This window comes from Leuresthes tenuis, unplaced genomic scaffold (assembly GCF_036924035.1).
Source record: "Leuresthes tenuis unplaced genomic scaffold, fLeuTen1.0.hap1 SCAF_16, whole genome shotgun sequence".
Classification (NCBI taxonomy): domain Eukaryota; kingdom Metazoa; phylum Chordata; class Actinopteri; order Atheriniformes; family Atherinopsidae; genus Leuresthes; species Leuresthes tenuis.
Genome location: NW_027325370.1, coordinates 30,699,442 through 30,843,620, shown reverse-complemented (window position 1 = coordinate 30,843,620; position 144,179 = coordinate 30,699,442). Strand labels below are relative to the sequence as shown.

Sequence of the window (144,179 nt, the reverse complement as noted above, 5' to 3'; positions counted from 1 at the left end):
TATCGGATAGGGACCTCCCCCTTCCAGAAAAGGATGTGTTAGCCAAAGGACTCAACAGTTGTTGTCCACAACAGCTTCACTAAAAAGGCACAGCTTTAATAACATGACAAGAGTAATGAATGCCAAATGCAGAAATGCTGACACGACAGACACGGACATTCAAGACCACTGTGTGAAGAACTTATCGGATAGGGACCTCCCCCTTCCAGAAAAGGATGTGTTAGCCAAAGGACTCAACAGTTGTTGTCCACAACAACTGCCAGTGGTGGACCTCATTACAGCTACTGAATATGCAATAAGGAATAACAAAATCTCTGAGGCAGAGGCAGAACTGCTACGTATGAAGGTAACAGCAGCCCTCTCCAGAACTAAAAGTCCTCCCTCCAATCTCACACCACAGGAAAGGAAGGCAGTGACATCTCTCAGCAGAGACCAAAACATCCCCATTCTGTCACCTGACAAGGGAAGATGCTCTGTGGTTCTCAACACAGCCAATTATCACAGAAAAATAACATAGCTGAGTGATAACACCTCATATGAAGCCCTGAGAAGGGACCCCACAACAACTCTAAGAAGAAAGTCACAGATTACCTTCAAGACCTGGAATAGGACAAAGTCATCGACCGCTCCTTCTACCACAGACATTACCCTGGGGACGCCACACCGTGTATCTATGGACTGCCCAGGATACACACGGAGGGAGTCCCACTCAGACCCATGATCAGTAGCATCAACTCGGTCACCTATAACATTGCTAAACACCTTGCCTCCATCTTAGCACTGGTAGGAAACACTCTGCGTCATATACAGAACTTCACAGACTTTGCGAAGAAGATCCAACATCTGAAACTGTCCCGAAGTGAAACCATTGACGTGACCTCACTTTTTACCTGCATACTGTTTTCAGCAGCAGTGGAGACTGTCAGGAAACGACTGCAGCAAGAGGTCTCACTGAGCGACAGAACCAGCTTCAGTCCTGATCAGATCTGTGTCCTGTTGTACCTCTCCACCACCTATTTCAAATACAATGACTGTTTCTACGGACAGAAGCACGGCTGTGCCATGGGATCTCCAGTGTCCCCCGTTGTGGCAAATTTTGTATGGAGGAAGAGGAAAGCAAAGCACTGAGCTCATACAAAGGAACAGCAGCAAGCCACTGGTTCAGATATGTGGACGACACCTGGGTCAAAACCTGTGGATACCCATACTGGGCCTTTGTCACATCAGCAAAGACAAATGGACCAAACCACACTAGTAAAGAAGCTAAGAGGAACAGTCTCAAACATACTGTAATTCCATATGTTGCAGCAGTCTCAGAGAAACTTCTCCAAACATGACATTCCGGTGCACTCAGACAGAGACTGCTTCACCCAAAGGACAAAACACCCAAACCAAAACTAAGTGGTGTCATGTATGCAGTGCAGTGCAGCGAGGAGTGTGTGTCTGTACACAGAAGAGACCAAACAGCTCCACAAGCTAATGACACAACATAGGACAGCCACCTCTTCAGGTCCAGACCCAGCAGAGCACCTACATTTGAAGGAAAAGGGACACTTTGAGGACAGTAATGTCCACATTCTGGACAGAGAAGACAGAAGGTTTGAGAGAGGAGTCAAGGAAGACATCTATGTTAAACTGGCAAAAACACCTTTGAACAGTTGTACAGTTTCAACAAGACAAGTACAATAAGCACTGAGGAAGATCAAGCCCCTGCAAGGCAGCAGGACCAGACAACATTCCGGTGTGGACCCTCAGAGCATGTGCCAACGAACTGGTTGTCCATTTTCAACCTTTCCCTCAGCCAAAGCACCATTCCCATCTGCTTCAAGAACACAACCATCGTCCCCCTCCCCAAGAAGAACCCACACATCTGCCAGTAGCACTCTATTTCGAATCATAGCGTGGTGAGAGTGGTTCTGGCCCACATTCAAAACAGTATCCCAGATATCCTGGATCCCCTGCAATATGGCTACTGGCCCAATAGGTCGACCTCAGACACCATTGTAATGCCCTCCACCACTTCTTCTCCCATCTGGAAAACAAAGACTCCTACATCAGGATGCTCTTTATTGACTACAGCTCCGCCTTCAATATGGTCATCACTCACAAACTCACCCACAAACTGTTCACACTTGGCCTGTATCCCACCCTCTGTGACTGGATCCTGGACTTCCTGATAGGCAGGCCCCAGTCTGTCAGGATTGGTACAAAGACCTCAGCCAGCATAACTACACACACTGGCACCCTACAAGGATGTGTCCTCAGCCCCATCCCGCCGTTTGCTGACGACACCGCAGAGATTGGCCGCATCACTGGGGAGGAAAAAGCAGCCTACAAGAGGGAGGTGGACAGACTGGTGGCGTGGTGTGATGAGAATAATCTCACCCTCAACACAGAGAAGACGAAGGAGATGATAGTGGACATGGGGAAGACAAGGAGACTTCATTGGCCACTGTTCATCCAAGAACCTGAAGTGAAAACGATGAGCACCTTCAAGTACCTGGATGTCCACATCAGTGAGGACCTGGTCAACCTGGACACTAAACACCACACAGCTGGTCAAGAGGGCTCAACAACGGCTGTACTTTCTGAGGAGGACAATACTCCACTACTTCTCTACCTCAGTGAACTGCACACACTGGACTTGTATCATTATAGCACCCAGTACATTTAAAGTATTATTGCACTCCTGCACTGTTGATCTTGTGTTGAGCCGTGTTGAACTTCTGCACACATGCACAGCTATAGCAGTGTTATTTCCTATTGTATATACTTAAGTATTTATATTCCTACTGTATTTTTGAACTTGCTGCCCTTTTACTTTATTGTGTCTTTTTTATTCAATTGTGCCCTTTCAGTCTATCAGCATTCTTGCAGACAGCAAAGGAAGAATCTCATTGTACAGGAACGTGTTTCTAACATGTACTGTATATATGACAATAAACGCTTGAATCTTAAATCACTATGTTTAAAGTACGTAAAGTAAATTTTTATTTATATAGCACCTGTCAAGACAAAAATCACAAACTGCTTCATAATGAAATACAGGAAACATGAAAAATATAAAAACACAACAACAGCTTGTTAGTTAGTTATAATTAGTTAGTTATAATGATAGTCGCTTGCAGAGCAAAGCAATAGATTATAAATTCCTAACTCACTCTTTTCGATACCTATGGGGAGAAGAGTGAGACTATAAAACTTATCAAAAGAAAACTCTGTCCACGCTAGGAGGAAAAAAACTAAACTTATCCCTCTCCGAACCGTCGGAGGCTCTATAGAAATTTAACAAAACCAATAAACAAAAGAGGCTCCTTCTAATGGAGTTGCTATGAAAGTTATCACTAGAAATCAAAGACACTCCTCTACCGGAGGTACTACTGAAAATCCGAAAATACAAAGAAAACTTTACTTTGCTAAATCTATGAAAAAACTTACAACAAAAAATCGCTCTCAAGGAGGAAATCATTAACAAACAAGATCTATGGTTTACGTCGGCGTGGAATCACTGTGGAGGCTAGCAGACGAAAGCTCGAGAGACAATTCAACACACTGGCAACGAGACAAAGGAAGACGCAGACTAAATACACATGAGGGACCAAGGGGAACAGGTGGAAACACTTGGGAATCAGGGAAGACAATGAGACACATGACACGGGAGGAAGAGCAAGTTATCTGAAACGAGAGGAGTTGTTAATTTAAAAATAAAACAGGAAGTGACAAGAAAACAAAAACTTAAGAGCATTAAACATCTAACAGGGGCAGAACATGTAAAGGACTTTTTATCTAATTCAGTTCTGACTTTTGTGAATCCACGGAACTCAGGCAAAAAGTAAGGGAGTTCCAGAGAGTTACAAAGGCTCTGTCACCTTTAGTTTTCAACCATTTACTGCATAGCCAGCAGGCCCTGATCACATGACCTCAAGGACCTGCTGGGGATGTATCACTGCAAAAGTTATCTGATGTAAGTTGGTGCTTGTCCATGTAGAGCTCTAAATGTTAAAACCAAAATTTTGAAATGTACTCTGTAGTGGACGGGCAGCCCGTGCAGCTGAGTTAGCAATGGAATGACATGAGAATACCTGGACGATTTTGTTAGAAGCCTGGCAGCAGCGTTCTGTACAACCTGATGAAGTTCTAGTGATTTTACTCAGACAATAGAATATCGAATTACAATAATCTAGACATGATGAAATAAAAGCATGTATGATCATTTCCATCTCAAAGTGTGACACAATGGGACTTAGATTGGCAATATTCTTTGAATAATAAATAAAAGAGCAAACCAGTGATTTAACATGAGCATCCAAAGTCAACCATAAATCAAGAGTTACCCCGAGGTTCCGGAGGGTTTAACAAATGAGCGGGCTGAGAGTCTTTGGTAAAAATCTATAAGGGGCACAGACAAGGACCTCTGTTTTATCATTATTAAGTTGAAGAAGATTGTTAGTCATCCAACTTCTGACACAATCTATGCACCTGATCTGTACCTTAAAACATCATTGTTTAGTATATTATTATCCTGAAGTAAAACACTGTATTGAAATAATTCAGAAGGCGTCTTCGTATGTCTTGGACACACAAGTGAAGAGAGGAGTGGAGCTGTGAACTGACCACCACCTGATGGTGATTTTGAGCTGGTGGGGGAGGAGGATGCACCGATGCGTTTAGCGAGAGTGTGTTGGGAACATTTGGCTCCAGTTCAACAGATCTTCAACTTCCATCTCCAGCAGAGCTTCTGCCACATTCCAATGGAGGCAGGGAACACTGACTCTGAATGTTCCAGGCCCCCATTGCAGACGTGCTGTATGGAACTGCAACCATAAAGTGGTTAGTTGGTTGGTCGAACCCATTGATGGACACCTGAGATTAAGAGAGTCTGACATGCGGAGTCCTATAGAGCTTGGTCAGCTTGTGCGACTCCAGGCAGCTGAAAGATACTAATAGGAGTTTGGTGAGTTTGGGGAATTTACTTTCAGTTGGCCTCAGTTAGATTGTGGAAAACCATCAGATATTTCAAGCAAAAGAAGCAGTGCTTTGCCAACAGTGATTACAGAAGGGGAGTATCCCAACTACCTTCTTCTCTCATCTAGGACGGAAACATTGTCTCTGATAACAAACATATGGTTGTCCTTTTCAACCAGCATTTTGTTCACATTTCAAATTCACCTATGTGTTATGCTGTAACTCCTCATGACCCCGCCCTCAACCTCTCTCCCCTGAGCACTCCTGACAGAGTCCCTGCCCATAGCTTCTCCCTGCAGGATGTCTCTGTGAGGGAGGTCTTTGAAATCCCGAGCAAGCTTGACCCTAAAAAAAAAACACCTGGACCGGATGGCCTGGACCCCTTTTTTCTTAAAGTTGCATCTCCCATTATTGCAGAACCCATTTCCCTCCTTTGCACACGGCTGAACTACCATCTGCCTGGAGGATGGCCTCAGTACGCCCCTTATTTAAAGGGGAGTTCAAGCAGACCCCAACTGAATTCGTCCTATCTCTATTCTACCATGCATAGAAAAAGTTCTGGAGAGGCTGGTCTGTAAACAGCTGGTACGCTTCCTAAACACCAACAACATTCTATCTGTTTTTCAATCCGGGTTTCGTGCAGGCCACAGCTGTGAGACTGTGACTCTCAAAGTTCTGAATGACATAATCAGTGCTCTGGACTCAAAGCATCACTGTGTAGCCATCTTCATCGACCTGGCTAAGGCCTTTGACAACATAGTTCACAAACAGCTTCTAGTTCGCCTAAACTCCATCGGTGTTTCGAACAGCTCGTTAGCCTGGTTAGATAGTTATCTCACGGGACGCTCCCAATTTGTGAAATCTGACTGCATCTCGTCCCAACCCCTGTCTATTTTAAAAGGTGTTCCACAGAGCTCAATCTTAGCCCCAGTCCTATTCTCATTTTACATAAATGATATAGCTAAATCAGCTGGCAATTCATCTATTCACCTTTATGCCGACGACACAGTGCTCTATGCCTCTGGCTCCTCCCCTAACATCGCTCTTGAAACACTCCAACAGAGCTTTCATTCCTTGCAGTCTGGCTTCGCTGCCCTTGGCCTATCCATGAACTCCAGCAAAACCAAGGTCATGTGGTTTGGTCGTAAGCATGCCACCCAAGATAGTACCATTCTGACCGCTGACGGCCAAAAACTTGATCTGGTATCCTCCTATAAATATCTGGGAGTCTGGATAGATAGCAGCCTGTCATTCACTGAGCACCTGTCCTTTCTGCAGTCAAAAGTGAAAGTCAGACTGAGCTTTCTCCACCGCAACCGCTCCCTGTTCACTGCCACTTCTAAACGCTCCCTGGTCCAGCTTACTGTACTGCCACTTTTTGATTACGGCGATGTCATCTACAGGTCTGCCTCTAAAGGAGCACTTGAGAGGCTCAATGTCCTATATCACTCCGCCCTTCGCTTTGCAACCAACGCCCCCTATAGGACCCATCACTGTCACCTCTACACCCTGATAAATTGGCCACCCCTGGAAATCAGACACAACATCCACTGGCTGATGTTGGTATTCAAAACACTTTTAGGTCTTACTCCTCCCTACCTGATCAAGCTCTTGCATCTGTGCCAGCCCCCCATACACAACACCCAATCTGCTCCACTCATTCTGTTCAATGCCTCGAAGGCACACTCTTCCCTGGGCCATTCCTCCTTCCAGGTTGCGGCTGCAGATAGCTGGAATCAACTTCAAAAATCCCTACAGCTACAAACTCTTATTTCTGTCAACTCCTTTAAACATGTCATATCAAAATCCCTAAAGTATACCTTCAGCTGTCCCAGCCAAAGTTGATCCTGTCACCTTTCAGCCCCTCACTGCTTGTTCTTGCTGCTTGATTCCTATTTGCTATTTCACCTACCTGCCTGCTTGCCCCGCCATGGACTCAGAACCTTTGCACCACAGCCAGCAGCCACCCCTCCACTCTGGATTCCCTACTGCATCAAGTAAGGAAAGAACATTACCTTTGTCTGGACTAATCCATTCATCGGAACCTCACTAACCATCTCCTTCCTCTCTGAGTTCCATGACTACCTGGATCCTCCCTTTGGCTCCCAACACCAACCTCTAACTGTTCTGTGTCTGCTCTTTTTTGTGAGACACTTAGCCCTGACTTCATCGAGGGGTATTCAAGATGTTTTGACTTCCCATTTTCTGGGCTTATTGGTCTTTTGTTCTTCTATATACTCTGTATCCCAAGCACAGAATCCTGTGGGATCCATAACTATTAATTTTGTATGAGAATACTTTTGTAAGCAAAATAAACCTCACAGATCCACTTTGAGTATAAAACTAGATATGAAGCTATCTCTGAGTGGTAACTGAGGGATGTTCTAATGATTTTTGTTTTGGTCATGGCGTAAAAAATTTTCCTGTTGGTTGTGTCTGTGTCCATGTTGAGCTGGAAAGTTTCATGACGATTGAAACAATAGATGTTAGTTTTAGCCATTTCCAACCCATGTGATTTTAAAAATACAACCAGCAGTGGTGGGTTTCATCCCAGCACACTAATAATTAGTTTAAAACAAAATGATGAAAGAAATTTAAGATAAAGCAAAAAAATAACTTTAAGTATTTAGTACCTTTTTGAGCAAGAAACTGTTGTCACACTGTTATTCATGGCCTTCACTCATTTGACGGCGTACATCTAGATTGGCTAAAGAAGACGTCGCTGCTTCACACACTTAAATACATCATGATTTGTACTGACAATGGACTCATTCAAATGTCCCTTTTTCCTCTTTTTGCCACATTATTGGCATTTATCACTGATAGAAGCTGAATTTCTTCTGAATCAGAAACAGTTTTATTGCCAAGTAGATTTACACATACAAGGAATTTGTTGTGGTGTGCTGGTGCTTTGTTTTCCAAAAAGTTAAATAAAAAAACAATAAATAAGAACAGTAAGTAAAAGTGAAACAATGGAACAAGTATGTACAGGTATTGTGCAGACAGTCTATGGAGGAGATAGTACACATTAATGCAATGTGTAGAGGGTGGTTGTGTGGGGTCAGTGGGGGTCTCTGGTCTTGTTTATGAGGCCAGCTGCAGAGGGGAAGAAACTGATCTTGTGGCATGAGGTTTTGATCTTGGTGGACCGCATCCTCTCCACAGTATCCTGGCAGGTCAGAGGAGCAGCAGCAGTGACATGCAGTGAGAGGACTGAGAGGTTCAGGAGGTCCCTTGTCCCCACAGCCATAAGGCTTTTTAATAGTGACTGCTGACATTGTAAATATTTATAATTTTTTGAGCTACTCGACTAATTTGAATTCCCCCCACTGGGGGATGAATAAAGTATTTTTCTATTATATTTCCACTGTCTTGACAGTGTTGAGCAGTAGGCTGTTCTCCCTGAACCAGGTCTCCAGAAGATCAGTCTCCCACCTGGAGGCGGACTCGTCCCCACCAGAGATGAGTCCTTTGAGGGTTGTGTCATCCACGAACTTGTTATAATTGGCTTTGATCTTAGACATTATAAATTCATATTCTGTATTTTCCTAAATGTTCCTAGCTGGTACTTTTCCACTCTGCTCATACTGCACAACAGATGACCTTAAATGGTCCAAGACCTTAGAAGGACATAAACAACTGGGTCAGACAAAACATCTCTATTAGGGCAGATAGGTCTGGTACATTAGATCCACGCCTAAAACAGCACTCACACACACACACATTGTTTATCACATCCAAAGAACACAACAAGGACAGCAGCTGGCCTGAGCATGTCACCCAAAACTGGCCAATTATACTCTGACAAGTGTGAAAACAACTTCTGTGAGATAAAGCTGAATATAAATATGACATGTTTCCGGATAACGGGGCTCGGCCTGACGGATTTCCTGCGGGAGCTCTGGCACTCCGAGTCCAGCGCTGCAATATACTCTACTTGTGACCACTAATAAATACTTTTTTAATAAACGATTTCTCCAGCTTGTTCTTGAGCTTCCAATGAAAAAACCGGGCTAACAAACTTCAGGAGCTTGATGGACTGGTGACTGGAGGAGCAGCTGTTCGTGTAGGGAGAATAGCAGAGGAGAAAGAACACAGCCTTGAGGGGAACTGGTGCTGATGGTCTTAAAGGCAGAGACATGATCCCCCAGTTTCACGGGCTGCTTCCTGTCAGACAGGAAGTCTGTGATCCGCCTGCAGGTGGTAGTTAGGCACACTCAGGTGGGAGAGCTTTTTCTGAAGAAGAGCTGGGATGATGATGTTGAAGGCAGAGCTGATGTCCACAAATAGGGTCTTGGCGTAGGTTCCTGCGGAGTCAAAGTGCCGGAGGATGAAGTGGAGGGCCATGTTGATGGCATCGTCCACAGATCTGTTGGCTCTGTAGGCTAACTGCAGGGGGTCCTGGAGTGGATCTGTGATGTATTTGAGGTGAGACAGGACAAGGCGTTCCAAGGACATCATGACCAGAGGTCAGGGCGACAAGTTAAGTTAAGTCCTGTGATCCTTGTTTTTTAGGGATGGGGATAATGGTGGAGGCCTTGAAGCAGGCTGGGACGTGGCGAGTCTCCAGTGAGCTGTTGAAAATGTCTGTGAAAACTGGAAACAGCTGATCAGCACAGTGCTTCAAGGTGGACGGGGAGACAGAGTCAGGTCCTGCTGCCTTATGGGGATTCTGCTTCCTTAACAACTTGCTAACATCACTCTCCAGGATTGAGAGAGGTGTAACTATAGAGGGGGGGAGGAGGTGTCCCAGTGAGTGGAGGAGCGCCTGAAGCTCTTGCTGAGGTGAGGTGGTTGAAGTTCCTGGGCTGTGGCTGGTGAGAGGTGTCATGGGGGATGGTGTCAGGTCTACTCCATTGTCTTTCAAAGCGACAGTAGAACTCATTCAGCCGGGTTAGCAAGTCGCAGGTCATTTGTGAAGTGGGGGGCTGTAGGTCTATAGTTCGTTATCTGTCTGAGCGCTCTCCAGACAGAAGCAAAGTCGTTCGCCGAGAACTGGTTTTGTAGCTTTTCAGAATACTGCCGTTTAGCATCTCTTATCGCTTTTCTAAACTTGTACTTACGCTCTTTGAACTTGTCCCTGTACCCATTCCTGAACGCTCTTTCCTTGTCCAACCGTAACTTTCTGAGTTTGGCTGTTGTTATAATTGGCTTTGTTCTTAGACATTATAAATTCATATTCTGTATTTTACTAAATAACCTATGTTCCTAGCTGGTACTTTTCCACTCTGCTCATACTGCACAACAGATGACCTTAAATGGTCCAAGACCTTAGAATGACATAAACAACTGGGTCAGACAAAACATCTCTATTAGGGCAGATAGGTCTGGTACATTAGATCCGAGCCTAAAACAGCACTCACACATACACACATTGTTTATCACATCCAAAGAACACAACAAGGACAGCAGCTGGCCTGATCATGCCACTCAAAACTGGCCAATTATACTCTGACAAGTGTGAATACAACCTCTGTGAGATAAAGCTGAATATAAATATGACATGTTTCCGGATAACGGGGCTCGGCCTGACGGATTTCCTGCGGGAGCTCTGGCACTCCGAGTCCAGCACTGCAATATACCCTACTTGTGACCACTAATAAATACTTTTTTAATAAACGATGTCTCCAGCTTGTTCTTGGGCTTCGAATGAAAAAATCGGGCTAACAATTGGTGCCGTGACCCGGATTGGCTGACTCTAAGACCGTGTCCGATCGAGGACTTCCGGAGCTGGTTGGAGGGGACTCTTCCTCAGACAATTCAAGGCGCCTAAAACACAAGGTGAGCAGAAAACCTCTTGTATCAGGATATGTGAAATTTCTGCACATTGGTCATTCTCAACTAAATTGTCTGAATTAGGATGTCCTCCGATCACTAAATCAAAAGCACAAAATTTGTGTCTACAGGTTTACTAGGTGGTCACATGTAAAGTATAAACACATAGTCTCACACAGGGAGAGTCATATGTGTCCTAGTTTAGTACAATTTGGCCAAATAAAAGACATAAATTAATATACCATAAATTCATCCTGTCTTCTAAACTGAATAGGAATTAGATGCCAATGGGTGGGGGTCTATTAGTCCGCTATCGCGGTGTGAGTAATCTCGGTATTACTGCACGACCGGCGATGTGAGTAATTTCTGTGCACAAGGGCGCTTGGACCTTTATCTGCAATCGGCGGTGGGTCTGTATTACTTAACGTTTGGTAGTTGGACTGTAAAATCCGCGATCGGCGGTGTGTCTGTAGTTGTTGTGAACAGATGATACACTAAGGGTTTATCTCTGCATAAGGACACAGGGCTAAGTTTTGTTATTTTTCATGAAAATGTGGGGTGGTTTGCTACTTGGTTGATATTTTACTGTATTGGTGGAAGTGTATCGAGCAGTCGAGACTGATCGAGAATTCCTACACTGACACAGATCTCAAGTGGTTCTGTAAAAGGGGGGCATTGGACTAGAAAATAAAGGGGAATTTAGTTAGGGTGTTACAGAGATTGGTGAATTAAAACGCGTCAAGAGACTGGGTGAACCCCCAGTGATCAAGCGCACAGAGTAAAAGATTCTGTGTAGAAGCTTCTTGGTCGGGTCCAACACTCAGGCATTGCGCCATTCACCCATTCTGATTAACACGTGAAATACCTGAATATGTCACAAACCTTTGTTGATAAGTGGAAAACATATAAACCCGGCTCATTAGGGTCGGTATTATTTGACACGTTGACTAGAAGGCAGAAATAAGTTCCAAGAGAAGACGAAAAAAGAGAGACAGATAGATTCGTAAACTGGACGAGAGAAATGCAAGGGAAAGGAATGTTTGGAGGGTGTGAAAGTGCTCCACCGCAACTGAGTGATTTCTCTATGTTTTCAAAACAAGCAGCAGGCAGTAGGAATCAAGCTACAGCAAAGCTAAAGGAGGCAGGTTTATTGCAGAGAGAAAGGGCAGAAAAAGATTTTTTTTTTTTTTTTAAAAACAGTAACATTTCTTGCAGACTGTCAGTATTTTTTTTTTTGGAGAACTTAAATTCTCTATTCAGACGCAATTCTCTGGACAACTAACAGAGCATGTGCCAGACACAACGTCATCTTTTCCAGGGACACATCCTACTACACTAGAAGATAAGACACATCTTCCCAACATCACGCATGCTCAATAACAGAAGCATGCCATTTAGCAAAAGAAAAAACTGACCAGTTATACAGACAGCTTAGGCTGTACATGTGTAATTGGAAAAGACTAGGTTAGATATCCTTAGCTTTGTCATAAATGCTCTCACCCTAAGATTATCTCATCCCAACCCTGCTTCCTTCTTCCCCCATTCAGCCCTGAGAGTGAGGACAGATTGTGATTGATCATTGGCCTGTACTTAAAGAGTACCAGAGTTACATAAAGTTATTTAGTCGAAAAATTTACAATGATAATGGAAGTTTTTACTAGAGCATTTATCATCAATTCAATAATTTATTTTTAAATAAATTTGAATGGGAGAAATACCACATTGAATGGACAATCTGAAAATCGCTTTTCAATGCAAGTATCACAGTGAAGAGATAAGAAGCAATACAATGTCCAAAATAAATCCAGGAAGAACAGACTGTTTAAAACTAAACATTAGAACCAGTTTGTTGTTGAATTAAGATTTAACAGCTCTCTTAAAAAGTTAAAGTCAGACAAACAAACACAGCATTTAAATCTTTGATCCTTTAATTGAAAAACTGCCTGAACAAAAGATGTTCTACAAATTGAGACTTTATGATTTCCACATGAAGCAGGTCTGAGACCGGACAGTCAGACCATACGACATATTAGAAAATATCAGGATTTAACAGCAAGGTCAGACAGATAGGTGTCAGACAGTTTCTTACCATCTTAAAGCATTAAAGGTTAGCCTTTATTGTGTTAGAGATCACAGTAACATGACTTAAAATTTAGCTGATCTAAATACTTCTCCTCTGCTTATTTTCACCAATTCGGAGTTAATATTTATCATCAGTATTTATATTTGATCTCATTAAACCATTTAACTATTTAACTGCAGCAGATCTATGAATCAATGGATCTGTTATCTTAACAGAGCAGCAAAGTGCTTTATATAAAGGTTTAAAGTGAGTTAGATTATTAGGAAATTAACAAAAACACGGCAATAAAAGGCACAACGAGAGTCAGATATCACCAATGAGTTTCTTAAAGAAGAAAACTCTAAAAGAAATTTAAAGACAGCTGCGCTGCAGTAAGTCTGAGTCATAACAAGTCAAGTCAAGGTTTGTTTTCATGGCACATTTAAAAACAGCCACAGCAACTAGAGAGCTGTACAGCTGAACAATATATTAATACTATTAGCAAATTCTAACTCTGCAGATAAATATTAATTAATCTAACAATAAACATTGAATAAATTAGTGAAATAAAAACAAAAACAGTGTTTACAGTTAAAGACATGCCTCTATACCAGGCATGTGTCACTGGAAAAGGAAAGGGTTTGTGACCTCAGCAGGCACCCCGGTTAAACACTTGAATCAATTACTCGAACTATATTATGCCATACTTGAACCAAAACACGTTGCTACAGTCAAGTGCAGAGGACATCAAAAGGGAGATGGGAGAGTAGCGAGAGGCAACAATGCGGCAGATAAGGCAGCAAAAACAAAAGCAAGGTATACTGCATTTTACCAGATGTCTCAGAAAACATTGGAGGAAAAATCACAACGAGAATTATGTTTAGAAAACATTAAAGAACTTCACGAAGCAGCGGCACCATCTGAAAAGCAAGCATGGAACGGAAAAAAAAAAAAGATTCCACAGGACGCTGCTGGAATCATGAAGGCAAAATAGTAGCTCCAACTGGACTACTAAATTTGCTATTTCAAGAAGCACACAGTAGAGCTCACTGTGCTAGCTCAAAAGTAACAGCGCTCATTTCACAACACTGGTGGCACCCCCACCTAAAAGACACAATAAAATATCTTGTGCAATCTTGTGAAATTTGCAAGCTGTTCAATCTCAAAGCAGGTCTAGGTAGTTTCCCAGTACCTGATGCCCCTTGGAAACAGATAGTAATTGAGTTTACTGACATGGGAGCAGCGAACAGGACTGAAGGTAAAATATATCTTCTAGGGTGTGTAGCTCCCTTTTCTAGATGGGTAGAAGCCACACCTACTAAAACCGAAAAAGGAAAATAAGTCATTAAATGGCTTACAAGAGAAATTATTCCAAGATTTGGGATACCAGAAGTGATAAGATCAGATAATGGTACTCACTTCTCCAATGAAGAACTAGGAGAAGTGGAAAAATTGTTTGGAATTGCACATAAGCTCAGTGCAGTCTCTCACCCAGCTTTACAAGGACTAGTGAAAAGAGCAAATAGAACCATCAAAAAGGCCGAACAGAAGTCTGTGTAGACACACAGTTAACCTGGGCTGAAGCTCTACGTATTGTGTTAGCCTAAGATTTACTCCAAATGTCACCATGAATGTTGTCATGTTGTCCCACATGAGGTCATGACAGGGAGGAAACACCCTGTCCATTTACAACTGCACCAACAGGCTCACCCCTTGTTGTACTACAGTATGGAAACTTGTGTGAATGTGAAACAACTGAATAACACGGTGATGAGGATATCTCAACAGGTTACATAAATACTCACCAAGGAACAGGACCAGGAAAGTGAACAAACTTAACTGGTCCTCTCCTATATGGACAGGACGCAGAAGCTACAACACATTGTGTAAAGGTATGGTTGACTGAGAATAGACCGAGTAACTGGATCCACAAGGATCACTGTACTCAGGCTCAAGATCCTGCCGAAAGAACATTAACTGAGGTCCGGACTGACTTAGGAACCTCACCTACTGACAAAGACTAGACCACGGGGACTAAAACTCTATCAGAGACTGAACGGACCACTGACTATGAAACCAAAGGAAAACACTACTGTGGAGACTAGACTGTAGAACCGCAGTAGCAGAAACAATAATGGTTACAATAACTAATTTTCACACCTCTCCGATGTGCAAGTCAGACATTAAAAGCTCAAGTGACAAAGAACTACAACAATAATCTGGACACACCCTCTCTTCCCACCACTCCACACCAGGTGACTAAAAGATCTCTTGAAAATGGTAACAACCCACTTCAATTGCAATTTATTGAGAAACAAAATGATACGGTACAATCCGATCTGTGCTCAGTCATGACATGTTGGTCGAACAAAAAAGATATGAATGGGATGAATAAAATGTTCTGTGAGAACGTTTTAATCATGTGTTCTGGTTCATTCGAGAAATTACACGGGAGATGACCCAAGTTGTTTAATCTGGTGCAATCAATCAATCAATCAAACTTTATTTTCATAACACTTTACATACAAGAAAATGTAGCACAAAGTGCTTCACAAGATAGAAGAAAATAAAACAAAACAGTGAAACCCAAGGCCACATACAGACACACACACGCACATCTATACGTACACATACACCCACATACATCCACACATACTGGAAGGAAGAAGTAAAGATTAAGTAAAACATAATAAACTGAGGCAGAGCTGCTCGAAGTAAGGTAAAGCACAGAGCTTTGAACTGCGCCATTAAAGGCCTAATTCATGTCAAGGAAAAACAAGAAAGATCCTGAACAATTTAGCTAACATTCCAAAACTGCTACGAGCAAAGAAAAATATTACAAAATAATATCAAGAATCTGGGCCCTTAGGTCAAAGCATGCATGCAAGGTAACAGTGATCAATAACCAACCAAAGATCTGATGTCTGACAACACAAGCACGATGCTGTGGCACTGCTAAGGAAAAAGTTAGCAGCACAAGGCCACAAGGCTCATCTAAAAAAATAAATAAATGAGGAATTAAGACAAATAGAAAAATAGAATAAACCTTTGTCTTTGATTCTAATTTGTATGGAAATATGTTATTGTATCATGGGATGTTATAAGAAACTCTGATGTCACTCTGATGTGGTACTGTTGGTACCACATGTGTGTTTCTAATTCAAATGAAAAAAATTAAAAATTAAAAATTAATGCTGATCCTGAACTGTCTGTGGATGGCTCAGCATCACGAAACAGAATCACAATAGAATTTAGTATAAAGTAACAAGTGAGAATTAAGCAGATCATGCTGAAATTTTATCAAAAACACTCTGAGCTGACTTAAGAGGACAGACAATATTTATCCCAAAAAGGTTAATCAGTTACTCATTGAGAAGAAATGGCTGCTTTCTTGATGCTGTGCTGCTCCCAAAATGAACTCTAACCACAAACATTTCTGTCCTGCAGCAGCAACACAGGAGCAGAAACTGCAGTGGAAGAGTTCAGCAGAACTAACATACGGATGAGACTAAGTCTCATCGGGGGGGTGGAGATACAACAATTAATCATAGTTTACTAACACTTCTCAAGTTTTTCCCAAAATTCTGTGAGTCTTTGTCTTCCTTTTGTCTTTTGTTCTATATTGTCTTGTGTTTTGTCTTTGTGTTGCTGTGTTCTCTAAATGGTTTGAAGTTTTTTCCACAGAAAAAGTTGATGGTACTGGATTTCTCATTAATGCTGTACAGCAGGTTGGTGAGTATTTTGGTATTGTCCTAAAACATGGTGTCTATCAACTGGCCAGTTGTTTAGTTTTTATTTAATTTATTTTATTTTTATTTTTTCGGTTTATTTATTAGTTTTTGTTTGGGGTTCATATGAAAACTTAATTGGTCGACCAATGAATACTGGGATTGAACATTTTAAAAGGGAATTCCTGAATATAGAACATTGTGAAAATGACATGTTGTGCTGCTCGGTTCTCTCTCCTGCTAACATTCATCCACAGCTTAAATTAACTGCATCAGCAGCAGAATCTCTACAGGACTCACAGCCAAGTGACTGACAAGACGTCAGTCTGAAATTCTGGGAGGCATGATCATCATGCCAAGATAATGGTTGAACAACCACACAACCTTCAACCACTGTCAACAACATAATCTGAATTATCTCCTGAATTGTTCCAAAGAAAAAGATTAGTTAGGGAAAACGGGTGGTAAAGACCCCTTTGTGGAAGTGAAGTGCTGGTAACCTCTCCTTCCTAGTTAGCTCAGACTGCTGAACTGAGGTTCAGCCAGGAGGACAACCAAGCAGTGACAGGATTGGACCACAAGAGACTGAGCTGCACTACACCACTCTGCACAATGTTATCATAAAATTTTCACTCAAAAGAAATTGTCAGTTTTTACACTATCATTACTCATCTGTTCTCAACAGGGTCATATCTTCATATTCACATCATGTTTAAATGTCTGTACTGTATTGTTTTGTGATGTTCCTCTTTAGTTTAATGATTTTAAGTAGACCAATTACTAATCATAGGAATTCATACATACGTCCATTGCCATTGGTGTGAATCGGCTGTTCGGAGCGGGACCTTAGGCACTGAAAGGTAATTAAGTGGTCGGTTGCCAAGGGGGAATGGGGCCATAGGAGAATTTTCTCAGCAATTGGGTTTTTCGCTCCTATTCGCTGCGAACAGTGGACGATCCTGATGGTGATGTTAATTGCCTTAAGCACTTTTTGAGTTTCAATATTTTATGAATTGTTGTAGCTTAGTTAATTATTGTTGTGTTGTAATGGTACTTATGGGTGAGCAGGGTGTTGCCACTGCTTAAACCACATATAGTTTTGGGCCAAAATGAACTAAGATTCTACACAGAGATTGGGTTAGGGGCCACATACACATACTAATTTTAAGACATATTGAAACATTAATTTATTCCTTGCATACACGTACAGGCGTGATACTTATAGCTTTTAAGAAATGTGCTCATTGCAGAGTTATGATCAGTTGAGTAATGAAGGTTGAACTATTCTGGGAAAGAGGTTCTGTTCCCAGCATCATGATAAACACTCCTGATACAGAAAGGTTTAGCTAACGCATTACAATTATTTTACACATGCATATGCAATGAAAACTTGCTTGCTGCTGATAATTGCAAAGAAGAACAGCTTACACATAACAGCTCACATAATGAAGTTATATCAATAGGGGGATAACAAGAATCTCCTGTCTGGTTGTGCTGCACCTCAAGGTAGTTGGCCACTTGCAGTTTGGGGACCTGCTAAGTTGGCTGCCGCTAACAGGTGTGACACAATACAGAATATAACAGTCCTACCTCATTTAGTTGACATGATTAAATCATGTCAAAAGGGGGAATTGTTATAATTGGCTTTGACATTATAAATTCATATTCTGTATTTTACTAAATAACCTATGTTCCTAGCTGGTACTTTTCCACTCTGCTCATACTGCACAACAGATGACCTTAAATGGTCCAAGACCTTAGAATGACATAAACAACTGGGTCAGACAAAACATCTCTATTAGGGCAGATAGGTCTGGTACATTAGATCTGAGCCTAAAACAGCACTCACACATACACACATTGTTTATCACATCCAAAGAACACAACAAGGACAGCAGCTGGCCTGATCATGCCACTCAAAACTGGCCAATTATACTCTGACAAGTGTGAATACAACTTCTGTGAGATAAAGCTGAATATAAATATGACATGTTTCCGGATAACGGGGCTCGGCCTGACGGATTTCCTGCGGGAGCTCTGGCACTCCGAGTCCAGCGCTGCAATATACTCTACTTGTGACCACTAATAAATACTTTTTTCATAAACGATTTCTCCAGCTTGTTCTTGGGCTTCCAATGAAAAAATCGGGCTAACAGCTGTGAACCAGGGTTTTTCATTCACTCACCCTGGTGCATGATGGGAAACAGCTATCCTCACAGAAGCTGATGTATGGCATCACAGCCTCTGTGTACTCATTCAGACTGTTGGTGGCAGACCTGAAAAAATCCTAGTCAGTGCAGTCCAGGCATGCCTGTAGGTCGTCTATGGCCTCGCTTGGGCTTTCTTATGTCTGTACTTTATTTTGAAGGATGTCAGGATTGTTCCAGATAGGTGCACGATTACATGGGTAGAGTGAATACTTGGTTAGTTCAAGGAATTCTCACCAGGCTTTCCAGGCCACGGTTCATCTAGTGGGTGAGATTTGCTCCATTTGGAGTTATACTGTAACCTATTGGCTTAGAAATGATGGAAATTGGTAAAATCTAAACCACCACTGTCTCTCGTTTTCTGTAAAGTTTTTAAGGTAATATGTGGTGGGTGCTTTTCCAAAGATATTTGGGGATGTATGAATCTAAAGATTTAAACCACGTAGAGGACTGGGTATTATAAATAAGAGGTCATTGATTTTTTTTTTCTTTTTTTTTTTTGGTAGGACCATCATTTTAAAATGAGCAACTTTACCCATGAGTGACATTGGTAAGGAGTTCCAGCATCTTAGATTGTATTGTCTTTAAAGGTTGAATATAGTTGAGTTTTGTTAGCTCTGAAAGCCTGGGGGAAATGTTTATGCCTAAATATCTAATATTTCCTGACTGTAATGTGGTAGTGGGAAAAATGCGTTTGATATTCTTATTTTGCCTGATAGCGGCTACTCGAGGTTCAGTGAGGGGCAAAGTGGACAACCTTGTCTGGTACTTCTCTGCAGACCGAAGCTTGGAGAGGTTTGGGAAAGGTGTGTAGTATCTGTATCCAGTTAATTAAAGATGATCCAAATCCAAATTTGTGTCGAGTTGCCAGTAAAAATTTCCAGTTAACCCATCAAATCCTTTTTCTGCATCTAGAGACATGATTATGGTTTCTAAAATTTAAGGTGGAGTAGTGTTTGATGTTAATTAGTCTGCGTGTGTTAGTGGAAGAATGTCTACCCTTATAAAACCTGTTTAGTCAGAATGTATAATGCAAGGAGATTCTCTGTATATTGTAATAATGAATTTAATTGTGCTTGGTTGTATAGTCAGAAATTCATAAGATCATGTGACTTTTGGCAGGGCCAGATCTTAAGATGGGGTTTCATAACATTTGAGTGAAAACATTTTTATGTATTATTTGATAGAAAAAAGTTTACAATATTTTTCTTTTATTATATTCTTTATGTCAATTTTGACCATTTTGTGTAGATCCATTACTTAAAATCTAAAGCATTTCAGAAATAGGTTGTAAGGCCACAAAATGGGGCAAATTCCAAAGTGGGAGATACTTTGTGAGGTATATAGTTATGGTCAAAGTAGATTAGTCGATTTTAATGCATGCACTCTATTTGTTCATTTACAATGGCTATTTGCTCATGTGTAAAAAGACCAAGACCTGTTGAGAATGTATTTTAGAGGACCCAGACATCTGGCCAGCTCTACACTCCACCCGTGGTTACAGTCACTGCTCTGCTCTTCCAGCAGGAACTGGAACCCCGACAGTGAAAGCAGCCACAGAGAGGACCCAGCTTTACTGCTGAATCCATGACCTACAAGTCAAGACAGATTATGTTTGATTGGATCACTGATGGTGCGTCTGACCTACAATCTGCTGCATTCTCAGTGCTGTCTCCCTGGGCAAAGGTTTCCATGGGAACAAGCCCTGGGCTTCTCTAATCTGTTGTTTTGCAGCCCTCACTCATCTGGAGGCAGGCTGGATTCCTTTTTGTCAAGCCCATATTCTTCTGCTCTATTTCCTCTCAGAGCTCTCTTTCTCCCTCTTTCTCTTGCTCTAATGTTGCATTACCTATTCTGTCTTTCTTTTCGTCTGCCTCATAATTCACTCCAGTTTTCTGTGATGAAATGGCTCAGACGAATCAGCTGTGGAATATCTGCAGACATGCCAGTGAAGCATCTATGACGCAGAACTGTGCTTTTATGATTGGGCTTGTCTTTTTTAGTTTTTTGTTTATTGTTTCAGACCGACAGAAAAAGACAGTGTGCTTGATTACATTATATGTCTAAATGTACGTAGGCTCTCCAACATTGCAACAATAGGTGAACATATGATTCTGACTTCAAAAGCATTCAAATATGTCCTCTACAGCTTCTAGTCATCTGTCTGAAGACCTTCACCCATTGTGACACAAACACTGTGACTATGAACAGTATCTTAGACATGGATCAGCAACCTAACAAGATTTCACTTTAGATGTCAGAGATGATCTTAAACAGAGATTACGTCGTGTCATGTAACCAAAGTGTGTCACTTTGATGGTAAATATTTTGAAAAATCGTGATCACATTCACTTTCTGTACACTTTCTGTAAGTCATATGCAGCTCCTCATGAAATAGTTTGATGTACAGCATTTTGTACCTTGTAAGGTAGGGAGCACATGTGGGAACCATGAGAAAGCATCATCAATTCAATTCAATTCAATTTTCAATTCAATTCAATTTTATTTATATAGCGCCAGATTACAACAATTGTCATCTCAAGGCACTTAAGTAATATAGTCCAATTCAAGCCAATTGGAATTCAATTCATTGTAATCATAATCCAATTAATTCATATAGAGCTAATTCAAAAAATTTATATCCTAGCTAAGGAAACCAACAGATTGCACCGAAATGTGTCTTCAGTCCAATCTCCCGTCCTGAGCGTGCCTGTGGCAACTGTGGAAAGGAACGACTCCCTTTTAACAGGAAGAAACCTCTGGCAGAACCAGACTCAGGAAGGGTGGCCATCCGCCTCGACCAGCTGGGGTTTGAGAAGACAGAAAAGAGGGAAAAGAGGGGGGAAAAACACCATAACGCCATTCAAAGGATATCTGTTGGAACAGGGAAACATAGGTTAATAACCACAATAATGTCACATGTACATAAAATCAATTTTGAAATTAAACAGGGGGAAAAAGAGAGCAAAGTGAGGAAAGGTGTGACAGATGAGGTCCCCCAGCAGTCTAAGCCTATAGCAGCTTAACTATGGGATGTTTCAGGATTACCTGAGCCATCCCTAACTATAAGCTTTATCAAAAAGGAAAGTTTTAAGCCTAATCTTAAAAGTGGAAAGGGTGTCTGCTTCCCGGACATTTACTGGCAGCTTATTCCACAAGAGAGGGGCCTGATAACTGAAGGCTCTACCTCCCATTCTACTTTTAGAAACTCTGAGAACAACAAGTAAACCTGCAGTTTGGGAGCGAAGTGCTCTGTTAGGAAAATATCTTACAATTAAATCTTTAAGATATGATGGAGCTCGGTCATTAAGAACTTTATATGTGAGAAGAAGAATCTTAAATTCTATTCTGAATTTAACAGGGAGCCAATGAAGAGAAGCTAAAACTGGAGAAACATGATCTCTCCTGTTAGTTCTCATCAGAACTCTGGCTGCAGCATTTTGGATCAGCTGGAGGCTTTTCAGAGAATATGTGGGACAGCCCAATAATAAGGAATTACAGTAGTCCAATCTTGAAGTAACAAATGCATGAACTAGTTTCTCTGCATCACCTTGAGACAGGATGTTCCTGATTTTGGCAATATTACGAAGGTGAAAGAAGGCAGTCCTAGAAACCAGTTTTATATGTGCGTCAAATGATAAATTCTGGTCAAAAATAACTCCAAGGTTCCTCACTGTAGAACTAGAAGCCAAGGAAATACCATCTAGAGTAACTATATAACTAGACAATTTCTCCCTGAAGCGCTCAGGTCCAAAGAGAACAACTTCAGTTTTGTCTGAATTTAAAAGCAGACAGTTCTGAGTCATCCAGGTCTTTATGTCTTTAAGACAGGCTTGTAGCCTGACCAACCTGTAGGTTTCATCTGGTTTCATAGATAAGTACAGCTGAGTATCATCAGCATAACAATGGAAATTTATGCCATGCTGTCTGATAATGTTACCTAATGGAAGCATGTATAAAGTAAAAAGAATCGGTCCAAGCACAGAACCCTGAGGAACTCCATGACTTACTCCAACGTGTGAGGAAGATTCTTCATTTACAAGAACAAACTGGAATCTATCAGATAAATATGACTTAAACCAGCCTAATGCAGTTCCTTTAATCCCAATAACATGTTCAAGTCTCTGTAACAGAATGCTGTGATCGATCGTATCAAATGCAGCACTGAGATCCAACAGGACAAGCACAGAAACAAGTCCGCTATCAGAAGCTAACAGGAGATCATTGGTAACTTTCACCAGTGCCGTTTCTGTGCTATGATGCACTCTGAATCCTGACTGAAACTCTTCAAACAGATTATTTCTATGTAAATGATCACAAAGTTGAACGGCAACTATTTTTTCAAGAACTTTGGACAAAAAAGGGAGATTGGATATAGGTCGATAATTAGCCAACACTTCTGAATCAAGAGTAGGTTTTTTAAGTAAAGGTTTAATTACAGCAACCTTAAAAGTCTGAGGTACATATCCTGTCAACAAAGACCGGTTGATCAAATCCAATATGGAAGTGTCAATTAAGGGGAAAACCTCCTTGAACAGTCTGGTTGGGATTGGGTACAAACAAACAAAATTGGGTACATACAAGTTGATGGTTTAGAAGAGACTATTGCTGTTGTTAGCTCAGAAAGATCAACTGGGCAGAAGCTGTCTAAATACAAATCAGGTTCGAAAGACACTTCTAAAGCTGCTCTACTTGATGATACATCAGTGATAATAGTGGGAAGGATTCCATTAATCTTCTCTCTGATAGAAACAACTTTATTGATGAAGAATCTCATGAAATCATCACTGCTGAGAGTTAAAGGAATACATGGCTCAACAGAGCTCGGACTCTTTGTCAGCCTGGCAACAGTGCTGAAAAGAAACCTGGGATTATTCTTATTCTCTTCTATCAATAATGAATAATAAGCAGTTCTAGCTTTACGAAGTGCTTTCTTATACGTTATTAAACTATCTTTCCAGACTAATTGAGACTCTTCTAAATTAGAGGAACGCCACTGTCTCTCCAGCTTTCTTGCAGTCTGCTTTAACGTACGCAGCTGTGAATTATACCAAGGAGCCAACCAGAGACCTCAGCTGTGGCTGGTACATTCTGTCCTGTCTTTGGCCTGATGTTGATGCCTCATTCTGAGGCCTACAAAAAACTTTTCAAACTCTTTATGAAATCATGAGGCTACAGCACAGCAAGGAGCAGTCACCATTTATAATGGTGCTGAATATGTAATGCTCTGTCTACCAGAATGTGGGCGATACCATAGAGCTTAGATTTTTATTCTAACTGTGACACACGGATCTACTCTGAAATTATTGTCAATTTCTGAATGTCTGACTTTAGAAGCCAGATGAGGAACTTTCTTGGACCGGTAAGTTGCTCAGTGTCTACAGGTTTTTAAGTGAACTTTTTTAAGAAGCTGATATAAAACACATCAGGATTCAGGGTTTTTTTGTATTCTTTCCCAAAATGTTATGCTGTCTTAAATTGTTGGCTTTAAATAAAATGTTACAGTTTAGATGTATATCATTTTAACATGATCATTTTTGACAGAGCAGGCTGATAGATGTGCTGCTGAACACTATATTAAAACAATAATACAGTCACACAAATCATTCACCACTCATCAGTATACACGTTTCTCTGCCATACACATCACTTTTTTCAGTATCACTAATTTCTTAGAATAAACAAAGAGGGGCTGGGTTAACAATGTCCATGGAAAGAATGCAAAATCCATTCACATCTTTGTTTGTCCTGATTCTTGCTGATATTCACTGTTTTCTTTCCATGACAGTGATGTCTCAGTCCACCAGATGTCTGTATCTCAACTTAAACCTGTGTAGTTGCTGTGTCACAGTTCAGTATAATGGAGACTGTAAGGAAACAAGTGGAATCTGTTTCACAGTTTTGGCATGTTGGAATTGAGCTGAAGCACTGGTAGCCATCTTGGCTCATGGAATTCAGACAGAGTCAAATATTTCCCTTAAAATGATAAAGTAGCAGAACTTTCATACGAAAACTTTGTACATCAAGTAAAGCAATCAGTAAAAGCCATCTCATGCACCTTGACAGGTTAATATTAGCGAGTGAACGCCACTAAAGCAGCCCGTGGTAATCTCTCACCCAGTCACGAGCGTTGAGGAATACTTCTCTCTGCTTATTCCGCCCCCTTCATTTGGTTTCGCCCAAACTGGCCTGAGCGTCAGCCCCTCGATCATTAACCCTCTGCTGCTGATGGAGAGGAGGAGGAGGAGGAGGAGGAGGATGTGCGCTGTCTCTCCATGAATTCTCAATCAGTGGCCCGCTGCTGGACGTCTGCGCGATATACACTTTGCTTTTTTACTCTCAAATGTCTGGAATAACTATGATTATGGATGTGGTTTATTTCGTGTGGATACTGCCCTCAGTGTTGGCTCTTGAAGGTAAGCCGATGTACAACTCTTGTCATAATGTGAATGGTGGGCTTGTGTGGACGCGTGCCCAGAAGATACAACTGAGCTCCTTTTGAATGTTAAAGATGTCGAACTGTGTGTATCTGAAACAGCTTTTACTGCACAGAGGAGCCATGTGGACAGTGCAGAGATGTCTGATTATTTCTGTACTGAGAGAAGCTGCAAACATGTTTTACACTTCACTGGTTTCATTCTCAGGACTCACTCTTTGCCTTCATTTATGATGCTTTACTGCTCGGGTATTATTATTATTAATATTATTGATGTTGTTGTGTTCAACACTTTATGCTGTATGTCTCTGCAACATGTGGTCCAATATAAGCATCCTCTGCTCTGAAAGCCCTCATCACAAAACACAAATTCCTGCATACTTGTCAGTCTGGTTAAATGAGAAAAGAACTCATGAACTGAGAAATGACAACAGTGAACAAAATGATTTAAGGATATTTACAACATCTGGGAACAACAAGGTCTAAAGACAATATCAGAACAGTGTTTTTGTGAAATGAGACATATTTGACATGAAACATTCCAGCTCACTGAACTTTAACAGCTTTCTGTCTGTAATCATCCATCCCACATTATTTTATCCCATATTTGAGTGGATATCCAAAATACCAATTTGTCAATCTAATGTGTTTGTTTTATTCTGTGAAAATCTTAACATATTGATGCAAGAATATTATTACAGATTTCCATTTCATGGCATGTTGCAAGTTTAAAAATCTTTTCTTCGAAGCTTTATGAGAAGTTGGCTGTGTGTTAGATGTTATCCTTCAGTGCATGTAAAAGACGAGCATAACTGACAAACTTTGGGAGTCATTAGATGACTGAGGCTCTGAGTCTTCCCTGTGCTTTTAGATCCAACAGTCTACACCACAGAAGATAGTTCAAATTGTGCAGTGGTATACAGCACTGCACTGGTGTTAATCATGAAGCTCTCACTTAGAACTGGGTTAACATGCTGTACATTAGTGTGTCACTGCTTATGAAAAGCTTAAGGTTTCGCAAAATGCAAGAACTGCATATATTTTGGAATGAATTCAAACTGGATGGTGATACAGGGTCTTCTATGAAACAAAGCCACATGAAGCTGTGCCTGTATTTAGTAACATCTGTCACTATTAGCATCATCTTTCAGTTCTTCAGTTTTACCTCCCCAGTGCAATGTTGCCACCACCATGCTTCAGTGCAGGGAAGTGATGAAAGGTGTTGGCTGTCCACTCTTGGTGTTTGACTAAAAAGTGAGATTTTTATCTTATCTTATCAGAGTACCTTCCTCTTAAAGTTCAGGGAGTCTCCTTGATGGCTTTTGGTGAAGTGTAAAATAACATTTTTTTGTTATTTTTTTCCCCTTTAAATTATGGCTTTTTCACTCTCAAAGAAAGCTCAGCTTTGTGCAGTGTGTTTTCAAGTGGTTCTGAGAACAGATGTTATTATATAATGGATTTATTGTTATTTTTATTCTTTTTTTATTTCACCTCGTCTGTTTGGACTATTTAGTACAGGCCCTCTTCATGAATTCCAACAACATATTAATTAAAAATACACGCTCTCATACATAGATATCAATCTCAGACCCACGGGCCAAATCTGGGCCACAGTGTAATTATATCTTGGCCCATGAAATAATACCAAATGTCTACTAGAGCTGGACCGCCGGTAGACAGCACATGCACCTCAAATCCCAGAATGCTCTGCTGGTGCGTTGACTCGTCAACCAGGACCCACAAGCGCCCCTTCCTCTGTTGACAAGTCGCATCGGGCCACTCTTCCCGAAAATGTCCAAACCAAAGGTGGAAAACAGGAGCTTTCTATACAGATGGGAAGCAGAATGTCTGTTTACAACAAAAATATTATTACTATTATAATTGTTAGCCTGTGAAAAAACTTCAGTTATAGACATTTTTTCAATAAATATCAAGGCTGGCCTGCGACTTTGTCCAAGACTTTAATTTTGGCCCGCTGTGTATTCGAGTTTGACACTCCTGCTCTAATGCAACAAAGTAGGAACAGAGAGAACAAATCCAAGTAAAAACCGCTCAACTCGTCAGATGAGTATGTTTATGTCTCTGCATTTAGCAGACGCTTTGATCCAAAGCGACTTACAAATGAAGATATAACAGCTATATAAAAAGCTAACAATAAACTACATAGAAGGAACCCACGAGTCAGACTCTGTCAGAGGTGACAGAGTAGAGATAGGGTGCAGGCATAGAAGGAAGTGCAGAAAGATAAAGTGCAGCGATAGAGGGGGTAGGGAAGTACAAGGTAAGTGCTAGGATAGGAGATGCTCTCTGAAGAGCAGGGTTTTCAAGAGCTTCTTGAAGATAGACAGGGACACCCCTGTTCTGGTAGCGCTCGGTAGGTCATTCCACCATCGTGGGACGACACATGAAAAGAGTTTGGATTGTCTTAGGCGTGGTGTAGGAGCTGCTAGACGACAATCCTGGGACGAATGGAGGGACCGAGTTGTGACATAAGCCTTTGCAAATAGATGGGAGCCGTTCCATTAAGCACTATGTAGGCTAACATCAGTGACTTGAATTTGACGCGGGCGGACCATCTGCAGAGTAGATCCTTCAGTGTGACTCATTTGTGTTTATGCTGCTTTAAAAAATGTGGCCACATCTATCCCTGACCACATCGAATGTGCTCTTAGTGATTGGATCTTGCAACTTTTGACTTGCTTATCCAGGATTTATGTTAGTACCAGGTATGAAGAGCCTCTTATAGGGCCCACATTCAGTCATTTACCAGCTTTCTCTTCCAGTTACTGCTGGAGGAAATCCTAGCTAGCACAACACACAAGATAAAGACACGGATACTGAAGAATCTTTACACCACAACTCAGAGGGGTCAAGGGTCATTACAGCATCTACTCACTGATTTATTGATAAAGGTTTACCATCTTACTGTGTGGCTGAGAGTGACGGCTGTGGTCACACACTGTACCTATGTGAGAGTTGTTGTTAAAAGTAAAAATATTGTGGTAAATATGTGGTGAATTTCACCAATGACTGTGTGTCAGTATCTTAGTATAGGGTGAACAAAAATGATGAAATGTTATAAAGTTATAACAAAAAGACTGGGATGTCATTTACTGACCATCTGTAGTTATTTGAAAATGATTTGCTATGATTACAACATGTCATTTTCAGCCTTAATTCAAGATCAGGATCAAACCACCAAACTTTATTCTAATCTGTGTATACTAAACTTTATTTAGATGAAAAGTACACCATTTTTTCTGCAAATCATTGTCCATCAATCTATCCACTTTCTATACCCACTTAATCCGATCAAGGGTTGCAGGGCGGGGGTCTGGAGCCTATCTCAGCTGCCATTGGGTGAGAGGCAGGGCACAGCTTAGATGGGTCACCAGTCCATCACGGGGCCACACAGAGACAAACAATTATGCAATTAGGGTCAATTTAGAGCTACCGATTAACCTAACAGGCATGTTTCTGGACGGTGGGAGAAAGCCGGAGTACCCGGAGAGAACCCACGCATACACGGGGAGAACATGCAGACTCCACACAGAAAGGCCCCAGTTTATGGCAGCTGTGCTGAGCATTAGCCTTCCTGTTATCTGCTGAAGTTCATCACTAAGTTGGAACATCAGTGAGCTGTGTGGAGTTTTCTCTTTGATTTATGATATTGTAAAATTGAAAACAACCTCCACCATGAGGAATATTTGCCTTCTACACATAACACATTTTTTTTCTTTTTCTCAGCTGAAATATCTCAAAATTGACATGCTGACCCAGCAGACTGTTCACTCTGTAGCAAGCTGTCTGTCTCTGGCAGTATTTTTAAACTCTGGGAAACAAATCTATAACCTAACTTACCATTGACTACAACTCACAACTCAGCCCTCCTTTTAAAACTGGGGTCCTCTACTAGAGGCTTTTGAATTTGAGGTTTCTGCACAGTATGTCAGCTGTTTCTAAAACTGCACTCTTTTGGACAGAGATCTCTGATGTGGATTATGGGAACAGTTGAAGCTACTTTCTCAGTTTGAGGGTCACAGCCCCAAGTACTCCAGTTACCACGGATACCACTGCTTCCTTTAATTCCCACATCTTTTCAACTTCCTCCTTCAGTCCTTGGTATTTTTCAAGGTTCTCCAAGGTGTTCCTTCTTGTTGATGTTGCTGTCACTTGGAATTGCTTCATCAGTCACAAGTGCCTTCTTCCGTCCGGTTGGTTAGCCATCACCAGTTTATCAGTCTGGATTAGGAAGTCCTACAGGTTCTTAGCTCTGTGATTCTCCACCACCTTTGGAGGTATTTCCTACTTCCACTTTGGGACTTCCAACCCATACTCAGCACAGATGTTCCTGTACACTATGGTTATGGCGTTCCATGTATGCCGTGCCTGCCTGTGACGTGCACCCCGCTATTATGCGCTGGACTGTCTCAGAGGCCTCTTTGCACATCCTACACCTAAAGACCTATCTGGTGTGGTAGACCCATGCCTTTCTTGCTCTTATGCTCAGGGCCTGTTCTTGAGCTGCCATGATTAGTGCCTCTGTACTGTCTCTCAAACCAGCCTTTTCTAGCCACTGATGGGACTTTTCTATATCAGCCACTTCTTCAATCTGTCTGTGGTACATGCTGGGGCAGCTGGGGTTTTAGCTTTCTGAGGCACTTGTTTAGCAAATAAATGCTGTCATCATCAGAGCCCAATACCAGTATTGTACCAGATCAGTCCCAGCTCTAGCAAATTTGGACACTAATTACACACACTTCTTATATTGCATGTGTGTGAGCTCATATGAGCACACACATCGAAATGATGGTCAAACGTAATACTTGACTGTTATTTTTTTTGGTGACTGGGTTTCTAAGAAGATAAAACGGTTTTGTACAAGGTCATTCCAGCAGCAACGTGCAGACAAAACAAAATGTTCATCAGGCACTGCAAAGCATGTGGTTGGCAGAATTTCAGACAGTATATTTTTACATGCTAACTTTGCTTTAAACTAAATAATTATAAACAGATTTTTTCTCAAAAACTCACATTTCTCTGTTTTGCACTTCTGACTGTCATTATCATTTTGGCAATTTGTGAATCAATCAGTCTGATCGCTGCAGTTACACAGAGAGCATTTCATGACTTGATGCTTCAATCTGAAAATACTGTAAAAGATATTTTATTGCTGAATGAGGTCAATATGATGCTACAGATGAATTTACTGTCTCTGCTGAGAGTTGTTTGCCTGATGTTTAGCTCACACATAAATAATAGGCATCGTCATAAAAATCCAGATGTTTCATAGCTGCAGTGCCACTCAAACCACAGCTGAGATACGTGTCTCATGTGTTTACTTTATTGATGAGAGTCTAACAGATTACAGATTAGAGTCTAATCTGTTCATTTGTGGTCAGAAATGAAAATCATCACTTTCCCCACAGACCACACAACTGGTGTGAAACTACATGTCAGCTGACAATCAAAGCATTTTCAGTCTGTCGCTCTGGGGTTAGGGTTACTAACTGGTTAGGGTTACTAACCCCAGAGTTTACCAGAGTTACTAACCCTAACCCTTCTACAGATCACGAACAAGGTTACAGAAAGTGATGCAATGTGTTTTACTGCGGCAGGAAGCAGCCTGTTATTAACGTGGTACATGTATGTGCATGTAACAGTGCTGACTTAGATATATTTCTGCATACTGGATACACTGGCACTACCGGATGATTATGAGGATGTAAGACATGCATACATTGAAAATAAGAATTTACACATATTTATGTATCTGATTTTATATTTATGCATTTGATTATTATCATTGTTATTATTATTATTATTATTATTAGTAGTAGTAGTAGTAATATAATTCATTTTTGCAGATGCTATTTTCAGCCTATGTATGCACGTTCAGCCTTAGTGAGGATTCTATGCACTGTTATAAAAGCGTCTGGGATAGTTCAATTATATTATATAAATATAAACTCTTGTCAACTGTGTAAATGTATTTGCATCAGCAGATATATTTACACAGTTGACAACACTTTCTGGCACTGTATTTAATGTTCTACACCATCCACAGAATATATAGTGCACAGCTGGTGGAAACCAGTGCTGCTAAACTGACAGCACGAGTCTACTCTGAAAATGGGAAGTAGGCCAGTGGACTGGCCTACTCCCCCCCACCCCTCTGTGACGTACACAGCTAAGTTATGGAAACAGTTCATCTCTGTCGCTGTCTTTCTCTCTCTGCTTTATATAAACACCCACAACCTACTCTCACATAGCCAGACCTAACTCCACAGCATGATGCTGGCACTGGAGTATGTAGCATCCGCTGACCTATCACTCTGGTGTTGGGGGAAAACAAGATGGCAGGCTCATACTCAGAGTTGACACCCAGTGATTCAGTCTCTCAGGTCTCAGACCTGACATTTTCAGCCACATCACAGGCCACTGAGTCAGCAGTGGCCTTTGCAGTCAGCCTTTTCTGCATCATCTCTCCAGTCATTCACATACACTCCCTATTTTTATCATGCTAAGGACATTTGTAGCAGTGCCACTTAGGCCTTTGGAAATGCTCATTTCAGGATTAATTTGTACATAATTACCACTCTTTGTATCAGCCTGTGCTGTTACTCTCCATTATGAGATTCTTACACAGAAAAAAAGCTGTTACTGATGCATAGATGTTTCCTTCGAAAAAAAAAAAAGACTTGTGAGTAAATGCTTTATCTGGAAACACTCATTAGCTTTCAGGAAGAAAATATGTGGCAGAATGACATATTTCATCTTGTTCAGTCTTGACAAATACAAAATAATGCAAACTGTAATGTTAACTGCAAAAAAGTTTTTAAAGCACCCTGTTTAAGCAGGTAATACCCAGGTAACAACCTTAAATGGTAAAAACTGCCCAAGGTTTTAAACATATTTAGGTAACAGAGAAAAAAAGGGGGCAATTAAAAAAATTCTGGTTGTCTTTTTACAGTGATTGGGTACGAACCCTGTTTTGGTCTTAAAACGTTGCTGTCTGTATTTACTGAAGAAGCGCAGTGCTAAGTTATCACCTGAAAAGTGTGGACAGTTTGTCATAGCTGGCTTTGTTGCATGTTTATTTCCCTTCCAGAGAGAATTCACAGAAAAGGTATTCCAGTGAGTGATTTACTAAGTTTTGTGTTAAGAATTCACTTTCATTTGTGCAGAGAGCTACAGTTCATGGGTAATACATGTCATGTGCAAATACTGTACACCCATGGTTGCCTGCGGACATGCTCTTCTTCCATTAACCTCTCTTAACTGTTATGAGAACTGTGAAAACGAGTAACACACTTGTAACTGACTGCGTGCTGCAACACTTAAGAAAGCGTAGTTACAAAGTAAATAGCTGTCTAATGCAGAGTGACACTGTGTAAAAATCCATTGTAATTGCTCTGTCTTGAACTGCCATGAAATATTTTAGTTTTGTATTGTTTTAGGTGGAGAAAATTTGCTCTTCTAGTAGTCTCCTTCCGAGAAGATGTTAGTATAGCTGGTCCGCGGGATTTGGTTCTGATTTTCCAAACTCCATGCTCTGAAATGTCGTTGTTGTAGATTGCAGCAACTCCGTCACCCCTCCCCTCAGGACAAGGTTTTTCCATATAAGAGAATCCAGTTGGTGTGGTCTGATTTAACAAGAAATAGTCCAGGGGTTTGTGCCTGGTTTCAGTGAGGCAGAGGAGCTGGTCCGTTATGGATTCATTCAGAAGAAGCCTTTTATTGTTCGAAGAGCAGGTGTTGAGTAGAGCCAGTTTCAGGTGAGTTTGCTTTCTGATTGGTTGTAAGGAGAGTGGAAGGGGACGCCGGTTTGCGAGCTGTTGGCTGTGGAGACGTAGTGCAGGGCTGTGTTAGAGGGGGAGTCTGTGCCTGATGACGGTCTGTGTAGGGAAAACCTCTGGTGAGGGGGTTAATGACAGCTGGGGCCGCCGGGGGGTGCTAGCAGCTGAAACAGTGCTCTGTGCTGACCAGGTGAGCGGAGATGGAGTATACGGGGAGGGGGTGTGAGAGTATACGGGGAGGGGGTGTGAGATGTAAATAGTCAGGAGTGTGGAGAGCACTGTACAGTGTGCTGTAAGTTTAAAAAAAATTAAAGGTCACTAAAAAGTCCTAAACACAACTAACAACATAGAATTATGAAAAGAAAGCAAAACGAAACACTACTTAAACCTGATTAATTAAAAATAACTAATTAACTGTTACCATCACATTAATCCACAGTTTGCAGCGTATAGGAGCGAAAAACCCGTCCGGCTGCTTCTGCCTGTAACTCATAACTTTATCAAGGGGAACATTCTCCTATGGCTCCACCCCCCAGCTGGAGACTGACCTCTGAAGTTTCTCAAAAAGCTCCCACTTTGAGCTGTTGGCTTCTGCCAATGTGAAGGACAGCTTAGTGGTACTAACACAAATAAAATCATTGAATGAAAGAAGAACGAGCCAAAGAATGAAACAAAAAGCATTTTGGATTAACAATAAACAAGCAAACAACATTCAGAACATGTGACCTCATGGCATGTGAATATGAACATATGACCTTATATGAACATATGTGATGTGATGGTAATGATGTGTAATAAACTAAGTAAAAATCTTTATTTCTTTTTTTCTAAATGCTTATGATAACCACGTACAGAGTGGTGTGGTGCAGCTTGGTCTCTTCTGGTCCAATCCTGTCACTGCTGGCTGCACTCTTCTTATTCTGGCTGAACATCAGTTCAGCAGTCTGATCCAGAGTCAGCTCAGAAGGAGAGGCTACAAGCACTTCACTTCCATCAAGGGGTCTTTACCCCCTTTTCCCTGACTAAGCTTCTTTCAGACATATTTCTTGACAGAGGTTGAAGATCATGTGACAGTTCCACCATCATCTTGGCTTGATGGGCACACCTTCCAGAACTTCAGATGGACACCTGGTCAGTCACTTGGCTGTGAGTGCTGTCGTGGTTCTGCTGCTGATGCGGTTAATTTAACCTGTGGCTGAATGTTAGCTGGAAAGAGAACCGAGCAGCACAACAATGCAACATGTCATCTTCACAATGTTCTGCTTTCATTTCCCTTTAAAAAGGTCCAATCCCAGTGTTCACTGGTCGACCAATCAAAAGCCAAACAACTGGCCAGTTGATATGAACCATGTTTTACAACAATACCAAAATACTCACCAGCCTGCTGTAAAGCATTCATTAGAAATGGAGGGGTCCTTTGAAGGATTCCCCTCAACAACGGTGCTGGCATGAGAATGTCAGCCTTCACGCTTTACTGCAGGAAACAACATCAGCGTTAGCTCTCCAGGTTCCATTAACTCTCTCAGCCATGCCGTGATCTTGTGCTAAATGAAAATCTGCTTACCTCTGCATGAATGCTAACAAACACTGAGAGTCCTCAGCCAGAGAATCTCTGAAAAACACTAAATAAGCAGAACATTAATGATCCAGAAAAATATGATGACAATTTCAAAAGACAGATGGAACACACTGTAAAACTTTAACATCTGGGGGCACCTTGGTAAGGGGAGGTTGGACCTGCTGTGAGGCGACAGTGCTCACCATCACACCACCGTGCAGCCCTCTTTGTTCTAATCGTTTTTTTTTATATACACTCTGGAGAGAATACCAGATTTTTAACATTTTAATCCTATAAAACACATCTCTCCCTGACAAATTGTTAGGGGTCCAATTGGAATCAATATTTGTATTTAAAGTCTGTCCCTGCCCAGGTGTCCACCGGGTCTCTCACCCCACGTTGCAGAGGCTGGCCTTGCTCACGCTGAGGATCTGAGTTTCCTCGTGCTCTTTGGCAGTTGTTCGTATAATAACCAGGCTCACCAGGTCCAACATGCTCCTGTGGATCTTCACACCCCTGACATGCCTCTCAGGACATACCAAGGCTGATATAGATGTCACGCCCCCAAAGTCTCTTATTTCTACTTCCTTCATTCATTGGGTGATGCTTATGGTTGGATTCACAGTCTCTGGCTCTCACTCTGAGGCCTTTGTTCTGCTTGCAATGATCCCAGACTGCAGCTCAAAAGCATTAAATTCACTTCCAAATGTTCCGTGGTTCAGCATCCAATCACTGCTGGATCAATGTTGAAAATGTCCTTTGTGGTGTGAGTCTCCAAACACTGCTCCAGTGTCAGTCAGAATCAACAGTTTGACCTCTTCAGAAGAAGCTTGTTCTGCTCTCATCCATATGGAGCAGCTCTGTGAGGTCGAGCCTCTGCCACGGCACATAAAGTCCGGGGCTGAAATTAAAATGTAGGCCTGAGTTGTATCTGGCAGAGTGTATATTTCTCAATATAAAATCAGTATTTTACTTTACTTCTTGTTGTTGTAGTTGAAGTAAGTTTGTAAAATTTGAATTACTCAGTTAAGTTAAATGTTCAAGGGGTTACAGATGGATTAATCTCCCTTTTCCATCAGAGCGGCTCAGACCTCTGATTATTCTAAACTTACTAAAACCCACTCCTTTTCTCAGTTTGTTAATCTGGTTGAGTGACATCTCTTATCATGACTGTTATCATGTAAACACTGTTTTTATTTCTATTTCACTCATTTTGTTCCATGTTTTACTATTTAATTTAATTAATATTAATCTACAGGCTTAGAAACTGCGAATAATATTTTTAGAATTTTAAATGCGCCATAGAAACAAACCTTGACTTGACTTGTTATGACTCAGACTCACTGCAGCTGCCTTTAAATTTCTTTTAGAGTCCTCTTTCAGAAAGCCATCAGTGATATCTGACTTGCGTATCGCTCACTTTATTGCTGTGTTTTTGTTAATATTCTAATATCCTAACTCACTTTAAACCTTTCTGTAAATCACTTTGCTGCTCTGTTAAAAGAACAGACAAACTGCTTCACAGATCTGCTGCAGTTAAATAGTTAAGTGGTTTAATGAGATCAAATATAACTACTGATGATCAATATTAACTTCTGTCTGTCCCTTAGTCAACAGATTTAATAACTTCTTTATTTAAGCTGTTAAAGATCTGATAATGAAATGTCCTTATGATATACCTAATATAAATGCTGTAATCTCTCATGAATATGATATCAGTTTATCAGTTATAATATCAGTTCCTTTAAGATTAGGGAAGTTAATCAATCAGATGAAAGCCATCAATAAGTTAAATTTGACATTTTCTGCTCGTGTTTCTGGTAAAACGAATTCTGGATTAATGCATCATTAGCAGGCTTGTGCAGAACTTAACAATCTTTTAAAGAGATACACTTCATCTGAATCAGGTGTGTTGAAGCAGGGAAACATCTAAAACCTGCAGGATAGCGGCCCTCGAGGACCGACTTTGAACATCCCTGGATTAAAGGGGCCTGGCTCGCTATCGGGTGGTTTTCAACAGTGCAGAGCCGAGCTTCCAATTCAGATAACCTCGCCTCCAAAACTACAAAAAGACTACATTTGTTACATGTACCATTACCACTAAAGGAGGCAGAGGAGTAACTAAATATCTGACACATGGAGCAGGTGAAAGCAGGAGATAGAGGAAGAGAACTGGTAGCCATGCTAAGCTAGAGAACCCGACACACCGCTAAAAAGTGAAAAATGAAGACTAAAGATCTGTAAGAGTGAGTGTTACAATGGAACAAGTGCAATGTGTAATTTATAAGAAGAAATTGAGTGATTTGTAATAGTCAAACAGGATTAGGACACTAACAGACAGGCTAAACGTTGGGAGTCAAACACATGATACTTCTGACACGTGTTCACACCAGGTGTAAAAGAACAATCAGATTGTGTGTTTTTTAATTAAAAAAACCTTTAATTGGATTCACAGAGTTGTCATTTGGGCTTTATTTTGGAATTGTAGTGAGATTACCAGTCTGTGCTGTCAGAAAACTTTGACCGCTTTATCGCAGATTTAAATTGATCTTGGAGTGAAAACTAAATCTTGACACCCCTACTAATTACTTCACACTAACCAGAATAAAGCATTTGACTGTTTTTATGAAGGCATGTGCTGATAGCTTCACAATGTGATAAAAAACAAAGAGAATTTTGCTGATGTATTCCTATCGATTTAATCCAACTTAGCATACAGTGTGCTGCAGCCCAGTAGGATTATGTGTACTGAGCTTAGTTGCCCCGCTCTCTCCTCCTCTTTGCCCTACTTTTTATTGAATCGTGCTCAGAAAAGATGAACAAGAGCTCTGTAAATAATACTACAGGACTGCAGGGACAGATGGAGCCAGTGGGAGGAAAAAGAGTAAACAGTACAGTCTACAGAAGAGATATCACATTTACTGAAAAATGATTCCATCTCTTACAAATAATCATTCACAAAGACAACAGATATTAGGAAAAATCATGAATACTCCGAGTTCCAGTTTGAAGAGGCTATCATCAGAGCTGATCTTCAGTAGTTCTCTCATGTTAAGTGTTTTTCAGCAGCATATTATGACCAGTCAGCTGGGACTGCAGACACTGAGGAGCTGCCATGATGAATATGTAGTCACGAAAGGAGGGCAACATATACTAATGCACCCCCACCTTCTCAAGCCCATGCTGTCCCCATTTCTATCTCAAGCTCCCATCAGGAGCTCCAGCCCACATTCATTTTAAATGTGCAAGTGCAGTAATGCTCTTCATTATTAAAAAACATTCATTTGTCATTGGAGCCCAGATCTCTGTTCTCTCTGAGAGATTTCACATTTGCAGTTCTCAGAACTTGCTGTCTGGTTGACAAAATACGTCTTCAAACAAGCAGTTTGACAGTCTGTTTTATCTGACTGTGCATAACACGGGTCATCTCAGAGCACCAACTCGTGTCTCTGACCCAGACACTCTTAGCTGTGTTTGATTCAAAGGTGTGGATTTTAACAGAAGCCACTGGAGAGAGGCTGATTGAAGTTTATTGACAGACAAAAGTTCTACATATATGGTGAGGAACACATTTGATGTCACTGAGGAATATTTAGAGAAGATGGGAGCATAGACTAAATGCCTAATGCTTCATTTCCACATCGGTGTGTATGTTTTGTCTTTAATTCCATCCATCCATCCATCCATCATCTGCCGCTTATCCGGGGGTCGGGTCGCGGGGGCAGCAGCTTGAGCAGAGAAACCCAGACGTCTCTGTCCCCGGCCACTTCCTCCAGCTCTTCCGGGGGGACCCCGAGGCGTTCCCAGGCCAGCCGAGAGACATAGTCTCTCCAACGTGTCCTGGGTCTTCCCCGGGGTCTCCTCCCAGTGGGACGTGCCCGGAACACCTCCCCAGGGAGGCGCCCAGGGGGCATCCTAACCAGATGCCCGAGCCACCTCATCTGACTCCTCTCAATGCGGAGGAGCAGCGGTTCTACTCCGAGCCCCTCCCGGATGACTGAGCTTCTCACCCTATCTCTAAGGGAGAGCCCAGACACCCTGCGGAGGAAACCCATTTCGGCCGCTTGTATTCGCGATCTTGTTCTTTCGGTCACTACCCACAACTCGTGACCATAGGTGAGGATGGGAACGTAGATTGACCAGTAAGTAGAGAGCTTCGCCTTCTGGCTCAGCTCCCTCTTCACAACGACGGGTCGGTGCAGAGCCCGCAACACTGCAGACGCCGCACCGATCCGCCCGTCAATCTCCCGCTCCATTCGTCCCTCACTCGTGAACAAGACCCCGAGATACTTGAACTCCTCCACTTGGGGAAGGATCTCATTCCCGACCCGGAGAGAGCATTCCACCCTTTTCCGGCTGAGAACCATAGTCTCGGATTTGGAGGTGCTGAGTCTTTAATTCCATCTTAAATATTGTCGATGCCCCATGATCTTCAATACAAATTAATTGTTTTTCTGATAAAAAGCTTTACTGAAGGAAGAGGATCATTTTAGTGGTTATCCTGCCCAGTTTAATAAAATATATGCATAGAATTACACTCATAATACAAGGGAACAGATGTGTGTGCCTTGTAGTTATGGGTGACCAATGCCAAAGGCAGGGCACACATATTACTATTGCTCATACTTATAATGGGTGCCCAATGCCAAAGGCAGGGCACATTAGGGCAGCAGGAGGGCAGCATTAGGGCAGCAGGAGGGCAGCATTAGGGCAGCAGGAGGGCAGCATTAGGGCAGGAGAAGGTCAGGAGAAGGTCAGGAGAAGGGCAGGAGCAGGAGGGCAGCAGGAGGGCAGGAGCAGGAGGGCAGGAGCAGAAGGGCAGCAGAAGGGCAGGAGCAGGGCAGGAGCAGAAGGGCAGGAGCAGGGCAGCAGAAGGGCAGCAGCAGGGCATCAGCAGAGCAGCCAACATGGTTAAACAGCTTCATGCCAGCTGCTCATGAGACAAATGCGTGCGATAGCGCGCACTAACTCATATGTTTTCCATTAATCTGAACAGATTAACAGCTTCATGACAGACCCTGATGACACAAATGCGCGCGATAGCGCGCACTAACTCATAAATTTCCATTTTTCAGAACAGATTAACAGGTTCATGCCAGCCACCGACGAGACAAATGCGCGCGACAGCGCGCATTCACTCATATGTTCTCCATTATTCTGAACAGATCAACCGGGCCTTATGTGTCTAAAGCAGGCAGATTTCACCAGAACAAGCCTGAATCTCATATTTAAGACTGGATTATGATCATATAATGCTTGACTGGCAACTACCAGCCTCTCTGTCTCTCTGTGTCTGTGTGTGGACGGGCAGAAGACGGGGAGCAGCTTGGCACCCATCAAAATTTCTTCAGAAATCTTCTAGTTATTATTTTTCTTAATACACAATACATGGCTTCCCATCATTTCGATATTGGTTGACTATATACAGTATTACTCTTGACACTGCTCGAACCACATACTTAGGGTCAGAATGATGTCTGTCAGGGCGATGACAAAGATGTCGGAGCGATCTCAGACACAGTGGTGCCGGACAGAGAGTGGGTTTAGGCCACATACACAGAATGATATCAGGAAGTATACTACCAGCTGCCGGTTAAAACAGAATGTCTCCATGTCAAGCCGATAATCATATAAGCTGTTTGAGTTCTGAGACTCATGACAAATCGAACATTTAAAAATTGTTACTATTATTCAAAACGTAGTGATTCAAAACTACTTGTGTAAAGATAGTAGTTAGCCTGATTGTTACTTCTTTTAGCAAACTTCCTGGCAAAAATCCACAGCAAAAGTTAAAATATTTCAATGTTCTCAAGGCAAATTCAAGGGGGGGAAATAACAGAGGGTGGAGCTTTGCACACCTGTCATTACAGGGCTTCCCATAAGAATGAATGGGCAGCTGGTTCACTTGCATACAAAAACACAAATGTGCACATCTGAGTTCCTTATGGTGAAATAGTTCATATTGGGATGAATCATTACAAGATTAACATGACTTTGGATTACAGATTTTTTTGTGCACCAGGACACAATTTATGAAAGAAGGTATCTTAACCAAACTTTACAAAGCATTATCTGCAATGATAATACAAAATATCTTTTCCCCTGAAAGAACACGAATCATTCAGCTCATGTTAATGTACAATGATGAGCCACAACATTCAGTCCAGTTACATGCAGGCAATCGGATCGGATTAATGGCTAAATTACAATAAGACTGAGTTATTCAGCTCATGTAACAAGCTTAATCTGACAAGAAATCTAATCAGATCGGGTTACTTGCGATCGAATTAAAACCCCGAGATAACTCGTTCTGAGCATGCTCGAGATTTTTTCCCACGATCGTCACCCAGAAGTGGAAGGAGACGATATTACCGTTGTTGTCGCTGCCATCAGAAAGAAACAAACAACGCGATGCAGAATGCGCCGTTGTGCATCGTCTGTGCCATAACCAGCTCATCACAGATGTAGCTCTGCGTTCGCCATCTTTCTGAATGCCTGAGTTTGTTGTTGTTGGTGGTGAAGACGTCAACAGGAAGTGGCTCTATTAGCGATAGCTGAAATGGGTACAGCGCCACCTATTGTACCGGGGTATGACATGCTTTGTGCCAGTGATTCCATTCATTCACCGCCATATATCCAAGGATAATTACCCTCAGATAAGGAGCAGAACCCAACTATAGCTATAATCCAGTTAATCTCATCATGTAGACCCACTAAGGGTTAACCCTGACCCTAACCCTTTGATAAGTAATTAGATTGTGAGCAACCTCTTAAAATTTATGAACATTACCCAAAGCAGTGGGTTTCTTGCGAGTAAAAACATGAATGTTAAATTCTAAGGAAGCTTTTTTGTTGCTTTTGATAGTAATAAAAAAGTTAATTTGCATTTATTAAACACATTTTAAGGTTGATAAATCTTTTCCTAAGCTATGGTTATCTTTGATAACAGTTAACTCATTCTATCGTGAGCAGTGTTGGGTGGAGGTAACACGTCAGAGTACTCACGTTGCTTTTGAGTTTTAAATAGTAACATCATACTCTAAGGAGTTACTTTCTCAGAAATCGGTTACTTTCGACATGTTAGCATATCTGCTTGTGTGGCTTGTTGCCATATAATAATGTGGAGAGAAAGAAAGAAAGAAAGAAAGGAAATCCCCAGCCACTCTGTGTCTGTGTTGCACCTCAGTAAGCAGCTGGTCCAGCATGTCAGCGTGCACATGCACCTCACTGGAAGTTCTCACATCATTTTCAGCGTGTGAGTGAAGCGACTACATTATTGTGAAATACATCTCATGTCTGGGTGGCAATAGGTGTCTTTCAGCAGCAAAGAGTCGTACTTCAGATTAGAAGAAGTACCACTAGGCTCAGCACAGCTCAACAACACCAAAAGACTTCACATTGCTGTTTTACACTTCCTTTTGTGGGTCTTTATGTTCGTTTTTATTCTGGCTTTGATTCTTCACTGCGACTGTATCATCTCATTAAAAGATGAAGTTAGGAAACTCCACAAGTAGGCATTCCAATATACCATAAAATACATTATATTTCAGAAAGTACTGCCAGTTATATTATATTATATCTTATCTTATCTTATCTTATCTTATCTTATCTTATCTTATCTTATCTTATCTTATCTTATCTTATGGAATTAGTCTGGGATTACAGTAACCAGCCTAAATCCACTGAAGAACTTTTTAAAAGTATTTTTGAAGGTAATGTAGGTGGCTTTAATTGCAGACACTTATTTTGAGCATTTGTATCCAAACTGGTAAAATGGTTGAAGAAGTACAGCTTTTGTGGGGCTGAATTGTGAATTTCTAATTGTTTTCTCATTGTATTTAGTGAGGGAAATAGCAGAATATTCCACTTCTTCACCTCTTTCACATCACTGTCCATAAAACTTTGCTGCATTTGGTTGACTTTGAAAAGACAGTTTATCCCAATGCACCTCAGATCTCATCAGTCCTATCATCGGTTAACCCTGGCAACCCAGTGCTGTCAGAAGCCATGCTTGCTCATGCCATCACACATCTTCAGGATTATGAGCTACTCTGAGATCTCTGGTTTTTCTTCCCTTCATTCTGGTACAGATTTCTTTCTTTTTTGTCCAGGAAGCCTTTCTGTTCTTTGGAATTAAGGCATGGTTTCCACTGGGTGAACCCTCTGTATTTGTTTGACATGGTAAATGTTCTGTACTTAGAACATGAAGGTTCAAAATTCAGACACAGAGGAACTGATCAGGGGCAATGTGGGTTGACTGTCTTGCCCAAGGACTCTTTGGCTCATGGACAGACGTGCTCTAATGATAGCCTGTTTCAGCTGCATGTTGTGTATTGACTACATGCTCACAGAAACAGCTTCAAAGGCCACACTTTGTTTCATGTCCTTCTGCCTGAATACTGGATGAAGAAATAGCAAAGGGATAGCCACATCTGTCCATTTTGCAGCATTTATATTTGAGCCCATGAAAACGAGATTTCAACATACCTTGTTTTTCAGTAGAAACTGCATAGTTAGTGATGAATCTGTATTTGTCTCTGGGTGTAACAATTGAGCTAAATACAATTGTTTTTATAAAGCACCAATTCTCTCTTCATAAAAGAGGAATCTAAATATTTACTTAATATAGTGCTTGGTGGCAGAAAAACCTGAAAGTGAAACATAACTTGGAATGCAAAAATAGCTCACAAATCCCTATATATATATATGTAAAAACCCCACATACCCCAATCCTGTCTTTATCAAAGTCTCAACATGCATTATTCAGTGGAAAAAAAGCTAGAAAGTTGCTTGCACCAAAAGAGTTTCTTGTATATGAGTAATGAAAGTGCACAACACCACAGTGTGTATCACTGCACATGGACACATTTTGAGCTTGAGTCGACTCCATCACTCCTGCCTCCTTCTTGGCTGAGTCTGTGGGAAGTGATTGTGGGTCAGTGCTCATGGCTTCTTTGTTCCTGTTTTGCTGTGGCTCTGACACCTGGCTTGCCGCTCCCTCTAAGCTCCTCATTAATTGCTGCTGACACTAACAGGAAGCGATCACCCGGAAAAATGAGCCATTTGATTGCAACGGCGTTTTTTTGATGGTATGAATGGTGAATGATGGTGATCTTTGCTCTGTCATGTGGCCCTGCATTAAAAACAAAAACTCCTAATGGGAAATTCACACACAGTTTGAGGAATGCTTCAGAAAACCACAGAGGAAATCCAGTTTGTTGCTGCATTCATCAAGTAAAACTTTAAACTTTTTATTTAAAAAAAAACAGATCATCGAGATGCAAAAATGCTGCCTTCATTGGACTAATTTAAAATAGACTGAGTGAAAAGGGAAAACTTTCTAAAACATCAAAATTTGAAATTACTTTTTGAAATAATTTCATGAGCCTGAGAGGACAGGGACCATCTGTACTGGGATGGACGAAATCGTGGGTGCATTAGCGCACATGGCATGAATAAGTCGAACATCTGAGAAAGCACCATTAATGTAGAACGACATGCATTATGCAGGTTTGAAGAAATATTTTCGAAGCTGGAGGATGATGTGTTTTTAGAAAAGGCCTTGTTTATTTCGGAAAGATAATACAAAACCACATACTGCACACTCCAAATGGACTGCTTTTATATAACACACAGCCCTCAAAGCATCTTGTACTCCAAATCACATTCACTCATTCATGAATACAGCACCTACAAAGTCTCTATGAGTGTATGATTTTCTTCGTCATACCACACACTCACACATGGCTGAAGGCACAGGTCACTTGCGCACCGCAAAACTTTATTCAATTGACTTTTACTTTGGAAACGAGCCACATAACAGGACAGGTTCTGATTGCAGGAGACACTCAGATGCTGATTCTTAAACTTTTAGATCAAATAATGATCAAATAAAACTATCAACTAATTTAAAATTTTAATTATTTTGTGATTTTAATACTTTTGTCTTCTTAACCATGGAAAGATTTGTAGTCAGCTGTCTACAGCTGACCCCCCCTTGTCCTGTCCAACATTATGGCAGCATAATTGTAATCTGAATACCTTTTATGCCAAACAGATTTGCTTTGCCAAGGGAAGCTTTATCAATGTAAAGCTCCCCTTGATGCCCATCAACTGCTTATTTATTTTTGTTACAATATTTAACATGTAATAGTGCTGAACCTGACCAGGGGACAGGGAAAGAGGAAGAGCAAAGAAAAAGAACCAGAAAAAAAATAGAAAGACCAGACAACCAGCTGCTACACCTGTAAAAACAGAACAGACGACAATCCACGGCCATGGTGGGGAATCCAGCCTTAGCGCCACCAGGAGCACCTGAAAGCAGACAAGCAGAGAAAAAACCAACACAAACAAACAAAAACAAGCACAAGTAGCCGCAATCGCATACAACACAGCTGTGGATATAGATGACCTGAGACAACATGATACTACATCAACTGCTTAGCGTGCATGCTACTGGGCTTATGAATGTGTGTGTGTGTGTGTGTGTGAACATGCAATACCCATGGCACAGGACCAACATGATAACCGTGCTTAGTTATGAGTGTATAAGTGTACAGAGCCACAATCCACAGCCCCCCCCTGTCTGGCCACAAGACCCAGGCCACCAGCAGCCCCCACGGAGCACAGAATCCAGGAAGCCCACCGCAGGGACAACCACGTATCCACCCATGCTGCCCCCAACAGGGAAAAAGCACCGCACACCCCCACACCCTAAAAAAACAACGACCTGCGGATACATCGGAAGTCCCAGAGCAACCAGCCAGGCACCAGGACCTGCACCAAACCACCCACATTATGGCGTGCCCAGGGCAACCCAGACCCCCCAGGCACAGGCAGGGCTCCCCCCCTGGGGCGCAAGGCAGCACCCAGACACCATGGCCCAGGGCCAGCACCACCACCCATGCCAGAGCGGCCCGGCCACCTGGCTCAGAGCCAGTGGCCACCATCCCAGGCCCCAGGCCCCAGGCCCCAGGCCCCACGTTGATGTTGTCTAAGTCACCCAGTATGCACAGTGTGGGGCATGCAGGGATGCTACACTTTAGCCATGTTGATAGATCCTCACAGACCTCATGGACAGGCGCACAAAACCACAAAGCGTGTGCATAATCATCAGGTGTGTTATGTGTGCAATGTGAGCAGATGTTTGAGTGTGTTAGACCCATCCTGAACATCCTTTGTCCTGTATAGTGTGTTCTGTTTTGTATTGTATGAGCTGTAAATTAGGATTTCGAGTCATTCTGAAGGTGTTCACATATTTGTGGCCAGAAGTTATGACTAGAGCTGATGGATAGGTCTGCCTCCCATTTTGAGGATGGTAGAGACATTGTGTCATCTATCTTAGACAATAATTTATATATTTTTGATAGTAGTTTTGGGGTGCAGATGCTTAGAAATTCTGCTACCCTAATGGGGAGTTGTAAGTCTGGTTGCTGGAGGATATATTTCTTGGTTATTATAGACTTAAGTTGTTGATATTCTAGCTGCCTATCCCATGTTATGATATGAGCTCATCAAATGAAATAAAATTTCCATTTTGGATTATATGTTCCAGATGTTTGATCTAGTTGATCTTAAAGTAAAGTTTAGCATTTTTTTGTTTTGCAGGATGTCAGGATTGTTCCAGATGGGTGTAAGCTTACACGGGAGAAGTGAAGACTTTGTAATTTTAAGAAATTCCCACCAGGCTGTCAGCCAGGTGCTGATGTTAATGCTTTTGAAACATTTGTGATTTTTTACGTTTTGACTAATAAGTGGCAGGTTGGAGATTTCCAGATTATCACACAACGCTTGTTCTATATTTATCCATGGTTCATCTGGTGGGCTAGGTTTAAACCATTTTGAAATATACTGTAACCTATTGGCTAAGGAATAGTGCTGAAAATGAGGTAAATCTAATCTACCACTTTCCTTGGTTTTCTGTAGCGTTTTTAAACTAATACGTGGTTAGTTTTTCCACAGAAATTTGGAGACGCATGAATCTAGTGACTTAAATCAAGTAGCGGATGGTTTTATGGGGATCATTGAGAACAAATAGTTAACTTTTGGCAGTATCATCATTTTAATGGTTGTAACTCTATCCATAAGTGATATAGGTAAGGACTTCCAACGAGAGAGATCATCCTCTACTGTCTTTCATAGTGGCACATAATTTGGCTTTGATAGCTCTGATATCTATGCCTAAATATCTAATGTTTCCTCACTGTAAAGGGATCGCAGGTATATTCTGGACCCTACAGTTAATGGGCAGAACTGTGGTCTTAGACCAGTTGATAGAGTAGTCAGAAAGTGCTGAGAATTTATTTATGAGTGTGATCGTGTGAGTGAGAGATGTCTGTGAGTTCTGAAGGAAAAGTAATACATCGTCAGCATAAAGACTTATTTTATACTCAATATTTTGGGGTTGGATGCCTTTAATATTTCTATCTTGTCTGATAGCAGCTGCTAAAGGTTCAAGGAAAATAGCAAAAAGTGAGGGGGAAAGTGGGCAACCCTGTCTTGTACCTCTCTGCAGACTGAAGCTTGGAGAAGTTTAATCATTTGTAATGACACTTGCATTTGGAGAACTATATAGTATCCTTATCCAGTTGATGAAGTGTGACTCAAACCAGAATTTATTTAATGATGCGAATAAAAATTTTCAGTTAACTCAATCAAATGCTTTTTCTGCATCGAGAGAGACGATTGTGGTTTCCAAATTGTTAATGGTAGAATAGTCTATAATATTAATTAGTCGTGCGTGGAAGATTGTCTAACGTTCATAAAAACCTGTTTGGTCAGGATGTGTAAATAAAGGTTTCTTTTTCTGGAATCTTCAAGAAAGGGCTTTACAGATTATTATGAGATCTACATTTTCAAGTGATATTGGGCGATAGGTCGATGGAAGTGTGGCGGGTTTTTTAAAAGTAGGCTGATGTTAGCAAAGTTCATGTGTGGAGGTCATTTTCCTTAATTTCTGATTATATGAAAAGTTGGTGCCGATGTAGTCCAAAAGTCTTTGCAGAATTCTGCTGGAAAACCATCTGGACCCGGAGGTTTATGGCTGGGTATATGTTGGAGGGCTTCATGGAGTCCTCCTATTGAGAGGTAAATCCAAAGCCATAGCCTGTTCATGATGTAATTTTGAGAGGCTGATGCTACTGAGAAAATGATCAGTGTTTTTGTCTGGTGGATCAATTTGTGATAAGTATATTTTTTTCCCTGAAAAAAGAATGTATTGCATGGGGGTCATGGTTGATATTCCCTGATGAGTCCTTAATGGAGGATATAGTTTTCTTTGTTGAACTTTTAATTGTTTCACTTGATATGTCCTAGACCTGTTGCCATGTTCAAAGTTCTCCAGGTAAAGTTTTTGCACTTGAAAGCTTCACCTTTCCTTATTATGGGTGCCAATGCCGAAGGCATTGCAGCACACATATTACTATTGTGCATACTTGGGTGTCATGATTGATGACCAACTAACCTTCAAAGATCACGTTACCTCGGTTGCTCGTTCATGCCGCTTTGCATTACTAAACATAAGAAAGATCAGACCATACCTAACCCAACATGCCACCCAGCTCCTGGTGCAGGCCATGGTCATCTCCCGCCTTGACTACTGCAATGCTCTCCTAACTGGTCTCCCAGCCTGTGCTGGGAAACCTCTGCAGATGATCCAGAACGCGGCGGCGCGTTTGTTCTTCGATCAGCCTAAAAGAGCACACGTCACCCCTCTGTTCATTGAACTCCACTGGCTACCCTTAGCCGCCCGCATCAAATTCAAGTCACTGATGTTAGCCTACAAAGTGCTTAATGGAACGGCTCTCATCTACTTGAATGCTCTTGCAAAGGCTTATGTCACAACTCGGTCCCTCCGTTCGTCCCAGGATTGTCGTCTAGCAGCTCCTACACCACGCCTAAGACAATCCAAACTCTTTTCATGTGTCATCCCACGATGGTGGAATGACCTACTGAGCGCTACCAGAACAGGGGCGTCCCTGTCTATCTTCAAGAAGCTCTTGAAAACCCAGCTCTTCAGAGAGCATCTCCTATCCTAGCACTTACCCTGTAGTTACCTACCCCCTCTATCTCTGCACTTTATCTTTCTGCACTTCTTTCTATGCCTACACCTTATCTCTACTCTGTCACCTTTGACATAGTCAGACTAGTGGGTTCCTTCTATGTAGTTTATTGTTAGCTTTTACATAGCTTGTTATATCTTCATTTGTAAGTCGCTTTGGATAAAAGCGTCTGCTAAATACATAAACATAAACATACTTCTTGTTTTTCCATTTCCGTCACAAATTTTTGCGCGCTACTCCTCCCGCACCGTTAGTCCGACTGGGATAAAAAGCATATCCCCACCTGCCCAGCGATCGGGAATAGCATGCTTATATCGCATTACTTGAAAGAATCCCGGAAAATTGGGAAAATCTTGGTAATTGGAATTTTGGCCCTATGTAAATGCATTAAAATTCATAAGTAATGGGACAAAAACAACCCTATTTGGAGGCTTCATAACACATACGGCATCACAGAGACATCATTCTAAGTTTAAACAGGGCAGGAAAGACTCTACTTCAAATTAACTAAAGGGTTTGTTGATATTTTGTATAGATTTGACATAACGTCAGTTTAGGTTCTAGGAAAAATCCGGACTTCTCTCACTCTCCTGTGCTGGGGTCTCACACTCTATTTTGAGTATTTTTTCAGCTTGAAATTAATACCAAAATTACTCAAACAAGTGCCTCTCCCGTCCAAAATGTCTGCTACACCTAGACAAATTTTACTGCAAAACATAGGTATTTTTGTCCTATTTCACCCAAAGTCGCCGTCATTGTGCTTGGCCTCACAGTTTTCTCTTAAATCACCTCTGAGCGAGCAGTCCAGCTCCCATGCCCGGCTATTATAAACAGGCCGCCTCATCTCATTATCAAATCAATGTGAAGGCTCTTTTTAAAACTGCCATAAAAGAAAGTACTGTGAAAACTATTGTACATAGGAGCAGAATAAAAATTACACCAGTGGCTTCTGCCATCCCTTCTGGTGCTCACGGTTCAAGAATTTTTCAGATATGACTTATACTTTTCGAACAGTGACCGTTTGTTCGAGGCGTACATATCAGTACTGAACACCAAGGTCATCTGTCAGTTGGCCATAGTGAGGGCACTCCTGTCCGTCTTAAGCCTAGTTTATGCTTCTGCATCAAGTAGTAGCCTGATGTGCACCTCCAACAAATCCTAACTACGTGTCGCGTTGACGTGGACCGCAAGGGCTGTGATTGGTCCGCTCAGAACGTAATTTCCGGCAGTTGCTTTTTCCAGTCTTAATGGCTATATACGGCGAAGAAGCTTGTCAAATCAGCCCGTTGACATTCGAAAGTATCGAAAGTGCATTTGTTTATCCAGGTCCCTCAGTGAGTGAACCAGTGTTGTAAATTCACCTGCTCACAGCCTCGACCAGTTTAGTGGTCGTACAGACCACCTCCACAAACGTCTTCTCTGTCGCCTGCACTTCAACATTTGCAATATAATATCTTCAATATTGATGAGCTCCAACTGCAAATACAGCTGCTCCACCTCCAATGATTACTGTTGTTAACTCTGACCGGAAGAAAAAGCAAGGATTCGGCTATACCCCTGAAACCAGACAAACACACAGCCGCACCCCTGTTGCAGCATGGAGGTGAATTGCAGAGCAACGTGTTCCCTCGACACAGAACTTCGAATGCTCAATGACGGTGTCACAAGCATAAACTAGGCTTTAAACACGCAGCTGTCTCCAATAGCAACTAATCACACAGCTCATACTGCTTATGAGGGCAGAGCCAAGGTGGCTGCCCTGTTCTAACACTGCTTATGAGGGCAGAGCCAAGGTGGCTGCCCTGTTCTAATACTGCTTATGATGGCAGAGCCAAGATGGCTGGCATGTTCTAATACTGCTTATGAGGGCAGAGCCAAGATGGCTGGCCTGTTCTAATACTGCTTATGAGGGCAGAGCCAAGATGGCTGCCCTGTTCGAATACTGCTTATGAGGGCAGAGCCAAGATGGCTGCCCTACTTTAACAGCTTTATGCCAGTGTTATGTCTGCTCCCAATACAATATAACATGACAGCCTCTGTCTCTCAGTGGGCAGTAGCTCTAACTAATCAACAAATCACACAGCTGTTATTACTTATGAGGGCACAGCCAAGATGGCTGACCTGCTATAACAGGTTTGTGCCAGCCACTCACTACACAAATGCACACGTCAGTGCACACATACTCACATTTTCCCACATTCCCATTATACTGAATTCATGAACTGGGCCTTATGTGTTATAACCACTGTGTTATGCCTGCTCCCAATACAATATAACATGACAGCCTCTGTCTCTCAGCGGGCAGTAGCTCCATTAATTTTGAGTTCTAATTCTCATACCTTTAAGCGAAAAAGAGATTATTTTGCCTTGCATTACTGCTTTTCCTGCTTTCTTGCCATTTCTGCTCCTAAATTCAGACCAAACTGAAGTCATTATCTCTGGACCTGAGCGCTTACTCTAGATGGCTATAGTGAGGAACCTTGGTTATTTTTTACTTCTGATTCGTATTGGTTTATCTTTGATACTGTAGTAAACATTTCCATATCCCCACTTTTGTGACACAATTACACAATGACAACATTAGAGCTTTTATGAGTGTATACTATCCAAAAATGAAAGATGCAGTACCACATTTTAGACTGTTCTAAAGATCTTACTCATCCGAATGATGATCTATCGTTCCTAAGAAATAATTGTAACTGTTGTGAACAATTGGTAGTTTTCTGAGACAACGCTCTACTGATAAAACCAATACATACACAGTCTCTGAAAACACTGTCTCTTTTGTTCTTATACCTCACTCATTGCATTCAGTTATCTAAAACATCTTAGGCCAAGGAAAAACATTTTAAAAGGGAAAGTCCATTAGTTTGAAATATTATGGTAAGCGTACTACTTTACTTATACACTGACCGGGGAGTACTGATATCTTATAAATTGTGAAATTGCAGAACATTTTTCTTCACAGAAAAAAAATAAAAAAATAAAAAAATTACAATAAAGTATTATCAATCAATGTTGTCTAGATGTGGAAAAAAGAGTGAGATATGTGGAAGAGTGGAAGCTGGGCATTTCTGCATGACAGCAGGCACATTCTCTCTGAAGGTATTCCTGAAACATAAGACACATTAGGACAGAGACGTTCTAAGAACGCAGTTCTAAGAACTGTCCACCTCGAATTTAGTTCTAAGAACTGCCCATCCCCAGGGGAACTGTTTCATTTTGCATTCGCACATGAGTCGGGGACCTTGACAGGGACTGATGTGACGCAGCCGTCTGCGACAGACGTGTTACTTTAGCGCCACACTCAACAACAAAACAAAACCCGGGAAAAGCAAGGAGAGAAGAAAACAACACCACCAAGAAGCTAACATGGAGAGCGAGGAGGCCACCGTGTTCATGGTCTGCATGACGGTGATATTAATCATGGACGATCACGTCAGGCGTCTAAGATGGAGGCTGGAAGAGCCAACAGGAGACTAAAAATTTAGCAGCAGGCGATACTTCTTCATTTCATGAAGGAAAGAAGGAGAGCAGAGCGCCGCAGACAAAGGAGACGACGTCTAAGTTTAACTTATTGAACATGCGCCGGTTGTGTCTGTGTCGTATGAGTAAACATTTCAGACAAGGGGCGGAGCTACCAGCCACCAAACACCTATATCATATGTGTTCCTATGGAACCCAGAAAGGACCCTGCCTCGGAGAAGGAGCTAAAATGGTTACAGGAACTGAGGGCCGTGGTCCCTATATGTCCAAATGCGTAAAAAAACGGCCCTGTTCCTGATAAGGTTATAGGAACTGCAAAAGGTTCCTACAGTGGGAATACACCTGTATTGTACTGCTTTCATCAAGTTAATACATTTACATTGTCTTCATACAATAATGTTTAGTAAAATGATTAACTAAGTAAAATAAGTATTTTAATGAGTAATTGTAATTATACATGTGAATGGGCAGCTGTAGCACAGGAGTAAGAGAAGTCATCTGATATTCAGAAGGTTGATGGTTCGACTCCCAGAGCACATGCTTAAGTGTCCTTGGGCAAGACAGTGAAACCCACATTGATGTGAACATTGGTGTGTAAAAAAAAAAAAAAGCACTTTGTAGCCTATAACATTGTATAAACTAAAAAGTGCTGTATGAGTGAATGGGTGGATGTGGCTGGTAGTGTAAAAGTGCTTTGAGTGGTCAAGCAGACTACTAAAGAGTTTTATAGCTATTTTCTAGGGAACTGACTCTGTGAGTTGTGATGTGGCCAGTGACGACCTTTAAGTAACAACTTTTGAGACAAGAGCTGAAACAATTTTTTAAGTTGATGGGGTGCTGCCTGTGCTGAATGTAAAAACCTTCCTTTGGCTGAATTATGTGTGTCAGTGTGTCTGTGTATTTTAATTTCCCTCTTTGTATATGAACTACACTCAATGTGAGTGTGAAGAGGAAAAAATAGTTTGCAACTATAAATGTACAGAAGTTGACACAAAGCAATACACCACTCAATGTACAAGAAAAAGGGAAGCCACCATCACTCACCACTTTGTGCCAAACTCCATCAGAGAATCATCAATAAGTTCAGGAAATATTTCTCAGAGTCAGACTGTAAAGAACTTTGGTCTTTCAGCATCTACAGAGCAGAATATTGTGAACAGATTCAGGGAGTCTGGGGAAATCCCAGTGTGGAAAGGCCAAGGACAGAAACCACTGTTGGATGAGCTCGGAGCCCTCAGGCAGCTGCTTCTGGTAAAAACTGACGTCTGCTTCCACAAAGATGAGAAAGAGCATCCAGGCTGTCATCAGAGAAATTTTTAAAGCCAGCATCTGTAATGGTATGGGGCTGCATCAGAGTCCATGGCATGGATGGCTTCATCTGTGTGAAGGTACCTCTGATGCAGAGCTGGATGTTGGAGTTCTGGAGAGACAGATGCTGCCATCAAGGTGACGTCTTTTCAACCGACTGTTGAGCAGCTAAAATCTTTTATTCAACAGGAATGGACACAGATCCCTGTGAAAAACTGCAACAATCAGTGTCCTCAGTTCCCAAAGCATTAAAAAGTGTAATTAAAGGAAGCTGATGGAACCTGATGGGAAACATGAGTCTCGACCAGCTGGGGTTTGAGAAGACAGAAAAGAGGGGGGAAAAACACCATAACACCATTCAAAGGATACCAGTTGGAACAGGGAAAGACAAGTTAATGACCACAATAATGTCACATGTACATGAAATCATTTGAGAAATTAAACAGGGGGAAAAAGAGAGCAAAGTGAGGAAAGGTGTGACAGATGAGCTCCCCCAGCAGTCTAAGCCTATAGCAGCTTAACTATGGGATGTTTCAGGATTACCTGAGCCATCCCTAACTATAAGCTTTATCAAAAAGGAAAGTTTTAAGCCTAATCTTAAAAGTGGAAAGGGTGTCTGCTTCCCGGATCATCTTTCTTTCCTCAAACTTGCAGAGGGAAAATGTTTTACTCAGAAATGCACTGTCACGTGAATTAGTTAGGATGAGTTGGATACACAGTTCTAACAGCCCGGTTTGACCTGAAATGGGTTCTTCTCTGAGGTGGGTGCATAGTGTGGTGATTATAGACATCCGTCAGAGGCTTATGGAGGTGATGACAAAGAGAACAGATGTCACCAGTCCAGCAGAGGGGCTCTCGTTGTGTTTGGTGCTTAGCAGTCACTCAGAATGAAATGAGCACAGTAAAAAAGGCGAGGGGTTGTCGTGGGTGTGTTTTAGAAAGCAGTTGGTTAGCAGGTCTAGATCAGTTTGAAAGAGTTGTAACAGTTGTTGTAACAGAGAATATAGGAGTTGGAATACTAAAGGGATTCGGAGCTTCAACCAACAGTAGGTTTACATCGTTCAAATCAGTGACACTGAAGCAGGGGTTTGTCTTTCTCCTCTGTTCTACATTTAAGCAGAAAGAAAACGTGAAAAGGTGTTTCTGAATAGTTTTCCCATAGAATAGTTTTTCAAAATTCACAAATTGTGGCTCCACCATTTACTAGAAACGACATGAAACCTTTCTGGATTGGTTCGCAGGCAGCAGAGCACAGTGAGACAATGACATGTTTCACCATGCTCTTTATCACCTTAATTCATCATTCCCAATTTCACTAGTGAATAGTAGATCATATAGAACCTTTTTTTTTTTTAAAGTTTCAAATATTTCCCTCTGTAAAATGTCACATAGTAAAGTTTCTATCAAGAAAATAACTGATATCTTGAATACCCCCAAAAATATTTGTTTTGTCTTCTGCAGAAGTACTAATGGACTCAACAACAGCAACAGCAGAGCTGGGCTGGACCATCTACCCATCACAGGGGGTGAGTGGAACAATCCAAAACACCAGAAAGCAAGCAAACAGAATTTTGTTCAGTATATATGATGGCAGTCAGGCCTTATGTCTTAACATTTTTAGCAGGCATACAAATGTTATCTGTAATGTGGCAGCATCAAAGAAAAAGAAAACAAGTTCATGAGGGTCTCAGTGTCAGTAGACCATTTGTGAATTCTGATCTCTTCTGCTAATTCTCATTATCACTCTCACTGCAGGATGTAAGGAATCAGCTGTTAAAATACATTAGAAGGTTTTTGGTACAATTTCCTCAACAATAGGATTACATTGTTGTAATCCATAGTATTAACCCATGGTTGTGTTTTCCTGTTTTGTTGCATTATTAAACTGATATGTTTTTGGATTTCATAGAATAAACTTTCATAAAGTAGTCGAAATTATTCAAGTTAAAAAAAAAGACAAATTAACTGCAGTCAAGTGTGAAATCAAGTATTCATAAGATCTGAAGCCATATTTGAAAAATTCTAAGATCCCTCTCAGAGAACCCCTAACTTAGCTTAAAAATGTACTACTATCATGCCAAATCTTAACAAATGTCATCTTAAGATACTTCAAAGATACAGTCCAATTCAAGCCAATTACAATCCAATTCAGGAGAAATCTCAGAGCAACTCTGAGCAAGGAAAAGAGAAAAGCTATCATCGTAGTGAAGGGGCAGGGCCGAACCTGCTGTTATGCTTGATAGACTGATATATATATATATATATACATACACACATATGTAATAAAATGTTTGAATGTTTTGTCCTGTGACTACTTATAATTACTTGAGACATGACTTAGATCGATTGACAGGTTTGTGCTGTGATGTGAGATGACAGGTATTTCAACATCAGTCTTTTGGAGGTATGACTAGAGGTTTGAGAGAGGATCTTATGCTCCTTATAAAATATGAAACAGCGTGAAAGATTCAAATCAGTCACCGGACTTCTGGTGTTTAATTGGGGGCTATTGAGGCCTCAGATGTCAATGGTCATGTGATTACAGAGCTTTGGACTTATAGCGCCTGCCATGGTGCAACTGGTCGAGGAGGTGGTGAGCAGGATGGAGTTTGTCTCTGATGATTCCCTCAACTCTGCCCTAGCAGCATAATGTGTAAGTGTCCTTTAGTGAAGGGAGGGGCAGCTGATGACAAACAGCATGTTTGTATGCTCTCAGTGGTGGAGTGGTAGAAGGTCATCTGCAGCTTCTCACTGATGTTGTTCTTCCTGAGCACTCTCAGGCCTTCTTGCCTTCTTGATGACAGACATGGTGTTTGCAGTCCAGGAGAGTTTGGCAGACATCATGGTGTCCACAAAGGTGAAGGTGTGGACCGTCTAAAAGCAGTCACCCTTGATGTCGAGAGGGTGTGGATCTGCCCTGTGCTTCTAGAAATCCAGGATAGTATATTTCGTCTTTGTGGTGTTCAGAGCCAAGTTGTTTGCCAAGTACCACTTGGACAATTTCTGGACCTCGTCCCTATAGGCAGACTCATCTCCACCTGAGATCAGTCCCACTACTGTCATGTCGTCAGCAAACCTCACTATGGTGTTACTGATGTGGGCAGATCTGCAGTCAGAGGTGGAGAGAGTGTCGAGTAGTGGGCTCAGCACACCCTTGAGCAGAGGCTGTGCTCAGGGGAGGAGGTGGAGGAGAGATGGGGTCCAAGTCTTACTGTCTGGGGCCAGTTTGTGAGGAAGACCTCAATCCAGGAGCAAGTGAGTGGGGGAGTCCGAGCTTTACTGACCAGGATGTCAGGGATTATTATGGTATTGAAGGATGAGCTCTCGTCGATGAACAGCATCTCTCCCAATGTTCCAGGAGGCTCAGTGTGGTGTGAAGGGTGATAGTGATGGTGTTCTCCGTTGACCATTTTGCTCTTTAGACAAACAGGTGGGGGTCAAGAGAGGGAGGCAGGCAGGCTCTGATATAATTCAGGACCAGTCGCTGTAATCATTTATTGATGACAGGCGTGAGTCCAACTGCGTGGTAATTGTTAAGACTATTAATGTCTGTTTTTTTGGGTGGCAACAGACTTCAGATAGGCTGCAATGTTGGCTTATATCAGGGAGACTTTGGAAATTGTGGTTAAGGCAGATTATCCTTAAAGTTTTATGAACCCAAAAAACACAGGACAAGGACATATAGTATTAGCTTAAGACAAGGATGTGAAACACTGATCCAACAGGGAATAACTGAAATCAAGGGGCAAATGTACTGAGGGAGTGACGAGGGAATCTAAGACAGGTGGGGACCAATCAATAATCCAAGTGTGACACAGGAAAGGAAGTAAAATTCAACAGAATAAACATAAACTACTAGATAAAACAGAAAGTAACCAAAGACCAACAAAGAAAACCAGAACAAAGGAACATTCAAAACACAATATGATCGTGCTGCTCACAGAGAATTGTGACAGAAGCGAATCATCACTGCTGCATACTTTTATTTTCCCCGTTCTGACATATCTTAATAGTGATTGTGACTGACTTTATGACATCTTTATGACATCCTCTGATGTGAGCACATCTTTATTTAGATTTAGTCACAAACTTGGCAGCCTCTTTGTTTTTAAGACAAAGCTCAAAAACATTTCTTGCACTAATTGTTTTAATATGTCCTTTTTGTTTTGCCATTCTTTCTTTTATAACATATTTTTACATGTTTTATCTGCAAATAGTGTGGTCATTATTTTACATTTTTTAGATTTGTTTCATTTCTTTGTTTGCGTCCTTGTAATTGCTTTATAAAGCATTTATAAACTAGCATATTGCTTTAACTGACTGATTTATTCATAGACAGATCTAATCCCTGTACGATCTAATCAGAAGTATTTAAACATCTTACTGTAATTTTTTTGTCTGCAGAACATCTTTGTTTTTTGGTTATTTTTCTTCTGTGCTTAAAACTCCTTCACCCTCCTCCAAACAGTTTTTCATCTTAGGAACTGTTTTTAGGTGTTAAGATGATTCTTGAATGATTCTTATCTTTACTATAATATACACTTTAATTTTCAGGGGAATTACCTAATATTCTAAGAATGTTCTTAGAAATGCATCCCTAAGAGCAACTCTTCATAGAAGATACAATCCAAATATAATTCATTCAATTCCAAATTGGTCCAAATCATACATGTCAGACCTGAACTTTAAAGAGGACTCAGATGCAGAAGGATGAACGTTAAGCAGACTTTATGAATATCTCCAACCTCCAACACTGAGTGATAAAATAACAAGCTATGAAAATATTTTCTATGTAATCTATAAAACTTCAGAAAGAAAGAATCTAATAAACAAAACCTCTCTGAATAAAGGAGGAAATAACCCTAAAAGAAAAGAGAAAAAAACAACATAAACTCTCTCCGCTAAGAGGAGGAAAACCAAGTCGGTACTAAACAAAACAAACTAAATGCACTCCTGAAAATTGGAGGCTCTACAAACTCCAAAAGGAAGCTATCAAAATGGCTATGAAACATGAGACTAATCTATGAAAATTACAAACAAAAAAACAATCACTCACAAAGAGGCAAAAGAGTTCTGACTTAAGAACTTGGAACGAGCAAGGCAAGGACAACTATGGCTGTGGTGGGTTTGGGTGATCGACAGAACGAAACACTCAGGCACAAGACAAAGAGACGCAGACTATAAGGCACATGAGGGCAAAGGGAAACAGGTGGACCCAATCAGGAATCAGGGAAGATAATTGACTGGTGACACATGAGGAAGAGCAAGTGACCTGAAACAACAGGAAATAAAATAAAACAGGAAATGGCAAGACAAGACAGAAACCCAACTTGACCTCACAGCGGTGTGACACTACAGAACCAATTAAAAAAAAAAAGCCTTGCTAAGGAAACCAACAGATTGCACCAAAAATTCCCAAACTGAGTGTGTATGAGGCGACTGTAGAGAGAAACAACTACCTTTTAATGCTGCAGCTTTGAGAAGACAGAAAAGAGGGGGAAAAACACCATAACACCATTCAAAGGATACCTGAAACACAAGTTAATGACCACAATAATGTCACCTGTACATAAAATCAATTGAGAAATTAAACAGGGGGAAAAAGAGAGCAAAGTTAGGAAAGGTGTGACAGATGAGGTCCCCCAGCAGTCTTAAATCTTAATCTAATCTTAAAAGTGGAAAGGGTGTTTGCTTCCCGGACATTTACTGACAGCTTATTCCACAGAGAGGGGCCTGATAACCGAAGGCTTTACCTCCCATTCTACTTTTAGAAACTCTGGGAACAACAAGTAAACCTGCAGTTTGGGAGCGAAGTACTCTGTTAGGAAAATATCTTACAATGAGATCTTTAAGATATGATGGAGCTCGGTCATTAAGAGCTTTATATGTGAGGAGAAGAATCTTAAATTCTGTTCTGAATTTAACAGGGAGCCAATGAAGAGAAGCTAAAACTGGAGAAACATGATCTCTCCTGTTAGTTCTCATCAGAACTCTGGCTGCAGCATTTTGGATCAGCTGGAGGCTTTTCAGAGAATATGTGGGACGGCCCAATAATAAAAATAATTACAGTAGTCCAATCTTGAAGTAACAAATGCAACTTAAACCAGCCTAATGCAGTTCCTTTAATCCCAATAACATGTTCAAGTCTCTGTAACAGAATGCTGTGATCGATCGTATCAAATGCAGCACTGAGATCCAACAGGACAAGCACAGAAACAAGTCCGCTATCAGAGGCTAAGAGGAGATCATTGGTAACTTTCACCAGTGCTGTTTCTGTGCTATGATGCACTCTGAATCCTGACTGAAACTCTTCAAACAGATTATTTCTATGTAATTTTTTAGTATTTCTATCACAAAGTTGAGCTGCAACTATTTTTTCAAGAACTTTAGACAAAAAAGGGAGATTGGATATAGGTTGATAATTAGCCAACACTTCTGAATCAAGAGTAGGTTTTTTAAGTAAAGGTTTAATTACAGCAACCTTAAAAGTCTGGGGTACATATCCTGTCAACAAAGACAGATTGATCAAATCCAATATGGAAGTATTGATTAAGGGGAAAACCTCCTTGAACAGTCTGGTTGGGATTGGGTCTAAGATACAAGTTGATGGTTTAGAAGAGACTATTGCTGTTGTTAGCTCAGAAAGATCAACTGGGCAGAAGCCGTCTAAATACAAATCAGGTTTGAAAGATACTTCTAAACCTGCTCTACTTGATGATACATCAGTGACAATAGTGGGAAGGATTCCATTAATCTTCTCTCTGATAGAAACAATTTTATTGATGAAGAATCTCATGAAATCATCACTGCTGAGAGTTAAAGGAATACATGGCTCATCAGAGCTCGGACTCTTTGTCAGCCTGGCAACAGTGCTGAAAAGAAACCTGGGATTATTCTTATTCTCTTCTATCAATAATGAATAATAAGCAGTTCTAGCTTTACGAAGGGCTTTCTTATACGTTATTGAACTATCTTCTCAGACAGTTTTTAAAAGCCTAATGTGATTAAAAAACGCTGTTCATTTCAAACTGTTTGTAGTTTTTGTATGTGATTAACATTATCTGTACTTTTGTTTCTTTCCTATCTTTTAGTGGGAAGAAGTCAGTGGTTACGATGAAAATATGAATACTATTCGAACATACCAGGTATGCAATGTCTTCGATAACAGCCAGAACAATTGGATACGCACTAAGTACATCCGCCGCCGTGGTGCTCAGCGCATCCATGTCCAGATGAAGTTTTCAGTGCGTGACTGCAGTTCCATACCTAATGTCCCTGGCTCCTGCAAGGAGACCTTCAACCTATATTACTATGAGTCTGACTCTGATGTGGCCACTAAATCATCCCCTCCCTGGATGGAGAACCCTTGGGTGAAAGTGGATACTATAGCTGCTGATGAAAGCTTCTCTCAGGTTGATCTTGGTGGTCGCATAATGAAGATCAACAGTGAAGTTCGAAGTTTTGGGCCTGTTTCACGTAGTGGCTTCTACCTCGCTTTCCAGGATTATGGAGCCTGTATGTCTCTCATTGCTGTTCGAGTCTTCTACAGAAAATGTCCACGCGTCATCCAGAATGGTGCTGTCTTTCCTGAAACCCTGTCTGGAGCAGAGAGCACATCTTTGGTGGCAGCCAGGGGAGTGTGTGTTCCCAATGGGGAAGAGGTGGATGTACCCATTAAGCTGTACTGTAATGGTGATGGGGAGTGGATGGTTCCAATTGGGCGCTGCATGTGCAAAGCTGGGTATGAGGCACTGGAGAATGGTACAGTCTGCAGAGGTAAGGAAGCCATCACTTAAGCCTGACAGCTGCTGCCATATGACACTGCTGGGGATTTTTCTTAGAGATTACTTATTACAATTTTTATTTTATTTTTCAGTGTAAAGCTTTGGCTGGTAATACTGGCTTTTCAACCTTGTGCAAACAGACAAGTTGCTCCATTGTCACTGTAACGTTCCAAAGAAATGCAGTATGCAGGAAGTAGCCAGAGTTAAAATAAAAACATGTAATTAAATTAATTATAGTCATCAGATAGCAAATAAGATTTTGATAAAAACCTGGTCCACATCTACAGTGTCCTATGGCCCAATTTGACCTTGAATAACAATGTTGACTCAGGGTTAGTGTGGCTGCCAAAACTCAGCCACCATATATGGCCAAAGTCTGTATTTTGGCCCACGCCTGGTACTAACAACACATACTAACAACACATACTATGTCGAAGCCAGTTTGTCGAAATACAGCACATGTTTTCACCCAGGGTAAGCTCACCACATAAACCTTTGGGCCACAACTGGTCCACATAATAACTTCCAGTGCTACAACTGAGCAATCAGATTAAGCCCAAATGTGTGTGCTTTCTGGGTCTTGGAATCAGAAATGAATGATGGACTTTTTGAGCAGACTTGAATGCACCAATTATGACACTCTCCAGTGTTTCCCAGTGAACAGGGGCGGACTGGTAATCTGTGCGTTCCGGAAAAGTGCAGAACGACCATCTGGTCTACGGCCGTTGGCCCTGTTCAATAACCAAAATCAGTGAATGGGTCAGCCTTCTGCAGACCTGACCCATTCATTTGACTCAGGTGTGCTGGAGCAGGGAAACATGGAAAACACGCAGGGCAGGGTGAGGACCAGGGTTGAGAAGCACTGGACTAGAAACATCCAGCAGGTTTTCATGCAAGCTCTGACTAATTTCAGTTGAAAATATTTAGCAACTTTGTAAGTCTTTTTTCTGATCCACATCATTCTCATTTTAAAAACATTAATCCTACTGAGGTCATTCATTGTGTCTGAGTGATAACTCAGACATGATGTTAATTTTAAAGAGAAACCTTTTTCTTACATAGGATGACACTTCCACTGATCGTCTGTAGAAAAAGGTCACTGGCTCTTTTAACTAAACTGTCCACTCTCAAAGGCTGAACTGAACTTGTGCTTTATGTTAGCTTTTAGCTACATTTTCATTGAGAATTATAAGAAGTTTAGTGTGAATTCACTTTTTATTTTATTCTGTTCATCTGGCTGCCAGGAGTACTGTACTCACTGTATGTTAGATATGAGTCAGTTGCCTCTAAGGTCTACAAATCTCATATGACAGTTTTTTTAACTGGCTTTACTTAATAAATTCTTTACCTGGACTTTAATTAGCCTGCAATGTGCAAATAGAGCTGTGTCTGTCGAGAATAGACTGCTCACATGGCAGCTCCAACAACTTCAACTGCTGTTGAAACCCAGGGATCTTTACAAACGTACAATAACGTAGATATTTGGCCCTAAAAATGCCCCAGATTTTGTCATTCTCTTTCCTCTCCTGGAACTAGAGCAGAAAGTTGACCACTCCTTTTCCAATTCTTATGAAGACATTTGGTCAGGGTGAAAACAGCCCAGACCAAATGGCCTGGTTGTCACAGCACATGAGAACCTAAACCCAGGAACAAAGAAGCAGGAAGCAGTCTGGTGACTGAACAAGAACTTTATTTAAAAAACTCCAAAGGTACCAAAGGAGAGTATCCAAAAGGAAAACAAATGACTTGCCAAGGACTGAGGTCGGCCTAATTACCACAATGAATGTGAGGCAATCTGACCAAGACTGATTGCTCCTGTAAAGATTTCCTGATGAGGGCAGATGAGGAGCAGATGTGACAGCAGGAGCAATCCAGACTCCACCCAAGGCTCCAAAGAAAACCTGCCCAGCCCCACCTAAGACTCAGAAACCAAAAACAACAACAACAGCCAAGCATGATCGTGACAGTGACACTGACAAAGTGTTTTTATTTAAGCTGTTTGGGTCAATACCCAACACGATTCGCAATGAAGGAGTAATATAACATGCCAAATGGATTGATTCCCACAGCAGTTCACTTCAACATGGCGTTTTTATATTCACTAAAAGTGAAAATTTGAAAAAATATATTTAATTTCAATTTCAAATATTCATTTCAAATGATTAAACATTATGGCCCTAAAGTGGCTCCATAAAAAAAATCCGATTCGATCATCAACAGGAAGTGGAAGGAGACGATATTACTGTTGTTGTCACCGCCGTCAGAAAGAAACAAACAACGGGATGGAGAATGCGCCGTTGTGCATCGTCTGTGCCATAACCAGCTCATCACAGATGTAGAGGGACGCAGCTTCATCTCGCTCTGCGTTCGCCATCTTTCTGAATGCCTGAGTTTGTTGTTGTTGGTGCTGAAGACGTCAACAGGAAGTGGCTCTATTAGCGATAGTTGAAATGGGTACAGCGCCACCTATCGTACCGGTGTATGACATGCTTTGTGCCAGTGATTCCATTCATTCACCGCCATATATCCAAGGATAATTACCCTCAGATAAGGAGCATAACCCAACTGTAGCTATAATCCAGTTAATCCATCATGTAAACCCACTGACAGACACTATCTGCTATTTACAGCAATCTCTGTGCTTTGGAAATGATTTGAGGGACTCTCTCCCACTAGACTTGTCCCATAACTTATTTGAATGACATTAAGATAACAACTAGCAAAAAGCTTCCCGTGAACAAACTAAGTAACCTATTTTATGTTAAAATGGAGGGAGAATCCAGACCAAATGTCTCTTCCTCTTTATCAGGACATGTAAATCAAAGGTGACACCTATCTGCCTTTATCTAACCAGACAAGAAACAGACCTTCACTTTCAAATGGATTTTTAAAACCTTTGTACAGGTTATTTAAGGTTTTCAGGTTTAAGGTTTTGATACCTTTTTCATGATCATACTTGGTATAATAAGGAAAAAATCATTATTTAGGAAAATTACTGACTTTTCTATGTAGCCACATTGCCACCTAGTGATCTGTAGCACCGAGTCATTAAACCTAAGTTAATTCAGTAACCAGACATTTACATGAAGTAACTCAACTGTAAACCGATGTTCCCTGCTGTCTCTTTTTGTGCACCATTGTTAAACACAGGAAGATAACATTGTTTGATTCTTTATTCATATGTCGTCATTTTAGAGAGATCCATCTGGATTTGAGATGTATTCAAGATCCACACCCGTTATTTTAGTTCAGAGTATGTTGTTTATGTCATGTCTTTTCATTTCACATGTTCATTCCATGTCTTTATTTTTATTTCTTAACAATTTATGTTTTTTTTTTCTCAGAATCCTCTGAACAAATGTATGTTAAGACAAAAGAATGGACAAATTGAGTTTTCTTTGTTTTTATCAAACTCTTAACAGTGGAGTAAAACTTCTACTTTACATGCCCAGGCAAACACCATGATGCTTTCAGGCATATTATTGGCTGATAGTTGATTTCTAAGCCTGCGTCAGGTCCCACCCCCGTGAATCAAATTCAGGAAACCTGCCATAAGAAGAGAAAACGAGAGAGAGGAAGACATAGAAAGTAGAACTAAGTAAAAGAAAGAGAAACGTTTTTTTGTTGTTCATTTGTCCGTTGTTTTATCTTGTCTCCATGTCTGTTTTTCGTTGCACATTTTAACCTCTGTTGCTGCATAAGTTACCACACAGTAATAGTTTTTCCTGCAAAGAAAACCAGCGTAAGCTTGTCAACTTTTTGTTGATCTTTTTTGTGAGGTTCACCTCACCAGAGTTGGTTATTTGACCAAACAAACAAGCCAACTCCAACACTCAAGTGAACATTCACCATTGTGTTATTTTTGATGGCGACATCTTGATATCAACCCTGCGTTTCCTTGGTGACGAGAACCCCCAGTGGAGAAGAGAGACCTACCACCACTTCACAAGCACCTTGAAAGTCCATGGAAATTCATCCAGAACCAGAAAGAGTACAGAAAGAGTCCCAGAGACAGCGGACCCAAGAGAGACTCTCTTGGATACAGCTGGCCATCGACCTGGTGTGTTCACAGCTGACTAAATGGGCTAAGTGCCAACCAAAGTGAGGTCCGCCATCTTCTTCTCCTTTTCGGACGGAACGGCGGTGTCGAGAGAATTTAGTATTAAAAATAAAAAATTACTTCAGAGTGATAAATAGTGACTAAGATTAAGACCTAATTTTAGCAATTCCAGTACATTTCTCCAGTCTCTTGCCCCCTTTCCAAACCATAAAGTGTTCCTTATACCACCATACATAGTCCACACATTTCTCCTGTTTGAACTTTAAGATTTATGTTTTTGGTTACATATTTCAATAAATAGTCTAAATCTATTTAACAAGACATTGTTGAATGTTTCTTTAAGTGATTTCAGTCCATTCAAAAGAGAACCCATGAAGTAGCCCTGTGAGAATTTTCCTTCTGCCGAAGGATGCCGTCCCTGTTATTGAGTTTTTTTTATTCAATAGTGTGAAAGCTACAGGAGCTCTCTGGGTACTCTAGCTTTCTCCTACGATCCAAAAACAGGAATGTCAGGTTAAATGGCCATTTAAAATTATCCTTAGGAGTGGGCATGCATGGTCCAGGATGTACCCTGCCTCTAGCTCAGTGCAGCTGGGATAGGCTACAGCCCATATGGATAATGGATATGTTCTCCTCAGTTTGAAAAAAACCCATCTTTGTCCAGACGAGAAAGTTGAAATTATCGTTCTGGTCCAGTAGTTGGTGATTACCCCTACATTAACAACATAGTGAGCTGATTCTACTTATTAGGAACCAAATCAGTTGTTCAAGCAGTGGCAAAACCAAAATCCAAATGTGATTAATTTAGTGTGGACAGATGCTGAACTAGAGTTAATACTCAGATTGACATCACAAGGAGAGTGATGCCCAGAAAACATCAGAAAACTGGTATATAGGTAACATGGTTATTATTGTCAGTACATGCTTATTACAAAAAAAAAAACAAAAAAAAAAACACACTTGGTCTTGGTCAAGACACTAGGTTTGTTACAATCACCAGCCCATCTTTTGTTTTGGTCATTCTTCTCCTCTCACTCTGCTCATTTCCTGCTCTCTGCATCAGTCACTATTTACCTGATCAGTCTCACCTGTTCCTCCCCCTTCTTAAATTGCTCATTTCTATCGATGATTCATCAGCCAGTCCCTTACATGATCTTACCTCTAGCAAAGTGAAATTCATCTCCAGAAGCCAAAGAAGCTTTCTAGCAACTTACAGAATGTCAATTCATTGTGGAGGTTGATGCTTCAGATCTCGGAGTGGGTCACCACGTGCTTTCTCAACGTGCCAAGAGTGACAATAAGATCCATCCAGGTGCCTTTCCTCTTGCCACCTGTCCTCTGCAGAACTAAATAATGACATCGGAGACAGAGAGCTTTTTGCAGTTAAATTGGCATTACAGGAGTGGCGCCATTGGCTTGAGGGAGCCGAGCAACCTTTTATTAGTTCTGACTGATCACAAGAATTTGAAATACCTCAGATCCGCAAAATGCCTGAACTCCAGACAAGCCCGATGAGCATTGTTCTTTGACTGGTTTCAGTTCCTATCACCCTGGCTCCAAGAATACTAAAGCAGATGTTCTTTCTAGACAGTTTGACCCTGCTGAATCTGAGAACACCCCAAATGATATTCTACCACCCTCAGGCCATCTTGGGGTCACTCGCATAGATATTGAGAACGAAGTACTAGGTTCTCATACTCCCTCAGCCTGCCACCTGACTGACTTTCTGTAGACTGACCGTCTACGCCCTAAAGGGCTTGAATGGTGCCATTCCTCCCGGGTCTCATGCCATCCTGGCATAGCCCGTACCCGCTTTGTGGTTCAGCAACGTTTCTGGTGGCCAACTTTAGTATCCGACATCAAGGAGTTTGTAAATGCCTGTCCGGTCTTTGCCCAATTCAAGTCCTCAAGACAATCTCCAGCTGGCCTCCTTAGACCTCTTGCTGTTCTGCATCGCCCTTGGTCCCTCATATCTCTTGACTTTGTCTCTGGTCTTCCCCCTTCTAATGGCTGTACCACCATACTCACCATTGTTGACCATTTTTCTAAGATGGTTAATTTTGTTCCCTTGCAAAAGCTCCCAAGGAAGTCAAGGAAACTGCGGACATGCTTGTCTCCCATATCTTCTGGCTCCATGTCATTCCACAAGACATTGTATCCGACTGAGGTCCTCAATTCACAGCCAAATTCTGGGCTGAGTTCTGTCCCTTGCTGGGGATCTCTCTCAGCTTATCTTGTGGTTTTCACCCACAGTTCAATGGCCAGACTGAGAGACTAAACCAGGAACTGGACACTGGCCTCCAAGTTTTGTGCTCCCAGGACCCTGCCTCTTGCTCTAAGAATGTGGTTTATGTCAAGTATGCCCATTTGCAGGTGGTGTACGGCTATCAACCACCACTCTTTGATGTTCAGGAGAAACAGTCTTCTGTCCCATCTGCCCAGGCTTCTGTTTAGTGGTGCCACCTGGCATGGAGATGGCCCATTCTGCTCAGCTTAACACTGTACAGTCTTATTAATGGCGCGCTAATAAAAGTTGCACGCCCGCCCCTGATTTTAAGTATGCTGTTACAATCACCAGCCTATCTTTTTGTTTTGTTCATTTCTGTCTCTGCATTAGTCACTAATTACCTGATCAGTCTGACCTGTTCTATGCCCTTCTTAAGCAGATCTACCAGCCCAATTCATTGCCAGTCTGCTTTTCTGACCTCAGTTAGCATTCTGTACCTGACTCCCGACTTCAGTTTATTGTTCCTGTTCTGGACCTGACCCTAATAGCTGCTTGTGGACTCCACTTGTCTGTGAGTTCATAGAAACCTGATCCCTCAACTATTACCTTTCTTGGATCTCTGGATGTTTAGTGTTTTTGGATTCTGTCACCTGTTTACCCTTGGATGTTCAGTGGATCAACCATGTTTGGATCCTGATTCTGTTCTGTTCCACTCCTGGAGTATTGTGAGATCTCTGATGGCTATTGTTTGGGTCTATGCACCTGCCTCACCTGACTTTCTGCCCTGATTCTTTCTGAAGGAAATAGGATTTCAAGCACCCTGTTTTCCTCTTTATCTCCCCTGTCATAACATGTGTTCTCATTCATGCAAACCAGGATCCACAGATCTTCCCAGTAACCTGATCACTGTTTGGTCAAATCCCCTCTCCCACTAGTCTTCGTGCCTACTCACTTCTCGGAACTCCAGCTGCAGCATCACAACCCAGCCCTTGTACGTTTTTTAATCATCCATCTAGTTCCCCATCTTTCACTCCCACATGTGAGTTCTCTACCTTCTGGTCCAACTGTTACCTGGTTTGAATTCTGACTAATGCAACTCTGTTTAGACTCTGCTGGGATTATCCATCTCACTAAGTCATTGTTACTCCTGTTGGCCACAGTTGGATCCTGCTCAATAGTTCCTGAACTCATCTCTAAACTTCAAATTCTATTCAATCCATTACCCTTTACTTCTGTGTCACTGGCATTCTCTGAGTCCATCATGCTCAACTGTCACAGTGTTCATCAGCATGTGAGTTTGTGTATTGCAAAAAAAAAATGTAATTGCTCAATTAAAAAGAAATAAATGGAGCTTTTTCATGCAGAGTAAATCAATATTTGCAGTCTTGTCAGGACAGAGATGTTTTTTCAAACTGAGGGAAAATAGACGTATATTGGGTCAGATGTGTAGTTCTGACAGTAAAGCACAGAGGTGAGAGTGTGATGGTATGTGATGATACAGCCTGTTTTACAAATCCCACATTTCACAAACACCCGACCTACACCCGCCCAGGACCAGACTCAGAAAAATGGGGGACAGGTCCTTTCAGGCTGCTCCACATTTACAACAGCCGATAATGTAAAACAACCTACTGGTGACGTATAAGTTCATTATCTCCCTCAGGCTTCCCCAATGTTATCGGTGCAGTAGACTGTACCCGTATGCATCCAGGCCCCTGCTGGACCTGTGGAGGCTGACTACATAAACTGAAAATGTTTCCATAGCCTAAATGTACAGGTACGTATTTGGGATGATTGTCCATAGACTGAACTGGATTTCTCATTTGGAAAAACACCACATCAACCTCTTTGAGTAATGCTGAGCAATGTTACATTAATGCCGTGTGAAACCAAGCACGTCATCATTGACTCCTATCCTCCATGCATACAGATGATCTGTGATGGAGGTAATTTAAGTTCCATCGTTGTGGCTAAATAGGCGGGATCAGTTCATGATTCCAGGATAGTCGAGCATCCTCACAGGCTCAGAGGTTTGCACAAGGTGCGAGAATTTTACTTACCCGAAGGAGTGTACTTTTGAAGTAAGGTGTATATAGCATAGGCATAATTTTGGTAATCTAATGAGAGGTCAGGTGTAGAGGTCATCTTAAGGAATTTAAAGTGCTCTTCATACTTTATTATAGATAACCATATAAGGCACATATTGCATCAAATTGCTAAGTTATAACACAGGTATATCCAACCAACATTTCTATTCTGCAGGAGAGTTCAATGGTGTCCTGCTTGGGGACAGAGGCTATGCATGCTGGCCGTACCTCCTCACGCCATATCCTGATCCAGGAACAAGGGCGGAGAGGGCATTCAACCATGCACATGCTAAAACAAGGGCACGGATAGAAATTACCTTTGGACAGATTAAATCCAGGTTCATTGCTTAAAGTTCTCAGGCAGAGAACTCTGTCAGCTCTTCTGACAGAGCTATCTTAAATTAATAGTATACTTCATATTTTGTACATTTTGTCTTGTGGACAACTTTTCAGGCTGAAATCTTTTCTTGCCTGATTCCTTGCAGGTTCCAGTGCCTGAAAGGACTCAGTTTCTCCTGACACAGTGAGGGACCAATACAGGCACACATATTTCTGTTGATCCTTATTGTTGTGACCTTTGAGTTAGAACTTCTTTTCATAATTTAGCATTGACACAGTAGCAGTTTAAGTTAGAGCAAGTGTAAGTTATTCATGTTTTTTCAAGCTGTGGAGAGAAAACAGAATTAAATACAGTTCACACCATGACCTTCTCCTTTGTCAGAATTTATACTTGCATCCCTCTCCAGCTTCATGTGTTCCACATCTAGTTTGATGCTCTCTATACCAACGAAGTATGTAGGTAGTGATGGTAATGTGAAGAGTGACTTAGTTCACTCTTTGCTGCTGGAGTTTGTGTTCCTGTTGCAACCTGCAGTAAAGTGTATTGGTGATAATTAGGTCTGTTGGTATAGAACAGGCAGACTGCAGACACATCCAAACCGTTTCGTATTTTTAATAATAAATAGCTACCTGCGCCATTTCTGCATCTAGACACAGTTTCATCATCGAATGCCCGAGATGAGCTGGGGCCATCAAACTGCAAACAGAGAAACACACAGCTGTTGAAGCAGGAGATCACAGGGATGCATGAGATGCAGAGTATTTCCATAGAAAGAAAATTAAATTGAGTGAGTGTGAGCATGCATGGTTGTTTGTCTCGTTTGTCTCTGTGTGGCCCTGTGATGGACTGGCGACCTGTCCAGGGTGTACCCTGCCTTTCGCCCGATGACTGCTGGGATAGGCTCCAGCCCACCCGCTACCCGACCACGGATTGACGGTATAGAAAATGGATGGATGGAAAATTAAATTGAATACAACTACTCACACATGGGTTAGGGATGTCCTCTGTGGTCTGAGGATCCAGCAGGCAGATGGTGTCTCCCACCACTGACAGATATAGGCACACCATCTTTATAACTGAGAGACTGACATTTTGAGGGAAAGTGATCAATACCTTCTACTTAATGATCCCACACACTTTTGGGAACATATCCCGAGGAGGTCCCTCCCTCTATTCCCTCCCTCTTCCACCAGTGTCCGCCCTTGATTGCTCACTTTCCCTCAAAATGTGAGTCTCTCAATTATAATGATGGTTTTCGGGTGGAGAACCCCCTCTGTCTTTTTCTTTTTCTTTTTCTTTGGTATCTACATATTTACAGCTGAATACATTTATTCAAAGGCTACTCTGAAATATGTTCCTGTACTTTACTTTCACTTGCTGCCAGGTTCACTTTTGGCTGTTAAGATTGCTGCTATTGAGATGTAACAGTAAAGAGTTAATATGTGGGTCACACACTCACGATAATACAGTCACAAAGAATGATGATGCCTGCTGATTATTGGGTTGTTAATAAACTTAGCAGGGACAGTATATTTGTGCTGTACACCTCATACAGAGACAATTCAGCATGCTTTATATAAAAAATGTATAACACTAAGAGGAGAGTATAAATACATGAGGACAGTGAAATAAACATGTTGTCATGGGCCATGAAGACACAGGACACAGGTGCAGGGTCTGTTCAAAGTCAGGAGGAGGGTGCAGCTATGAAAATGATCAAAACCAAACACAAAACTCTCCACTAGCGGAAGAACTATGAAACTTTAACAATAACTCAAAAACGCAACTCTCCTCTTTCGGAGGTACTATGAAACATTAACGAAAACCAAAATCACTCTAAACTATGACTATGGAATAAATGACAAAACAAAGAGCTCTGTAGGAGGATCGCTTCTACTACAGGCTCAAGGATTCGAGACTATGGATTTTCAAGACGCTAGAGTGAAGATCATGGAAAGTTAGGACACACTGGCCCAAGACAAGGGAGACGCAGACTATTTGAACACATGAGGAGCCATGGGGAACAGGTGGAATCACTTTGGAATCAGGGAAGACAATCAGACGCTTTACACAGGAGGAAGGGCAAAATACCTGAAACGAGAGGAGCAGTTAGTTTTTCAAAATAAAACAGGAAATGACGAGACAAGACCAGAATCAAAACACAAAACGTGACACACGCAACTGAACATTGAGACACATCGTGACACATGTAACAATTGACAATGGTATGAAACTTGTATAACTTACGCGTTTAGTCTGTCGGCTTTGTTTGCGGCCGTTTCTCTCACTTTATTTATCGCAGCTGTATTACCTTTTCTGGTGATCACACTTTTAAACTCATCATACAGCTCCATCAGCATTCTTTGTGCAGGTGCCGAGAAAATGACAGCTCTTGTCTTGCTCTCCTTTTCTGCCATCTCCTTTTTTCCACAAACCACTCGTCAGGGCTTTTTACGTTCCTTGGGTACTCGCACATAGCCAGGCTTTGTAAGCCTCGCTTGAATCAGCCTCGCTTAGATGCAGCTGAAATGTCTGAGTGGAACGACTTGAGGCTTAATAGGGAGATGGTGTTAAAGCGAGGCTTTCCCGATACACCTGGCTTTCTTTAGCTACGTTCGTGGAACACCCCTCTGGTCTTAACTGTGGTAACTCCAACCTCAGGTAAACAACAACACATGACATATTACACTGTGTCATCATTCACTGAACTGCTTCCACAGGAATTAAGAGGGTAAGAAGCAGCCAGGAGCTGCTGATCAATGCTCTGATTAACTGACCATCAGTCAGTGTGAGCAGCTGTATAAAAGCAGAAGTTCTGTCAGTTTTCAGGTGTGTGTTAACACGATGTCAAGGAGGAAAGACATCAGCAATGATCTTAGAGAAGCAGCTGTTGCTGCCCATCAGTCTGGGAAGGGTTATAAGGCCATTTCCAAACTATCTGGAGTCCATCATTCTACAGAGAGAAAGATTATTCACAAGTGGAAAACATTCAGGACAGCTGTCAATCTTCCCAGGAGTGGACGTCCCAGCAAGTTCACCCCAAGGTGAAGAAGCCCAGAGCTACATCTCAGACTCTACAGGTCTCAGTTAAATCTAATTTCTGTGTCTTAATGATATGATCGAGCTACTTAAACTCTACAGTGACGCTGAGATTCATTTATTGTCCCATTTCCCCTTGGATCATGGAACAGTAATGCTTGCTTTTGCTTGTTTCTTTCATCTTGTCTTGTGTAATTCAAGACAACCTCCATGTTTTACAACCTTATGCATATCAGGACTTACAGAATCTGAATACTCGTTTGGTGAGCTGACCTCTTTGAGATACAGATATCCAAGCTATCACAAATCAGCATATGTCTTTTGGAGAAAAATGTTAGCGATGAAAGACCCCAGACATCCAACTTTAGGATCTGACTAACATAGACATTTATGGAATTTTTATTTTAGCTACCAATAAACAAAAAAGATATGCTGTGGGTTGGTTATTGTTTTTTTTCTTTTTTTTGCTGTGTCTTTTAACATAAAGCTAATAATTGTAATTTCTTCTTTTTTTCTGTCCACCTTGGTCTCCTTTGCTGCTGTATGTATCCTTTACAGCGTGTATGTCAGGGTTCTTCAAGGCTGCACAAGGAGATCACAAATGTCTACAGTGCCCCATTAACAGTCGAACCATTAGCGAGGGAGCAACTAACTGTGTCTGTCGCAACAGCTACTACCGCACAGACTCTGACCCTCCACAGATGCCTTGTACCAGTATGTATACACATATCACCATCTGAGCACCTGCATGATGTGTTTCCAAAGAGTACATATATACCATGCACACTGGTTTCTTTATGTCAGTTTACTTGCAAGGCAAGATACCCAGCAAATACGTATGCAGATCATGCACAGTACATAACAAATCTGCCATCACAACTGAATACTCAGGTAGTTTGATTCTGCTGTGTTGGAGACTGAAAAGACTTAAAATTAATTATGAATTAAAAATTAACCCAGAAGAAGCATGTACTGACAGGAGAAATAGAGACAAACCAAAAAGTAAGCTGTAAGATTTCTTTATAATTAACAGCAGTGTAAAGTGCATTTTCCACTCAAATTCCCCAATTTATTTCTTTCCTTTTCTCATCCAGCTGTTCCGTCAGCTCCACAAAATGTCATCTCAATTGTGAATGAGACTTCTCTGAGGCTGGAGTGGAACCCACCACAGGAGAGCGGAGGCCGAGAAGATGTCGTCTATAACATCATATGTAAAAGCTGTGGCAGTGGGCGAGGCAGCTGCACCCGCTGTGGAGACAATGTGCAGTTTGTTCCACGTCAGCTGGGACTGACTGACACCCGTGTCCACATCAGTGACCTGCTGGCTCACACCCTCTATACGTTTGAAATACAAGCTGTGAATGGAGTGTCTGACCAGAGTCCCTATTCTCCACAGTACACATCTGTCAACATCACCACCAACCAGGCTGGTGGGTAAAAACCTTGTTGTCTCTCATGGTTTTAATAAACGGTTTTTGTTTTACTTTTTATTTGAAAGGTACTTGACGGTTCTTTACAAAACACTAGGTCAACAGTATCAGTCAAACAAGCCAAAACATACTTAAAATCACCAAGTATTATTCACTCCAATTTGTGGTTGATTCATGTAAATTGGTGTGGTGGTTAGCACTGTCACCTCACAGCAGAGGGTTGCAGGTTCAAATCCTGGCTGGTGCCTTTCTGTGTGGAGTCTGCATGTTCTCCCCGTATATGCGTGGGTTTTCTCCAGGTTCTCCGACTTCCTCCCACTGTCCAAAAATGTGCATGTTCGGTTAATTGGTGACTCTAAATTGTCCTTAGGAGTGAGTGTGTGTTTGTTTGTCTCTGTGTGGCCCTGTGATGGACTGGTGACCTGTCCAGGGTGTACCCTGCCTCTCACCTGATGACCGCTGGGATAGGCTTCACCCCTATGACCCTAAAATTGGATTAAGCGGGTATAGAAAATGGATGGATGGGTTCAAGGTTTCAGTTTCTCTGGATATGACATAAATAGTCGTTTTATTTTAATGTTTATTTCTGGTTTTGTGATTGAAGGGTCCATTCTGATGATTGTGAGGGCAGTTGTGATCAAAATACTGTAATCCTAAAAATAATTCTCAAGAAAACAGTATAAAAAATAAAAGAAAATGAATCATTGTTACATTGTTGTTTATTTGACCATTCTGGTCTCATGTCACATTTTATTCTGTCGTTGAGGACGCTACAGCCGCAGTCTTTTTTTTTGTTGTGTGTCTCTAGCCCCATCTGCAGTGTCCATTATCCACCAGATTAGCAGAACTCCTAACAGCATCACTCTATCCTGGTCTCAGCCTGATCAGCCCAATGGTGTTATTCTGGACTATGAACTGCAGTACTTTGAAAAGGTATGTCAGTGTTGACCACACCATCTCATAGAGACACTGTCCTGAACTGAACTCCTGCAGCTATACAGTTTAGTCTGATTTAAGATTTCTGATGTTTCAGAACCAAGCTGAATGGAATGCCTCTCTAACAAGAAGTCAAACCAACACCGCCGTCATTCAGGGATTAAGGCCTGGGACTATCTACATCTTTCAGGTTCGTGCTCGGACTGTTGCTGGATTTGGACGCTTCAGTGGCAAAATGTACTTCCAAACCATGACTGATGGTGAGACTAACATCATTTACTCACATCTTTGCCCTGGGAAGATTACATTATATATACAAGATTACATCTAGTATAAAGTGACTAACATGCCTTGATTTATTTTGTCTTTTAACTGTAGAGGAATATAACTCCAACATCCAGGAGAAGCTCCCCCTTATCATTGGTTCATCTGCTGCAGGAGTCGTCTTTATCATTGCCATCACTGTCGTCATAATTGTTTGCCGCAGGTGAGGCAGGAAGATTATAGGCCACGAGCGAATGATGATAATAACAAGCAAATTTCCTCTGAAAACTACGGAGCCCCTCAGTGATCAAGTGTTACTAAGATGTGCAAATGAGTGATCAGGTCATGGCCACCCTTTCAATCTTCATAGGGACAGCAGCGAACAAATCGGTGGTTTTTATAAAGGTTATTATAAAGCATGCTACCTGTCGTCTCTGTCTTAGTGTGTTCTATGTTAGGCTTGGTTAAGTTCATGTTGGATTTTCACATTTTGTATTTTTGTTTTATTTTCTGAGTTCTCTGTTAGTTTCTGTACTCCCTGCACACTTGGATTTCATTGGATTTCATCCAATTATTGAGTCTGCCCTTTGTTTGTCATTAAATGTTAAATGGACTGTACTTATATAGCGCTTTTCTAGTCTAGCTGACCACTTAAATCACTTTTACACTACATGCCACATTCATCCACACACTCATACAGCACATCGTAGTCTTTACAATGTTACAGAGACACACTGATGGATGGATCAGATGCAATGTGGGGCTCAGTACATCTGCGTTTGGGTCTTGTACTTCATCTCAACACATCACATGACAGCTAACATTCTTATAAACATTTTCTTAGTTGGGCTTGTGACTTGAAATCTACTAGGTACATGATTTTTTAAAGTACAGTCTGTGGTTTAGCCTTTCTGCTTGTCAAGTAGCAGATGAGTTTGGATCCAGAAATGTGTGGATTAAATCTGAACCCCAATCATCAGGCATTTCCCAGACATCCACCTATAGTCTCTCCAGCTTCTGCTTGATGAAGTCAGCGATTTGGTCAATGTCCATACTGGTTTCTTTTAGCAGCTGAATTATTTGTCTCGTACTAATACCAAGTATGACAAACTCATGTCCAAGTTTGAATTATCTTTGGCCTCAACTTAGGAACATGTTTCTTTACCAGAGGGGCTCAGTAGAAACATTGTCTTAAAATGTTTATTTTATGTACAAAATGTCATACATACTGATGTATGACACTGATGCAGGAAACTGTGCTACAGGATCCATAAAAGTCAAATGAAACACAATTTTTTATCTGTTGTACTACATTCTCCCTTTACACCATCATAAAAAAATAAAAACAAAATAAAAAATAATTTTTTTAAACTAAAGTCCCACTAAGTAATTTTTTCCAGGCCTTCATCCCTATAATCACCTGAGTTTCTCAGTAGATAGTGAGGGATCTGCTGACATACAAGACCCCTGTGTGTTTGTTCATAGCAGGAGAAGTTCAGACAGACCAGAATCAGAGTGCACTGACAAACTCCAGCATTACACCAGTGGTCACAGTAAGTAACTCTGCTCAGTATCTTGTAGGCTGACACCTATGTTTCATGAATGTAGTATGTTGTCTCATGCTTTGTTCAAATTCTCGCTGTTTCTTTTTTCTCCGATGAAGTGTCACCAGGGATGAAGATCTACATTGATCCCTTCACATATGAAGATCCAAATGAGGCCGTCAGAGAGTTTGCCAAAGAGATTGACATTTCCTGTGTTAAAATAGAGCAAGTGATTGGTGCAGGTAAAGGAAAAACACATTTTAAAAAAGTTACCGAAACCACTCTGCAAGGTTAGATATAGAATTTGTGGCATTTCCATATATGCTCAAAATAAAAAAGAGTAGTTTCTATGTAATAACCATGGTTCAGGCCTGTTTCATTTCGTGGTAATGTTACATTAAACCAAACATCAAACGGTAAAATGATTACCTGGAAACACATTTTTAATGTAATAACCATGAATCAGGGCTGCTAAGTGATTACCTATCTGTTTACTCTAATGGTAATGTTACATTGAGCCAAGCATGGCTGTTACAAAGAAACTGCTTCATTTGCAGGTAAAGCATATCATTGATAAGTGTGCTTCCCCCGCCCCTCCCAACAAAAACCCTGCCCCCCTCTCAGAAAATAGTTCCAATATCCATGGCTACAAGTGTTTCCAGATAACTGGTTGCACTTGCATTTCCTTGACCAGTGGTTAAAAGATAAAATGATTAGTGTAGAAGTTATTTCCAAAGACTGTACACAGGACCAGAGGCACCGATTCCGTGGGTGCTTCGGAGAGATTCCCGATCACCAACGTGTGCCAGGCAGCCTACACATGTCACTGATTTGCTAATGACCAATCAGCTACCTATTAACGCATTGCGTTGTGATGTCAGATAAACAGCCAAAAAGGCTGGAAGGCAACTTGCTGTTAAACTAGCATAGTGGTCGATTTAGCCAACAAAATGGACAAATTTGTCATGAAAATACCAAAAATATCCACCGACCCGACATCGTCTTCCAGTGAGAACTCTACCGTGTTAACGACTGGGGACAGTAGCAGTGCAGATGTTAGGCAGGAAAAAGGTCGGACTTTCCAAGCTAGCTGGAAAGGTAAATACCAGGGGTGAAGTGGCCATCGGGCCGGCCAATGAGCTCAAGAACTGTCCTGCACAGCCTTGTGAAATTCATGAGCGGCCCATTCAGTTAAAACTGTTGTCAATCAGGCATGTTCCCATGAAAATCTCCAAGATCTCCAACAGCTATACCAGAAAGTAGTACAAACAATATATATAACACCTGTTGTCTCTCTACAGCTCACTCATGGCTGCTGGAGTGACAAACTCACTCTCATTAATCCAACCTACTGATTTTTGTTTAGCCTCCTATATCTTGATCTAATTAGCAACGAGTCACAGTGAGCACCAACCAGCAGAAATATTAATCGGCGACCCTGCACAGGACATAATTTAACAGTGAAAACATAGTCAATTGTGTTGAGCTTGTAAAAAGTCCTGATGGCTGTGGACCAGGATAAGTTATATATCAATAGCAAGTAATGAAATGAGCAAGCAACACAAACAGTTGGGATTGTAGAAAAATTTGGTCTGGTGGCGATTCCTCCGTGGAAATCACTATGTTTTCTTTACAACACATTAACGGTATCAGACAAGGCTACTTGTTGTGTTAATATGATTACTGCATGTATCTGTATGTATAATATAGTCTGTATTCACTATAGCAGGGTGCAGAGGGAACAAACTCTCACCATCATACACTCCCATTCAATCACACAGCTGCAACAAATGCCTGGAAATATACACTTTTGTGCTTGATCTCACCTGCTGATGTTCAAGAGATTTTACAAATAGGGCTGAATAAAAGATGCTCACAAGAAGTCCACAGTAAATGTTGTGGCCATAACTGTCAGATAACTGAAATGTCACGTATAGTACAATATAATTGAACAGTAGAATAAAACAGTGGACGCTGTGCCAACTTCAGTGATCACATACAATAAAAGTTTCCAAGTAAATTATACATTACTTTTGTATAGATAATTTCACACTTTGAAATTATAATATAAATGTAATAAATAAAATCTTACAAATATAAATACAAATGTAGGTGCCGTATGATAAATCATAGTACATTTCAGTTCATTATGGAGAATGTATTTGGATTTCATGGCAGTTTAATAATTTAATTGCATTTAAAAATAAATTAATTGAAGTCATGATTATTATTTAATTATCATTTGTACATAAACACTCGTAATTCAGTGTTTAATGTCATTATTAGTTTCAGTGAAGCAGATGACAGTAAGCACCTGTATCTTTAAGACGGTAGCTGATCAAAGCATGGTGTTTAGGCACTGGGCTGTGTGGATCACAAGAGCGTCACAGGAGCACACGGTTTTTCTGACCGTGTTGATAATTTAGTGAATATCATGCTAAAAAAACGTGGAAGACGTGTTTTGGAGTGTGTGTATATAAGTATCATTGGTTATAGTGTCGGTGGAAAACTTATGCTTTTTATTTTTTGTACTTTGGCGAATAAACCTGTAAAATAAATCATCGTGGAGGACACACTTCTTTCTTGGTTTCGTTTTGGACAACATGCGTCAGCCATAAACTCCGGTGGAAACCTATCGGTTTGTTGGAGAACCAAGAAAAAAATTAAAAGTTTAATGTTTAGGCACTCATGAATTCAGGTGTCCTGAATCAAGAGTAGGTTTTTTAAGTAAAGATTTAATTACAGCAACCTTAAAAGTCTGAGGTACATATCCTGTCAACAAAGACTGATTGATCAAATCCAATATGGAAGTATTGATTAAGGGAAAAACCTCCTTGAACAGTCTGGTTGGGATTGGGTCTAACATACAAGTTGATGGTTTAGAAGAGACTATTGCTGTTGTTAGCTCAGAGAGATCAACTGGGCAGAAGTCGTCTAAATACAAATCAGGTTCTAAAGATACTTTTAAAGCTGATATACTTGATGATACATCAGTGATAATAGTGGGAAGGATTCCATTAATCTTCTCTCTGATAGAAACAATTTTATTGATAAAGAATCTCATGAAATCATCACTGCTGAGAGTTAAAGGAATACATGGCTCAGACTCCTTGTCAGCCTGGCTACAGTGCTGAAGAGAAACCTGGGATTGTTCTTATTCTCTTCTATCAATGATGAATAATAAGCAGTTCCTTCATAATCTGGAGCTACAGCCTGCCTGTAAAACTTGGAGCAAGAGGGATTCAGTTCAATTGTTAAATAATTCTAATTACATTTTTTTTTCCTCAGTTACCCCTAATTTAAATCAAATAATCAACTTTGTACCATGATTCTAAAATCATGAGCAGTTATGTACAAATGTTACTAATTATGAAGAGGCTGGGTTTTTACTGGATCCAATCATAACGCAATACAAATTTCTATCAAAGTAGAGACATTCGGATCAGTGGGTCTCAAAGTTTGATAGTGACCCCATTGTGGGCCATAAAACATCAAGTTTGGGGAAAGGGATACAGTAGGTATAATTGGTCATATTAGGTCATAAGAAAATATTATATGAAACTCACTGTAAATTATGGGGAAAACCGGGTCTAAACTGGTCCAAATTTAAAAGTCTGACAGTGTATTAAAAAGACGTCAATATTTTGAACACATGGCCACTAACTACCCCTTAAACAGGTTTGAATTATTTAATCTAGCTTGGACGTAATAAGGGTCTGAGAAACCACACCTCAAAGGGCCTTGGAGCAAGATGTAAAGTAAACTTTAGTGTGGGACAAAAGTGAAGACATCATTGGACAGGTCTTGACCCAGGGAGTACCATATGTCAGTATAAAAATTTTGGGCAGCTCCTGCTCCTCAGAGGTGACCTTTGAACCTTGAACCTGAGACACTTTTGAAGGCTTACAGAGCAGCAACAAAATGGGCTACAGACTAGATGTAAACAGTTTTGGAAAGCTCTTGACCTATACTACCATCATCTGTGGGACCCCTGTAGGGGGTGCCACTAAGTAGGGTCAAAACCCAGAAAAAATGTGATTTGACAGCTTTAACTATAAGCGAGATCAAATCTGACCAAACAGATGTGCTTCCCAAACCCAAAACCTGTAATAAGTCTGAAAGTTTCCTGGCCACAATTTCACATATTAGAAGAAACACATTCGAACTACAAAACATATGGCGCTGCCCACCACTGTGTACGGCCATTTAGTACAAATTGTAGTTTTTATATCGTGCTTCCGGGTTAGGGTCAGGGTTGTGAAATTAGGGTTTAAAAAACATATATCTGCACATTCTTCAACTAAAAAAGTGTAACCCCAACATGTACATTTATGTCTTTAGAAAAGCTATGTTATGAAAACATAAGAATATGCTAATTTAGACATGATTCCTGCCACTCTGTTTCACTGACGGAAAGGGGCATGTTCAATAGCTGAAACGAATGGAAGCCATTTTTCACTGCAGGGAACTGTGCACGTGCACTGGTCGCTCCTGTCATTGGATTTTCATAGGATAATGCACGAAAATCTGTACATAGCTTTTCATACGTTTCCATACGAACCCTTTCATGAGAATACGTTGAACCACCACACCACCGTGCACTTTTTAATCCATAACCATATATTTTGAGTAACTAATGAAAATGTGAAAGACTACTGAATTGAAGTGCCTTTAGATGCCGTTGGTTATAATTTTGCGCGATATAAATAAAATTGAATTGAAGTGAATTACAGTCACGAGTCAGTGTCGGCACATCAGGGCCATCACATGTCAACGTGCCATCGAAGCTGCATCGCAGTTGGAAAACTTAGTGTCATATTTTCCAACATTTATTGTGTGCTGTGTTTTGTTGTCTTGACCAGTGTATTAATTATGCAATTTGTCATAAGACTGTGTTGAGTCTCCTGAGATGTGTATTATAGAAATAAAACTGAATTAAATTAGATTTAGTTGAACTGATTGTATCAATAGTTGAGTTACATTGTCATTTTTTATTTGGCTGACTACTCTTGTCTTTGTGGTAGGTGAGTTTGGGGAGGTATGCAGTGGAAACCTCAGGCAGCCTGGAAAAAGAGAGATACTTGTAGCCATTAAGACGCTGAAGGCAGGCTACACTGAGCGGCAGAGGCGGGACTTCCTGAGTGAGGCATCCATCATGGGCCAGTTTGACCACCCCAACATCATCCATCTGGAGGGAGTTGTGACCAAGAGTAGCCCTGTGATGATCATTACAGAGTTCATGGAGAATGGATCCCTTGACTCGTTCCTCAGGGTAATGCAAGCCCCCAAAGCAAAGCACAGGACAGACTTTGAGTTAAGAACAAAGCAAAACAAAACAGCTGTGACTGCATCCCCAAAACTTTGGCTCCATCCAGTACACCCTGAGGGCTGCCTTGCAGTCCTTGCCCTGCCTGTTTTTATGAGTTGCACATATTTCTGAGTGTTAAAATGAGTATTTCAATATAATCTGGTAAAACTTAACATGGAGCATTTGAAGACTGCCTTGTTCATTCTCAAACTGGCTCCTTTTGGATGTTAAATGTTCTTGCTAAACTAACACCTTGTCAAAAGAGGACATTTTCTAACAGCTTCTCCTTTTGACACAATCATTTAAAGTGATTGAGTTTGGCATCACTGAGACCACTACTTCTAGCCACCCTCGCAGCTTGGCAGCTCTTCACCATGCCCAGTCCTTCCCCACTTGTTTGCAGTCACTCTTTCCATATCCAAGCTGCCTCATCAACTGGCAGTCAAGGTGTAGCTAAGCATTACTTGATGAAAAGCATGGCCTGTCAGTGATCACAAACCTACCTACTGTACATCTGTACTAACACTAATACTTGTTCTAGATGGCTTTTAAAAAAATCATAAAGACATCTAGGGGTCTACGGAGTCAGGAAGTTATGCTAAATCTTTCATCCATACACCAGAGCAGACGTCCTGCTCTATTTTTCCCACCAGCCAGCCTCTTCTCCTACGTAGGGGGAGATGTTCTCCTATGTATACACTTACTTGCATTTCATTTGGCAGTGCACTCCTTTCTGATTAATTCCATAATCTAAAGCCAGCTGTTGCTAGTTTTTATTGCCTAAAAGTGGAGTACACCATACAATACTTTATTATCTGAAATAGTTTTATCGATAAATTATTAGTATAAAATAGCATCATTGTAGTTACTGACTAATGCAGATCAACTCTCTAGATTAAAAAACAAGTGAAAACAATTATTACACTCTCAAACTTTGAGGCAATATGATTTAAATACAATAAAGAGAAGATGAAAATCTAATTGAATCAAAAGGATGGAATAAAGCAGAGATGCTGAAAGCATAAAACAGGATAGAAACACGCGAGGAAGCCAGCAAGGACACACTGGTGATCTAGTGTAGTGTCCAGGGCCGTAAGCAGGGCCCAAAAATACTGAGGTCATGAGTCAGAACTTCTAGGTGAGTTCAGGGGTATGCTCCCCTGGAAGTTTTTTTAATTCCATTATTTAAATCTGTCCATTTTCAGAGTCTTAAAGGAACAAAAACAACATCATAATGACTTTTAGGCTTATTTGTTTTCTTTGTTATCAGAGAACATCAGCCTCATCCCAAATGATTTGCAAATGAGTTACAATGTAAAACTGGAGAATGAATTTCATCAAGTCATGGATTAGGAATAAAAAATAATTAACTGTCCTGGTACAGAGGGATAATATATGCAAATGCTTCATATTCCCTTCAGTATTCAAAATAGATACCCAAGCCCTATTATACTATCATATTGCATGGCATTCTGAGGCTTTTTGAAGGACATTATGGTGACTCATGAAGTAAGGGCAAGTTACCACAGAAAATGATTTATTATTATTATTTTGAAAATTAACCGGGTGTTTTATTTTGTTTCTGCGCACGACTTCCTGTCCTGCTCTGTGCCGTGTTGCTGCGTTGTGCTCCGGCATCCAGCAGAAATATAGAACAGGTTCAGCATCCAACACTGAGAAATCAACACTGAATAAACGTTTCATTTTCAATCGAAGACGTCGCTGACATTTCAATCGCAAAGTGAATGTTGACTCAACCAGTGGAAATTGATTGAAGACTGGTACTGACGGAGTTAACCAAAATTAAACTTTGATTCATGTTTCCTTCTATCTGAGCAGTACGCTGGGCTGCAATAAAAATATCTCCACATTAAAATGCTTTTTTTTTCTCAGTCATCTACCACTTAAACTGCTCTCCACCTACATTTTTAGCTTGATGTGCTCCTCTTCCAGTGACTGGTGAGACTGACTGACTCACTAACGGTACCAACATCAACGTCAGACTTGTGTGTGGTCGTTACCATAGCGACAGTGCATGTTGTTGATGACAACATGTATGCCCAAACTGAGCCACTGTTTTATTAAACAGTTGCGCTACTCTTGGCTCTTCAAATAGAAAAACATTTTAAAAGTACCGAGGACACGACCTCGTGTCCTCTCTGGTAGTGTCACTAACTTGATGATTTTTCTTCAAAGCAAAATGATGGGCAGTTCACAGTGATCCAGCTGGTGGGAATGCTGCGTGGCATTGCAGCAGGAATGAAATACCTGTGTGACATGAGCTTCGTCCATCGAGACTTGGCAGCGAGGAACATCCTTGTCAACAGCAACCTGGTGTGTAAAGTGTCTGATTTTGGCCTGTCACGCTTCCTTGAGGATGATACTTCAGACCCCACATACACAAGTGCTCTGGTAAGTCCTCATCATAGACTGCAAGCACCAAACTAAAGAAATGTAAACCAATTAAGTTTTAAGTGTGCCATGAATTACATTTTAAAATTCAGTTGATTGAGCAAATGGAGAAAAGCAGGACACGCTGTCACGGACCACAGGACACAAATGCAGGGTCGATTTCAAGGCAAGAAGTTTTATTTGGAATGAACAAGTTGAGGATCTCCAGCCAGAGCAAAAGCAAGGGGCTGTGAAAATCCTGAGACGCTCCCCTCAGTAACGATGTTTGAAGGGGAGTGCAGCTATGAAAAACTCTCCACGCCAAGAGGAAAACAGAACAGGCTATGAGCGATTACAAAATAAACTTTCACGCTCTCCTAATGAGGCGGACTGAAACAGACCTCACCTGAGAAACAGGGCGCAAACGCTACAGAACAAAAAAAACTCCACGAAGGGAGGCACTATCAAAGTGAATTATCACCAAGCTCTCCTTTAACGGAGGCAGACAGGATATACTGAAACTCAAACACAAAATCACTCCACTATAGGAGGAACTATGAAACTTAAATTCTTAATCGACACAACACTCCTCTAACGGAGGTTTCTATGAAATATGAGCAAATCAAAATCACTCCAAAAACAGAGGAACAAAACAGACTATGAAAACTTACCGTGGCTAAACTACATCTAAGGAATAAATTACAAATAAAGATAGCACTGTAGGAGGCCCGCTCAACTACAGGCTCTTAGATTCGAGACAAGGACGCTAGAGTGAGGAACATGACGAGTTACAACACACTGGCACAAGACCAGGGAGACACAGACTATCTGAACACATGAGGAACCAAGGGGAACAGGTTGGAAACACTTTGGGATCAGAGAAGACAATCAGACACTTGACACAGGAGGAAGGGCAAGATACCTGAAACGAGAGGAAATTAGTGATTTCAAAATAAAACAGGAAATGACGAGACAAGACATGAATCAAAACCTAAAACGTGACACACGCAAAAGAACATTGAGAATTTCTCTGCCACTCAAATTTTCCTATCCTTTTTTCCAAGGGAGGGAAGATCCCCATTCGGTGGACAGCTCCAGAAGCCATTCAGTATCGGAAGTTCACCTCATCCAGTGACTGCTGGAGCTATGGCATAGTCATGTGGGAGGTGATGTCATATGGAGAAAGGCCCTACTGGGACATGAGCAATCAAGATGTGAGTGAGGCTCTGTCAACAGCCACTGATAGAGAGGTCATGAGCTGGCGTGTTTGATGAGTGGGTTACACCTGGAGCTTATTTACAGTTATTTATAGTTTCACTGTTTTATACTTCTTACTCGTCTTAAACCACCTGCTGCCACCGGTACCTACAGTGGTCCCACTTCACTAATACTTATTATTAGTACTAACTCAGCTGAGGTTTCAGATGAACCAGACTGCACAATTCCATGATGTGATCACACTGAAAACTTGTCTCAAAGATCAAGTCTAAGTATACATGGAATCTGCGAATGGCTCATCAAATCAGTTCCTTTTTTTCTCCTTTTTTTTTTACAATTTTCCATTTTTCTTCTTCATTAAAATATTCAGTGAATATCTTATTAAATTGTATGAACTGAACTTAAAATCAAAAGAGTAAATTGTGTCATTTGTAATTATGCTAAACATGATTTAGAAATGTTAAAAATGAGTGTAATAAAAAATCAAACTGAAATAAAAATTTTAGTAAAATGATGGAATAACTTAAACTAGAAAATTTCTGAAGAAATTTTGATGGGTGCCCAGCTGCTGCCCATCTTCTGCCCGTCCACACAGACACACAGATGAGAGCTGAGAGCTACTAGTTGCCAGATATTTCAAATCCAGTCTGAAAAATGAGATTTTGGCTTGTTCTGGTGAAATCTGCCTGCTTTATACAGCATGAGTGAGGTTAACCACACAAAAGGCCTGAGCCAGAGAGAGACAGAGGAGGACAGGGTTGTTCTGGTGAAATCTGCCTGCTTTCGACACATAAGGCCCAGTTGATCTGTTCAGAATAATGGAAAACATATGAGTCAGCGGCTGGCATGAACCTATTATCACAACTGATGTGTTGAAAGTAATGGAAACATGAGTTAGTGCGTGCTATCGCGCGCATTTGTCTTCTCAGCAGCTGGCATGAACCTGTTAATCTGTTCAGATTAATGGAAATTTATGAGTTAGTGCGCGCTGTCGCGCGCATTTGTCTCATCAGGGTCTGGCCTGAACCTATTAATCTGTTCAGATTAATGAAAAACATGAGTTAGTGCGCGCTATCGCGCGCATTTGTCTCGTCAGGGTCTGGCCTGAACCTATTAATCTGTTCAGATTAATGAAAAACAAGAGTTAGTGCGCGCTATCGCGCGCATTTGTCTCATCAGGGTCTGGCCTGAACCTATTAATCTGTTCAGATTAATGGAAAACATGAGTTAGTGCGCGCTATCGCGCGCATTTGTCTCATCAGGGGCTGGCATGACCCTGTTAATATGTTCTGAATAATGGAAAACATGAGTGACCACAGGCTGGCATAAAGCTTTTACAATAAGGGCCGCCATGTTGTTTCAAAAGGCCTGAAATGTCTTTTTGAAAGGAGCTGGAGCTTTAAGAAGGCAGAAAAGTAGCTGAATGGATTAGTTGAACATGCTCAAAAAGCTGAATCTAGTGGAAATTTATCAGAAATCAAGTGATTAATAGTTAAAATAGCTTCAGTGTAATATACAGCAGGGAGTGGAAGAGTGATGTCATCAGTGATAGCAATGTTTGTCAACAGCTGCAGCTCTCTCCCTGTATAACCTGCAGAAATTGCATTTTGGATACTATGACCTCCTGTGAGAAAACCGGAAGAGCGAGGAAAATAATTTGAAGACCGTAAGAAGCAGAAGGCTTGGAGGAACGCGGCAATGTAGGTTTTATTTCAATGGAGTGAATAAAATTTAAACGGCAGCGAGTTGAACACAGTTGAACCTGTCTCTGGCGTTCCACCAAATTTCCATTGGAGTTAGTGAGAGAAATTGAAAGGTTTCTGTCGCTTCAAGGCTCATAGCTGAAATTCTGTAAATGTGAGCTATTTAGTAGTTACATCAGCTGAAAGAGGACAAGTGTACCTACATTTTAAGGTATAATTTGTTTGTCTGAGTTAAACAGCATGAAAGTTAGAGGCATTTGTTTGAATATCAGAAAAAGTTAAAATGATCAGTCTGCCACTCTAATCTTCTCATTCATAAAAATCAAGAGGGAGCAAAAATGTTCATGTTTTTTTAAACTGTCATATTTCAGAATTGGCTTAATATTTGAAAAAGCTGTATAATCAGATAATAGCTGAATGTCTTGTGAACATTTTAAAGTTTGAATGATGTCTCTGTGATACCGTATGGCTGAGTTACTGCCCTCTAAAATAGGACAGTTTGGGGCTCGTTGAGTCTGGCCTCCTCATTAGTTGCTGTGGGCAACAGCTGCACGTGCCCACTGACAAATCGGCACCTCACTTTGTCCCCTTAAAATCATGGGGTTTTCATATTGAGGCAGAAATCTGGATAAAAACGCTCGCTGTTCGAAAAGTAGAAGTCGTATCGGAATAATTCTTTCACCGTGAGCGCCAGAAGGGACGGGGGAAGCCAGCGGTGTCATTTTTATTCTTCTACCCCCCGTGGCTCCTTTATTATGGCAGTTTTAAAATTATTTTTCCGACTGATTTCAGGGCTAGGCCGTTTTATAATGGGATGGAATGTTCCCTCTCTTCGCTCAGAGGGGATTTGTGAGAAATCTGTGAGGCCAAGCTCACAAACTGCCTCGTTAAGGCCTTCTCCATTCATTTTCCCATTGACAATTTGCCCGCTTTTTCCCATTTATCCGCTATTCCGGTCGAGTAATGAGAGAGAAAAGTAATAGCACACCTCTCCCGATCGGCGCGCACGCAGCCATGTATTTTTTATTTTAGTCGGATCTTCGCTGCGGGACGAGTAGCGCGCCGAAAAACGTGACGGAAGCGGGAGAATAATAAGTATGAGCAATAGTAATATGTGTGCCCTGCCTTTGGCATTGGGCACCCATAATAATATACAGTCGAGGTATCTACATGTAAGAACTCATCGATTTTTGTTAATATGTATTTGTCATATTATTTGAAGCGTAGACCAAGGACTGAAAGTAGGAGAAAAACACTAAATAATCCACATTATTATCCAGCTCCTTAGGCAATGATAAATCAGGTTTGATTAAATGATAAAAAACTGCTTTCCTTGCTCTGTCAGAAGTAAAGATGTCAGAGTTCTGACAACTTCCTACTTTTGAACTACACTGAGTCAACTCTAACAAGGATCTTTTACAGGATCCCAGACTCTAAAGTTCTGACTGAATTCAGATGTACTGACTAAGTTATGTCAAATGTCAGCTGTCAAACAGTGGCTTTCATTCTGTGTCATATCGTATGAGAGTTCCTCTGAACTGAATGGAATCTGCACTTGTTTTTATATACATTTTTGTAGGTAATCAATGCCATCGAGCAAGACTACAGGTTACCACCCCCGATGGACTGTCCCAGCGCATTGCATCAGCTGATGCTTGACTGCTGGCAGAAAGACCGAAACAATCGGCCCAAATTCAGCCAGATTGTCAGCACCCTGGATAAGATGATCCGCAACCCCAACAGCCTGAAAGCCATGACACCACAGTCATCAAGGTATGGCAGACAGGCTCTCCTTACTTCACTTTGTGACTGAGCCATAACCTTCATGAATCAACCATCTCACAGGCTGATAAATACCTCATCTGTCTTTTTTCTGTCCACCAGTGTTCACTTACCTCTGCTAGATCGCAGTACTCCAGACTTCTCCTCTTTCAGCACTGTGGATGACTGGCTGGATGCCATTAAGATGGGCCAGTACAAGGAGAATTTCACTAATGAGGGCTTCACCAGCTTCGATGTGGTGTCTCAAATGGCCATGGAGTATGATAGATATTTCTGATATATCTATGTTGTGAACCAGACACATCCCACAGTGAAGGGTTTTGTGGTGTGGCTCATCATCATGATCACTGCTAATTATTAGAGCTAACCTAATAACTGGGTCCCAGTCTGTAATAGAAAACAAATATCTAAGTAGAGATCCATCTTTAGCTGATAGTGATACCAGAACCCCTGACAGGATGATAACAGCAGAATGTTGTTATCTTCCACAATCGGTGCGTCAGTGTCAGTGCAGTTTAATAAGTTGGAAGATAAGACACAGGGTTTTCATTAGGAATCATTTGTAATATGACATAATTGTATTTAAGGCATTTATGTCAGGTCTTTTACTGTGAATAACTTTTTTTAAAAATCTGTTACTTTGAAATCATACTTACATAAATATATAGTTATGACATAGATGTAACATTAAGAAGTGGTCATTTTGCTTCTATTTCTTATTTGCAGAGAAGACTGTGTTTATATTTGTGTTTTAGCAGAAAATACCTACACATCAACTATAAGTCAAATTAGTCCTACGTGTATAAAATCAGTGGGACTCAAACTGGCCAAGAAGCTGTGACCGTGCATCACAGTTCCTGCCCCGGGACTTTTACTTGGAATAACAGAAGTTAATACACAGAAGAAACCAGTAAGCACAGAGAACAGTCACAAGGCATAACGTATAACTCATTTGCATAGAAAATAAAGCATACAGAGGTGTAAAGATGTCTCTACATGGTAGCGATGAACTGTCGGTTAAAATGTCTGTCAGTCTGTGACTAAACGGGTCAGCTGGAAAAAGCTCAGTACTTACAAGCCAACAGGGGGCAAATGGCCACCGATTACAGTGAAGTTGAACATACTTAGTCTTTAAGTTGATTCCCCTCTTGTGCTTGTATACTGGGACAAAGACAGTGGTCTAAAATGGCCCAGTCAACTTCAACTGTGGCTCCACTAAACATGCAACGAAACATGCAGACTGGTTTAGGGCACCTTGTAAATAGCCCACATTTGTTTTCTGTAACTTCATACCTAATGCCATACTATATTCTATATTCTGAGTTATTTATTTAAATCTAATCTTAACCATGAATTTTTAAAATGTGAACCTAATCACTGGAGAGTGATGCTGAAGTAGAGAAATAAAAAAACTTTTGAGCATTTTGGGTCAGATGGGCATCTTAGGTGACAGAATAATGCCCCCAGTCTTCCCTTTCTACCTTCCTCCCAGTGTTTTGGGGAATTTAAACGATGAATATTACTTCTTTGACACATTTACTTTATGCAAAGTATAGACATATCACAATCCTCTAAAGCATTTAAAGACACGATCAAAGGTTCATTTCTCCTTTTCATGCTTTTGCTGTGACATGGCAACATTTTCGCTGTTGGCCAATGCAGCCATTCACGTTCTGGTGAGACTGCGTTGCATTTAGATTAGGATTTGGCATCCAGAAAACAGACTTGTGGAACACTGAGAAGGGACTAACAGATGGTTTCTCTTTAGGGACATACTTCGGTTGGGAGTAACACTGGCTGGCCACCAGAAGAAGATCCTGAACAGCATTCAGTCCATGAGGGCACAGATGAATCAGATCACCTCAGTGGAGGTGTAATCTCATAGACCAGGAGTACACCGGCCCTGTTGACTGTAGGAGGCCCAGCAGCCACCAACCCTGCATTCTCCTGAACGTCTAAGGAAGGCTGATGATTTCCTCACAGACTGTGACTTCAGTCCAACCTCAGGTCCACCCTCCCTTCAAACTCCCCAGAGGGTTCCATCAGTCTGCAGCACAGCAAAGATGTTTGATAATTTTCTTGCAGCTGCTGTATGTTCAGGAAACGGTCATGCTCGGAGGATTGATGTTGTAGCAGATCATAACAGCCCACTATTTTGTTTTGATTACTCCGTACTCCGTTCAAGTCTACTTAATGTGGTATTACCTCCAGGTTACATCACTCTCAGAGCTGGCCTTGTGACACACTGTTTTAAAAAAAGGGCCTGATATGCCTCCTTCAGATTTTATGAATAAGACTTGCACATTGTCATGCAAATAAAAATTAATAAAGCAAATCAAAACAGCACAGTAGAATTCAGCATAATTGGCCTTGCTGAACATGGTGCTGTCAGAGCACATCGATTTATAAATGTCACCTGTCCCTCACTGCTTGCTCTGTCATATGTCTGTTTTTGTTCACTTTGTGAGGGTCTACAAATCCATCCATCCATCCATTTTCTATACCTGCTTAACCCAATCTAGGGTCACAGGGGGGCTGGAGCCTATCCCAGCTGTCATTGGGCAAGAGGCGAGAGTACAGGCCGCCAGTCCATCACAGGGCAACACAGACACACAACCATGCACGCTCACACTCACTCCTAGGGACAGTTTAGAGTCCCCAATGAAGCTGACATGCATGTTTTTGGATGGTGGGAACGTCAGAGTACCCGGAGAGAACCCATGCATACACGGGGAGAACATGCCAACTCTACACAGAAAGGCCCCAGCCGAGATTTGCACCTGGAACCCTCCTGTGAGGGAACGGTGCTAACCACCACACCACCGGGTCTAACCAATAACGTAATTAAACCAAACGTCATGTTGGGGCCACTGATGACCGGCAGATTTACAGCAGACTGTAAGTTTCTTTGTAGTTATGACCGTTTTGTGGGCTGCAGTGTGAGGCCTTGCTCCTGTGCCTCCTCTGGATGGTTTTTGCATTATGACCTGAGAAGTTTGGGTTCTGTCATGTTCTTCAAAGTTTTCCCAGTGAGTTTTAGCAGCATGGCAAAGCACATTGTCCTGCTTGGAGAGGCTGCTGTCATCAGGGGATACAGCTGTGGGGGCTGTGGTTCCTCTGTGGTAGTACCATTCTCATGCATACAGGATAATGTCAGGAGACTTTGTTAAGAATTAAGCCTGGAATTCCTCCACAGTGATAGTTCACACATGCACTTCACAGCAAGAGATGGACAGTCACGGTGTTTTTTTAGAGCATTTTGAAGATGGTAGGTGGTTCTCTACCTATCACTAATGATGACCTTTTTTTGTGTTAATATCAACATGACGTGTTTGGATGCATCCGCGATATTAGTCAGCGAGTGGAAAACAATATACAGGTCTGTAGAAAAGATATGAAGCAGCAGCTGTTATCAGCACACACACAGGCATTTTTCAATTAAAAAAGGATAAGTGACCGGAGAATCTCAGCAAGCATCCAGGAGCAAATGTTGCAGGCATTTGTATTCTCACATGGTACTCCTCTAGAAAATCTTTCAGGGCTGTAGTGAATGTGTGAAAATGGCTCACGACACATGATTCCCCTCCAAAAAGCAGTATTTGATAAGGAAAGAATTAAATGAAAATAAATCCCTGCTCGTGTAGCTCCAGCAGCTACTCCCCTTCCCTCTAAACTCCTCCGGTCAGATTAGGAGGAGCTCTATTCTGAACTTTGTAGATGCTGAAGCCAACATGATGAGCAAAGATCTCATTTTCTTTCTGATCACCTGAATTACAAATTGCTGAAAGTTATTCAGGGACGTTTTGCCCACTGACTAACTGACCCAGCTTTAATAGATGTTTAATGATTTTAGAAAAAAAATGAATCAATCACAAGACAAAATTCAAGCTCTGTTACGATGTTTGTGACCTGTTAAGTCCCATCAAAATGTTGTGTCTGTCAGAAGTTTATCACGAATGAATTATAGTCCCCTGAAAAAAAGGATGAAGACAGAGTCTTGTTAGCTTTATGAAACCCCTGAACTTCAGGTTGAAATGTACATTTTGGGGGGCGCCATGGTCAACTTAACACACAAGACTCTGCTTCCACCTTTTGCTTCAATAAGACAAGCCTTGGTGACTGACCATTCAAGCTGTATAAACTATGGGTGAGAACACACTCTTCGCTTCCTGCTGCCACGTATAAGATGGGTCCTTTGTCTCCACCCTGACCACCTGTACATATTCCCCATGCACCGGCATGGACTGTGGTTACAGGAAACAGGACCAGAGTGCTCTCAGAGTTCTGCTTTGTTGGTTTTTAAAACTGTGAATTTTTGTTTAAGAGTTATTTTTAGAAATGTTATGCAACTGTGACAATTTATATTTGACAGAACTGAATCCTTCCTCTGGGAGCGTGATAGCTGAGTGATTCTCTCTGTTCTCAGGACATTTGGCATGTTTAACCTCATCCTCCCTCTGTACAAGCACAAAACACATTTAGCCACTCGTTGTTGGTGTTCTGTTTGACTTGATCTGGTTTGTAAATGTCTTTTTTTAAAACTCAGAGTGTACTTAGTTAAGTCATCACTCCTTTTTATGATAGCAGCACATTCCACTCTTTGAAAACTCAGCTGATGACAACCAAAAAATAAAAACAAAACTTGAAATGAAGGTTGTGACATTTCATTCATAATGAAACAGTAGTCTGCTAATGTGGCGCCTCCCTCCTGTGCGTGTTCATCAAGCTGCACCATGCCGTCCCAAGCTGATGTTTGAAGAGATGCACTGAATTGCTTTGCTGGTACAATATTCAATGTGTGCATGTTTAAATTTGAACATATTAGATGTGTCACATTCTGCACATGTGCTCTGTGTCAAACTGGTCACACAACTTGTGTAGGTTTTGTTTTTGTGACTGTAGTTTAAAAACGGTGCTTCCACATTTCGGAACTCTTCTCACAGATTTATTCATATTCTCTTTTTACCTCAAGAATTCATTAAGATGTTTCTTTACATGTATTGGATGTACTGTTTTGTCATACTATGTGTGGCAGTATTTTAACAATGGTTGTAAATGTTTTTTACAAAGTATGTTCACAAACACACTATACTGTAATTTACACACACCTAGTGTAACAAACTCATGTGTTTTTGTTGGAAAATCTAGTTCTTCAAATTTATATTCTTTAAGGAAAACCAAGTATGCTCATTGTTGTGTAGTTTTTCAGAGTCTATCATAGAAAGGTGAGCCCATAGTTACAGCAGCTTACTGTGGTAGCTGTGGTTGAATACCTCTGAAAAGTCTTAAATGGGCCCTCAGAAACATGTGGGCCTTATTTCTGACCATAAAAAAAACCATCAAAGTTAAAGATCAGATCATTCTGGAACAGTCGAAACATTTTAGTTTTTGGGGGTGGATATTTTTTGGATATACATGCTAAATAAGTTGATTCTGGCATGAGCTGTGGCAACTGAAAAGAAGGAACTTTTCTGTGAATTATTTAGCTGTGGGAAGTTATTCTGCTAGACACAGAAAGCTTGTAACCGTTGGATCTTTTCTTCCACATCTTATATGTATTAGTTGGAATTTTTTTGTTTGTTTTCTTTTGTGTGTGTTTGTGTGTTTTATGACCACGTGTTTTTTCCTCTTCATATTTGGGAATCATTTGCATACACAGAGAACAGGAACAACCTCACTTAAATACGTCCTCTCTATTTTTAATGAAGAAGTGTGTGTGTGTGTGTGGTCCATGTTTGAACCACACTATGGGAGCTCCTCACTGCTTGCTCAGAGTTGAAATTTTTTAGTTGTTTTTTTTCACATTTGCAGTCGATGAGTTAAACACAGTTACATTATTTAATTAAAAGTTCTAAAAAAAAACTTCTGATCATGGATATGTTGCTATGCTTTCTGAGTGAAAGTTAGATAGGATGTCTGTGTGTTAAATACAACCCTGTTTCCCAAAGGGATTTCTCTTTTAACTGTTTTGTTAGTTCAGTATGAAAGTGGATAAGCACTTTTTCAGCTTCATGCACGACAGGTTCCCTTTTTTGTCTGACCTGGGGGTCCTGAAAACGTTTCTACTCTGTGTGGGCAGGATGTTTGAACTCTTCCGTACCAAAGTAGATGGGATCAAATTAGAAAAATTCCAGACATGGTCACCCACAGCCAAACAAGTCCTACCACTGTGATCTCACTTGTAATTGTCCTTTTCTTATGTTGTATAAATGTATATTTTATTGCATAACTGTGAATGATGTATCAACTACAATTATTTGTAATACGGTTATTGGTTATTTTGTAAAATACAAGAAATTGAAAAGTAAAAGAAAGTCAGCACAATGAAGTTTTGTAGCAACTGTCTTTAATAAAAACATGAGCAAAGAAAACTATGGCAACCGTATATGCACTAACAAAAAAAACAGTGTGAAAGATTTAGTGGCATCTAGTGGTTGCAGATCAATCGAATACGCCCTCCCTTAAACCGAGTTTATGCTTCTGCGTGACGTCGACACCGTTGTCATTGAGCATTCAAAGTTCTGCATCGAGGGATCACTTTGCTCTGCAATTCACCATGCCGGTAGGGGTGTGGCTGTATGTTTGTGTGGTTTCAGGTTATAGCCAATCCTTCCTTTTTCTTCCGGTTACAGTTAACAACAGTAAACAACAGCAACCGAGGTGCAGCAGCTGTATTTGCAGTTGGAGCTCATCAACATTGAAGAACAAATGCTTATATTGCAAATGTTGAAGCGCAGGCAACACACATTTGCGGAGGTGGTCTGTACGACTGGTCGAGGCAGTGAACGGGTGAATTTACAACACTGGTTCACTCACTGAGGGACCTGGATGAACAAATGGACTTTCGATACTTTCAAATGTCAATGGGCCGATTTAACAAGCTTCTTCGCTGGGAACAGCCATTAAGACCGGAAAAAGCAACTGCCAGAAATTACGTTCTGAGCGGACCAATCACAGCCCTTGCGGTCCACGTGAACTCGACGTGTAGTTAGAATTTTTTGGAGGTGCACGTCAGGCTACGGCGTTGGGGTCCATGCCGACATAGCTACGCCGTTGAAATGACAGCGAAGCATGAACTACGTTTTATCCTCCCCTTCTGACTGTGCAGTGTATGCAGGACCTACAGCAGCAACTGGAAATGACAACACTTCCAAAGGCAGTTTTTGGGATACTTCAGAAATATGGTGAACTCATAAACTCAAAGAAAATCAAAAACAAAAGTATTCTCAGGTGACTGCACGATTGAAAAACATGATCTACAATCATATATTTCATGTTGCTTATCACTAATGAGGGTGGAATCAAAGTACTTAATTACTACGAACTCACGGTAAGCAAAAGATTAGACTTATACATCCACCTAGTTTCGTGGTCGCAGGGGGGCTGAAGCCCATCCCAGCTGTCATTGGACGAGAGGCTAGTCGGCATCATAAAAATAGAGGAGTCAGGGTACACGGGGGACACAGGAGATCCAGAAGACTACGTGGGATGCTGCTGTTTGCTGTGTGTGTGTCACCACATCAAATGTGAGTCACAGATGTCGATGGCATCCTCATTTTAACTGCTGCTTTGTCCCGAAGGACCTCTACAAACAAACAAAGAAACAACAACAAACAAACCACCCGGTCAACCACCTGCGGACACCCTGGAGGTCCCAGAGCAACAAGCCTGGCACCAGGACCTGCACCAACCCACCCACACTGTGGCATGTCCAGGGCAACCCAGCCCCCCCGGGCGCAAGGCAGCGCCCAGCCACCAGGGCCCAGGCCCAGCACCACCACCCACGCCAGCGGCCCGGCCACCCGGTACAGAGCCAGCAGCCACCACCCCAAGGCCCCGCCCCACACCGTAAGACAGCCCCACCCGCAAGCCCCCAAAACTGCCCTCCAAGCCCGACACACAGTCCCCCCCACGACCCGAGAGACCACCAGACGCCCGAAGCCACACAGCCCCCCCCCCAGCACACACCCAACTGCCCAGAGTGACGGGACAGCAACCCACCACCACTATGTGATGAAGCTAATCAGCGGGGACCAGAGACAGGGGACAAGTGAAGACTTTGTTATTTTAAGAAATTCCCACCAGGCTGTCAGAGAGGTGCTGATGTTAATGCTTTTAAAACATTTGTGATTTTTTACGTTTTGACTAATAAGTGGCAGGTCAGAGATTTCCAGATTATCACATAATGCTTGTTCTATATTTATCCATGGTTCATCTATTGGGCTAGGTTTAAACCATTTTGATATATACTGTAACCTATTGGCTAAGGAATAGTGCTGAAAATTAGGTAAATCTAATCCACCACTTTCCTTGGTTTTCTGTAGCGTTTTTAAACTAATACGTGGTGGGGTTTTTTTTCCACAGAAATTTGGAGATGCATGAATCTAGTGACTTAAACCAAGTAGCAGATGGTTTTATGGGGATCATTGAGAACAAATAGTTAACTTTTGGTAGTATCATCATTTTAATGGTTGTAACTCTCCCCATAAGTGATATAGGTAAGGACTTCCAACGAGAGAGATCATCCTCTTTAATAATTGCACATAATTTAGCTTTGTTAGCTCTGAGAGCCTGGAGGAAATGTTTATGCCTAAATATCTAATATTTCCTGACTGTAAAGTGATCGCAGGTATATTCTGGACCCTACAGTTAATGGGCAGAACTGTGGTCTTAGACCAATTGATAGAGTAGTCAGAAAGTGCTGAGAATCTATTTATGAGTGTGATCGTGTGAGTGAGAGACGTCTGTGAGTTCTGGAGGAAAAGTGATACATCATCAGCATAAAGACTTATTTTATGCTCAATATTTTGGGGTTGGATGCCTTTAATATTTCTATCTTGTCTGATAGCAGCTGCTAAAGGTTAGATGAAAATAGCAAAAAGCGAGGGAGAAAGTGGGCAACCCTGTCTTGTACCTCTCTGCAGAATGAAGCATGTAGAAGTTTGATCATTTGTCGTGACACTTGCATTTGGGGAGCTATATAATATCCTTATCCAGTTGATGAAGTGTGACCCAAACCCGAACTTGTAGAACTGGGAGCGCGGCCCTCTGGGCAGCCTACATACCCAAAGAGCCCTGCCCACCAGATGCCACTCACTGCAACCACCCCCCAATAGCTGCAATAGGCACCCCCGCTACCTGGGACCCAACACAGGGCAGGAGGGCCTGATGTCCACCAGGCTCGGGGCCTGCAGCGACCATATTCCGGGAGCTACTGTACCCCCAGAAGGTACCCACCCCGCCCCACCCCACCCCGGAGGACCTCTACAAACAAACAAACAAACAACAACAAACAAACCACCCGGTCACACCGGTCAGACCTTAGAATGACATAAACAACTGGGTCGGACAAAACATCTCTATTAGGGCAGATAGGTCTGGTACATTAGACACCTAAAACAGCACTCACACATACACACACATTGTTTATCACATCCAAAGAACACAACAAGGACAGCAGCTGGCCTGATCATGCCACTCAAAACTGGCCAATTATACTCTGACAAGTGTGAATACAACTTCTGTGAGATAAAGCTTAATATAAATATGACTTGTTTCCGGATAACGGGGCTCGGCCTGATGGATTTCCTGCGGGAGCTCTGACACTCCGATTCCAGCGCTGCAATATACTCTACTTGTGACCACTAATAAATACTTTTTAATAAACGATTTCTACAGCTTATTCTTGGGCTTCCAATGAAAAATTCGGGCTAACAATTGGTGCCGTGACCCGGATTGGCTGACTCTGAGACCGTGTCCGATCGAGGACTTCCGGAGTTGGTTGGAGGGGACCCTTCTGCAGACAATTCAAGGCGCTTAAAACACAAGGTGAGCAGAAAACCTCTTGTATCAGGATATGTGAAATTTCTGCACATTGGTCATTCTAAACTAAATTGTCTGAATTAGGATGTCCTCCGATCACTAAATCAAAAGCACAAAATTTGTGTCTACAGGTTTACTAGGTGGTCATGTGGTGTAAGTTCACCGGGCCCTTAAAGTAATAGAATATGAAGAAATGCTTACGCAAGTTAAAGCTGGAAAAAACACATAATGAGGCCATGGAAAGTACCAAAGTTTAGCTCTGTGTAATGTCGAATCAGGCATTAACATCATGGAAAGTACCAAAGGTTCACACTGTGTAGTGTCGAATCATGCATTAATGCCATGAAAGGTACCAAGGTATGGCCACGTCAAGCAGTAATAAAATGTATATGTTATCAAGATAGTAAACAGGAGATATGGATGTAGAGGGGAGGTCAGGAGTAGTGGGAAGGACTATTACATGAATAAAGGTTTTAAAAAAGACAGGACAAAGGGCTCTGCCACAGGTAAACTAAGTAATTAAGACATAACGGTGGAAGATTAGGGAAAACACGCCATACGAAAGGAGGGGCCCGGGGAGGAGCATCCGCAGGCCCAACTTGTATAAAAGAGGGGAACCTTCAGAAGAGATTTCAGACTTAGCCTGGGCTACTTCTCATGTATAGTTGAATTGTAACTCTGCAATAAACCATCATTGGACCGCGAACCAGCTGAATCTGTCTCATCTTTGATACTTCGTGACTTCTCATCTTTAACTACTGAGTATAGCATAATAGGTAAATTGAACTCCAAAAAAGTCACAACAATTGGCGAGCCAGCTTTCCAGGAGGAAGTGACGACACCGGAAGGCCACGGGCGCTGGTTGGAGGCCAGGAACCCCAAAGGGCCCACATATCCACCAAGAACAGGTGAGATACCAATTCCTTTATTTTTCCAAATTCATGGGGATCCAGCCTCCACCTAAGCTCCAGTGGTCAGAAGGTACTAATACACTATCCTAAACAACCTAGTACGATTAGAATAACAGCTGGTGATCGGTCCACGTGTGAATGATTGTGTGAAAATACGACAAGTGTGGAATGGATAAGCTCCAACAATGCATATTTAACCTATTGATTTGTTTGTGGGCTGTTATGTCACTTACAGGTCTTGGAGTTGTAAGTTATGTGCTGGTAAGGTATATGAAGGGAGAAGAAGGAAGGTTTAATCAGACAGCCCCATTGACTGTCTGATCAAGAAGGTCGCAGTAAGTCAGTAAAGAAAGCAACAAGAAGCTGAGTTGAAACTTTGAAGGACAATCGTGTTTTTTGTCTATGTTGTTGATTAAATAATTGTATTGATGACTAAAATGCTAAGGTAAAGCATAAGGATAAAGTACCGCCTGTGGAAACGTCAACCACCGTGCCTTCTCGAGGGGTGGTCCAAGGCAGGGAAAAACTGTAGAAAAACAGTAAAGTAACTGTTGAAGGAATAGACTTGCAGTTAACAAAAGGATTGATATTTTTCAAAAGAAGTGTTGTAAAATGTACTTATGTTATTGTTAATGTGTAATAAATTAACAAAAGTTAAAGTATAATTGGAATAGTTGTTAAAAGTGCAAACCAGGCGTATGATATAGGTGAAAGGGTGTCTATGTTGTAAGCATAGTGCATAAGCATAAATAAATAAGATATGATCACTAGAAACATTGTAGTGTAACGATTGACACACGATAGATGATATCATCTCTAAAGAAATTTCAATTAAGCATAAAAAAGTTAAAATAATTATTAGTAGAGTGACAAAAAGTGTAACAAAAATTGGGAAATACCAAAGTGCACATATCAGCTCTGCATTGAATAGAGTGGGGGCAGTGGGCAAGAAAACAGGTGTAATAAAAGACAAGATAATAAGTAACCACACTACCCCGAGGACTGCTGTGAACTACCATAAAACATGGGAGCTAACAAAAGTAAACAGAAAAATGAGATAACACCTGCAAATTTAGTCATGGTTACTCATCCAACAAACGGACGCAAAATTCTCAAATGTATTAAGAGTTGGCACAGGATGACATCTGGTAAAAATCGATGGCCTCTAGAAGGCAGTTTTAATCCAAGGTGCTGTGATGAGGTGGAGGAAGAATTAAGAAATAAAGACAAAAGGTATGATGTGACACACATGAAGAAAAAACAGAAGAATGCTGAGCAGAGAGACATCCTACAGTATTTTAGAGTAGAAGCCAGCAGAAACCCCATGTTAAATAAAAAAACAGGCCCCAGACCATCACCTTACAACCCTGGTAGAGTGGGACAATTTGTGCAGCTAGAGCAGAACAGAGCAGGGGGAGTAATTACAGGAACAATAAAGATTACAGTAAACGAGGAAGAGGAAGAAGAAGAAGATAGGCCACCCAGACATAGGGAGGCAGGTGCCTCATCATCATCTCGTCACTACTCAGAAAATAGGCCATGCAGGCATAGGGAGGCAAGTGAATCATCATCTCATCGGCATGCAGATGAGGGAACACATAAGAAAACGACACACAAGACACAGAGGGAGGTAGATGTAGTGGCAGAACCTAAGAAAACAGGATCTGGGAAGGATGGGGGCAAATGGAAAAAGAAAACAATGTTGGAAGAAGAAAAAGACCAAGCAATGGTTGAACAACTAATAACAGAGAGTCAACAGGGTGCGACCGGGCCAATACTGGAAAGGTCAGAAGGACAGGAAAAGGAAGAGGGATCAGAACATTCGATTGGCAAAGGTGAAGCCGGGGACTCACAGGATGAAGATGAAGAGTTAGACACATCAGGAGACGAAGAAGATGAAGACGGGGAATACGAAGAGGAACGTGAGAACCTGACAAGTCAGCAAGCGTGCGGCAAAGAATGTTCGCCACCCCCACGCTCTAAGGCCAAAGAAACAACTTATGATCTTGACTTACTGATGGAGACAGGAAACAAAAGGGAGAGGAGGGAGTTACGCAGCTCCAAACGAATACCTCAGCAGAACTCACAGCGACAACCCTCCTCTGGAATGCACCCGCTGCTGGCCAAAGGACCCAATAACAACTTCAGGTATGTGCCATGGTCATTTATGGATATGATGACACTTGCAAGTAAACTAACTCCTTTGACAGACGGAGCTGACAAATGGATCGAGAAGCTTGAAGAACTCACTGGAGGACTTAAGCTGGCGGGTGGCGACATCAAGGCACTACTGATAAAGACAGCAGGACAGGCAGCCACCACAGAAGTATTCAGGATGGCTGGATATACCAGGTTGGCTATCACACACAAATATGATGCTATAACTTTCGACCTGATACGACCAGAAGTGTGGCGGGCCCTGCGAGAGAAGTACCCTTCACGCATGGATCCAGCTAAATTGGAGAAAGAATGTTTGAAGGATAGTGACAGTCCTTCACAGTTCCTGCATAACTATCAGAGAATGTGGAAGGCGGAGACGGGAAGTGAGTGGGACAGCAATGAATCAACAAAAGCTCTGTTTATGTTGTATGTGAAAAATGCCATGCCAAAAGAAGTACAAGATAAGTTGAATGCGGTGGTGGGGTTGATGAAAATGGACTGGCCGGTGTTCTCTGAGCATATAATACACTATGTGAAGGCACACAGGGCTGAGAAACAGGCCCTGGATGATCAGAGTAAGATGCTGGCTAATAAACTGACTCAGCTACAAATAGGTCAATTGGCAAAGCAGAAGAAGGAGAGGGAGAGACCAAAGCCTCAAGCAGCTGTAAGTGTGGCCGCTCCAGTGGAGGGAGGACCAACAGAAGGAGGGGTAATGCAAGCACCAGTTATTACACCCACCATGTCATCACCTCATGTTCAACAAACATCTGCTGTGCCTAATGTTTACCCCACAGCTCCACCTGCAAGTCAACTCCAGAATCAGCAGATCCCTCCGATCCATGTACACCTCAACCAATGGGGAGGCATCCAGCAGCCTGCAGCAGGAAGAGAACGTGGTGGCCCTCCCATGCAGGGAAGATGGAGGAGGCCCCAAGGACCGTCTGGGGGACCTCCAAACGGGCAATATCAACCACAGCCACAGGAAGCCTCAACAGCACCCTCATTCCAATCAAGACTACAGTGCTGGGGGTGTGGACAGACAGGACACATGCAGAGGAACTCCCCGATCAACCCATGGCCAGAGCCCCAACAACCTGGCTCAGGACCCCCAAGCACTGGAACAGGTCCTAATCCTCAAAACAGTGGACCATGGATGGGTCCAGCAGCACATTGGCAATAGGGAGGCCCAGAGAAACCTGAAGGGGAGGTGATTTTACCAATTTTGACACAACGCCCACATGCTGAGCCCACAATAGATGTAACTGTATATAACCAGCGTCACCAGTTCATGATAGACACAGGAGCCACATACTCCTGTATAGGAAAAGACGGAGCCAACCTTCCCCTCTCAGCGTCGAAGATTCGAACAGTAGGTTTCTCTGGGAAAACACAAATAATACCAATGACTGAACCGGTTCCGTTGAAAATAGGAGAAAAGACAATTTATTCTTCTCTTTTATATTCAGCAGATACACCAATTAATCTCCTGGGAAGAGATGTGTTGTGCAAGCTTAATGCAAAAATCAAATGTACCCCTGATGGTATCTATTTTGAGGTGACTGACGACCAGTCTGAGAAATCTGATAACTTGTCTGTTCCTATGATGCAATTAACAACCCCCACAGGATCTCCACAGATGTCAAAGGACAACCCAGAGGCGCAAGTTTTCTGGATGAAGCTGACAACACTGGACTCTTTCCTTCGTCATGAATGGGAAGCATGGAGACCACTGGTAATGAATCACTATGACATGGCTGAAGAGCCAACACTCCCACTCCACTGCACCATGTTTTATGATAAAGACCAAGTTCACGAAGACTATGAGGAAAGCTGGGATGAAAACATTAACAACAGAGCACTGATTGTCCAGTACGAAGACATCATAGTAGGACCTCAAGGAGCAGCTGCAGCCGTGAAATTTGCAGGAGAAAATGTCAGGGACTGGTTTCAAGTCCCCAACTCCACGCCTCACGTCACTCTTTTGATTGCTGACAAATATGAATCACATGACTTGGGCCCCATGGTTCGAGCTGCAAGACAGATCAAAGATTGGATTCCCACAGACTGCAACCAGATTAGTGTCTCCGCAGATGGACTGTTTTTCAAAATCGCTTTCACACATGCAGATGAGGTAATAGCTGAAAGGGTTAAGGTATCCAGAGAAAGAGTTGGGCTTATGGTAACAACTGAAGAACACTTGACATTATTAGAACAAGTCCCATCCCAAGTATGGTCCCAACACAAGACAGATGTAGGGATAGTGAAATCGGCCGAACCACAACGATTCCATTTGAAACCAGGCATCAGATTGCCGTATCAAAAGCAATATCCCCTCAGACAGGAAGCCATAGACGGTATAAATCCCATCATAACAGGATTAGTGGAGGCAGGGGTCCTCATAAAAACAAACAGTGCATGCAACACCCCCATCTTTCCCATAAAGAAACCAAATGGTGATGAGTACAGACTAGTGCATGACTTAAGGCTAATCAATGCCATTGTCGCAGAAGAAGTGCCCATCGTGCCTGATCCACACACTTTGTTGTCCAACATACCACCAGGCACAAAATGGTTTACGGTGATAGATCTGTGCTCTGCATTCTTCAGTGTACCAGTGCATCCAGATTCCCAACACTTGTTTGCATTCACATTCAAGGGTCAACAATACACATACACTCGCTTGCCACAAGGATTTGTACACTCTCCCTCCATCTTCAATCGCGTTCTTGCACATGATCTCAGTCACTTGGACATACAGTCCACCACCTTGATGTATGTGGATGACATTTTGATCTGCTCCGACTCAAAAGAACAGTGCGAGAAAAATTCCATCGCTGTATTGACAGCTCTGGCAGAAGGAGGACACAAAGTGAGTAAGAAAAAGCTGCAGTTCTGCCAAACGACGGTAGAGTACTTGGGCAGACAGCTAAGTGGGGACAAAAGACAAATTGCACCGTCCTAGCTTGAAGCCATCAGTAAAACGCCTAAACCTCAAACTGTTGGTCACATGTTGTCTTTTCTTGGTATGGCAGGCTACAGCAGGCCCTGGATTTGTGATTACGCTCTCAAAACGGCACCATTGAGAGCTTTGATCCGTGTAGCAGGACAAGGACAACAGTCATCCCAGCTGCAATGGACTGATGAGGCAGAAGTGGCTTTCCAACTGCTGAAAAATGACCTCCAGACTGCCCCAGCTCTAGCCAATCCAGACTATGGCAAACCATTCCATCTCTATGTGGCAGAAAAGCAAGGGTATGCATGCGCAGTATTGATGCAAGAAACCCCAACAGGTAAACAACCAATTTCGTACTACAGCACAAAGTTAGATGGTGTGGAAGAAGGTCTGCCACCCTGTTACCAGGGGCTAGCTGCAGCCGCTTTTGCATACAAAAAGGCCTCTGTGATCACTATGGGCCATCCAATATTCTTGTACACTTCACATCAACTTAATCCTGATGGCTCCTTCACCAAACTACTATCAGTAAGTCTGGACCAGCCTTGTTCTACCCAATTGGCTGAGATTAAAGCACTGACAGCAGCTTGTAAATTAGCAGCTAACAAAAGGGCAACAATCTACACAGATAGTGGGTATGGCTATGGAGTGTGCCATATCAACGCCAGTATCTGGAAACAAAGAGGGTTTGTGCGTACTGATGGCACCCCTGTGGCACATGGACAAGCAGTGATCGAACTGATTCAGGCTATACAACTTCCAACATCGTTAGCCATAGTCAAATGTGCAGCGCATCAAAACAACACCTCACCTGTTGCGGTAGGCAACAATTTGGCAGACGAGGCAGCCAAAGAAGCGACGGGCCAGGCAGTGCAGGGACCGATTCTTTTTGATGAAGATTGTGCACCCATAACAAATCTAGCTTCGCTGATAGAAGCACAGAACAAGGTCTCGGAAGCAGAAAAACGCCTGTGGGTTCAAAGGGCAGCTGTTCGAACATCACACCCCCATCTTGGGTTGTGGAGGGGTTTCCGCGGGCATTTTGTTTTGCCACTTTCTCCGTTGCCGATTGCTATTAAAAAGATGCATGAACCTGAATATTGTTCTAGGGCCCAAGTTATCAGAAAACTGCAAGCTGTGTGGTGGTCGCCGTACATGACACCGATGGTTGATAGAGAACTCGCCATGTGTCCCCACTGTCCGAAGTACAATGTCCGCAAAATGTTCACCCAGCCTTTGGCTCACACTCCCATGCCAGATGGCCCTTTCCGACATCTGGTTATGGATCAGGCTGCAGCAAAATTTCTGTGTAGAGAGGTGTTTCCCAGGTTTGGCATGCCAGACACCATCTCATCTGATAATGGTCCACATTTTGTTTCACATGTGATACAGGAAATGTTCAAAATCCTAGGTATCAAGCAGAAGTATGGATGTGTTTATCACCCACAGTCTCAGGGGTCTGTGGAGCGAGCCAATGGTGTCTTGAAAACCAAGATAGCTAAGATCATGGCTGATTGCAATGGCAAACTAACATGGGTAGATGCTCTACCCCTGGCATTGATGGCAATGCGCTCCCAAACTAATCGACTAACCCATCTAACTCCTCATGAGATGCTTACAGGGCGTCCCATGCAGGACCACTGGAGGGGCCTGCCATGGCTCAGTTGGAACGTGAGTTGGGTGACTATTTACGTGCATTAACTCAAATCCACAGACTTGTGTTCCAACAGGTGAAAGAAGCCCACGGCAAAGACGAGACGCACATTCCCCTGGACGTTCGCGACGTCCACATTGGTGACCTGGTGTTCATACGGGTGTTTAGGCGTCAGTGGAACGAACCGCGTAGGGAGGGACCCTTTAAGGTTGTGCTCACTACTCCCACTGCGTTGAAGGTTGAAGGTAAGCACTTCTGGTTCCACAAGAACCACTGCACCCGCTATAGGCCACCAGACCCACCTGGACACTTTCCAGAACCGTCTGGGTCTGAGCATGCTGAAAGGGCAGCGCACAGCCTCCCTCAGGGCACCAGTTCCAGTCCAACACCGACATCCTCAAGTTCTGACTCACTGTCACCACATGGTCAGAGGAGATCAGCCCGCTTGTCAGCCCGTCGGCACAGACTGCAATCCAGCGACTTGGAGCATTCACATGCTGCTGAGACGCCTGACAGGCCCAGTGACCCCCCTACTGACGCAGGTGTTCCTGCAAGTCAGGTGGTGCCTCAAGACGGCCCACCAGCACCTGAAGAACACCATTCGCAACACACACAGGGTTCTGATGGCGGTGTGGCACGTTCATCAGATGACCCTTCACATGCATGCCCATCACCGCTTTCGCCACATGAGGAAGTACCAGGCCCGTCTGACCCGCACACTTTCACATATCCGCCCACGCCGGGGCGGGACTGGTTTACCTCTGATTCTGACTAGCTGCATGTTGGTGTTAACCCTTTGTGGATTAACAACGGGGGAAATTATAGTGACCGCCACGGCTAATCCTCACACAGTCACCCCGCAACACACATTAGACACATGCACTTTGGCAATGACCACATTAGCCACTGACAAAGGGATAATAGATAGTGACAATGGGGAACTTAAAAATATAATGCATGTCAAAGCAGATATATATGATTATGTGCTAACAGAAGAAATAGGGACCGAGTCAATGGGTAAACATTGGCTGGGATATCCCCAAAACGCGGACTGCCGTGGGGAGGGGACGGTGACCATTCAGGTAAGATGCACCAGAACAATGTGTCAAAACGCACGGACAGGACAGAGCATGTCAGTAGAAGAAGCCAGAATTAACGTAAGATTAATGAATAAAAGACAAAAACGGGACTTGAACAAACTAAGAACAGCACATTGGGACACAAATTTGTTCCAACAATGGATACAGTATTCCATAAGCGACATGTTTGCAGCAAGAAAACAGGAAAAACGAGACTGCATTGCCTGGTATAATGCTAAAAAATTGCCACAAGTCCAGATATTACCAGGAAGTAAGATAGGGGATTGTCCAGACATTTCTAAATGTTTTCCCCACTGTACAATGCACATGGCAGGGGGACTGTCGGGGTGGAGTGCAAACAAGAAGGTCTGCCCCAAAAAGCTCTCTTTTGATGATTATGACACACTAACAGTACTTCCCCCAGTGGTACGCAAGCCTGACGATCTTTTCTTTCCTTTCTGCATAGCACGGGGAGACGAATTGGAGGAGGTTACGCAGAGAGCATCTGCAGTGATGACGGATGCGGAGGGATTGGTGAGATGCAGCAGATTAACATGGTACCCGAAACTAACCACAGGAAATGCCACAGGAACCATTAAAATATGTGAGACCAGTCCAAAAGCCCGAATACAATGTAAACAAATAGTACCAAACGGGGGACATGTGATTTATGAACAAAATTCGTCCTATATAGCCCAGTACAGACTGTTGGATTTGGGAAAGGGAACAGAACCATTGGGAGATATCTTTTGGACTTGCGAGAGTAACGCCACTATGTTACCACACCTACCGGCCAACTGGACGGGCATATGTGCTCCAATAATGTTAACAGGACGTTTATCCTTAATTACACAAGAATCAAATGAAACTGAAATACACCTTAGGAGCAAACGAAGTGCTCCTGACTCCAACCCAGATAAGGAGTGGAATGTTTGGAAAGCATGGGTTTGGAGAGCATCCAATGAAGTTTATATTACCTGGGATCAGATCCCCTTGGGTGTTCCGGATGATAACAATGCTATAGGAGAAGCCTGGATAGAGTCTGGGAGGGTATTAGGCTCGGTTCCATTTACAGGAACTATAGCAAACGCCCAATACATAGCTAGGAACAGTCGGTGGGTTAATCTCCTTTGGTTTAATCAGCAGAGATTTATGAATTTCACTGTCAAAGGGGTGGCACTAGTGCGGGAACAGTTACATGCAACATCATTAATGACCTTACAAAATAGATTTGTGATAGAAACACGCATGGCAGAGGATCAGGGAATTTGTGACATAATTGGGGAAGAATGCTGCACCTTGATCCCAATGCATACAAGCGCCAACGGTAGTTTGACGGGAGTTCTGAAAGAAATGAAGCGGCTGCGAGATGAACATGTAAAAAATTCCAATTGGAATACGCAAATTACAAGCTTTAGGGACTGGCTAAGTAAACTGGGATGGCTAAAATACCTAAAAATGGCTGGAATAGTGCTGGCTGGAATTGTGGTAAATGGTAAATGGTAAATGGACTTGTACTTGTATAGCGCTTTTCTAGTCTAGCTGACCACTCAAAGCGCTTCACTACATGCCGCATTCACCCCACTCACACACATTCATACAGCACGTCTTAGGATATAACTACGTGCTTTCTAAGCATTCACACACATTCATACCCCCAATGATACACTGGGGGAGCAACGTGGGGTTCAGTGTCTTGCCCAAGGACGCTTCGACATGTATCCTGGGGAAGCCAGAGTCGAACCACTGGTGTGCTGGTGGTATTGCTGGTGATCTGCTGTGTCATACCTCTGCTCCGTTTCCTAATATCATGTCTTTTTACTAGCATAACTGGACAATTCCCAGTCATATTGATGCAAGATTCCCTAGACTTGGAAGAGCGCATAGGGCTGTATGAAATGTAGGAAAATAGGTAGGGAGGTAATGGTCGCCGCCTGCTCCCCACAAGGTACGTATTGTAAATACTCACATACGCGTTGTAAATACTCACATGCGTATTGTAAATACTCACATACACGTTGTAAATACTCACGTTCATGTTCGAACTAACACGGACAGCAAATTTCTCATAGGCATGAGGTAATCAGATAAATCACTAAAATTACCATGTCTCCATCACAGACTGTTGGAAATGGCGGAGGCTTTCTTTACCCGCCCACTTGTGGCCGTGGATGACTGGTTTGGTCACAGTTCTAGCAGAGGGGACTACACACACACACCCGTAGGAACACATCCACCCCTAGCTGCCAACCCATTTGTTCCAAATAGGCACCTTGGTGACTCCCAGCAGGACGAGAGACACTTCGACCCGCCGTCAGGGGGGCCTGAGTGGAGCCAGTCCCAGACACCACCAAGGGGGAATCCAGCGAGACCACCAGCAGATCCGCCCGAGATCCAGGGGCCAGCAGCTTACCGCAGACCTCCATCCAACCCGCAAAGTCCAGACGACCCAGAGGATCGAGGACATCCTTCGGAGATCCACATCGGCCAACCCGCAGCTGCGATCCAACCGATGGCAAGACCTCCGTCTGTCAGACCGACCTATCTTCAAGTCGGCCCGGGTGACAGAGCTCATATCTCAACATTCCTGGCACGGCCCTTCAACCAGTACATACAACTCAGTGATTTTAGGGGTGAGATTGGGACCATGACAAAGACAGTCTACTCTGCTCTGCTCTGCGACCTCTATGAGCAGAGCTCTCCAGAAAGTCAGAAGCTCTGCTCATAGAGGCAAGTACAAGCAGAACCTGACTCGGGCAAGAGCAGAGCAAGAGCGACTGACTCAGCAATTAGTCCTTGCCCAACAGACAGCCAACTCTCTGCAGAGACAGGTGGATCGGACACAGGCTGACTATGATCGGGCTCAGCAAACGCTAACACAACTGCGACAAGCCAACACCTCACTTCTCACCTTTTGTCAAAACAGACTGCGGCAACAAATCACTGCAGTCCGTGGCATGGAAGCCATACTGAGAAGGGGGTGGGGGAACCCACTGCACAGCAGGAAGGACCTGCTGGAGGATTAAGACAATAGAATGGGACTATCTGAAGCGGGAAAGTATAACATATTGCGATGAATTAACAGGATGAAAATTATTAATGCAAAGGTAGTAAGTACGGATAAATAATTAGTGCTTGTTTATGGATGATATGGATGATGTTTAAATTAGTAACCTTGCTATGGGAGCATGGTTCCATGATGTACTCCCGAGTGCATAAGCACCGTGAGTTGCTTATAATCCTTATAATCCTATTGCTGCATAGCATTCTGTTGTGTTGCTATATAGCAAAATACATGTTGAAGTGGCGAGGGTATGAACTCTCTGTTGTAAGCTTAGCCTGTGTCATCAGCACAGGCCTGATGAGTGACTTTAAATTGGTACAATTTAAGCATTGTCCTAGTGGCAATGAGTTTAGAGAAAACAATAATCAAAAATCCTTCTATAAAAAAAGGTTTAAGAGGATTAACCCTCATATGTGTGCCAAGGGTTCGCCCTTAGAACAAACCAACGGTAACTAGCTGCCTAAAAATGATTATTTCACAGAAGTTTATTAACCTTGCATGTTCACGTGTGATTGTTATGGTACAATTAGTTTAGTGTTGACATGTAGTACTGCTGCCTTTGCCACCTGGCTAGGGTTTTACCTCCTACAACCTACCTGTGGGGGGATGTTTCCCTGGCCATGTCTGCAAGGGTCCGCTAGGAGCCCGTCAGCTAGGAGCCCGTCAGGGCCGATCACGAGAGCCATCTGGATGGGCCAGTCCCAGGATGGATTTTAAGGCGAAGTCGTACAGCTGTCTTTACTGCTGTTACTTCATCTTCTTGTGATCCTCACTGTGGGATGCATTTATGCTGACTACTTACTAGTGGTGTGGTGTTTTTACCTCTATGATCAGTGTGCTGTATTTATCTGTGTGTGCACGATATCTCCTGTAACGTGGTTTTCTTTGATGGGTGGTCCTTATCAGGACCACAGGGGGGAAATGTGGTGTAAGTTCACCGGGCCCTTAAAGTAATAGAATATGAAGAAATGCTTACGCAAGTTAAAGCTGGAAAAAACACATAATGAGGCCATGGAAAGTACCAAAGTTTAGCTCTGTGTAATGTCAAGTCAGGCATTAACATCATGGAAAGTACCAAAGGTTCACACTGTGTAGTGTCGAATCATGCATTAATGCCATGAAAGGTACCAAGGTACCACGTCAAGCAGTAATAAAATGTATATGTTATCAAGATAGTAAGCAGGAGATATGGATGTAGAGGGGAGGTGAGGAGTAGTGGGAAGGACTATTACATGAATAAAGTTTTTTAAAAAGACAGGACAAAGGGCTCTGCCACAGGTAAACTAAGTAATTAAGACATAACGGTGGAAGATTAGGGAAAACACGCCATACGAAAGGAGGGGCCCGGGGAGGAGCATCCACAGGCCAAACTTGTATAAAAGAGGGGAACCTTCAGAAGAGATTTCAGACTTAGCCTGGGCTACTTCTCATGTATGGTTGAATTGTAACTCTGCAATAAACCATCATTGGACCGCGAACCAGCTGAATCTGTCTCATCTTTGATACTTCGTGACTTCTCATCTTTAACTACTGAGTATAGCATAATAGGTAAATTGAACTCCAAAAAAGTCACAACAGTCACATGTAAAGTATAAACACATAGTCTCACATAGGGAGAGTCATATGTGTCCTAGTTTAGTACAATTTGGCCAAATAAAAGACATAAAATTCATCCTGTCTTCTAAACTGAATAGGAAGTAGATGCCAATGGGCGGGGGTCTGTTAGTCCGCAATTGGCGGCGTGAGTAATGTCTGTGCAATTGGCACTTGGACCGTAAAATCCGCAATCGGTGGTGGGTCTGCATTACTGCACAACAGGCGACGTGAGTAATTTCTGTGCACAAGGGCGCTTGGACCTTTATCTGCAATCGGCGGTGGGTCTGTATTACTTCACAATAGGCGGCGTAAGTAATCTCTGTGCAATTGGGACTTGGACTGTAAAACCCGCAATCGGCGGTGTGTCTGGGTTTTTTTTTTTTTTTCTTTTTCTCTTCCGCAAGCGGCGGTGGTTCTGCAGTTGTTGTGAACAGGCGATACACTAAGTGTTTATCTCTGCATAAGGAAACAGGGATAAGTTTGTTATTTTTCATGAAAATGTGGGGTGGTTTGCTACTTGGTTGATATTTTACTTAGTGCTGTCAAGAGATTAAAAAAAATTTGAGATGAATTAATTATGATCTGTAATTAATTGATCTAATTAATCTATTTTAATCTCACCTAATAGAAATGCTGAAAAAAGCCTTCAACTTGAGGTATTTCCATTTAAAATCATTACATTATTGCAGCAAATCAAAAGAGTGATAAATAACAAAAAAGCAGCTTTATGAAGTAATTTATTGTTTTTAACAGATTTGAACAGATGCTGTACGAGCCATTTACATTCCACTGTATTTGAGACTAGTCCCAAGCACTGCCTGCAACCTTTAGTTTCAAGCTTTTTTCAATCTCCAAATAATTAGAAAATAAAAATAAAATAAAACATCAAATCCATATAAAGTGCTGTAAGTTAACACATCAAAAAAACAGTAACAACACTTTTTAGATCAATAGAAGTACTGGACACTGAACTTGTTGCTTTTCCTCTGCTTCAGATAATATAAAATAAATAAAACAGAACCAGCAATCACAGTGCTGTTAGCACATCAAAAATAGCATTGTTCATCATCACAAAATAAAGTGCTGAAATAACATCAAGCAATCACTTCTAATTGGGGTACAGATGACATGGCAGCTATGCTGACCTCATGCTTCTTATTTCTTCTTCTTCAGCCAGTCGCTGAGACAGACCAGCTTGGTCACATTTTCTGGGAGCAAGGCTGCCCTTTTCTTTTGTACTATGTGGCCTGCGAGACTAAACAGTCTCTCACAAGGGAGAGACTGGTACTTGCGTGCCACGACTGACAGCTTTTCATAGGCTCCTGAGTGAGCATACCACCACTGCAGGGGACAGTCATCAATACTGATGCTGGGCTCTGCTCTGTAGCGCTGCAGCTCTCCGGACTCCATTCCATCTTCTTCTGAGTCAGACCCAAGCAGAAGAGCGCTTCTCCTCTTCTTCTGAGCTGGTTGATCATCCTCTGTGGAGGGCTGGAGAGTAGCTGCTCTTCTAGGCTCTGCTGCTTGGAGCATGTTTTCCAGACTGGTCCACACCTGAATGAATGAATGAATACATAGATGGACAGGTAGATTTATTTTATTTTGTGCAGCACTTTGTGTTGCATTTCCTATATGTAAAAAGTGCTATATAAATAAAGCTTGATTTGATAAAATTGGACTCAATAGTCCAGCTTATCCTTATAGTCTTTACTTGTTCCCTCTTTTCTCTTGGAAGACATTTCAAATCCTTGAAACGTGGATCCAGTGCTGTGGCCACCTTGAACCACGTCTCATTGACTACAGCTTGCCGTGCTTCCAGGTCCCTCTGGAAGGCATTCTTGAACTTCACCACATAGGCTGGATCATCATCAGTGATGTCCATGACACGGTCCAGATGGCGAAAAGCAGGCAGCACTACAGAGCAAGAGACGTAGGCCTCACCACCCAGCAGCTCAGTCACATACCTGTAGAGGTGGATAAGTTTGAAAAATAAACATCGCTGGACATTTAAATTTCCAATTTAATTGCCCCGAGAAGTACTACCTAATTTTCATTCATTTTTGGATGACACATGTGTAGTTTATTTCATTAAAATGGACAGGTGTTTATTTGGGCTTACCTGCATGGTTCAAGCAGGACCTCCAGCCTCTGCAGTTTCCCCCACTCAGCTTCGGTTAGCATGACCCATCTGTGGTTGTTCTGTTGGTCCAACGTAGCCTGGACAGCCTCTCGGATGCATAGGAGGCGTGAGACCATTGCGAGTGTCGAATTCCACCTGGTTGGTACATCTTGTATAAGTTGCTCGCTTTTTTTTTCCAAGTGCAACTTGTTGCTGGTTAAGTTCTGTGGTACTTGCAGGGCTTTGTTTGAAATGGCCAACAATCTTGCGGCACTTTGCTAGTACACCAGCAAACCCACTGCCATCGAGGCAGACTGTGATGGTCCTCTGGAGAATGTGAGCATTGCAGGCGATGTGCTCATATGGAAGGGCTCTCATAGCAGCCAGCATGTTTGCTGCGCTATCTGTATCGATGGTGGATATCTTATTTTCAATTCCCCAGTCATTTGCCACATTGAGGAACTGTTCGGCGCATTTATCAGCAAAGTGCCTGGTTTCTGTTTTCATGACGGTCAGCGCAAACGAGTTGAGGTTCCACTCACCATCAATAAAGTATCCGGTCACCCCCAAATAGCTGTGGTTGCCAGCTGAGGTCCAGTGATCTCCGGTTATAGCAACAAAGTTGGGCGAATCCTCCACCAAAATCTCAAGTTTGTTTTTCTTTTCGCCGTCGTACATCTTGCTGATTTTGGTCGTCACTGTAGTCCTGCACGGTGGCTTGTATGATGGGTCATTGGACGCAGTTTGCAACACCTCTGTTAACCCCTCGTCTTCCACTATGTTTATCGGCCTGCAGTTCATCGCTATCCACTTGGCAAGAACATTCGTCAGCCTGTCGGTCGCAGACTTGCTCATACGCGGGATGTTCTCCTCGAGTTTAGTTTGGCGAAGAGCTTTGCTATAGATCGCTAAATTGCTAACGTTAGCTGTGGCTGCACTCGCGACTGGGTGCTTTGCGTTGATGTGGTAGGCTAAACTTGAGCTACTTCGGTGGTAAGCAAACTCCTTCTTACAAAGAATGCAGATCACTCTACCTTTATCAATGGTGCCGTCGAGGCGTTTGTGAAATGTAAATTTTCCATTCATTGGACCGACAACTCTTACATGCTCCTCCATTTTCAAGTCTCCTCACCTTGCCCAACTACAGTGGGAGCCTATCAGCTTATCCCAAACCATCCAAACACAATGACAGCCAATCAATGTCCACTTCAGGGTGTGACAGACCATTGATTTCCAACCCAAGTACAAGAAGCCCAACGTATAAAAACGGATTTTAAAAAAAGGCAACTGGCATTCAGAAACAGCAAAATTAGAGATTAAAAATTAGATTAACGTGATTAAAAAATATAACGCACTAAAAATCCCTGTAATTAATTAATCTCCATTAACGCGATAATTTGACAACCCTGATTTTACTGTGTTAGTGGAAGTGTATCTAGCAATAGAGACTGCTGGAGAATTCCTACACTGACACAGATCTCAAGTGGTTCTGTAAAAGGGGGCATTGGACTAGAAAATAAAGGGGAATTTAGTTAGGGTGTTACAGAGATTGGTGAATTAAAACTTGTGAAGAGACTGGGAGAATCCCCAGCGATCAAGCGCACAGAGTAAAAGATTGTGTGTAGAAGCTTCTTGGTCGGGTCCAACACTCGGGCATTGCGTCTTTCACCCATGATTAACATGTGAAATAACTGAATATGTCACAAACCTTTGTTGATAAGTGGAAAACATGTAAACCCGGCTCATTGGGGTCGGTTTTATTTGACACGTTGACGAGATGGAAGAAAAAAGTTCCAAGAGAAGACGAAAAAAGAGAGACAGATAGATTTGTAAATTGGACGAGAGAAATGCAAGGGAAAGGAATGTTTGGAGGGTGTGAAAGTGCGCCACCGCAGCTGAGTGATTTCTCCATGTTTTCAAAACAAGCAACAGGCAGTAGGAATCAAGCAACAGCAAAGCTAAAGGAGGCAGGTTTATTGCAGAGAGCAAGGGCAGAAAAAGACGAGAAAAAAAAGCAGTAACATTTCTTGCAGACTGTCAGTATTTCTTTTGGAGAAGTTAAATTCTCTATTCAGACGCAGTCCTCTGCACCACTACCACAGCACGTGCCAGACACAACGTCATCTTTTCCAGGGACACATCCTGCTACACTAGCAGATAAGACACATCTTCCTAACATCACACTCAATAACAGAAGCATGCCATTTTGCAAAATAAAAAACTGACCATTTATACAGATTCAGCATAAACAGCTTAGGCTGTACATGTGGACATGTGTAATTGGAAAAGAAAAGGTTAGATATCCTTAGCTTTGTCATAAATGCTCACACCCTAAGATTATCTCATCCCAACCCTGCTTCCTTCTTCCCCCATTTAGCCCTGAGAGTGAGGACAGATTCTGATTGATCATTGGCCTGTACTTAAAGAGTACCAGAGTTACATATAGTTATTAGGTCGAAAAATTTACAATGATAATGGAAGTTTTTACTAGAGCATTTATCATCAATTCAATAATTAATTTATTTTTGAATAAATTTGAATGGGAGAAATACCACATTGAATGGACAATCTGAAAATGCAAGTATCACAGTGAAGAGATAAGAAGCAATACAATGTCCAAAATAAATTCAGGAAGAACAGACTGTTACAAACTAAACATTAGAACCAATTTGTTGTTGAATTAAGATTTAACAGCTCTCTTAAAAAGTTAAAGTCAGACAAACAAACATAGCATTTAAATATTTGATCCTTTAATTGAAAAACTGCCTGAACAAAAGATGTTCTACAAATTGAGACTTTATGATTTCAACCTGAGACCAGGTCTGAGACCGTACAGTCAGACCATATGACATATTAGAAAATATCAGGATTTAACAGCAAGTTCAGGCAGATAGGTGTCAGACAGTTTCTTACCATCGTAAAGCATTAAAGGTTAGCCTTTATTGTGTTAGAGATCACAGTGACATGACTTAAAATTTAGCTGATCTAAATACTTCTCCTCTGCTTATTTTCACCAATTCGGAGTTAATATTTATCATCAGTATTTATAATTGATCTCATTAAACCATTTAACTATTTAACTGCATCAGATCTATGAATCAATGGATCTGTTATCTTAACAGAGCAGCAAAGTGCTTTATATAAAGGTTTAAAGTGAGTTAGATTATTAGGAAATTAACAAAAACACGGCAATAAAAGGCACAACGAGAGTCAGATATCACCAATGAGTTTCTTGAAGAAGAAAACTCTAATAGAAATTTAAAGACAGCTGCAGTAAGTCTGAGTCCTAACAAGTCAAGTCAAGGTTTGTTTTCATGGCACACAAACAGCCACAGCAACCAGAGAGCTGTACAGCTGAACACTATATTAATACTATTAGCAAATTCTAACCCTGCAGATAAATATTAATTAATCTAACAATAAACATTGAATAAATTAGTGAAATAAAAACAGTGTTTACAGTTAAAGACATGCCTCTAAACCAGACATGTGTCACTGGAAAAGGAAAGGCTTTGTGACCTCAGCAGGCACCCCGGTTAAACACTTGAATCAATTACTCGAACTATATTATGCCATACTTGAACCAAAACAAGTTGCTATAGTCGAGTGCAGAGGACATCAAAAGGGAGATGGGAGAGTAGCGAGAGGCAACAATGCGGCAGATAAGGCAGCAAAAACAAAAGCAGGGTATACTGCATTTAATCAGATGTCTCAGAAAACATTGGAGGAAAAATCACAATGAGAATTATGTTTAGAAAACATTAAAGAACTTCACGAAGCAGCGGCACCATCTGAAAAGCAAGCATGGAACGAAAAAAAAAAGATTCCACAGGACGCTGCTGGAATTGAGGAAGGCAAAATAGTAGCTCCAACTGGACTACTAAATTTTCTATGTCAAGAAGCACACAGTAGAGCTCACTGTGCTAGCTCAAAAGTAACAGCGCTCATTTCACAACACTGGTGGCACCCCCACCTAAAAGACACAATAAAATAATTTGTGCAATCTTGTGAAATTTGCAAGCTGTTCAATCTCAAAGCAGGACTAGGTAGTTTCCCAGTACCTGATGCCCCTTGGAAACAGATAGTAATTGAGTTTACTGACATGGGAGCAGCGAACAGGATTGAAGGTAAACTATTTCTTGTAGTGTGTGTAGCTCCCTTTTCTAGATGGGTAGAAGCCACACCTACTAAAACCGAAAAAGGAAAATAAGTCATTAAATGGCTTACAAGAGAAATTATTCCAAGATTTGGGATACCAGAAGTGATAAGATCAGATAATGGTACTCACTTCTCCAATGAAGAACTAGGAGAAGTGGAAAAATTGTTTGGAAATGCACATAAGCTCAGTGCAGTCTCTCACCCAGCTTTACAAGGACTAGTGAAAAGAGCAAATAGAACCATCAAAAAGGCCGAACAGAAGTCTGTGTAGACACACAGTTAACCTGGGCTGAAGCTCTACGTATTGTGTTAGCCTAAAATTTACTCCAAATGCCACCATGAATGTTGTCATGTTGTCCCACATGAGGTCATGACAGGGAGAAAACACCCTGTCCATTTACAACTGCACCAACAGGCTCACCCCTTGTTGTACTACAGTATGGAAACTTGTGTGAATGTGAAACAACTGAATAACACAGTGATGAGTATATCTCAGCAGGTTACAGAAATACTCACCAAGGAACAGGACCAGGAAAGTGAACAAACTTAACTGGTCCTCTCCTATATGGACAGGACGCAGAAGCTACAACACATTGTGTAAAGGTATGGTTGACTGAGAATAGACCGAGTAACTGGATCCACAAGTATCACTGTACTCAGGCTCAAGATCCTGCCGAAAGAACATTAACTGAGGTCCGGACTGACTTAGGAACCTCACCTACTGACAAAGACTAGACCACGGGGACTAAAACTCTATCAGAGACTGAACGGACCACTGACAATGAAACCAAAGGGAAACACCACTGTGGAGACTAGACTGTAGAACCACAGTAGCAGAAACAATAAAGGTTACAATAACTAATTTTCACACCTCTCCTGTGTGAAAGTCAGACATTAAAAGCTCAAGTTACAAAGAACTACAACAGTAATCTGGACACACCCTCTCTTCCCACCACTCCACACCAGGTGACTAAAAGATCTCTGGAAAATGGCAACAACCCACTTCAATTACAATTTATTGAGAAACAAGATACAAGGTACAATCCGATCTGTGCTCAGTCATGACATGTTGGTCGAACGAAAAATATATGAATGGGATGATTAAAATGTTCTGTGAGAACAGTTTTAATCATGTGTTCTGGTTTATTCGAGAAATTACATGGGAGATGACCCAAGTTGTTTAATCTGGTGCAATCAATCAATCAATCAAACTTTATTTTCATAACACTTTTCATACAAGAAAATGATAGAAGAAAATAAAACAAAGTAGTGAAACCCAAGGCCACATACAGACACACATACAGACACACACACGCACATCTATACGTACACATACACCCACATACATCCACACATACTGGAAGGAAGAAGTAAAGATTAAGTACAACATAATAAACTGAGGCAGAGCTGCTCGAAGTAAGATAAAGCACAGAGCTTTGAACTGCACGATTAAAGGCCTAATTCATGTCAGAAAAAACATGAAGGATCCTGAACAATTTAGCTAACATTCCAAAACTGCTACGTGGAAAAAAAATAAAAAATATATATATTACAAAATAATATCAAGAATCTGGGCCCTTAGGTCAAAGCATGCATGCAAGGTAACAGTGATCAATAACCAACCAAAGATCTGATGTCTGACAACACAAGCACGATGCTGTGGCACTGCTAAGGAAAAAGTTAGCAGCACAAGGCCACATGGCTCATCTAAAAAATAAATAAATGAGGAATTAAGACAAATAGAAAAATAGAATAAACCTTTGTCTTTTATTCTAATTTGTATGGAAATATGTTATTGTATCATGTGATGTTATAAGAAACTCTGATGTCACACTGTTGGTACCACATGAAGTGTTTCTAATTCAAATGGAGCAGAAAAAACTTAATGCTGATCCTGAACTGTCTGTGGATGGCTCAGCATCACGAAACACAGCCACTGGTAAGAATTAAATAGAATTTAGTATAAAGTAACAAGTGAGAATTAAGCAGATCATGCTGAAATTTTATCAAAAGCACTCTGAGCTGAATTAAGAGGACAGGCAATATTTATCCCAAAAAGGTTAATCAGTTACTCATTGAGAAGAAATGGCTGCTTTCTTGATGCTGTGCTGCTCCCAAAATGAACTCTAACCACAAACATTTCTGTCCTGCAGCAGCAACACAGGAGCAGAAACTGCAGTGGAAGAGTTCAGCAGAACTAACATACGGAGACTAAGTCTCATCGGGGGGTGGAGATACAACAATTAATCATAGTTTACTAACACTTCTCAAGTTTTTCCCAAAATTTTGTGAGTCTTTGTCTTCCTTTTGTCTTTTGTTCTATGTTGTCTTGTGTTTTGTCTTTGTGTTGCTGTGTTCTCTAAATGGTTTGAAGTTTTTTCCACAGAAAAAGTTGATGGTACTGGATTTCTCATTAATGCTGTACAGCAGCTTGGTGAGTATTTTGGTATTGTCCTAAAACATGGTGTCTATCAACTGGCCAGTTGTTTAGTTTTTATTTAATTTATTTTATTTTTATTTTTTCGGTTTATTTATTTGTTTTTGTTTGGGGTTCATATGAAAACTTAATTGGTCGACCAATGAATACTGGGATTGAACATTTTAAAAGGGAATTCCTGAATATAGAACATTGTGAAAATAACATGTTGTGCTGCTCGGTTCTCTCTCCTGCTAACATTCATCCACAGCTTAAATTAACTGCATCGGCAGCAGAACCTCTACAGGACTCTCAGCCAAGTGACTGACAAGACGTCGGTCTGAAATTCTGGGAGGCATGATCATCATGCCAAGATAATGGTTGAACAACCACACAACCTTCAACCACTGTCAACAACATAATCTGAATTATCTCCTGAATTGTCCCAAAGAAAAAGATTAGTTAGGGAAAACGGGTGGTAAAGACCCCTTTGTGGAAGTGAAGTGCTGGTAACCTCTCCTTCCTAGTTAGCTCAGACTGCTGAACTGAGGTTCAGCCAGAAGGACAACTAAACACCAAGCAGTGACAGGATTGGACCGCAAGAGAATGAGCTGCACTACACCACTCTGGACAATGTTATCATAAAATTTTCACTCAAAAGAAATTGTCAGTTTTTACACTACGTCTATCATTACTCATCTGTTCTCAACAGGGTCATATCTTCATATTCACATCATGTTTAAATGTCTGTACTGTATTGTTTTGTGTTTTGTGATGTTCCTAGTTTAATTAATTAGTTTAATGATTTTAAGTAGACCAATTACTAATCATAGGAATTCATATATATGTCCATTGTCATTGATGTGAATCGGCTGTTCGGAGCGGGACCTTAGGCACTGAAAGGTAATTAAGTGGTCGGTCGCCAAGGGGGAATGGGGCCATAGGAGAATTGTCCCGGATATCAGCCATCGGGTTTTTCGCTCCTATTCGCTGCGAACAGTAGACGATCCTGATGGTAATGTTAATTGCCTTAAGCACTTTTTGAGTTTCAATATTTTATGAATTGTTGTAGCTTACTTAATTATTGTTATGTGGTGTAATGGTACTTATGGGTGAGCAGGGTCTTGCCACTACTTAAACCACATATAGTTTGGGGCCAAAATTAACTAAGATTCTACACAGAGATTGGGTTGGGGGCCACATACACACACTAATTTTAAGACATATGGAAACATTTATTAATTTATTCCTTGCATACACGTACAGGTGTGATACTTATAGCTTTTAAGAAATGTGCTCATTGCAGAGTTATGATCAGTTGAGTAATGATGGTTGAACTATTCTGGGAAAGAGGTTCTGTTCCCAGCATCATGATAAACACTCCTGATACAGAAAGGTTTAGCTAACGCATTACAATTATTTTACACATGCATATGCAATGAAAACTTGCTTGCTGCTGATAATTGCAAAGAAGAACAGCTTACACATAACAGCTCACATAATGAAGTTATATCAAAAGGGGGATAACAAGAATCTCCTGTCAGGTTGTGCTGCACCTCAAGGTAGTTGGCCACTTGCAGTTTGGGGACCTGCTAAGTTGGCTGCCGCTAACAGGTGTGACACAATACAGAATATAACATTCCTACCTCATTTAGTTGACATGATTAAATCATGTCAAAAGGGGGAGTTGTTATAATTGGCTTTGTTCTTAGACATTGTAAATTAATATTCTGTATTTTACTAAATAACCTATGTTCCTAGCTGGTACTTTTCCACTCTGCTCATACTGCACAACAGATGACCTTAAATGGTCCAAGACCTTAGAATGACATAAACAACTGGGTCAGACAAAACATCTCTATTAGGGCAGATAGGTCTGGTACATTAGACACCTAAAACAGCACTCACACATACACACACATTGTTTATCACATCCAAAGAACACAACAAGGACAGCAGCTGGCCTGGTCATATCACTCAAAACTGGCCAATTATACTCTGACAAGTGTGAATACAACTTCTGTGAGATAAAGCTGAATATAAATATGACAAGTTTCCAGATAACGGGGCTCGGCCTGATGGATTTCCTGCGGGAGCCCTGGCACTCCGAGTCCAGCGCTGCAATATACTCTACTTGTGACCACTAATAAATACTTTTTTAATAAACGATTTCTCCAGCTTATTCTTGGGCTTCCAATGAAAAAAATCGGGCTCACAACACTGTGAGGACCATGTGTGCTGAGTTCATTTCCATGTTGATGTTGTCTAAGTCACCCAGTATGCACAGTGTGGGGCATGCAGGAATGCTACACTTTAGCCATGTTGATAGGTCCGTACAGACATCAAACCAGAACTTCTGGACAGGCGCACAAAACCACAAAGCATGTGCATAATCATCAGGTGTATCTGTGAAATGTGAGCAGATGTTTGAGTGTGTTAGACCCATCCTGAACATCATTTGTACTGTATAGTGTGTTCTATGAAGAGTTTTGACTAATAAGTGGCAGGTCAGAGATTTCCAGATTATCACACAATGCTTGTTCTATATTTATCCATGGTTCATCTATTGGGCTAGGTTTAAACGATTTTGATATATACTGTAACCCATTGGCTAAGGAATAGTGCTGAAAATGAGGTAAATCTAATCCACCACTGTCCTTGGTCTTCAGTAGGGTTTTTAAACTAATACGTGGTGGTTTGTTTTTCCACAGAAATTTGGAGATGCATGAATCTAGTGACTTAAACCAAGTAGCAGATGGTTTTATGGGGATCATTGAGAACAAATAGTTAACTTTTGGTAGTATCATCATTTTAATGGTTGTAACTCTCCCCATAAGTGATATAGGTAAGGACTTCCAACGAGAGAGATCGTCCTCTACTGTCTTTAATAATTGCACATAATTTAGCTTTGTTAGCTCTGAAAGCCTGGAGGAAATGTTTATGCCTAAATATCTAATATTTCCTGACTGTAAAGTGATCACAGGTATATTCTGGACCCTACAGTTAATGGGCAGAACTGTGGTCTTAGACCAATTGATAGAGTAGCCAGAAAGTGCTGAGAATTTATTTATGAGTGTGATCGTGTGAGTGAGAGACGTCTATGAGTTCTGGAGGAAAAGTAATGCATCATCAGCATAAAGACTTATTTTATGCTCAATATTTTGGGGTTGGATGCCTTTAATATTTCTATCTTGTCTGATAGCAGCTGCTAAAGGTTCGATGAAAATAGCAAAAAGTGAGGGAGAAAGTGGGCAACCCTGTCTTGTACCTCTCTGCAGACTGAAGCTTGGAGAAGTTTGATCATTTGTCCTGACACTTGCATTTGGGGAGCTATATAATATCCTTATCCAGTTGATGAAGTGCGACCCAAACCAGAATTTGTTTAATGCTGCAAATAAAAATTTCCAGTTCACTCGATCAAATGCTTTTTCTGCATCTAGAGAGACTATTGTGGTTTCCAGGTTGTTGATGGTAGAATAGTCTATGATCTATGAAACTGATCTATATTACTGTCTGATGGATAATTTTGTGATGAATATAAGGTTTTATAGAAGTCCCTAAAAGCATTGTTGATTTCATGGGTGACATTTCCTTTTCAGTCTTTAACAGAAGTGATTGTTGTTTTCTCTTTATTTCTCTTTAGTTGGTTAGCTAGGAACCTTCCAGATTTATTGCCATGCTCAAAGTTCTCCAAGCGAAGTCTTTGTATCAAACTGTGTTTGTTTGTTAATAATTTTGTTTAATTCAAGTTTAGCTTTTCTTAGTTCATTCAATGTGTGTTCCTCTTTGGAGGTACTGTAGACAACTTCTAATGATTTGATCCTGAGTTCTGAATCTGATATCCTTGAACTTTCCCTCTTTTTCTTATTTGATGAAAAAGAGATTATTTTGCCTCTCATGACTTCTTTTCCGGCTTCCCAGAGAGTACTAGCTGACATTCCTGGCAGGTCATTATTTTCTAAATATACAGACCATTCCATTTTGAAATAATTAATAAAATCAGGGTCTTTTAGTAATGATGTATTAAATCTCCAATTCCATCCATCCATCCATCATCTGCCGCTTATCCGGGGGTCGGGTTGCGGGGGCAGCAGCTTGAGCAGAGAAACCCAGACGTCTCTGTCCCCGGCCACTTCCTCCAGCTCTTCCGGGGGGACCCCGAGGCGTTCCCAGGCTAGCCGAGAGACATAGTCTCTCCAACGTGTCCTGGGTCTCCCCCGGGGTCTCCTCCCAGTGGGACGGGCCCGGAACACCTCCCCAGGGAGGCGTCCAGGGGGCATCCTAACCAGATGCCCGAGCCACCTCATCTGACTCCTCTCAATGCGGAGGAGCAGCGGTTCTACTCCGAGCTCCTCCCGGATGACTGAGCTTCTCACCCTATCTCTAAGGGAGAGCCCAGACACCCTGCGGAGGAAACCCAATTCGGCTGCTTGTATTCGCGATCTTGTTCTTTCGGTCACTACCCACAACTCGTGACCATAGGTGAGGATGGGAACGTAGACTGACCAGTAAGTAGAGAGCTTCGCCTTCTGGCTCAGCTCCCTCTTCACAATGACGGGTCGGTGCAGAGCCCGCAACACTGCAGACGCCGCACCGATCCGCCCGTCAATCTCCCGCTCCATTCGTCCCTCACTCGTGAACAAGACACCGAGATACTTGAACTCCTCCACTTGGGGAAGGATCTCATTCCCGACCCGGAGAGAGCATTCCACCCTTTTCCGGCTGAGAACCATAGTCTCGGATTTGGAGGTGCTGATTCTCATCCCAGCCGCTTCACACTCGGCTGCGAATCGCTCCAGTGAGAGCTGAAGGTCACGGCCTGACGACGCTAACAGAACCACATCATCTGCAAAAAGCAGAGACCCGATTCTGAGGTTGCCAAATCGGACACCCTCAACGCCCTGGCTCCGCCTAGAAATTCTGTCCATAAAAGTTAGGAACAGAATCGGTGACAAAGGGCAGCCCTGACGGAGTCCAACTCTCACCGGAAACGTATCCGACTTACTGCGGGCAAAGCGGACCAAACTCTGGCACCGGTCATACAGAGACCGAACGGCCCCTATCAAGGGGTCCGGCACTCCATATTCCCGGAGCACCCCCCACAGGACTCCACGAGGGACACGGTCGAACGCTTTCTCCAAGTCCACAAAACACATGTAGACTGGTTGGGCGAACTCCCATGCACCCTCCAGGATCCTGCCGAGGGTATAGAGCTGGTCCACTGTTCCACGGCCAGGACGAAAGCCACACTGCATCTCCCGAATCCGAGGCTCGATTATCCGACGGATCCTCCTCTCCAATACCCCCGAATAGACCTTACCAGGGAGGCTGAGGAGTGTGATACCCCTATAGTTGGAACACACCCTCCGGTCCCCCTTTTTAAAGAGGGGGACCACCACCCCGATCTGCCAGTCCAGAGGCACTGTCCCCGATGTCCACGTGATGCTGCAGAGGCGTGTCAGCCAAGACAGCCCTACAACATCCAGAGCCTTGAGAAACTCAGGACGGACCTCATCCACCCCCGGGGCCTTGCAACCGAGGAGCTTTTTGACCACCTCGGCAACCTCAGCCCCAGAAATGGGAGGCCCCGTCTCCGAGCTCTCCGACTCTGCCTCTTCCGAGCACGTGTTGGTAGGATTGAGGAGTTCCTCGAAGTACTCCCCCCACCGACTCACAACATCCCTAGTTGAGGTCAGAAAAAGCCCCGTCCCCACTGTAAACAGTGTTGACTGTGAGCCGCTTCCCCCCCGAGACGCCGGATGGTGGACCAGAATCTCTTCGAGGCCGTCCGGAAATCGTTCTCCATGGTCTCACCGAACTCCTCCCAGGCCCGAGTTTTTGCCTCAGCAACCGCCGAAGCCGCGGCCCGTCTGGTCTGTCGGTACCTATCAGCTGCTTCCAGGGTCCCACTGGCCAAAAAGGCCCGATAGGACTCCTTCTTCAGCTTGACGGCTTCCCTCACCACTGGTGTCCACCAGCAGGTTCGAGGGTTGCCGCCACGACAGGCACCGACCACCTTACGGCCACAACTCCGATCAGCTGTCTCGGCAATGGAGTCACGGAATATGGCCCATTCGGACTCAATGTCCCACACCTCCCCCGGGATATGGTTGAAGCTCTGCCGGAGGTGGGAGTTAAAGCTCCTTCTGACGGGGGATTCTGACAAACGCTCCCAGCAGACCCTCACAATACGTTTGGAGCTGCCAGGTCTGATCGGCATCCTCCCCCACCAGCGGAGCCAACTCACCACCAGGTGGTGATCACTTGACAGCTCCGCCCCTCTATTCACCCGAGTGTCTAGGACATACGGCCGCAAGTCCGATGATACAACCACAAAGTCGATCATCGAACTGCGGCCAAGGGTGTCCTGGTGCGAAGTGCACATATGGACACCCTTATGCCTGAACATGGTGTTCGTTATGGACAGTCCATGACTGGCACAGAAGTCCAACAACATAACACCACTCTGATTCAGATCGGGGGGGCCGTTCCTCCCAATCACACCCCTCCAGGTCTCACTGTCATTGCCCACGTGAGCATTGAAGTCCCCCAGCAGAACGAGGGAGTCTCCGGTAGGAGCACTCTCCAGTGCCTCCCCCAGAGACTCCAAAAAGGGTGGGTACTCTGAACTGTTGTTTGGCGCGTAAGCACAAACAACAGTCAGGACTCGTCCCCCCACCCGAAGGCGGAGGGAGGCTACCCTCTCGTTCACTGGGGTAAACCCCAATGTACTGGCACACAGCCGGGGGGCAATAAGTATGCCCACACCTGCTCTGCGCCTCTCACCACGGGCAACTCCAGAGTGGAAGAGAGTCCAACCCCTCTCAAGAGGACTGGTTCCAGAGCCCAAGCCGTGCGTTGAGGTGAGTCCGACTATATCTAGCCGGAACCGCTCAGCCTCGCGCACCAGCTCCGGCTCCTTCCCCAACAGAGAGGTGACATTCCACGTCCCAAGAGCTAGCTTCAGTAGCCGAGGATCAGACCGCCAAGGCCTCCGCCTTCGGCTGCTACCTAGCTCACATAGCACCCGACCCCCTTGGCCCCTCCCACGGGTAGTGAGCCTGTCGGAAGGGGGACCCACGTCATCATTTCGGGCTATGCCCGACTGAGCCCCATGGGCACAGGCCCGGCCACCAGGCGCCCGCTGCCGGGCCCCACCCCCGGGCCTGGCTCCGGGGGGAGGCCCCGGTGTCCCATATCCGGGCAAGGGATCACGAGGTCCAAATTTTTTGTTCATCATAGGGAGTCTTTTGAGCTGTTCTTTGTCTGGTCCCTCATCTAGGATCTGTTTGCCTTGGGTGACCCTACCAGGGGCTTGAAGCCCCGGGCAACATAGCTCCCAGACTCATTGGGGCACGCAAACCCCCCCCCCACGATAAGGTGACAGCTCAGGGGGGAGTACCCAGAGAGTACTAGCTGACATTCCTGGCAGGTCATTATTTTCTAAATATACAGACCATTCCATTTTGAAATAATTAATAAAATCAGGGTCTTTTAGTAATGATGTATTAAATCTCCAATTCCTGGTGGTATAACTCTTTTATTCTTCAGTGTGATAGAAACTGGAGCGTGATCAGTGATAGTGATGGGGTGGATTTTGATGTCTGAAATATCCCTCATCAAGGAACTGCTAACTATGAATTCCTTCACTTAAACCAAGTTAAAACTGCTTTGTCCTTCATATTTGTCCATGTTTAAGCTGGTTTCAAACATAAACTTCTTTTTAAAACCTTGTATGAGAAAGAACCACACTTATGTTTGAGCAATACACTCCTTATGAGGAGTTATGCACGATTTAGGATTTTGCTGTAAATTAATTCCCTCACTTAAACCAAGTTAAAACTTCTTTGTCCTTCTTATTTATCCATGTCTACGCTGGTTTCAAGTATAAACTTCTTTATATTACCTTATATGAGAAAGAACCACACTTGTTCTTCTGGAATCCGAAATTCGCTTTCTTTTAAGGAGATAGTCAAGATTTCAGATATTGCCATAAAATGAATTGCTTCACTCAAACCAAGTTAAAACTGCTTTGTCCTTCATATTTGTCCATGTTTAAGCTGGTTTCAAACATAAACCTCTTTTTATAACCTTGTATGAGAAAGAACAACACTTATGTTTGAGCAATACACTCCTTATGAGGAGTTATGCACGATTCAGGATTTTGCTGTAAAATGAATTCCTTCACTTAAACCAAGTTAAAACTGCTTTGTCCTTCTTATTTATCCATGTCTACGCTGGTTTCAAGTATAAATTTCTTTATATTACCTTTTATGAGAAAGAACCACACTTGTTCTTCTGGAATCTGAAATTTGATTTCTTTTAAGGAGATAGTCAAGATTTCAGATATTGACATAAAATGAATTGCTTCACTCAAACCAATTTAAAACTGCTTTGACCTTCATATTTATCAATGTCTAGATCGACTTCAACAAAGAACAACATTGGATTTTGCAGCAGAAGAAAGAGCAACACTGAAGGATCAGGAATCCGAGAATAAGCTTCTTTTCATACGTTCTGCATGATTTGGGATTTTATGTATAAAATGAATTCCTTCACTCAAACCAAGTTAAAACTGCTTTGTCCTTCATATTTATCAATGTCTAGATCGACTTCAACAAAGAACAACATTGTATTTTGCAGTAGAAGAAAGAGCAACACTGAAGGATCAGGAAACCGAGAATAAGCTTATTTTCATACGTTCTGCATGATTTGGGATTTTATGTATAAAATGAATTCCTTCACTCAAACCAAGTTAAAACTGCTTTGTCCTTCATATTTATCAATGTGTAGATCGACTTCAACAAAGAACAACATTGTATTTTGCAGCAGAAGAAAGAGCAACACTGAAGGATCAGGAATCCGAGAATAAGCTTCTTTTCATACGTTCTGCATGATTTGGGATTTTATGTGTAAAATTAATTCCTTCACTCAAACCAAGTTAAAACTGCTTTTTCCTTCATATTTATCAATGTCTAGATCGACTTCAACAAAGAACAACATTGTATTTTGCAGTAGCAGAAAGAGCAACACTGAAGGATCAGGAATCCGAGAATAAGCTTATTTTCATACGTTCTGCTTGATTTGGGATTTTGCTATAAAAATTTTGAGGAGTTATGCATGATTTTGGATTTAGCTATAAAATTTAATTCCTTCACTCAAACCAAGTGGAAACTGCTTTGTCCTTCATATTTATCAATGTCTAGATCGATTTCAACAAAGAACAACGTTGTATTTTGCAGTATAGGAAAGAGCAACACTGGAGGATCAGGAATCCAAGAAAAAGCTTACTTTCATGAGTTCTGCACGATTTCGGATTTTCCTATAAAATGAATTGCTTTGCTCAAACCAAGTTAAAATTGCTTTGTCCTTCATAGTTATCCATGTCTAAAAATGTATCAAGCATAAAGTTCCTCATATTACCCTGAATGAGAAAGAAGCATCCCTTTGGTTGAGCAATACGTACCTTTTGAGGAGTTATGCATGATTTCGGATTTTGCTATAAAATTCATTCCTTCACTCAAACCAAGTGGAAACTGCTTTGTCCTTCATATTTATCAATGCTTAGATCGATTTCAACTTCTTCTACTGCAAAGTCCAATGTTGTTCTTTGTTGAAGTCGATCTAGACATTGATAAATATGAAGGTAAAAGCAGTTTTCACTTGGTTTGAGTGAAGGAATTTATTTAATAGCAAAATCCCAAATCATGCAGAACTCCTCAAAAGGAACGTATGGCTTAATCACAAGTGTGGTTCTTTCTCATTCAGGGTAATATGAGGAAGTTTATGCTTCAAACATTTTTAGACATGGATAACTATGAAGGACAAAGCAGTTTTAACATAGTTTGAGTAAAGGAATTCATTTTAAAACAAAATCCCAAAACATGCAGATCACATGAAAAGCTTATTCTCGGATTCCTGATCCTTCAGTGTTGCTCTTTCTTATATTGCAAAGTACAACGTGGTTTTTTGTTTTGTTTAAATCTATCTCGACATTGATAAATATGAAAGGACAAAGCAGTTTTAACTTGGTTTGAGCAAAGCAATTAATTTTATAGCAAAATCCGAAATCGTGAAGAACACATGAAAGCAAGCTTATACTCGGATTCCTGAAACTTTAGATTTGCTCTTTCTTTTACTGCAAAGTACAACGTTGTTTTTTTTGTTTAAATCTTTCTTGACATGGTAAATATGAAGGACAAAGCAGTTTTAACATAGTTTGAGTGAAGGAATACATTTTACAAGCAAAATCCCAAATCATGCAGAACTCACGAAAAGCTTTTTCTCGCGTTTCACTGCTTTTTACAAACTTTGGTCGGACGTTCACACCTTCTTGCAGCCGAACACCTCCGCTTCCGCTTTTGATGGTGTATATTCGGGCATTCGAACCTTTTCTTACCCGCTTTTTACAAAACATGGTTGACTTTCACACCTTCTTGCAGCCGAACACCACCTCTCCCACTTTTGATGATGTATAGTCCAGCATTCTTACCTTCTCTAACACATTTTTCAGCAGTTATGGTCGGACATTCACACCTTCTCACAGCCGAACACTTCCGCTCCCACATTTGATGGTGTATAGTCAGGCATTCTCACCCTTTCTCATCAGCTTTTTGCAAATTATGATCTGACATTTACACCTACTTGCAGACGAACAGCTCTGCTCCCGCTTTTGATTATGTTTGGTTAGATATTCAAAGCTTTTCTTAACTGCTTTTTACAAACTTTGGTCGGACGTTCACACCTTTTTGCAGCCGAACACCTCCGCTTCCTCTTTTGATGGTGTATAGTCGGGCATTCGAACCTTTTGTTACCTGCTTTTTACAAACCATGGTGGACTTTCACACCTTCTTGTAGCCGAACAACTCCGCTCCCGCTATTGATTGTGTACAGTCCGGTATTTGAACCTTTTCTTACCCGCGTTTTACAAACTATGGTCGGACATTTACACCGTCTTACAGCGGAACACCTCCGCTCCCGATTTTGATGGTGTATAGTCGGGCATTCGAACCTTTTCTTACCCGCTTCTTACAAACCATGGTCGGACTTTCACACCTTCTTGTAGCCGAACACATCCGCTCCTCCTATTGATTGTGTACAGTCGGGTATTTTAACCTTTTCTTACCCACTTTTTACCAACTATGGTCGGACATTCACACCTTCTTACAGCGGAACACCTCCGCTCCCTCTTTTGATGGTGCATGTTCGGGCATTCGAACCTTTTCTTACCCGCTTTTTACAAACTATGCTCGGACATTCAAACCTTCTTGTAGCCGAACACATACACTCCTGCTTTTGATGATGTATGGTTGGGCATTCGAACCTACTTGTTGCCCGCTTTTCATTAATTATGGGTGGACATTCACACCTTGTCGCAGCCAAACACCTCCGCTCCCTGTTTTGATCATGTATGGTTGGACATTCGCACCTTTTCTCACCCGCTTTTTGCAAACTATGGTCGGCCATTCACAGCTTCCTCTCCACCATACTTGTATGGTGGGATATTCACACCCACTGGCATCCGAAGACCTCCGCCCCCACTTTTGTTGATATTTAGTCGGTCATTCGCACCTTACCCGCTTTTGGCAAACTATGGCCTTCTTGCAGCCAAACACCTCTGATCTCGCTTTCGATGATGTAAGGTTGGGCATTCAGACCTTGCTTCACCTGCTTTTCACCAAATATAGTTGGACATTCACACCTTCTTGCAGCCGAACACCTCCGCTTCCGCTTTTGATGGTATATATTCGGGCAATCGAACATTTTCTTACCCGCTTTTTACAAACCATGGTCGGACTTTCACACCTTCTTGTAGCCGAACACATCCGTTCCTGCTATTGATTGCGTATAGTCGGGTATTTTAACCTTTTCTTACCCGCTTTTTACCAACTTTGGTCGGACATTCACACCTTCTTACAGCGGAACACCTACGCTCCCTCTTTTGATGGTGTATGTTCAGGCATTCGCACCTTTTCTTACCCATTTTTCAGTAATTATTGGTGGACATTCAGACCTTCTTGCAGCTGAACACCTCCGCTCCCACTTTTAATGGTTCTATAGTCGGGCTTTCGAGCCTTTTCTTCCCCGGTTTTTACAAATAATGGTTGAACATTCAGACCTTGCAGCCGAACACCTCCGCTCCCTCTTTTGATCATACATTGTCGTGCATTCGCACCTTGTCTTACCCGCTTTTTAAAAACTTTAGTCAGACATTCACACCTTGCAGCTGAACCACCTCCGCTCCCTGTTTTGATCATGTATGGTCTGGCAATACTACCTTTTCTTACCTGTTTGTGAGTAATTATGGCTGGACATTCACACCTACTTGCAGCCGAACACCACTTCTCCCGCTTTTGATGCTGTATGGTCCGGCATTCTAGTCTTTTCTAACACATTTTTCAGCAATTATGGTCGGAAATTCACACCTAGTCACAGCCGAACACTTCCGCTCCCGCATTTGATGGTGTATAGTCGGGCATTCTCACCCTTTCTCATAAACTTTTTGCAAATTATGATCTGACATTCACACCTACTTGCAGTCAAACAGCTCTGCTCCCGCTTTTGATTATGTTTGGTTGGATATTCGAACCTTGTCTTACCCGCTTTTTACAAACTATAGTCAGACATTCACAACTTGCAGCTGAACCACCTCCGCTCCCTGTTTTGATCACGTATGGTCTGGCAATACTACCTTTTCTTACCCGTTTGTGAGTAATTATGGCTGGACATTCACACCTACTTGCAGTCGAACAGCTCTGCTCCCGCTTTTGATTATGTTTGGTTGGATATTCTAACCTTTTCTTAACTGCTTTTTAGAAACTTTGGTCGGACGTTCACACCTTCTTGCAGCCGAACACCTCCGCTTCCGCTTTTGATGGTATATATTTGGGCAATCGAACCTTTTCTTACCCGCTTTTTACAAAGCATGGTCGGACTTTCACACCTTCTTGTAGCCGAACAACTCCGCTCCTGCTATTGATTGTGTACAGTCGGGTATTTTAACCTTTTCATACCCGCTTTTTACCAACTATGGTCGGACATTCACACCGTCTTACAGCGGAACACCTCCGCTCCTGCTTTTGATGGTGTATAGTCGGGCATTCGAACCTTTTCTTACCGGCTTTTTACAAACTATGGGCGGACATTCAAACCTTCTTGTAGCCGAAAACCTCCGCTCCCTCTTTTGATCATACATTGTCGGGCATTCGCACCTTTTCTTACCCGCTTTTTACAAACCATGGTCGGACTTTCACACCTTCTTGTAGACGAACACATCCGCTCCCGCTATTGATTGTGTACAGTCGGGTATTTTAACCTTTTCTTACCCACTTTTTACAAACTATGCTCAGACATTCAAACCTTCTTGTAGCTGAACACATCCACTCCTGCTTTTGATGATGTATGGTTGGGTTTTCGCACCTTTTCTTACCCATTTTTCAGTAATTATTGGTGGACATTCAGACCTTCTTGCAGCTGAACACCTCCGCTCCCGCTTTTGATGGTTCTATAGTCGGGCTTTCGAGCCTTTTCTTCCCCGGTTTTTACAAATTATGGTTGGACATTCAGACCTTGCAGCCAAACACCTCCGCTCCCTGTTTTGATCATACATTGTCGGGCATTCGCACCTTGTCTTACCCGCTTTTTAAAAACTTTAGTCAGACATTCACACCTTGCAGCTGAACCACCTCCGCTCCCTGTTTTGATCATGTATGGTCTGGCAATACTATCTTTTCTTACCTGTTTGTGAGTAATTATGTCTGGACATTCACACCTACTTGCAGCCGAACACCACTTCTCCCGCTTTTGATGCTGTATGGTCCGGCATTCTAGTCTTTTCTAACACATTTTTCAGCAATTATGGTTTGACATTCACACCTACTCACAGCCGAACACTTCCGCTCCCGCATTTGATGGTGTATAGTCGGGCATTCTCACCCTTTCTCAATAGCTTTTTGCAAATTATGATCTGACATTCACACCTACTTGCAGTCAAACAGCTCTGCTCCCGCTTTTGATTGTGTTTGGTTGGATATTCGAACCTTGTCTTACCCGCTTTTTAAAAACTATAGTCAGACATTCACACCTTGCAGATGAACCACCTCCGCTCCCTGTTTTGATCACGTATGGTCTGGCAATACTACCTTTTCTTACCCGTGAATAATTATGGCTGGACATTCACACCTACTTGCAGCCGAACACCACTTCTCCCACTTTTGATTATGTATGGTCCGGCATTCTAGTCTTTTCTAACACATTTTTCAGCAATTATGGTCGGACATTCACACCTACTCACAGCCGAACACTTCCACTCCCGCATTTGATGGTGTATAGTCGGGCATTCTCACCCTTTCTCATCAGCTTTTTGCAAATTATGATCTGACATTCACACCTACTTGCAGTCAAACAGCTCTGCTCCCGCTTTTGATTATGTTTGGTTCGATATTCGAACTTTTCTTAACTGCTTTTTACAAACTTTGGTCGGACGTTCACACCTTCTTGCAGCCGAACAACTCCGCTACCGCTATTGATTGTGTACAGTCGGGTATTCTAACCTTTTCTTACCCGCTTTTTACAAACTATGATCAAACATTCACACCGTCTTACAGCGGAACACATCCACTCCTGCTTTTGATGATGTATGGTTTGGCATTCGAACCTACTCTTTGCCCGCTTTTCAATAATTATTGGTGGACATTCACACCTTGTCGCAGCCAAACACCTCCGCTCCCTGTTTTGATGATGTATGGTCGGCCATTCACAGCTTCCTCTCCACCATACTTGTATGGTGGGATATTCACACCCACTTGCATCCGAAGACATCCGCCCCCACTTTTGTTGATATTTAGTCGGTCATTCGCACCTTACCCGCTTTTGGCAAACTATGGCCAAATAGTTGGACATTCACACCTTCTTGCAGCCGAACACTTACGCACCACCTTTTAGTGTTCTGTGGGGCATTCACACCTTTTTTTTCACCACATTTTATAGATTATGGTTGGAAATTCTCACCCACTGTAATACGAAGACCTCTCCTGCCGCTTTTGTTAATATATAGTCGGGCATTCGAACCTTTTCTTACCCGCTTTTTACAAATTATGGTCGGACATTGACACCTACTTGCAGCCGAATACTTCCGCTCTACCTTTTAGTGATGTATGGTTGGTATTTGCACCTTTTCTTACCCTCTTTTTATACTGATTGCTGAAGATGCGCTGAAGAAGATTGTTCTTTCTCAAACTACAACATTTTTTTAATGGTTGAAACTTGATTTGAAGTGGATAAATAAGGAGGACAACCAGTTTTAAGTCAGGCTGATAGAAGGAATTAATTTTATAGCAAAATCTTTATTTCGTCATATGTCGAGAGATGCTTATTGCTGAAGAAGTTCTTTCTCATTCTACAAAGTACAACGTTGTTTATCGTTGAAACTTGATTAGACATGAATAAATATGAAGGACAAAGCAGTCTTAACTTGCTTTGAGTTAAGGAATTCGTTTTATAGGAGAATCCGAATTCGTGCACAACTCGTAAAATAGAGCTTATTTTCGGATTCCTGAAGAATGAGTCTGGTTCTTTCTCATAATTGTTGTTTATTGTTGAAACTTCATCAGAAGTGAAGAAATAAATGAATGCCTATCAACAAATGTGGGATCTAAACTCTAGTGCTTCCTCTAAAATAATTTCCTTTCTCAATTCAGAAATGTGTGTGTGTAAGTCACAACACCCGTGACACCAAAACGGCTTTCTTTTATCTCTTTTCTCTACACTCTGCACTGTGAGCACACACACCAAATCAGACAGGCTTTTTTCTCTCTTTTGTACATTATGGACTGTGGGGACACAAAACAGCTCTCTCTCTTTTTTTTTTTGATTGTGTGCCAGGGTGTTGTCTCACTATTAGATTATGCTTAAGATACGAATGGGTTTATCAGTCACATCAGATTCCATACATACTGATCCTCCTGTAATAAAATGGTCGGATCTTATCAAACACACTTTGTTTCTTGTGACAATCAAGTCAGCGAAACAGCGTATACACGTCAAGACACTGAATCAAGTTTGCCACAAGAACTCATAAGTTTGGCAGTATTGCTCTGCCGTCAGCAATCATACACCCATTTTATTTTTGTGAGACATATGCAGGCACCTGTTCATCTACTGTTCTATCACTATGAATTAGTTTATCTATTATCAATAATCTTTATTGATAACTTCTACAACTACTATCAAAGTATGTCCGGACTTCTTATGTTGTCAGTTGCTATATATGAATAAGTGGGTAGCTACTGACAAGCATTAAGCTCCTACTGTAACTGCAGCAGTCACGCATGTGATTAATGCTTCACTGACATCGGGCACATTTACTACCACCTTCAAACAAGCTCAGGTTACACCGCTGCTCAAGAAACCTTCCCTCCCTCCAACTCATGTGGAGAATTATCGGCCGGTCTCTCTTCTTCCGTTTCTGTCTAAAATCATTGAAAGGGCGGTCTTTAAGCAGGTCAACGATTACCTCTCTCATAACAACCTCCTTGACCCAAACCAATCTGGGTTTAAAAGTGGACACTCCACCGAGACGGCTCTGTTAGCTGTGACAGAAGCCTTAAAAGAAGCCAGCGCGACAGCTAAGTCCTCTGTACTTATCCTGCTCGACTTATCGGCTAGAGAAATAAAAGGATACCTTCGATCAAATTCATTTTGACAGGTGACCTCTGACCTCTTATCGATCAATCAAATTAATATGACAGGTGACCTTTGTTTGACATCCGTTTGCTGACATCTGGGGATATGACTTTTGACCTCTTATCGATTGATCAAGCTATTTTGACGTGTGACCTTTGTTTGACATAGATTAGCCATCTGTTGAAGAGATCTTTGACATCTAAGGAAGGGGGTGTTTATGGCTAGGGTTAAGAATGATTACAGCTAAAGTCAGGAGGTTGTGAGAAATATATTAGTTGAATGTTTAAATAAGAGAAAGGGTTAATAGAAAAGTTGTAGAAGCGGTCAGCATTTTAACAGCTTCAAAGACCGGTCCCTGTAAGGTAAAGATGGGAAAATAATTAGATGTGTGGGGGGTCGCAAGAATGCAGCACTGCCAGGATTTGGGTGTGGGTGGGGGGTGTTAACAGACATCTGGCTCTCTCTGTCTGCACCATACTGTGACACTGAACGGAGGATGGGGTGTTTATAGCAAATAGAGGTAGGTTTAAATGACATAAAAAGTTTTCCCTCTTAGTTTGCACACATGGTGTATATGGTATCATGGTTTAATCTACAGAGAATTCACTAATAGATCAGGTTGCCCATAAAGTTTACATCTAGTTCTCTCTCTGACTGATCAACTCATGCCATGAGACTCAACTGCCTGCATGCTGTGACACTGGGCAGTAGGAACAAATGGCCAGGGGTTCATAAAAATGCAAAGTACAGTGTGGTAAACAGTATGTGTCGTTGTCTTAGTTCACAAGTAAACAAATGAACATATATGATGTTCACTAGAATGCATCATGCTGTGTGGGAAACATCCTATGTCTTACTTCACAAGTAAACAGAGTCAATCTGTTACTAACCGTAGGGTGGATGTAGACCAGGTGTGAAGAGCAAATGGGTTGAAATTAGCACTTCAAGAAATTTTTAAAACACTCCCTTATTGCTATGGAGGGGGACGTAAGACTATATAAAATGGTTCAGGCATTTATGTCAGGGGCTCAACCGCGGCAGGACAGGAACCATGGACACAGGTATGCAAAAAAGTCTCCTTAAAACTTTAGATCTCTTAGGTCAGTACTAAAAAAAAAAAAAAAAAAAAAAAAAAAAACAACAACAAACAACTTTTTTAGGACGGAAAACAAGAGCTGACATCCATACACAGCCAACCGGAGGTTCTTTGGCACTCTAAGGAGTATTCAACGGTGAGTAAAAAAGATCTGATGATAAACATATGAATGCGTGTATAATTATATTACCACACCATGACAGAGTGCTAATTTCCAGAGTTGGACGCGGAGGATTTGGATGACTTCATATTGACGCAAGCCGATTATGGTAATGTTTCTTTAACTTTAATAACCTTTAACAAGTGAAATGTTTCAATGAAATAACATCAGATGTAACTGTTTACAGATTTATTAAACAGTGTGGAGCAAGGGCTTCCCCGAAAGAAGAACCCAGCCATGTTCGAGGGTGAATTGACTTTAATCGCACCGGGCGGGGGAAACGGACTTTCCCTGAATAAATCCCGGCTACGACGAAGACTGCTCCCTGTTCAGCACAATCAGTTTTCAACTGAGTGTCCGAGTGCCAGTACAGAGGACGGACGGCAGGAAACATCGGTTCTACACACACCACCGAGTATACCTTTCTCCCCTCGAATAACACCGCGACCCGAGTCGCCTGTGAGCGGCCTCAATACCGATACGGTTGAGGGCGAGGGGGCACGGGCTGTCGGTTTACTAGGCTGCATATCGGCGCAGCTATTAGAGGCGCCGGGCATTGTTCACGGGGAGGAAGGACCCCTCGCTAAACAGCCTGATCAGCGGGGTAAGTTTTAAAAAAAAACTCATCACTCATTGTTTTTGTTTTCTCACGTGAGCGCGTAAGCGTCATACGTCATCAACACGGATGTGACGCGTAGGGAGAGAGTGTGGGTGGGAGGGGTTAAAAGAGCGCAGCATTTTTCAGTAGAACTCATGTGAAGTGCCTGTAAAACAAGCCAGTTGATATATTATTACTGCTCTGTCCACTTATCCGTGCTGCATTCAACGGGAGCATTACATGGTAACATCTATGCAAATTTCACATAGTGTATACTTAAGCAAGGTTTTTTTAATTTATCTATTTCATGCTATTAAACTGTGTTTCAATTTGACAGAATCTGATGTTATAGTTCCCGTGAGGTCCGTGGTGAAGAATCGATGGTGCAATAGAGTGCGCAACAGACTGTCGCTTGTCCAAGGGCTAATGAAAGGTACAGCCTATTCCCCTTCATTTTTTTCTCTTTTCTAATTTATTATTATTATTATTATTATTATTATTAATTTTTAAAATTATTATTATTAACATTTTTTTTTAATTATTATTTATTTATTTTTAAAAAATTCACAATCACTGAACCAGGTATATTCAAAATACTTCGATGGTTATTTCTCCTTCATCCACAGAGGCCGATCTGTCGATAGAACGGATAAATCCTCCAATTCGACCCGACCCTCGTCTGTGGAGGAAAAGAAACGCTGCCATCCGACGTGAAAAATCAAGAGCTCGGGCATTCATGAGAAGTAGCGAGATTCTTATACAGAGAATTAACCGTGACTTGAACGTGATTTCGAAGTAAAGTAAATGTGTGTATATATATAAGTAGATATCTTAACCCCTCTTAGCCATTCTCAATTCTGTGTAAAGATGGATAATCAAGCAGGCAGAGTTGTGCCGGCTGTAATATCCGAGGCTGTGGGAAACTTGGAAAACATACCCATACCGGTTCATGTGTGGGATTACTTTACACCACTGGAGTATGCGCTCCTTAATGTCGATTATCAGTCATCTCCTATGAATATTGAAGAAGATGAAAATGATGAAATTGATGTGTTACACGAATTAGAATCATCAGTCCTGAATTTAAACGGGCCTCCGCCACCCGCCCTGAGTTTACAAAATGAGTCATCGAATATCGTCTCATCAAATCCAGCTCCTTGTGTCACATCACTAGATACATCCTCAGTGATTAGTGCTTCTCAAACTTCAGCATCAGACACAGTCTCACCAAATTTTAATTCTTTACCTTCTCCAGCTGCAGCAGAACAAACTCGGCAGCATGGTAGGGGGTTGAATCAGGAGAACGTAGCTGTCCCTGAATTAGAATCATCAATCCTGAATTTAAACGGGCCTCCGCCACCCGCCCTGAGTTTACAAAATGAGTCATCAAATATTGTCTCATCAAATCCAGCTCCTTGTGTCACAACACTAGAGACAGCCTCAGCGATTAGTGCTTCTCAAACTTCAGCATCAGACACAGTCTTACCAAATCTTAATTCTTTACCTTCTCCAGCTGCAGCAGAACAAACTCGGCAGCATGGTAAGGGGTTGAATCAGGAGAACGTAGCCATCCCTGAACCAAATCGGAGAGCTACACCTCCACCGATTGAGCGTGAACGTTTCAATTGTCTTGAAATAAGACGTCCCGTCACAATACCGCGTCCGTGCCCTGATAGAATGCCCAACATCGCTGAGTTCACTTCAGCTGTTATGAGCAATCTTATTGAAGTGGCAGAAACAGCGCGATCACACGCCAGATGTAATGATGTCGTCCAGCTAGAATTAGTAGGTGAGAGTATTTCTCAACACATTACCGTTTCTGTCACAAATGAGTCTGATGTAATCTTGAAAGCCTTTCTGGACTTTTTAGACGAGTTAACTCAATCGAACGCAGAGATTGCCTCTGATACTAACATGGAGTTAGTCCTCCAGGTAGTAAGAAACCCTACAGGGGGCGCCAAACGGAAGGCTTCAAAAACCTTAGAATGCAAATTAATCCATAAGAAAAAACGTCACTTGTACATTACAGATAACTGTGACAATCAGCTCTGTTTCGCCATCAGTCTCGCGCACGTCTCCGGTTCTAAATTTACCGATAGTCAGGCTTCGGCCCAGGTGAGAGAGTGGCAGCGTCAGGCAGGGCTGACTGATCAGACACCTGTTTCTTTCAGTGATGTTGGAAAATTCGAAAAAATCCTAAACAGAAAAATTGTGGTGTTTCACAGAACCAAGGGTGATCGAGCTCTGTGTAAATTTGAGACTGATTTCAGAGATCGATCAAGCCCTCTCTTTCTGTTATTACTCCAAAACCATTACTATGGAATAAAAAACCTCAAAGGATTTTTAGGGTCGAGGCACATTTGCGTGCACTGCTACACCAGTTACAATGAGCCGCACTCACACTACTGTCCTGGTTACTGTCCTGTGTGTTGCGACTCGTCATGTACAAATCAAGAGCTCAGTCCTGTATTTTGTGGCGATTGCAACAGAAGCTGTCGTAACTCGTCGTGCTTCAACAGACACAAAGAACCTCGTGAGAGACCCCGAGCCAGAATGCAAGTGAGTGATTGTGATCTGATTAAAAGGTGTCCGACGTGTAAGAGATTTTATCGCATTGCGATGACTAAGGTAAAAACCCCCCACGTGTGTGAAGGTTTAAAATGTACAATCTGTGGTGAGAAACTGACCCTCGGTTCTACAGAAACTCTCGGTGGACATCAGTGTTACATTCAGCCTAGCAGCGCCGACGAACGGCTTGACGAAAAACTGATCTTTTATGATTTTGAATCCTTAATCGGTCAGAACGATGTGCATGTCCCCTTTCTGGTCTGTGCAAAAACGCAGAAAGGTGTAGAGTGGTCTACCTACGGATTGGATTGTGTCAGGAAATTCCTCCTCCATTTCAGGAGACCACGCTACCGTGGATACACGTTTATTGCTCACAATGGACGAGGTTATGATAGTTATCTAATCCTTAACGTCATGGTGCAACTAGGTATGAAGCCCTCTCTCATCACACAGGGGAGTAAAATTCTCTGTTTTACAGACTGTGATTATGGTTTGAGATTCATCGATAGTCTGTCATTCCTGGCTATGAAACTGAGTATGATGCCGAAAGCATTAGGTTTCAGTGATCATACCAAAGGTTTCTTTCCTCACAGATTCTCTTCAGAACAGAATTTGAAATATGTGGGGCCTTTTCCTTCACCGAGTTACTACTCTGTAGAACTCATGAGCCCCAGTGAGCAGGGAGAGTTCTACAGATGGTACGATGGAGTTTGTAAAGGCACCTTTAACTTTCGTGAACAGAGCATGCTTTACGGCAAAAATGATGTAGATATACTGTTCAATAGGGTGTGTCAAATTCCGCGAGCAATTCTTTAACGAGACGCGCGTGGACCCCCTGAAATGCATCACGATCGCGTCGGCCTGTATGAAGGTTTTTACCGCCAACTTTCTGCAGCCTAAAACCCTGGCCATACCTTCACCCGTTGATTACAGTCAGCAGAGTAAGAGCTTCTCAAACGCATCCATCCAGTGGCTGGAGTGGTTAGCGTTTAGCAGAGGGATTGAGATTAGCCACGCGTTAAACAAGGGGAAAAGGGAATCGGTCCTTATCACGTAGATGGGTATGCGGAAATTGACGGTGTGAGGGTAGCTTTTGAGTTTTACGGCTGTTTCTTTCACGGCTGCCCCATCTGCTATCTGCCTCAGGACACATGTCCGCTGAGGAAGGAGCCGTTTTAAAAGTTCTATGCAGAGACCCATGAGAGAGAGAGAGAGCTTCAGTCAGTGTATGGTCTTCGTCTGCATATCATGTGGGAGCACGAGTGGACTGAGATGAAAAAGTCCCATCCGGAGGTGATTGAATTTCTCAAGAGCTTTAACGCCCCTGAACCTCTCTCTCCCAGACAAGCACTGTACGGTGGTCGGACCTGCGCACTCAGGTTGAGGTACAGTGCGGGGGTCGATGAAACTGTGCACTACGCTGACTTTACATCTCTTTACCCCTATGTAAATTGCAGCTTTCCTTACCCCCTCGGCCATCCCAGAATCATCTGCAAAGATTTTGATGACCCAGACAGCTACTTTGGTTTCATAAGAGCTGTTGTTTATCCACCGCGTGGGCTGTTTTTCCCAGTTTTACCTTACAAGTCATCTCACGGAAAACTTGTATTCACTCTCTGTCGCACCTGTGCTGAAATGAATA

The 144,179-nt window shown here is 42.0% G+C and overlaps 3 protein-coding genes and 1 pseudogene across 4 annotated transcripts; 3 read left to right on the top strand and 1 right to left on the bottom strand.

Annotated features, from left to right (window-relative positions):
* Positions 1 to 115: 115 nt before the first annotated feature.
* LOC140271918 (uncharacterized) lies at positions 116 to 2,674 on the top strand (annotated as a pseudogene).
* Positions 2,675 to 24,998: 22,324 nt separating this feature from the next.
* On the top strand, positions 24,999 to 95,814 carry LOC140272136 (ephrin type-B receptor 2-like). Of its 2 annotated transcripts, none has more exons than XM_072367485.1 (16): positions 24,999 to 25,153; positions 54,846 to 54,910; positions 60,476 to 61,160; positions 73,480 to 73,635; positions 74,016 to 74,351; positions 75,160 to 75,284; positions 75,385 to 75,547; positions 75,666 to 75,774; positions 77,040 to 77,104; positions 77,215 to 77,337; positions 82,120 to 82,367; positions 84,600 to 84,815; positions 85,859 to 86,008; positions 89,295 to 89,488; positions 89,600 to 89,755; positions 91,266 to 95,814. In XM_072367485.1, the coding sequence occupies exons 1-16, from the start codon at positions 25,081 to 25,083 to the stop codon at positions 91,372 to 91,374; spliced, it is 2,973 nt and encodes a 990-aa protein (XP_072223586.1). In that variant the 5' UTR covers positions 24,999 to 25,080; the 3' UTR covers positions 91,375 to 95,814. The 2 variants fall into 2 exon arrangements, with proteins under 2 accessions (XP_072223586.1, XP_072223585.1); XM_072367484.1 differs by having other exon boundaries at positions 77,037 to 77,104.
* LOC140271208 (uncharacterized) lies at positions 45,201 to 48,566 on the top strand. Its single transcript, XM_072366327.1, has 3 exons — positions 45,201 to 45,512; positions 46,812 to 46,827; positions 47,962 to 48,566. The coding sequence occupies exons 1-3, from the start codon at positions 45,201 to 45,203 to the stop codon at positions 48,564 to 48,566; spliced, it is 933 nt and encodes a 310-aa protein (XP_072222428.1).
* Positions 95,815 to 113,894: 18,080 nt separating the features above from the next.
* LOC140271917 (E3 SUMO-protein ligase ZBED1-like) lies at positions 113,895 to 115,944 on the bottom strand. The gene is made up of 4 exons (XM_072367217.1): positions 115,092 to 115,944; positions 114,859 to 114,967; positions 114,451 to 114,703; positions 113,895 to 114,293 (listed from the first exon to the last, which is right to left on the bottom strand). The coding sequence occupies exons 1-4, from the start codon at positions 115,942 to 115,944 to the stop codon at positions 113,895 to 113,897; spliced, it is 1,614 nt and encodes a 537-aa protein (XP_072223318.1).
* Between the last annotated feature and the right edge of the window lie 28,235 nt (positions 115,945 to 144,179).

Excerpts from the sequence above, each read along its gene's own strand:
- LOC140272136 (XM_072367484.1), top strand. The coding sequence starts at position 25,081 with ATGTCTGGAATAACTATGATTATGGATGTGGTTTATTTCGTGTGGATA. Across the intron at positions 54,911-60,475 it reads CCATCTACCCATCACAGGGG|TGGGAAGAAGTCAGTGGTTA; the intron begins GTGAGTGGAACA and ends CCTATCTTTTAG. Across the intron at positions 74,352-75,159 it reads CATCACCACCAACCAGGCTG|CCCCATCTGCAGTGTCCATT; the intron begins GTGGGTAAAAAC and ends GTGTGTCTCTAG.
- LOC140271208 (XM_072366327.1), top strand. The coding sequence starts at position 45,201 with ATGCTGCCCCCAACAGGGAAAAAGCACCGCACACCCCCACACCCTAAA.
- LOC140271917 (XM_072367217.1), bottom strand. The coding sequence starts at position 115,944 with ATGAATGGAAAATTTACATTTCACAAACGCCTCGACGGCACCATTGAT. Across the intron at positions 114,704-114,858 it reads GTCCTGCTTGAACCATGCAG|GTATGTGACTGAGCTGCTGG; the intron begins GTAAGCCCAAAT and ends CCACCTCTACAG. Across the intron at positions 114,294-114,450 it reads CAAGAGAAAAGAGGGAACAA|GTGTGGACCAGTCTGGAAAA; the intron begins GTAAAGACTATA and ends TCATTCATTCAG.